The sequence below is a fragment of the Rhipicephalus microplus genome, chromosome 6, assembly GCF_043290135.1.
Source record: "Rhipicephalus microplus isolate Deutch F79 chromosome 6, USDA_Rmic, whole genome shotgun sequence".
Classification (NCBI taxonomy): domain Eukaryota; kingdom Metazoa; phylum Arthropoda; class Arachnida; order Ixodida; family Ixodidae; genus Rhipicephalus; species Rhipicephalus microplus.
Window position 1 is genome coordinate 112939158 of NC_134705.1, and position 144179 is coordinate 113083336.

The 144179-nt window shown below is 47.1% G+C and overlaps 3 protein-coding genes across 3 annotated transcripts; all 3 read right to left on the minus strand.

The window, feature by feature from the left end:
* Window positions 1-1229: 1229 nt before the first annotated feature.
* Window positions 1230-3432, minus strand: LOC142764883 (iris-like). Its single transcript, XM_075865428.1, has 2 exons — window positions 3139-3432; window positions 1230-1472 (listed from the first exon to the last, which is right to left on the minus strand). The coding sequence occupies exons 1-2, from the start codon at window positions 3427-3429 to the stop codon at window positions 1335-1337; spliced, it is 429 nt and encodes a 142-aa protein (XP_075721543.1). The 5' UTR covers window positions 3430-3432; the 3' UTR covers window positions 1230-1334.
* A 19995-nt stretch (window positions 3433-23427) lies between these two features.
* LOC142764884 (iris-like) lies at window positions 23428-34278 on the minus strand. The gene is made up of 3 exons (XM_075865429.1): window positions 33972-34278; window positions 31484-31740; window positions 23428-24172 (listed from the first exon to the last, which is right to left on the minus strand). The coding sequence occupies exons 1-3, from the start codon at window positions 34260-34262 to the stop codon at window positions 23791-23793; spliced, it is 930 nt and encodes a 309-aa protein (XP_075721544.1). The 5' UTR covers window positions 34263-34278; the 3' UTR covers window positions 23428-23790.
* A 9128-nt stretch (window positions 34279-43406) lies between these two features.
* On the minus strand, window positions 43407-68256 carry LOC142765985 (neprilysin-1-like). Its single transcript, XM_075867793.1, has 9 exons — window positions 68221-68256; window positions 66682-67103; window positions 65016-65307; window positions 64085-64390; window positions 61264-61467; window positions 52712-52993; window positions 48178-48417; window positions 46678-46907; window positions 43407-43839 (listed from the first exon to the last, which is right to left on the minus strand). Exons 1-9 carry the CDS (start codon window positions 68254-68256, stop codon window positions 43407-43409), a joined length of 2445 nt encoding a protein of 814 aa, XP_075723908.1.
* Between the last annotated feature and the right edge of the window lie 75923 nt (window positions 68257-144179).

Here is a 144179-nt window from a genome sequence, read left to right on the forward strand (position 1 = left end):
GTATTGTTTTATACAGCTTCGTTAGACACTAACTTCAGCAGGGCGGAATGGTGGTCAATTTGTAACCCGAAAAATGTTTTATGTAGGGACACACCAAAACGTTACTGTTTCGGTCACGAATATGACATTGTGAAATGAACACGAGTGAAGGACAAAAAAAAAAACCGGCCCCGTATCTGCATGTTAATCTGAAAATGTCGTCGAATTGTGTGGAGAGAGTGAGGAAAACATTTATTTGATGTTCTGTGCAAGAAATAGGTAAATGGTATTCTGGAGGCACTGCGTTAGAGTGCCTTGATCGTGCAGCGGAGGTGGACGAGTGCATCAAGTCATGTCACACGTGAGACATGAGCGCTATCTGGCAGTTATTTTGGAAAACGAAGCGCGCGGTGTGCGCGCCCGTATCCGAGGTGATAAGGAGTAGAACGCAAGGCGACGGGTAGGTGCCACCACCATGTCTACGTAGCAAAGCGTCGAAAACACTTGCCTTTTCGTGCAAGCGTTACACTGTCAGCACAGCGTGATATACGCTATGGTCCTTAGAATTACTTATATATGCCTTTTTTAGTAAAAGACGCACACACAGAATATACATGAGTTGTTATGGTGCCTCAGATATGCGCAATAATTGCTGTTTAACTCACAATTGCACAAGTATGAACGCTGAATCTTGAGCAACATTGGTGGGTGCTGCGGAAGGGGTCAGCCATTTGGGGTATCATCTGGTCTCTTTGGTGCCTTTTAGGGTATCCTTAAGGGTGGACAAACGGACAGACCAAACGTTTTGCGTCCAAGGTCCCAAAGAAAGACTATCGTCTTTAAAAAAAGAGAAAAATTTTCGTATCTTGGAATAGAACCCATGCCCCAAACCTCGCTCTGCAGCCCACGGCCCTAAAGAACTTGACAAAGAGCGGACTTTCTTCACACTAACGGTGAGCTCTCGCCGAGTACAATCCAGCAGTTGCCATAGCCAAACTTGGGGAAAGGTTTGAGCAGGTCCGTGTCAATTTGTTGAAAAAGGTTGCGTTCGAGGGGCAACGGGCTTAAGAAAAGCAGCTGGTGCTTTACGACGCTGTTATTCGTGACACGTTTTGGAAGTATTACGTAAATAATGCTTCACGTCCCGATTGAGCTTAGGCCAGTGTTGAGCCCGTACTCTCTGTTCGGTCACCGAAACACAATACCGCCCTCTCACCACAGTGGAGTAATGCGCACCTGAGGTTCGCCTCGTCTGTGAAGAGCACGCCCAGACCCATGTCCTTGAGCACGGGCCCAAGGTCGGTGACGCTCTTGAGCTTGAGCCTGGGCAAGTAGACGGTCATGTTGTGCCACTCCTAGGGTCGTGCCACGCAGTGAAGCAAGCGGGCGGCCGTGACGCGCTTCTCCAGCGCCGCCAGACCATCGAGGCGTTGCGGCAGCAGTATCACCAGCGACACGTCGCGGTTTTCGTATGGTAGCTCCAACACCGTCACCTGAGGCACGGGGAAGTTTTCAGAGGTTCAAAAAAAATTGTAAGTAAGGCTAGTTGGCATAACTAAATGCTAATAAACAGCGCAAAAACAAGACAGACAGAATGGGAGAATAACACAGCGCTAGTACCATGTCGTCTCTTTTTTTTTTGCCTCACGTTTCTTGAGCCCACGTATTACTATGCTTTTATAGGTCTCACACAAAGTCTGTGAAGAAGATAGAAATAGTAACGAAGAGGCTGACCGAAATGCCACAGATCTCAAATAGTTCGTCCATTGATCAGGCTTCACTCAAAGATAAGATGTTCACGCTGTTGGTGTGCAATACAAACATAGGCGAGCGCACAGGGAGGGCGGAATTGCGTTCTTTTCTCAGAACGGCTTGCCTTGCACGGCGACTTAGACGAAGAGGGGAGACACGAATAGATACAGACCGGGGATACGTGCCTGATCTATTGATCTAAGTACTGCCACATTCATCCGAGGGCATATCAACTAGTTTAAGGTATGGTATTATTGGAAGTAATGTACAACTACCTCGGAAGGGAACAGCACTTCGAGATAAGTAGCTGTACACTCGAAGTTGTGAAAGAGTACATCTACTTAGGGCAGGTAGTAACCTTGGGGCCGAACCACGAGATTGAAAGAACTAGAATATTAAAAACGGGGTGGAGCACATTCGGCAAGCACTCTCAAATCATGAATGGCAAGCTGCCACTAACCCTGAAGAGAAAGGTATATAACATCTGCATATTTCCGGTACTTACCTGCGTAGCAGAAAATGGAGGCTTACATAGAGTGTTCAGCTTAAATTAAGGATGACGCAGCGAGCGATTGAAAGAGAAATGATAGGTGTAACCTTAAGAGACAAAAAGAGAGCTGTGTGAATCAGGGAACAAACTGGGTTAAGAATATTATGTGAAATCAAGAAAAATAATTGGACAGGATCGAGCATGTAACGTGTAGGCAGCATATTCGCTGGTCATTAAGGATAACTGACTGAATTCCCAGAGAGGGAAACGCATAAACGAGAGACAAAGTTACATGGGCCGACGAGATTAAAGTAATCGCAGGTATTGCGTGGAAGCGGAGAGCAGAGACCTGGTTTATTGACGGATAGTGGAAGAGGCCTTTGACCTATGTAGTCATGATTATATGATGATGTTCGCAAGCAACTTCAGTCCCTGGTCTTTTTTGGTTTAGGCGTGAAAAGCAACAATTCTAGGTATGTGACATAAGGGGTTCTCAAGTCACAATTATCATAGAAAATCTGCGCAGCCTTGCTCTTGAAACAATGAATGAACAGGCAGGACTGGTTGAAGATATAGGGACGAAAAACACTTCCTGGCAGCACAGCATGATGGGCCAGTGTTTATACGTTAGCAAACGTAGAACGTTAGCGAACGTTGAATCTCCAATCAAGCTAATACAAAACCAGTGTTGGCAAAGCCAACATATCCGGGTGCCAACAAAGGTCCATCGTATCCACCCGACATTCAATATTCGAACCGCCATCATATGAGGACGGCAACGAAGCCCCTCATTTCGAGCAAACATGGAATAGTGGCACAGCCTTCCTGTAAAGACGACAACGATGGCATACCGTTGCCTGTAAACGCATAATATTGGCAGCGACGTGGTATAAGTTTACACGCGGGAAGTCACGGACCTCAAGCTCTGAGGAGCGGCACATGCGGAAGAAGCCCGTATGTCGCATCATGGACACGTTGACGGTGGCCTCGGGCGTCTCGTGGAAGTCTCCGCTGACCTTCTGGAAGGAGTGTTTCCACGATCCTTCCAGCCGGATGCACGAAAGCAGGACGACCAGGCTGTGTTCGTCCACTGAGCCCTGTGGAAAGACGTCGACGCCCGGCTTGAAGGAGTATGAAGATACGGCGCGGGCCAGGGCGTCCATCGAGAGGTGACACTGCTCCGCGTCGTGCGCGAAGTTGCGTCTCATAAGCAGGTACGACAGGTGCTCCTGCAGAAAGCGTTGACAACATGTTGGGTAGTTTCAGATTGTTTATCCACCTCTTTCTCACTCTTCTTTCTTCTCTATTCTTTTCTATTATTACTCCGTTCCTACCCAAGTGTAGAGTAGCCAACCAAGCCAAAGCTTGGTTAACCTCCCTGCCTTCCCTCGCCACCTTTTCTCTCTCTCTTTCAATATACAGAAATTAAGCCATCTATTCTTAGTACATATATGCAATATTAAAGAACGGAAAGTTAAGCACGAACTGTTTCACATGTTACAAACTCTTCAGAACCCATAGCCATCACCGAACATCGGGCCTGCTTCACTTGGAAAAGGACCTATGAAACCCTTGTTTGAAAATGAAAGCAAATCTATTACATTGATGTTAATAAGTAGTAATCATAATCATTAGCAGCGTGCGTTATTCACACGGAAGGACGGGGGCTCTCCTAATTATCTCCAGTGTACCTTATCCTTTGCGAACTCATTCCATTTTATCCCTGCCTCTGCAAACATCCTCGAACTGCGTCTAACTCTCTGCCTTCTATGCCTACGTTTTCCATACCTTCTTAGCCATTGTGCAGCACTTACACTCCACCACTTGTCTATTCCACACATTACGGGACCTGCCTAAATTCATTTTTTCTTGCTTGATGTCAGCTAAGATATCTGCAGTTCCCTTTTGTTTGCGCTTCTCTCAAGTGTTCAAAGGCGCAAAAACCACTTTCGATATCTAACAACTCAAGCAAACGCACATTGAGTTCATAATATTGTCACGATCAACAATGCTAAACGCGGCAGCTCCACCAGCTGCTTGCGGCTCACAAAAGCAAAAAACAGTTCCTTTCCCACTCCATGCCTTTCGGCATTCCTCACCCTCTTCTTTACCACAAACATGTCGCCTGCTCCTCACGTACACCTGTTTATTCACTCGCATGCACGCACCCGTCAGCTCATCCTTTTCGTACGGTGAGCAGGAACACTCGACAAGAAGTACAGACAGGTGGACGAGTGCAGGAAAGAGCGAAACGAGCGAGGGCCCTCGGTATTACCAGATGCGCGCAACTTTGCTATTACGGCATCGTTCCAAAAAATTCTCACAGCTGCCGCTCGTTGTAGACTCATCCACAACTTCAACAGAACAACTTAATGATGACCTTTGGGTCGTTCGGGAGCCCTTTAAGCTTACGTTCGACAAAGGAGAGCCGAGGTATACCTGCATCTGGTAGTAGGAGCGTGCGAGTGGCACGCTGTTGTCGTGGAAGAGAGCCATAAAGATGGTATAGGTGAAGCGCTGCGCGTGAAGCCTGGGCCTCCGGAAGGGCGCCAGGGTGGCGCGAGCCACACGGTCGTAGGAGCGAGCCATGCGGAACGGCGCCCAGTGCACGTGCAGGGCCTTGCCCAGGGCGGCCGCCGAGGCGCACGTGCGAGTCGCGCAGCCATGCAGCAGCATCACCAGCATTCCTGCGAGAAGCAGGGGCGACACCAGCAGGTTGCGCGTGTCACCGCCCTCCCGAAGTTTGCGGCACACGTCCACCGTGAACTGCAGCAAGCAGCCGCTCATCTCGGGAGCCATGTTAAAGGATGGCTCGCACAACCTGGGAGGAGTGAGAGCGAATACACGTTACTGTGTGGTGATCATTGACGATGAGTGTGTAATGGGGACTCGGCAAGAGAGTAGATCAAAAAGAACAAAAACTTGGTGAAAATGACGAGCTGAAAGCAGGAGCACAGACATATGAAACAGAGAACTCTCTTCAACCTGTCGTCCTTGCGCACTTTAAACTTTTTTCTGAATCCATGAACCGAGTAGCTTTACAACATAATAAAATCGCTTTAGTTTGACGGCCAATGTACGCGACCATACGAGAGATGGCGTAGTAGAGGTTAACAGAAAGATAACCAACGACGGGAAACGAGACAGTCACTCTATTGTAGCACAAAGCCCAGAGAAAATTCTTACGGATTCTGAAATAAGAGATTTTTAGTTGGAAAAAAATTGTCCTGATCATGAGTCTCTGGACCAGGACGAATTTTCTGGCAACTAAGATTTTTCTCCAAACAAGAAATTTCCCAGACCAGGACGAACTTTCCAACAACTAAGAAGATTTTTTTTCTTTGAAATCAGTGTGAATTTCCTTGTGGCTTTGTGCTACAGTAGGGTAGTTATTTTCATTTCTTAACCCTTCCGCCAGCATGCGGGTTTCCACACAACTCATTTGTTAATTCTGACCACCTGGTCTTGCACATAAGTATGCACAGGCCTCAAGCATTTTGCCTCCATCGAAATGCAAGAACTGTGGTCCTAATTGGTAGAGTCTCATATGTAAGCTTCTCAACTGATGATAAATTGAAATTGAAACAGTTATGTGAGCAGTCTGTTGGATAAATGACCTTCCTTGGGGCGGGCGGAGGTCAATAGTAAGCTGTTGTTTCAGGGCAGCGTCAGTGATCCTCAACTGGCATTGTCGAAAATTTGCATGACCATAAATGAGACCTGACGTAACCGGTCCGACGGAGCCGATATAGAGTTCGCCTGGCGTCTTCATTATTGGATTGGGTGGAAGCGAGCTTACTCCTCCTGTTTCTCTAGTGGCGATGTGCCTGGCTGTACGGCAAGGCTGTCCTGTCACACCGTGGGCAAATTTGTAGATATGCGTTGGTGTCGAGCACACGAACGGCTAACTTTTCTTGCGCTATCCTACACAACGTGGATTTCCGCAGCATATTTGTTCCGTCAAATTACACTCACAATAGCGATGCGTACGATACCTCTTGGTTTCGACGTCCTCATCGGTGCTGTCCATTTCGGATGAGAGGTCATCGTCCCTTCTGCGCGGCAAGGTGGCGCCGCGTCGCAGCGACGTGCGCGACGGTCGCGAAGCAACCGACGTTGAAGACGTCATCGAGGACGAGATGCTGGAGCGATGCGGTATCAGCGAGTCGGGCTGGTGACTTCCGCGATGCGACCTGCTGGACGAGGGGGACGACGACGACCTGCGGTGCAGCGGCCTGCGGCGGTGGTGCCTGGAGGACCTTGCCGCGGGGACGTGCTCTTCCCCCGAGTCCGACATGTAGTCGTCCTTGTTGACGAAAGACCACGGGGAGGGCCCACGACGACGCATTGCTACGGCTCTTCCTTGTTGTCGTTCTAGGAACAACGACTCTCTGCGCGCGCCAGCCAGCAGCAAAGGACGCTTCTTCTTCACTGTCCTCGCGCGTACGAGGCCTGTTCTCGTGCCTCGCCGAAATTCGTTTGTTTGCTTTTCTTCTACTCTAAGGCACGCATCCACCGTCGTGGATTGTTCAAGAATGTTTGAAGAATGTTGGGTGATGTGATCCTAAAAATAAAAAACAAGAGCTGGTACTGAGTCAACGCAAGTGCTCAACGCTGGTGAGAAATGTATCACGAAAGAGTCCGCCAAGCGCACCTACGGTGATGCACTGAGCCCATCTCAAGTACCATCTGGAAGCCAACAGCAAGAAAACCTCGAGCACGTTATTCGCGCTCTGTTCACAGCACTACGTTCACAAGTCGCTAAGATGCCTGCGAGTTCAACGAAGGATATGTTGGGAGCAGTCCTGGCTCTAGTGTCAGTGTTACTTTGCTCGGCTTCCACAAACACACAGTAGAATAATGGCGCTGTCTCGCCCACCTGGTCTATTTCGTCCTTCAAAAGTGCCCTTAATAATGCAATGGAACTGCGCCGGTCTTCTAAAACGCCTGTGCGAACTCAACCTTTTTCTGCGCGACATTCCAATACCGATTCTAGCCCTCTCCGAAGCCGGTCTACCGAATGCAAGGACGCTCCCAGGGTACATCCGACACGGCAACCCGAGCATAACGTCGTTTGCAAATGGAAGCGCAATGATATACATAAGGCGGGAAATACCTCACGTCAGCCTACCAGTGCAAGACCTCTGTTCCAACTCACTGGAAGTCGCTGCTGTGCAAGTGTGTCTGGGAAACCGAAAACTGAGTGTGGTATCGGTGTACATAAGCCCACGAAAAAAGGTCTCTATGGAGACTTTCCTAAAGGACCTCTGCACTCGATGTCCCGCTCCTCAAATAATCTGTGGTGATTTTAACGCGCACCATCCACTCTGGGGAGATAAGAGTGTAGATTTTCGAGGCAAGGAACTTCTAGCAGCTGCAGATGCTGCCGACTTATGTGTGGCGAACGATGGTAAACCTACATTTTTCAGGCCACCTGATCCATGGAGTGCAATAGACTTTGTACTTCACTCCACGGACCTTCTGGTATCATCGACCACGGCTCCAGACAAGATGGGCAGCGACCATTTCCCCATCTTCACCAATATCCTGGGATTTCGAACTGCTGGTCGGCAATTCTGCAATGTAACACGCTGGGACACCTACAGAGAAGTGTTGGACAAATCCACTGGTGAGCTGTTTGCAGATATGTTGCAAAGCAAGCGATCAGCAACTTTATTGCTGAAACTGCCTGACCATTTTCCTGCTCCAGACTTGAATTTGAAGAACCTCTGCGCAGCACGTAGACGAGCGGAGCGGAAAATAATGAGAACAAAAGGAAATCCGTCTGCGAAAACCGAATATAACAGGATAAACGCTGCGATTCGTCGCCATACAAAAAATTAAGACGAAATCAATGGGCCGCTTTCTGTGAGAGTTTATCAACGTTTACGCCCTTGACAAAGATATGGACAGTAATAAATAGTCTTTCTGGGAAGATCCGAACAAACAGGCCATTCGAAGCACTCGCTTTGAAACAAGGGATAGATTTGCAAACCCTTGCAGAGGATTTCGCAGACGTGTACATACCTGGTAGATGAGCAGGAGCGGCGATTCCTCTGTCACCCCAGTTTTTTCACACGATGGATACGCCATTCACCTTCCGAGAGCTGGATATGGCACTTAGCAAATTAAGAAGACGCTGTGCCGTGGGTCCCGATTTGATCAGCAATCAAATGCTGACAAATCTACCATATGAGCGAAAAAGGCCTCTTTTGGACATATTTAATCATGTCTGGAGCACGGGAGAGATCCCACTTGTTTGGAAGACAGCATGGGTGGTGCCAGTCCTAAAGTCCGGAAATGATCCTGTGAGCCTCGCGTCATATCGACCGGTATCTCTAACATCATGCGTATCTAAGTTGATGGAAAGATTAATATGTACAAGATTAACTTGGTACCTTGAACAAGGAACGCTGCCATGGCCAGGCTTCCCGACATTCTGCACTCAGCTCTGAAAGCAGTTAAAATATCCATCTACGCCGATGACATCTGCATTTGGATCTCAGGGTACCAGCACAAACGTTTGGCCCGGATAGCACAGAGCGCTATTTCGATCATTGAGCGTCACTTGTTGACACTTGGCCTATCTTTATCAGCGGAAAAGTCGGCCTTCATGCTCTTCCCGGGAGTGCGACGGAAGTCAACACGCCTGTCGCTGAATATTCGAGGCCACTCGATTCGTTGTGCAACAAGTATTCGTTTCCTGGGCATTACCATCGACAACAAGCTATTATGGCGACGTGCGGTTGATGGTATAGTAACTGCATCAGTGCAAAAGATCAACGCTCTTCGTCGCATGGCAGGGGTCCGTTGGGGCAACAATCCTATGTCCATGCTTAAATTGAATGATGTGCTTATAACAAGCCGCATTCTTTATCAGCTGCCCCTGATATCACCATCACCAAGCCAGTTCGAACGCCTAGAGGCAGTGCACAGAAAGGGTCTTCGCTTGGCGATGGGAGTCCCTCAGGCGGCTTCAAACACGAAGGTCACCAATGAAGCCGAGTCTCTTCGGCTCCGCCTTTTGGCGTCTCAGGCCTTATTGACGCAGCTGTCAAGACTGGGCGAGTCCTTCGCAGGCACGGCGCTACTCCGGCGGCTAAGAGCAAGAACTGGCTCACATTTCAACGCGGCACTAAACACATTTGAATATTTAGGCTTGAAACTGCCTAAACGGCGCCCTACGGACCCGCCAAGGTCTTTTGTGGATGTTGCGTGCAACTTCAGCGTACCCAATCTACGAGCGAAGCGCACCATTCCAGCCGCGGAAGCAAAATTTCTTGCGCTGGACCACTTGAGCACCATGTACCGTGGCCACCTACAAGTGTACACCGACGGATCAGTGTGCACACAGACTGATAGCTGCGCAGCGGCTTTCTGCATACCCAGCCTGGGCGTGTCATGGTCGGGCCGCCTGGATCGCGTGGTTTCGTTCACAACGGTAGAAAGCGCTGCAATTACGGCGGCTTTGCGAAAACTGCGATCTTTTTCTGCACGAGATGTTGTAGTGCTGACGGACTCCAAATCGGCGCTACAAAGACTGCATCGTGGCCTACCTCAAGAAAAGTTCACCAGGCAATCTCTGGCACTAATCAAACACCTAAATGGCAAGAGTTTTAATATAAAGTTCCAGTGGATCCCATCCCACGTTGGCATTGAGGGCAATGAAAAGGCTGATGCCCTTGCTTGCGAAGCACGTACATCGTTTCCAAAAGTAAGAATTCCCAAGACTTACCAGAACAACAAAGATGTGATACGCAATCATTTCAAGGCGATCTACAAGTTTCCGCGCCAAACATGTGTAATTCATGGACTTTCTCGTGAAGAAGCGACGCTGTTGTACCGCATTAGAACCGGCTCCGCATACACCCCGGCCTGGTCATTCAAGACGAGGAGATACGCTTCCCCGTTCTGTGCCTTCTGTGGTCACATTGGGGATATTGAACATTTCATTTGGCTTTGCCCACAGTTTGATGTGCAAAGAGCAGCGATGATCCGCACCTTGCGAAAAGGCTGTCATAGGCACCGGACAGTTGATGACATCATCTTTCCTGAAGGACCCGTGGCAACTAGGAGGAACGTGCAACGAACTTTGTTGGTCTTCCTGCGAGACACTGGGCTTTCTGACACGTGGTGACATTTTACAAATTCAGGAGATGCTCAGGCGGAACAATTGCCGGCCATGCAGGCCAGGCTAACCCCGCCTGCTGCACCACCACCACCACCACCACCACCACCACCACCACCACCACCACCACCACCACCACCACCGCCGCCGCCGCCGCCGCCGCCGCCGCCGCCGCCGCCGCCGCCGCCGCCGGAAAGATTCTTGGAAAGATTCTTGGCCAATTAACCAAAGATTCACGTTAGAAGGTGGTAGGGTGGGGCTCGAATAATCGAGCTCATGTCCTCTATACCCAAACGATTATGATAAGGCTCCTGGGTGTTTGGCATCTCCTGTTCAGGACTAAAAGCCAAGTGTCGAGCACATCGTACAGTCGGAAACTTTTGATGGGCCAGAGGTTACTGAGTCAACTAGAATAAATAGTTATATTTAAAGAATTCATTTTTTGCCTAAAACATGTCACAACCTGCCGAAGAATCAAAAATTAATATTCTAGTATAGCATAACCTAGAAATTATTAGCGTTTAATGAATAAAATAAATCTACTTGACTTGCATAGCGATTTCTCTAGAGCACGCGTGTGTATATTCCCGTACGATTGTAGCAGCACAGAAGCCCCAATTGATAGTCGTATATTCGAAATAATTGGAACATAAAAAGTTGCCGCAGTATTATTTCAGTAGTTCTTTTTCTGACCGAGAAAAAAAACGTTGGCAGTACAGCGAAGTGTCCGTTCTGCGAAGAATCAGAAACTATTGAACATTATTTTATCTTGTGTCGTAACTACGCAGTAATTAGGAAAAGACTTCTAGCTATTCCGTTTGCGAAGCTATTTTCAAGTTTAAACCACAGAAAGTGTTCACAATTTTGATGCCTCCGTTTTGGGAATTCGCCACAGAGATGTATTCGATGCGGTATGTAATTTATTCAACACTCTAAACGCATTTCAGCATAAGGCTCACTTTAACAAATAATAAGAATAAATGTGGCTCGGGAATCGATTTTTAAAATGTGGATAAATCTGAAAGATCAATCCGCTGGTTAAAATAAAGTTTGTTCACTCACTCACATCCTAAATCAATTCGGTTGGGCAAACTCAACTGTCTGATCAGCTCTCAAAGTCAAGGTATATTTACTATATTAGTGATCATTTTCATGTTTTTTTTCCTCCCTCCCTGTACCTTTGTTTTTTATTAAATATACTGTCTTGCTTCTACATCTTCGTTTTTTCTTTTTTGTAAGCAATAGCACAGTTATCGTTAATATAATTCTATATGTTTTCTTGGCCAATCCCCCAAAGTGGGTATTTGCCATGAATTCCGGGCTACAAACGAACAATCAAAGCAAAGTGTTGTGCTTTACTGCTAAAATACCATTGAGAAGAAGTAATCAGATCAACTCTGAGCATGTTTTGAAGAAGAGTTGGGATTCCACTTCGCACCCTTGTGAATGCTAGTTCTGTCCACCGTGTTTTACACCCTATTCTGCTCTAAGAAAATTGAAGGCGTTGAAATTAAAGGAAGAAAAAGATTTGTGGTAAGCAATAGCAGAGCATATTTTCTAAATCTGGCCGCATCGACGAGAGCCGCACACTGTAAGCAAGTTTGCACCCTTAAGGGTGTTTTCCGTATACCTAACAGACAACAACATGCGTGTTTTTACGAAGCAAAACACCCATGACATAGGTGTTTTGGTGTTAATGGAACAGACAACCCAAGTTACCGTTTTACAGTGGTGCCGTAATATTTGTGCCTACAACACAAACTGCTTTTTTTCTGCGCACCGCTTTCACAAAGAACTGTTCACCTTATTTACGCCATCACATGCTTTCAATTTTGATCCTCGGCGCGTTTTCAGTCTGCAGTTCAAAGGTTTTTGCATCGCGAATCCACACACTTTTCCAACCAGTCTCACACTTGCGTGCCGTAGCCTGACCAATTAGTCGTTTGAATTCCGGGCACAGATATTCATTTCAAAACGCCGCTTACCGAGCGTCGATGTCGAGATAAGAATACTTTGCGATTACTGCACTCGCATTCGTCAAATAGTTATCCCGTCATTGCCTCTGCTCGAACTGCACAACCACATTTTTTTGTTGCCTTAGTTGTGTGCCGTTGGAACTCTGTGCTCGTTTGATATTAGTCGCAGCTAGTGGCGCGCCCATTCTTTCCCCAGTTTTCATGACCTTTTAAACTCGATTTTCGTGGGATTCGTACAGAACGTCTTTAATATCTGCATTTACCCTCCGAAAAACTGTTCAGACCGAAGTATCCTGTTCTCGTATTCATTTACCTGCCATGAGAGACCACAACACTGCAGCTTTAATTTAGCATTTGAAGGCCTCAGGGATTTCATTTTATTTCTGATTTCTCAATGTTGCTTGTTTGCCGTAGTTTTAGTACTCCTTATATCCTCGAGAAAGTCTCACTCGATTGCTTCCCTGAAATCTCTGAACTGATGTATAGCCTCACCCTTCTAATAATCACAGAATTGCCTGATCTCCTTCAACGTCCTTCAAACAAACATGTTAGAAATACAAAGAGATTTAGATGACACCAATGACAGCAGCGTCAAGAGCAGCGAAAGTAAGAAATAGACTGATTCTTAACCTGCGTAAAAGATGCGAAGCATTGGCAAGCACGCACGTAGCCTGCTGCCGTTTTTGTCGCCAAATGAAAGGAGCGGACGGCGCACTCCGTGCTTTCATACTGACCGCAAAGATGACAAACCAGTGGCACTGTGCCAATGGAGCAGGAGGCGCGGTGCCACAGTCAACATTTCGTAGCTTAAAAGGTGATGCTAGCATCGGAAATACGGTTTTCCCATCCACGGCGTAGCAGTTCGAAATGGTAGCAAGCCACCACCGGCAATTCGAATGGAGGTCACGGTATCGGCAACGCCTTGGTTAAATAAGGATGCACAGAGTCTATGAGCACACGTGAAGCCTGTTCCTACCCTTGCAACCAAGTGGGCCGCCGAATTATGCGACCCTAAGTCATTTAGGTTTTTAAGAAATGAATGTCGAAGTTGGTATTTAATTCCGGAATGGTGCACTTAAATGCGGGCGCATCATTTCCGCCGCTGTCTACACCCCGCCTCGTGCAGCAGACGGACGCAGCGCGTGCTTTTTTTCGCTTTGTGTCGGCCCGGTGCCATGGATGCGGGGCACGTCTGCATTTTTAAGCGCCGGCGGGTCGAAATCAAAGGGCGATTTTTTTCGCACTCAGACAGCTGCCCTAATTTCTGGCAAGTTCAGAAGAGATAGCACAGCTTGATTCTGCGTCGTAAAACATCGCTAGCCTGTTTTCGAACGATAGAAGAATCCCGTGTGCTAAAGTGGCATGAAGTGTATTTCTTGAAGTCATCGTCAACCCAGAATAAAGCATATTCCTAGTTCGCAGCTGCCCTCCTCGAGCTCCGGTGTATTGATGAATGCGTTCCATACAGTCATGTCTTGTATCGACACAGCATGCACACAAGAAGAGCCCGTCCATTGGGAGCGCACAAGGAAACCGTTCTATTCTTCTAAACACCGTCGTGAGCTCTGGCCTACGGTCTCGTACTCCATGCCAGCGAGGATGGCATGGCTGTGTGATTGATCGGACCAGAACACAAAGTGTGCCATAGAAAAAGGGACATCGTCGTCAGCAACTTCGTCTCAGCCTACGCCCACGTGAGCATATCCTGGCGCACTTTTCCCGGCATGGTCTGAGCAGTACCCGAGTTGGACTTGGCGTTATCCTGGTGATTGCGCCGTGCGTGCCGGCTAATCCGCAAATGGACGAATGGACGATTAGGAACTCTCTGCAGGCCACCAGTCAAAGGCATGATGTCCCCAGAACCATAAAGACCACCGTCTTATACTTTTGCGCTTCCTGAACGGCTTCACCTTTACTCTAAAAAAAGAGCGAGTAAAAAGGGTGTGTATTTGTCCCACAACAATAATCGTCATCTATATTGCGTTCCATCCTTGCGCTATCGCCCCGCGCCTGGTTCATTCGGGTCACGATCGACATGCCCATTATCAGGGTTACACTGCATTCTCGATGGGAAAGTGGCAACCGCCGAGTTTTCAAGAAAGGAAGCGCACGCAAGCCTGATTACGAATATTGTTGTGGGACCCTTTTTACTCGATATTTTTTTAGAGTGTTGTCGTCCGATGTCACCCTCGACTACGCCTAGCAGTATCAGATTATTGGAGAGTTGTGCTGCGTGAACTGCCTTGTGGAACCAACGGAGATTTTCGTCCTTCTATGACGTAAGCTGACTCGCATCACCAGGCTCAAGTGGGTGCTACACTACACAGAATACCTCAAGTACAAGCTTCACAACTAGACCAGCCTGCTCCGAACTTCGAAGGGGCCAGACATACACATCATGCGACCTGATTGACATGTGAGTGACCGTGCACCAGTCATGGAAAGCTTGCTTGGCGGTGGAGGAGTAATGCGCAACTTGCATTCGGACGTCACTTTTCAGGTTCGTCTTAGTCAGTAGAGCTCGGTAACGGACACGAGACCACCGACTCGTAATGTACAGCACTCACGGATTGAAATAGGACACTCGGGGCGTTTGGCCGATGGAACATGTGCCGCCACTCGTGGGTGCGTGTGGAAACAATGTGTTGCATATTGGTATGAAGCGAGGAAGACAACAGCTATACACGGGGCAGGATTACTTCTTCCGGTCGCAAAATTGTCGGCCTGTAGTTCATCATGTGTACACTGCCTGCATGGCGCTGCAAGGCTCGCACACATTCGCATGTCGACCGCACTAGCTCGCCGCTGCGCACTCTCTCATTGCCACGCCAAAAGACGACCCTCTCGTTGTGCGTGCTTAGGCGAAGTAGTACACAAGCTGTGCAAGTAAAACACAGGACCGAGTTAGAGATTGTGCTTTTCGTGCGTTCGTAGACATGATAAACATGTGCCAAAATCATGGAAGGTTTACTTCTGGTTCGCGCCTCGACAAGAAGGAAAATGAGTGACAAGCTTGCCTTCATTCAACATTGAAATGACATCATGTATTTGTGTCGCTAGTGCAAAATGTAGCCTATTGTTCAATAAAAAAGCAGAAGATCGCTCGTTCTTCCGTGGTCGACAGCTCAACAAATGCTTGCCACGCAGAATAGCCGCACTTTTGGCCTCTCGGGGTAAAACAACAAAATATCAAGTCATTGTTTTGATGCTGCACGGAAACAGGCCCGTGGCTGCTCCTTTTTTATGTGTCGTGACAAAAAGCTTGACAAACTTTATATGCTTTTGTGCAGCAATTATGTCTACGAGCGCATTTCAGGCGCAACATCTTAGCGGTATCCAATTTCCCTTTTGCACAGCCTACGTGTTCTATCATCAAAGGGTACCGACCGAGAACGTCGTGCGCTTGCTCCACAATATGAATGGTTTGCACCATCCACTGAGTTCAGTCTGCATGCATGAAAAAGCGCACAAGTCTTGCAGCGCCACGCTGGCAGTGTGCACATGGTGAACTACTGGCCGACTATTTAGCGAATGGGTGGAGTATGCCTGTTCCGTAGCTGTTCTCGTCCTCACTCTATACCACAATGCAAATCCCTGGTTGCGCGAGCACCCACGAGCAGCGGCACATGCACCAGCAGCCACGCTTTACGAGTGTCCTGTTTCAATCCGCAGTAGTGTACATCCGTAGCCACGTCTTTGTATAGCGTGAGAGCTGCGAGCTTTGCTCTGCGGCGCGACACCTTGTGGCCGTTTCGAGTTGTGACGTCGCGTGCTCAGGAGCATGCGCAGCCTTACAATCATGCAGGCCTGCTCAGCACAGCTCACAACGTTTGAAGTTATGCTTGTTTAACCGAAGATCTGTGATGGCTAAGTGCGCTTTCGTAATTTCAATTTCATGAGAGGAAGCGCGTTTCGAATGTTGGCACACGGTTGCATAAAGGATGAAGGGTGCTTGTCCCAGACCACTATGTTTTCGCATGAATAAAGACAAGGCCGCCACGGTGCATACACTCTAGCTTGGGCCCTTACCGCGCTCGCCTCTAAATGTCCACATCAGCGACCGCTGATAGAAGGCATCGTTCTCCGTGCCACCGCGATGCCCGCGGTCAGCGCACTATATATAGTAAAAATATTCTAGGCACTATAGTACACCTTTCACAATAAAATAGTGGACATACTATGCTCAAGAAAAGCGATTATAAGAAGAGAAGAAATAATACACATGACTAATGAATGGCAGCTTGGGCTTAGAATAACTATGGCAACCATGCAGGAGAAAGTAAACGCTGAAGATATATTCAATAAACAAAGCATATTGAACGCCAAACATGCTGTATAAGTACCCGTGTAGCACACTCACTGGCCGTATACAAGAGACACGTGTTACTCATGAGCCGACGCTCGTGCGAAACACGCGGCAACTATGATGGGACCCAGTGGCACTGCTAGGCGCGCAGGCGAACGTGCTTTTGAACGGTTCGTGCCACTGAAGCGCCAAATCGCACTTCACTTTCTGCAAGTCACGTGCGCAGCGCAGGTAGCAGAAGGAGACGTAGAAGGTCTGGGAAGGTGTCAGCCACTTCATTCCCGGCAGACGGAGGTCGTCCCATTGGTCGTGGGTGGAGTGCGCCTCGTAGATGATGAACGCCGCCTCCACGCTGCTCACGCCGATCAGGTCGAAGAGCTGGGGCTGGCTGCGACCATCCCGTCGAGCGCACAGTTCGATTTCGGCGAAGGTGCGAGGCAGGCCGCCTCCGCCACCCATATGCGTGTAGTGTACGGCCGTGCTGGCGGCAAACGAGGAGGCGAAGGCGCCGTACCTGCACAGCATGCGCAAAGGTATGCGCCCGCAATAACGAACACTCGACTACACAGTGAGCGGAAATCAGAAGTCTGTAATCCTAGATGTACGCACTACAATAGCATTGAGGGTTCGGTCCAAATGGTCTGGACCTAGCCGTTCTTCTAACGATGCCAGCACTAGTGTAGAACTTTAAGGGGCTTTTTTTTCTCAAAGCGGATGATTGGGCTGGTTGGCGATTCATGATCGATGAAGACTGTGCGGTAGAGTAGAAGGATGACAAGCTGACAAGGAGACGCGCCGAGTATCAACTGAACAATTCAAGGTTTATTTGACACACGCACACGTACGTAGGTACAAACGCGCGCGCGCACACACCCACACACGCACACACACACACACACACACACACACACACACACACACACACACACACACACACACACACACACACACACACACACACACACACACACACACACACACACACCCACACACACACACACACACACACACACACACACACACACACACACGCACGCACGCACGCACGCACGCACGCACAAATGGATCGGTGGTTTCGGAAGGCCCCTAAAACGTACCGAAACACACTCACTCCTATACTGAGTTAAAGTTTTGCATAACTGATTTCAGCTCCCTAAGCACAAAAAAATTGCCCGCAGCTTCCCTCGGGGGAACACTGAGGAGGATGCGGACCATATAATTGGTTAACGGGGTGTTAAAGTGCGACTTACTTGGGTCGATGGCTAAATTGGTTAACGTGGTTGTGAAATGGGGTGTTAAATTGCGACTTACTTGGGTCGATGGCTAAATTGGTTAACGTGGTTGTAGGAGGGGGTGTTAAATGAGTGAACACGTACACACGTATGCGAAAGGGCGGCGCTGGTCGAAGGGACGTCGATCATTGTGTTTGTGGATTCGTTGGAATTCATTTCACCGCGACCTTGGACGTCGACGCGCCGTACAAACCAACCGACGAGCGGCAACTGAGCGAGCGAGCGCCGACCTTGAGTATATATACAGCACGATGGCGCATGCACTGTCAGCTGTTGAATGTTCTCGAAGCGCGACGCCACATGCGCGTCCACTGGAGAATCAGGAGAATTGTAGATGTCGGAAGGGCGACATCGGAAGATGTCGGAAGGGAGGAGGAAGGGTGCACAGATGGTGGAGGAGTGAAGCGCGCGCGGTGTGTAGAGGAGGAAGGGATGCACAGATGGTGGAAGAGTGGGCGACGGCGCGACGGCGCATGCGCGCGCGTCAGCTGTCGAATGTTCGAGAAGCGGTGCGGACGGCGCACTACAAGGCGCGAGTATAAGATGCTCCGCATCTAAAAATAAACAATTGCCATACGCGTCTTCGCAATGAACCACCTTTTTTTAAATCATTGATTTGTACTAGTTGTGCGTGCCGAAGACGCCTAGCTGGTTATGACCATTGTACAGGGGACGCCCAGGGCGACACTTCCCACTTCTCCTTCGGAAGCTCAGTACACAGAAGTCAAACGAGTAATAACGCAATTATTGTCGAGTTTGAAATAGACGCGTGACTATAGGGAACAAGCTCTATACTGTATACATCGAAAAAGAAGAAACAATTCAAGAATTGCGTGATAATATTTGGCAATGGGTAGTTGTTGGGTTGTTCCTGCAGTGCGACTGCCGAAATACGATCGTGTTTTATCGTGGACTGTCCCTTATGGCGAACTGGAAGCGATCCTCTACCGACCCTACCGGATTCCATCGACCCATTGTTGAACGACATCCTCGGTGCTCGAGTGGTGACGTTCTTCGAGATGACGATGGTGCTGTTTATCAGGTAGCGCACGTACGTCGTGAGCATCAGAAAGGCGCACACCACCACCAGGAGGAAGAAGATCCACGACAAGTAAGGCGCCTTCTTCGAGGGCGTCGAAGTGTCGACGGTGGAACGAAGCTGGCCGGGCTCCCATATCCAAGTCTCGACGCTCGTCGTGCGCTCCGTAGGCCCTGATCGCTTCGAGAGCTCGCATTCGCCATCCTGGGAGCTAGTCAACTCGGAGCAAAAACTAGTCTCACAGTGAATGCTACCGCTTCCAGGAACGTAGTCGTCGACGCCGGTTTCTTCGACCTTATCGAACTAGAAGAATTTCGCTGCTTGAAATGGTTCACCAAGGGAAGGTGTTGAGTTTTTCGCCCCACTGGCGTCATGTGTGGTCGTCAATGTATGCTGTCCGCAGAAGCAGACATGGTTACCTTGATTTGTGCTGGTGCGTTTGTGGCTAGAAGCTTCGGTGCTTTCGGATCTGAATTCCAGAAACTTGGCAACAGATCAAATAGATCGAGAGATCCAGGGTGTGGCTGAGAAGTATCTATCACCGCGAATCAAGCCTGTCTTTGGTGCACTGTCGTTGGCGCTCTGGATCCTTTCTTCGGGGCAGGTACACGTTGATATTTCTGGAAGTGCTCTCAGCGTGATGATGATGATTGCCAGAGGAATCAGATCATGGCAATCGGCCACGAAACTAGCTTGAGAGCGACATGGACAGCGGGAACTGATGACGTAAATGCATGGCTCACTTCCGCGCTGAGAGATTGGCCAAGACACTAGTCTGTAGATAGAAGGGATCACATATTACTTGTAAGTCTAATGAATTATAAAATGGTTACAAAAAATTAAATTTATTACTTGAGAGATTTGCAATGAAAACCACGTTGATTCGATTAAGAATCTTTTTACAGCACAACATGTTACTTGTGACTATCACCTGACTAGGTGGCTCCCAAGGAGCGGGAACTGCAATTGATCCACTCTGCACGTGACGTCTTCGGTAAGCGAATAGTAGATGATGACGATAATGATGATATTGATCTTACAGAAATATGAATGTCCACTTGTTGAGAACAACTAACGAAGAATAGGGTGTGTGTGAACGTGATTTCATAAATCTCGGTATGTTCTAAAACTTCTCGACCCAAGCAGTGGGAGATCTGACTTGCTAGCAGTGATAGGCAAAGTCAGCCAGCTTTGCTCGACCAGCCCGATGAATCGAAAAGGCCAGTGGAGCCCTGGACAGAGGACCCCACCCACGTGCCCAGAAACCCTTTTAAGGAATAAGAAGAATGTTATCATCATCATCTATATGCTTCGAAATCAATTACCTAGAATAGATTTTGCAGTTAGTTTTCTTTTCGTCTTTTTTCATTTCATTTCACTTTATTTTCAATTCCAACACAATCGCAATTATTCGCCAGAAATTTTATTCCTTTTTTAATAAAGGTGTCGCTCTCTCTACGCATCTCCTGGAAGTGAATGGTGAGTGGGCGAAGCGGGGTCCTAAGGTCAATAATGTCAACATTGAGGTTGCCGATTAGTATACATAAAAGGCTTGTGCTTGGAGGTGTCTGTATTGTTCTGTCACAATTATGATTGATATTAGTGTATTGTTAAACTTTTTTGTGTCTCACTCAAATTATTCGAGGGTGGCTTCATTTAATGTAAATTGAGTGACATAAAATGACAAAGGGCCGACGAGAAAACTTGGTCATAAGGTCTACATTTATTGTCTACGCTGTAGTCACTCATTAGTATAAATGATTTGTGCTTGTAGGTGTTGGCATTGCTCCACCCGTCAAGATCATCATAATTTTCGCCTATTGTAAAACTTTTTTATTCACCTACACACGTATCTTTTCACTATAGGTACAGTTTTATGTATATAACAGTGGTCAGTGAGCATCAAAGACCAAGCTAGGTTCTAAGGTTCATAATGTCAACGTTAAAGTTGCCGACAAGGAGCTTGTGCTTCTAGAGGCGTGCTTCATATTACTATGTCACAATTGTGATTGATATTAGTTGTTCACCCTTTTTCTCTGTCCTAAGTCCGCCAATCTCTCCGCGGAGAACACGGACATGGAGTGACAAGCCCAAGGCATAAAGTGCTTCGCCCTTAAAATTTCCCTAAGACTGAACGGGTGAGCTGACGTCCCAACATACCTGCGGCAGCGTTCTATAGAAGAGGCTCCCAAAAAAAGCTTGTCCAGACATAATATTATAACCTAGTGTTTCGAATGGTATTCATCACTCCGACAAATGAATTAACGTGTAAGAAAAAAAACGGCGATAGACGATATTATCTACGCTTCACAATTTAGGCCGATAAACAATTAGGGCAAGCCGATAAACAATTAGGGCAAGTAAGCATTTAAATAAATGGGAAAATAGTTTCTTCACTTATTTCCGGTCGCGATGAAGTTAAAATTATCGGACAATGGGATAAGAGCTATTGATATTCTTCCAAACTAGCTATAGGCTACATCAAAAAAATGAACTTTGAATGTTTGCACGTGTTCTCAATCTGGTGATAGTTAAGCGCCATACACGATTAATTGCTGAGCTAGTTAGTTACCGAACAAATAACAAAAAATAGTGCGCGCTAAGCAGGCGAGGACAAGACGGACGAGACAATTCTCCTCCATCTATTCACCAATACGTTACTGTGCCCGGCCGCACTTACGAGTTTGGCTGTTCGCTTTTCGGCCTCTGCCAGCAGTACTGTGTGGAGGTGGCTAACACCTACCACGTGGTATGGACATGCCAGCTCGATCCTTTACCGCCAAATTCCAATCCTAAGAGAGAGGACTGGAACGCAACCCTTTTTTGCTGCCAGAACCTTCCGGCCCCACAAGCCATGATCCGGCGGGGCAGGACAGCGGCTAAGACCGATGAGGTCCACGAGTAGGCTCTCCACCTTTTACTGTAGGAAAGCTGACTCGCTAGCGACTGATTTCTCTTGAAACCTCTCCTGTTTTAATAAATATTTACCAGCACTACCAGGCGAGATACAAAACACGCGTTTGCGTAATAATAATGATGATATTCTTCTCACGTGGCTCCTCCCCACACTAGAAGACGTACCAAGAATTGTGCACGTGAAATCTTTCGCGTTGTCTTCGTTTGGGTAGCACCGTACTATTTGTGATCATTTATAAGACCCCACTATGGGCCAACTTGGCGAGACTGTTTATATCGAATTCAAAAATAAAGATTTATGACCAGGCTCCGAAATCTACCTCAAGTGAAGCTACATGTAAGCAAATAATAATCAGAGAATTTTAGCAGACCTCGGATTCATGCGGGGGGACGGGGGTAAAGATGTTATACAGCTACTATTGAAAATCGAGCGAGTTGGTTTGTCGTGATTGAACTGGTATATATTACGAAACAAAATGACCGTGAAGACCAGCCGAGTGCTCTGCCCTGTTGTGTTGGTCTGCTCGGCCTTTTCTTCCATCCCATAATGCACTATACCAGTGCAAGTACGATGTACAGCTACGCGCGGCACTGTGGTTCCGGACAATAGGAATCATGCGGCCGCTCTCTTGCAGGTCGGGGCATATGCATGCTTCCACAGTATCTATCCCTAAATTCAGACGACAGAGTCGCGCGCTTTACTCAAGGGTTGCCAAATTAGAATCCCTGCTCTGGTGGTGCCCCGAATTACGGGCTGACGACGATGCTACAGTCCAATGGACTCGCAACGTTGTGGAAGGGGCCCACCTGTCCTGACGTCGAGCTGTCCGCTGCATACTGACTGACACCCACGAATTACCTAAAAAGTTTCTCAATTCGATTCCATTACGATTCTGGCAAAAAATTGTGAATGCAAGTATGAAAACCTTACTCGCCTGCAGGGAAGAAAAGGAAAACCAAGTCACACTACTCGACCAGGTCCAGTACACTGCTGGGGCCAGTTGATCCTCAGACTAGCCGCTGCACCCACATGCTTTTCACAACTTCTCTCATTAAACGTTATTTCAAATTTTATATAAACATGAGGAGTCGCTGTAGGAATTTTATTTACCAATTTCGTGTGACGTGAAATGATACAAGTTGTTGCGATGCACCATACAGTTCGACACTCAGGGAATAAGATTTTCTGTCGTTTTGACCTCGGAAGTTGTGAAATACATGTACTGGTACGTTTTTGTTCCATTCGCATAACGACACGTGCAAAGCAACAGAAGGAAGTAGGTGTGTCGCAGCCGAACGCCTAAAGGTGAATAAAAAAATTTAACTTTCGTTCCTGCTGACTGAGTATAACTTGCGGTAGGCGCAGATGTGCTATAAGTTAAGTGGGTAGCAGAGAGCTCAGATTTCCCTGTACCCGTATTCTGGTTTAGAAAATACAATAGGCAGAACTGTAATCGCAGAAAAAGTAAGCGATTCAGTAATCGCAGAAAAAAGTATAGGGAGAACCACAGAGTGTTTTAGCTACACGAATTTATTTTATTGACGGGATCAAGAAAATTTTCCAATATGATGAATGTAAGACTAGTAGTGTCATTGTAGAAGTGAACTAAGAGAGTAGACCCACTGAGTAAGCTCAACCAAACAAGCCTAAAAATATAAATCAATAAAAAATAATTTCTATGCAGCGATAGAACATTCCTTGATACTACAATCATATGTAACTGTTTTTGTTCAGTGTTACACTCTGGCTGTGCCTTAATTAGGTTCGATAAAACAAATTGCTTACGAAGCACTCTGACGTCAAGATGATACCGCATTGCGCGCAATGCATTTACGAGCCAGGTGTTGAGGTTGCACGCTGACGCAATGCAGCGATTGCGTATCTGACATATACCGTCAGGTCTCTGTGGAACTAGACGAGCTTCTTGACGGTGCCGAGCAGGAGAACGACGTCGGGTCTTCTCTTGAGCATGAGCAGCATGAAGGGCCGATCGACCACGAAGTGCGATGTGGAGCGGGACGGCTCGTCGAGAGCGGTGCTGGTGTTCATGCCGCTGGAAGAGTCGGCTGTCGGGGAGGAAGGAGACGACGGAGACAGCGCCCCTTCCGGCGTAGTACTGGTGGGACAACTGGCAGACGCCGACGGTGGAGTAACCGTCCCACTGACAACGTCGCGACTGATTGGAGGAGGCGAGACATCGTTGTACGATTCCACAGCACCTTTCCGGTTGGCGTGCAGAACGGCTACGTGACGTGCGCCCGATAGGTGAGCGCCTTCCGCCTTGCTCAGGTACCTGAGTGTGAAACGGAGGACGCACGAGTAACGTTGGGACGCGCGTTCGTTTTTCCTTTATCAAAGGGGGCCGATCAAAGAGGCAATGAAAAGCCACGTGAGGGCGGCAATCGGAACCTATGTGTTCCCGGGTAAGATCATGCTGCAGCTGCCATAGATTCTCGCAAGAATACCCAGAGGAAAATCTGGCTCCACCGTGCTAATCTGGCGCCACTCAATTTTTTTAAGGGCGCTGCTAGAGTGCTGAGAATGACGGTATACGCATAATATTGTCACGTCGCTCCAGGGGGTGTCGGCAAGGTTTATTGACGTCTGAGCAACAGGGCTCTAAACAAGCGCGTCGGTTGGGCTTGTTTGCCAGAGCTGGAGGGGGGGGGGGGGCACGCGCACTTTTCTTCTCTGTCGTGTGAGCCTTCACCTTGGCATACGACCCACTACTAGAAGGAGGTGGCAATATTCCTCCTCAACAAAAAAAGAAAGAGCATCGTCCCGATGCTGTAAAGTTATTGAAAAAAACCAAAACAAGGTAGGTTAAACAATGAAAAAGGGCACCAATAATCAAATGTTAGACGCGATAAGTTCATCAATGATGAGGCAATTGTCGGAGCACAAATAAAAAACACAGGAAACATGGTCTTTTAGGAACGCGCAAAATAAGGCTTCTTGCGCACCACGTGAACCATGTCAGAGGTCGGTTGTTTTCGTCGTGACGACGTAGCGTCCGGAACCACTTCGTAGTTTACTTCGCTCACGCGGCGTAATACTTTATACGGACCAAAGTATCTGCTCAGCAACTTTTCGGAGGGGCCACGGCGTCGAACAGGGGTCCAAACCCAATCTTGGTCTTCCGGACTGTAAGACACGTCATTGTGACGCATATTGTAACGTCGTGCATCGACCTGTTGCTGCTGACCAATGTGTAGCCGGGAGAGCTGGCGAGTTTCCTCGGCACGCTCTGCAAATTCTTCTGCGTCAGTTGTTAATTGATCAGCGCCTTCACAAGGAAGCATCGCATCCAGCATCGTCGTAAATTCGCGGCCGTAAAGAAGGCGAAACGGTGTAAATCGGGGTGTTTCTTGAACGGCGGTGTTACAAGCAAACGTCACATAAGGCAAAATGCGATCCCATGTTTTGTGTTGGACGTCGATGTACATGGAGATCATGTTTGTGACTGTCTTATTTAGTCGCTCGGTTAAGCCGTTGCTCTGCGGATGGTAAGCAGTCGTCGTTCGATGCCTATTGTTACTCAGTCGAAAAACTTCATCAATAAGCTGTGCAGTGAACGCTGTTCCTCTGTCGGTTATCACTGTAGATGGAGCACCGTGGCGCAGAACAATGTGGCACATGAAGAACTGTGCTACCTCAGAAGCCGTGGCTCGTGGTATCGCCTGTGTCTCTGCATAGCGGGTCAAATAGTCAGTTGCAACAATGACCCATTTGTTGCCATCGGACGATAAAGGAAATGGGCCGGGAATGTCCATGCCGACTTGGTCAAATGGCTTGTGGGGTGGATCAATAGGCTGAAGTACTCCAGCCGGCTTGTTGGTGGCGACTTTCGACGCTGGCATTCACGACAGCTTTTGACGTACTGCTTCACGCTTGCCGAAATCCGGGCCAGTAGTACGCCTCACTTACTCTGGCGAGCGTTCGCGAGTAACCTAGATGACCAGATGTGGGCTCGTCATGACACGCGGAGAGGACTTCGTCCCGCATGTCCTTCGGAACGACGAGGAGGTAAGCACGGCTCGTAGAACGGGCGTTTTTTTGTACAGGACATTATCTCGGAGCCAGAAAGACGTCACGACGCGAGATAGATGGCGAGGTATAACGGCGCTATGACCCTCCAGATAGTCGATGAGCGGTCGAATCTCTTCATCTTCTTGCTGGCGTCTGGTCAAGTCAGATGAGCTAAGGGCGCCCAGGAAACCGTCATCGCCCTCTTCGTAGTGATTGACTAAAGGTATGGGTGCACGCTACAGCGTATCAGTGTCTTCATGCTTACGTCCAGACTTATATACGATGGTAACTTCAAATTCCTGTAGACGCAAGCTCCATGGGCCAGTCGTCCAGAGGGATCACGAACGTTTACCAACCAGCAGAGGGCATGGTGGTCCGTCACCACTTTAAATGGACGACCATAGAGGTACGGGCGAAACTTTGTGATCACCCACACTACTGCGAGACACTCTTTCTCTGTGGTCGTGTAATTCACCTCGGTACGGGACAGTGAGCGGCTGGCATAGGCTATGGCTCGTTCTTTGCCGTGTTGATGCTGGACGAGCACTGCGCCGAGGTCGATGTTACTGGCGTCAGTGTGCACCTCTGTGTCTGAATCATCGTCAAAATGCACAAGAACCGGGGCTGACTGCATCCGCTGTCGTAGCTCGGGAAAAACAGCCTGTTGTTCGGTAGCCCATACAATCGGTGTGTCGTCGCGTGTAAGGCGAGTCAAGGGTTCCGCTATCTTCGAAAACCCTCTAATAAATTGTCGATAGTAGGCGCACAAGCCCAGAAAGCGCATAACAGTCTTTTTGTCTGTAGGATGCGGAAACGCGGCTACAGCGGCAAGTTTGTCGGGGTCGGGTCGGACTCCTTTCGCATCGACTACATGGCCAAGGAATTTGAGCTCTTCATAACCAAAGTGACACTTCTGCGGTTTGATTGTAAGATCTGCTCAATGAATAGCCTGTAGCACACTCCTGAAGCGGTCAAGATGTTGCTGGAAGGTTTCAGAAAAAACGACATCATCATCAAGGTATACGAGACAAGTTTGCCACTTCAGACCAGTAAGCACAATGTCCATCATTCGCTGAAAGGTGTCGGGCGCTGAGCACAAACCAAAAGGAAGGACTCGAAATTCATACAGGCCATCAGGGGTAACAAAGGCAGTTTTCTCGCGGTCTCGCTCGTCAACCTCAATTTGCCTGTACCCGCTTTTTAAATTCTAAGAGGAAAAATAGTGGGCGCGGCGTACTCTGTCTAACGAGTCGTCGATGCGTGGCAGTGGGTACACGTCATTTTTAGTCACGCTGTTCAGCTTTCGGTAATCGACGCAAAAACGTAGTGTTTCGTCTTTCTTCTTGACTAGGACGACTGGAGAGGACCACGCACTGTTGGAAGGCTCGATGATGCCGTCGTCAAGCATTTCTCGAACTTGCGTACGAATGGCTTCTCGTTCCCTCGCTGACACACGGTAAGGCTGTTGGTGTACTGGGCGGGCGTCGTCGTGTGTGACGATTCTGTGCCTAGTGATTGAAGTCTCGCGCACCTTAGAGGAAGCAGCGAAGCATGACTTGAATGCAAGCAAGAGTTTTTGCAGTGCTGTCTGGTTTTCTGGTTTGAGGTTAGAATTAATATCGATATTGTTTAGAGACGTATCGGCGGCGTTCACTGCGTCCGACGAGAACGGTTCCTAATTAATCTGCAAATGCTAACGAAGTGCCACAGAAAAGGTGTCGGTGTTCGTTGCTGAAATTTGTAACGAGCAGTTGAGATCGGCCATCACGTAGCTGTATGATACTCCTAGCCACATAAACACCTTTTGTCAGCAGGTGTTCAAAATTACTTTCTGCAATCGCTTCACCATTTCGCAATCCACAGCATGTGACGTCGACAATAACACTGGCTCTTGGAGGAAGCGTTATACTTTCAGCAGAAACGCGAAGAACGTCGGCACGTTGCTGGTCGTCCTGCTTGTCGATTGCTCGGTCGGCTGAGAAGGTGATGCGATTCTCTTGAAGATCAATGACAGCTCTATACTCCTGCAGGAAGTCAACACCAAGAATAACGTCGCGTGAACATTCACGGAACACAAGGAAACTTCTACAAAAGTATAACCGCAGACCCGAACTCTACTCGTGCAGGTTCCAAGCGGAGAGACGGTGTGGCCACCAGCCGTTCGAATCACGGAGCCATGCCGGGGCATGATTACCTTCTTTAGTAGTCTGGTCATTTTCCCGCTTAGTATCGAATAGTCAGCCCCGGTATCAACTAAAGCACCTACTGCATAGCCGTCTATCAGCACCGGTATATCCAGAGAAAGCCGCACATATCGCTCAGTCGAATCTAGACCCTTTACTGTTAGCGCCGATCGGAGGTTTTCAGCACGTCGACTGCCAGCGACCTCGCCTCCAAGGGTCGCTTGCGTTAGTTTTCCCGGCGGGGATTGGGGGAACGTGCGCCAGCATGGCGCTTTGGCGAAGATGAAAAGCGCTTCGGCGACGGTGAGCGCGGCTGCCGTCCAGAAGGCGGTGGCATGCGCTGTTGAGCCAGGTAGTCCTCAATGTCCCGGGGTCGCTGGCCATACCGAGGAGGCGCTGAATATACTGAAAAGCCGCGCAGCCCGAGGTGGCGGTATGGACAGTGGCGGTACAAATGGTCCGCTTCACCGCAGTGGAAGCACAAAGGTCGGCGATCAGGAGTGCGCCAAACATCAGATTTCCGAGGCGAAGCACGTCTGTCGTCGACGTAGGGTGCTGGTTGTTGCGCAAGATTCACAGGGCTGGCGTAAACGAGGAGTGGGGGCGTGCGTGTGTTCTCGTAGGACCGTAGAGGCTGCGCCGGCTGAAGTGAAACCATAGGAGGTGCTTGAACAAACAGCGGCGAAGAGGAAGCTGGGCGCTTCAAGGCTTCCGCATAGGTAGCACGGTGGTAGTCAGCCGGGGCGGGTGTGGCGTTATCCAGACTCACAGGGTCACGAAGGGTATGATGCAGCTCGTGCCTGACGATGCTTGCAATGGAACTCACCGTAGGTAGTGGTGGTGGGGCAGCCTTTTGCAGCTCCTCGCGTACTATAGAGCGGATAAGGTCGCGCAGACACTCGGTGTTGCTCCCAAAAGTCGTCAGAACTTGAGCAGTGGACGTGTTCACTTGCCGCTCATACAGGGTGTATCGATGCTGAAGCATCTTTTCTATCGCGACGGCTTCGGGCAAAAACTCGGCGACCGTGTTCGGAGGGCTCCGTACAAGGCCAGCGAAAAGCTGCTCCTTAACTCCCCGCATCAGGTGACGCAACTTCTTTTCTTCTGTCATACTCGGATCAGCCCGTCGGAACAGGTGCGTCATATCTTCCACATAGGTCATGACAGTTTCATTGGGCATCTGGATGCGGGCCTGGATCGCTCACTCCGCTCGTTCGGGGCGATCAGCACTTCTGTAAGTATCTAACAGCCGGCGTCGGAATTCGGGCTCCGATGTCATCTGTTCCTCGTGATTCAGGTACCAGGTACGTGCTCCATCCTCCAAATAGAAATACACACACCGTAGTTTGGTCGCGTCGTTCCAGTCGTTGAAAGCAGCCACGCGTTCGAAGTCGACCAACCAGTGCTCGACGTATTTGAGCTCGGTGCCATGAAACGGTCTCGGAACCTGTGGACTTTCGAGGGTGTACCGAGTCACCGGGGTGTTTTCCGTACCTGTTAAAGTGGTTTGAAAAGACGTGCTCATCATACTGGGGTGAACTGTATGGTCAGCTTCAGGTGGATATTCCCTGATCCTGCGGCTTGTCCGATGAACGGGAGTGTTGACTTACTCTGGTCTTGTGGTGCGGTAGCTCAATAAGTAGCTCAATACGCAATCGTTTAATAAGAAATTAACCGTCTTGACGCAAGGAACGCTTTGCAACTAGACACGTCTTCGGAGTGCCTGGGCTCGACTGGATGAACAATACAAATCCGAGTCAAGTTCGAAGCTCACATATACCGTCATTCCCTGGCATCAAGCAGCTCTCTAGCACCAGACTCCCCTCTTGGTATTTTGTGACAAACTCTATGGAAGCTGCTTTGCGCTTTTCATGGACGTGTCAAATGACGTCAAATGGCCGTTATTTTTACCGGCACACGTTTCCTGTTTTCATACTTAAAAAGGAGACCCGTCAAAGGACTCACTCAGTTCCTTCTAAGAGTGCCACGGGTAGACCAAGGAAATAAAAACACCAGAAAAACAGCGTGAAAACAATAGTTAATCCAAGGAAACAAATTCGGCTTGCTGAAAAAAAGACGTGGAGCCAATCACGGCTACTACGGTGACCACAAAGCATTTATCACTTGTCATAATAGAAAGTAAAAATGAAACAAGCCTACCCCCACCTCCGCCTCCAATCAGTATCGTTTTATACAGCTTCGATGGACAATAAATTCAGGAGGGGGAATGGTGGTCAATTTGTAACACGAAAAGTGTTTTATGCTGGGTTACACCAAAAATTTACTGTTTCGGTCACGATTATGACATACTGAAATGAACACGAGTGAAGGACAAAGAAAACCGGCCCCGTGTCTGCATGTTAATCTGAAAATGTCGTCGAATTGTGTGGAGAGAGTGAGGAAAACATTTATTTGATATTCTGTGCAAGAAATAGGTAAATGGTATTCTGGAGGCAATGCGTTAGAGTGCCTCGATCGTGCAGCGGAGGTGGACGAGCGCATCAAGTCATGTCACACGTGAGACATGAGCACTATCTGGCAGTTATTTTGGAAAACGAAGCGCGCGGTGTGCGCGCCCGTATCCGAGGTGATAAGGAGTAGAACGCAAGGCGACGGGTAGGTGCCACCACCATGTCTACGTAGCAAAGCGTCGAAAACACTTGCCTTTTCGTGCAAGCGTTACACTGTCAGCACAGCGTGATATACGCTATGGTCCTTAGAATTACTTATATATGCCTTTTTTAGTAAAAGACGCACACACAGAATATACATGAGTTGTTATGGTGCCTCAGATATGCGCAATAATTGCTGTTTAACTCACAATTGCACAAGTATGAACGCTGAATCTTGAGCAACATTGGTGGGTGCTGCGGAAGGGGTCAGCCGTTTAAGGTATCATCTGGTCTCTTTGGTGCCTTTTAGGGTATCCTTAAGGGTGGACAAACAGACAGACCAAATGTTTTGCATCCAAGGTCCCAAAGAAAGACTATCGTCTTTAAAAAAAGAGAAAAATTTTCGTATCTTGGAATAGAACCCATGCCCCAAACCTCGCTCTGCAGCCCACGGCCCTAAAGAACTTGACAAAGAGCGGACTTTCTTCACACTAACGGCGAGTTCTCGCCGAGTACAATCCAGCGGTTGCCATCACCAAACTTGGGGAAAGGTTCGAGCAGGTCCGTGTTTATTTGTTGAAAAAGGTTGCGTTCGAGGGGCAACGGGTTTCAGAAAAGCAGCTGGTGCTTTAGGACGCTGGTATTCGTGACACGTTTTGGAAGTATTACGTAAATAATGCTTAACTTCCCGATTGAGTTTAGGCCAGTGTTGAGCCCGTACTCTCTGTTCGGTCACCGAGACAAAGTACCGCCCCTGCACCACAGTGGGGTAATGCGCACCTGAGGTTCGCCTCGTCTGTGAAGAGCACGCCCAGACCCATGTCCTTGAGCACGGGCCCAAGGTCGGTGACGCTCTTGAGCTTGAGCCTGGGCAAGTGGACGGTCATGTTGTGCCGCTCCTCAAGTCGTGCCACGCAGTGAAGCAAGCGGGCGGCCGTGACGCGCTTCTCGAGCGCCGCCAGACCGTCGAGGCGTTGCGGCAGCAGTATCACCAACGACACGTCGCGGTTTTCGTACGGTAGCTCCAACACCGTCACCTGCGGCACGGGGAAGTTTTCAAAGGTTCAAAAGATTGTAAGTAAGGCTTGTTGGCATAACTAAATGTTAATAAACAGCGCAAAAACAAGACAGACAAAATGGAAGAATAACACAGCGCTAGTGCCATCTTGTCTTTTTTTTTCCTCACGTTTCTCGCGCCCACGTATTACTATGCCTTTATAGGTCTCACATAAAGTCTGTGAAGAAGATAGAAATAGTAACGAAGGGGCTGACTGAAAAGCCATATATCTCAAATAGTTTGCCCATTGATCAGGCTTCACTCAGAGATAGGATATTCGCGCTGTCGGTGTGCAATACAAACTTAGGCGAGCACACAGGAAGGGCGGAATTGCGTTTTTTTCTGAGCACGGCTTGCCTTGCACGGCGACTTAGACAAAGAAGGGAGACACGGATAGATACAGACAGGAGATACGTGCCTCATCTGTTGATCTAAGTCACACTACATTCATCCGAGGGCATATCAACTAGTTTAAGGGAAGGTATTATTGGAAGTATGTACAACTACCTCAGAGGAAACAGCCCTTCGAGATAGGTAGCAGTACACTCGAAGTTGTGAAAAAGTACATCTACTTAGGGCAGGTAGTAACCGCGGAGATAAACCATGAGATTGAAGTAACTAGAATAATAGGAACGGGGTGGAGCACGTTTGGCAAGCACTCTCAAATCATGAATGTTAATCTGCCACTAACCGTGAAGAGAACGGTATATAACATCTGCATATTGCCGGTACTTACCTGCGTAGTAGAAACGTGAAGGCTTACAAAGCGTGTTCAGCTTAAATTAAGGATGACGCAGCGAGCGATGGAAAGAGAAGTGATAGGTGTAACCTTAAGAGACAAAAAGAGGACAGTGTGGATCAGGGAACAAACCGGGTTAAGAATACCTTGTGAAATCAAGAAAAATAATTGGACAGGGCCGAGCATGTAGCGTGTAGGCAGCATATACGCTGGTCATTAGGGATAACATACTGAATTCCCAGAGAGGGCAAACGCATAAACGAGAGACAAAGTTACTAGGGCCGACGAGATTAAAATGTTCGCAGGTATCAACAGTACTGAAAGTTGGGCGAGTTGGTACTCATCCATGACTTCTTTGCGCAAACACATACACGGACACAAGGAAAAGAGGCAAACAACACGGGCGCAATCTCACAACTGGTTTATTTTGAACAACAAACTGTACTTATATCTTCACGTAGCCCAAACGCCCCCCCCATCAGTGAATCCAGGCACAAACGAGATAACCTAAAGAAAGCTTGTTCAGCGCTACGTCATGATAATAACCACAAAACAATTGTGTTAGCCAAGCTTCCGTCACCATGTCCGATAAAGAATTTGACTTTTTGAAAGGCACTTGCAACAATCCGTCTGCAGATGCGTGATCTCTTCAATTTTTGTTGTTTTGTGGTTCTTATCATGACGTAGCGCTGAACAAGCTTTCTTTAGGTTATCTCGTTTGTGCCTGGATTCACCGATGGGGGGGCGTTTGGGCTACGTGAAGATATAAGTATAGTTCGTTGTTAAAAATTAACCAGTTGTGAGATTACGCCCGTGTTGTTTGCCTCTTTTCCTTGTGTCCGTGTATGTGTTTGCGCAAAGAAGTCATGGTTCGCAGGTATGGCGTGGAAGCGGAGAGCAGAGACCTGGTTGATTGACGGATAGTAGAAGAGGCCTTTGACCTGCGTAGTCATGATTATATGGTGATTATCGGAAGCAATTTCAGTCCCTGGTCTTCTTTGGTTTAGGCGTGAAAAGCAACAATTCTAGGTATGTGACATCAGGGATTCTCAAGTCACAATTATCATCAAAAATCAGCGCAGCCATATCCCTGCTCTTGAAACAATGAACGAGCAGACAGGACTGCTTGAATATATAGGGAAGAAAGTACACTTCCTGGCAGCACAGCATAATGGGCCAGTGTTTATAGGTTAGCAAACGGTGGCCCAGTGAATGTCCAATCAAGCTAATACAAAACCAGTGTTGGCAAAGTCAACATATGCGGGTGCCAGCAAAGGTGCATCGTATCCGCGCGACATTCAATATTCGAACCGCCATCATATGAGGACGGCAACGAAGCCCCTCATTTCGAGCAAACATGGAATAGTGGCTAAGCCTTCCTGTAAAGACGACAACGATGGCGTACCGTTGGCTGTAAACGCATATTATTGGCAGCGACGGTGTATAAAGATGACACGCAGGAAGTCACGTACCTCAAGCTCCGAGGAGCGGCACATGCGGAAGGAGCCCATATGTCGCATTATGGACGCGATGACGGTGGCCTCGGGCGTCTCGTGGAAGTCTCCGCTGACTTGCTGGAACGAGTGTTTCCATGATCCTTCCAGCCGGATGCAGGAAAGCAGGACGACCAGGCTGTGCTCGTTCATTGAGCCCCGCGGGAAGACGTCAGCACCCGGCTTGAAGGAGTATGAAGATACGGCGCGGGCCAGGGCGTCCATCGAGAGGCGACACTGCTCCGCGTCGTGCGCGAAGTTGCGTCTCATCACAGGTACGACAGGCGCTCCTGAAGGGAGCGTTAAGAACATGTTGGGTAGTTTCAGATTGTTCATCCACCTCTTTCTCGCTCTTCTTTCTTCTCTATTCTTTTCTATTACTACTTCTTTCCTACACAAGTGCAGAGTAGCCAACCAACCCAACGCTTGGTTAACCTCTCTGCCTTCCCTCGCTGCCCTTTCTCTCTCTCTTTCAATATACAGAAATTAAGCCATCTATTCTTAGTACATATATGCAATATTAAAGAACGGAAAGTTAAGCACGAACTGTTTCACATGTTACAAACTCTTCAGAACCCATAGCCATCACCGAACATCGGGCCTGCTTCACTTGGAAAAGGACCTATGAAACCCTTGTTTGAAAATGAAAGCAAATCTATTACATTGATGTAAAATAAGTAGTAATCATAATCATTAGCAGCGTGCGTTATTCACACGGAAGGACGGGGGCTCTCCTAATTATCTCCAGTGTACCTTATCCTCTGCGAACTCATTCCATTTTATCCCTGCCTCTGCAAACATCCTCGAACTGCGTCTAACTCTCTGCCTTCTATGCCTACGTTTTCCATACCTTCGTAGCCATTGTGCAGCACGTACACTCCACCAGTTGTCTATTCCAGACATTACGGGACACGCCTAGATTCATTTATTGCTTGATGTCAGCTAAGATATCTGCAGTTTTCGTTTATTTGCGCTTCTCTCAAGTGTTCAAAGGCGCATAAACCACCTCTGATATCTAACAACTCAAGCAAGCGCACATTGAGTTCATAATATCGGCGCGATCAACAATGCTAAACGCGGCAGCTCCACCAGCTGCTTGCGGCTGACAAAAGGAAAAAAAAAGTTCCTTTCCCACTCCATGCCTTTCGGCATTCCTCACCCTTTTCCGTAACACCAACATGTGGCCTGCTCCTCACGTAGAACACCTGTTTGTTCACTCGCATGCATGCACCCGTGTAGCTCATCCTTTTCGTACGGTGAGAAGGAACACTCGACAAGAAGTACAGGCAAGCGGACGAGTGAAGGAAAAAGCGAAATGAGCGAGGGCCCTCTGTATTACCAGATGCGCGTAACTCCGCTATTACGGCATCGTTCCGAAAAACTCTGACGGCTGCCGCTCGTTGTAGACTCATTCACAATTCCAACAGCACAACTTAATTATGACCTCTAGGTCATTCGGGAGCCCTTCAAGCTTACGTTCGACAAAGGAGAGCCGAGGTATACCTGCATCTGGTAGTAGGAGCAGGCGAGCGGCACTCTGTCATCGTGGAAGAGAGTCATAAAGATGGTATAGGTGAAGCGCTGCGCGTGAAGCCTGGGCCTCCGGAAGGGCGCCAGCGTGGCGCGAGCCACGCGGTCGTAAGAGCGAGCCATGCAGAACGGCGCCCAGTGCACGTGCAGGGCCTTGCCCAGGGCGGCCGCCGAGGCGCACGTGCGAGTCGCGCAGCCATGCAGCAGCATCACCAGCACAAAAAAAGAAGTTAACTTCTTTGGCGCAAACAATACGGAAAAAAGGAAAACAGAAGGCGAGGAAAGAAACAGATTGACGCCAGATTGAAGAAACAGATTGAAGAAACAGATTGTTTCTTTCCTCGCCTTCTGTTTTCCTTTTTTCCGTATTGTTTGCGCCAAAGAAGTTAACTTCTTTTTTTGTGCTATGTACCAACTAGACCCAACGCAAGTTTTGCTGGAGCATCACCAGCATTCCGGCGAGCAGCAGGGGCGACACCAGCAGGTTGCGCGTGTCACCGCCCTCCCGAAGCTTGCGGCACACGTCCACCGCGAACTGCAGCAAGCAGCCGCTCATCTCGGGAGCCATGTTAAAGGATGGCTCGCGCAACCTGGGAGGAGTGAGAGCGAATACACCTTACTGTGCAGTGATCACTGACGATGTGTGTGTTCTGGGGACTCGGCAAGGGAGTAGATCAAAAAGAACAAATAGTGCGTGAGAATGACTAGCTGAAACAGGAACATACATATGAAGCAGTGAAGTCTCTTCGACCTGTGGTCCTTGCGCACTTTAAGCTTTTTTCGAAATTCGTGAACCGACTAGCCCAACAACCTATAAAAATCGCTCTAGTTTGACGATAATAACTGCAATGATACGTGAGATGGTGTAGCGGAGGTTTCCAGAATTTCTAACCAAGAAAGGGAAAGGAGACACCCACTATATTGTAGCACGAGGCACCAAGAAAGTCCTTATGAATTCTCAAATAAAAGCTTATTTGTTGCAGAAAAATTCATCCTGGTCAGGTGTCTCCGGACCAAGACAAATTTTCCGGCAACTAAGAAGATTTTCCTTCTTTCAAATCATGCGGATACTCAAGTGGCTTCGTGCTACAATCGGGTAGTTGTTTTATTTTTCTTTCTTCAACCTTCCGCCAGCTTGCGGGTTTCCACACAGCTCCGTTGCGCATTCTGATCACTTGGGTTTCCAAAATTTGCACATAACTATGCACAGGCCTTAATCATTTTGCTTCTATCGAAATGCAAGAACAGAGACATAATTGGTAGAGTCTGATATATACGCTTCTCAACTGATGGGAAATTGAAAATGAAGCAGTGTTGCGTTGCTCATTACACAGTCTGTCGGAATAGACCTTCCATGGTGTGGGGGCCGGTAGAAAGTAAGCTGTTGTTGCAAGGCTTCGTCAGTGGTCCTTAACTGCCATTGTGGAAACATGACCATAATTTAGACCTGTCGTAAATGATCCAACGGAGCCTATATGGTGTTCACCTGGCGTCTTCTTTATTGTATTAAGTGGCGGTGAGCATACGACACCTGTTCCTCTAGTGGGCATGTGTGTGGTTGTGCGGCAAAACTGTCCTGTCCCACTGTGGGCAGATTTGTAGATATGCGCTGACGTCGAGCACACGAACGACTATCTTTTCTTGCGCTATTCAGCCGTACGTGAATTGCCACAGCTAATTTGTTCAGTCAAATTACACTCACAATAGCGACGCGTACGATACCTCTTGGTTTCGACGTCCTCATCGGTGCTGTCCATTTCGGATGAGAGGTCGTCGTCTCTTTTGCGCGCCGAGGTGGCACCGCGTCGCAGCGACGTGCGCGATCATCGCGAAGCCACCGACGTTGACGACGTCATTGAGGATGAGATGCTGGAGTGATGCGACATCAGCGAGTCGGGCGGGTGACTTCCGCGACGCGACCTGCTGGACGAGAAGGACGACGACGACCTTCGGCGCCGTGGCCTGCTGCGGTGGTGACTCGAGGACCTAGCCGCGGGGACGTACTCTTCCGCCGAGTCGGACATGTAGTCGTCCTTGTTGACAAAAGACCACGGGGAGGACCCACGGTGACGCATTGCGACGGCTGTTCCTTGTTCTCGTTCCAGGAACAACGACTCTGTGCGCGTGCCGGCCAGCAGCGAAGGACGCTTCTTCTTCACTGTCCTCGCGCGTACGAGGCCTGTTCTCGTGCCTCGCCGAAATTTGTTTGCTTTTCTTCTACTCTAAGGCACGTATTCACTGTCGTGAATTGTTCAATAATGTTTGAAAAATGTTGGGTGATCCCAAAAATAAAAAAATGAAATGGCATTATTGATGATTACATTTTTTAAGCTGTAAGGAATCACGAGGAGGCAATTGAATCTTCCTATCGGAAATATTCTTGGCCAATTAACCAAAGAGACACGGTAGAAGGTGGCAGGCTGGGGCTCGAATAATCGAGCTTATGTCCTCTTACCCAAACGGTTATGATGATGATCCTGGGTGATTGGCATCTGCCGTTCAGGGCGATCGGCCAAGTGTCGAGTGCATCATATAGTCTGAAACATTTGAAGGGCCAGAAATTACCAAGTCAACTAGAATGATTGGTTAATTTAAATGAATTTATTTTTGCCTGAAACATGCCATAACCTTCCAAATAATCAAAAATGAATCTACCAGTGGGGCATAACATATAAACTACTAGCGTTTAACGAATAAAATAAACCTACTTCACTCGCATAGGAATTTCTCTAGAGCATGCGTGCGTATATTCCCGTACAAATTTACTAGCACAGAAGCCCCAATCGATAACAATTTATTCGAAATGATTGGTACGTACAATGTTGCCGCAGTATCATTTCTGTAGTTCTTTTTGTGACCAAGAAAAAAAAAGAAACGGTGGCAGTCCAGCGAAGTGTTCGTTCTGCGAAGAATCAGAAACTATTGAACATTAATTTATCTTGTGTCGTAACTACGCAGTAATTAGAAAAAGACTTCTAGCTATTCGGTTTGCGAAGCTAGGTCTAAATTTAAACCACAGAAAGTGTTCCAAATTTTGGTGCCTCCGTTTTGGGAATTTGCCAAAGCGATGTATTCGATGCGGTAATTTATTTCAAGACACTAAACGCATTTCAACATAAGGCCCACTTTAAAAATAATTAAAATAAAAGTGGCGCGGAATTGATTTTTAAAATGTGGATAAATCTGAGACATGAATCCGCTGGTTAACATAAAGTTTCTTAACTCACACACATCATAAATTATTCCGGTTTGGCAAACTTAACTGTCTGATCAGTCCCAAAATCAGGGTATAATTATTATATTAGTGATCATTTTCTTGTTTCTTCCTTCACTTCCTGAATCTTTGTTTTTTAAACTATACTGTCTTCCTTCCACATATTTGTTTTTTCTTTTTTGAAAGCAATAGCACACTTATCGTCAATATAATTCTATATGTTTTCTTGGCCAATCCCCCAAAGTGGGTATGTGCCATGAATTCCGGGCTACAAACGAACAAACAAAGCGAAGTGTTGCTTTTTACTGCTGAAATAACGTCAAGTGTAAAAATAATCAGATCAACTCTGTGCATGTATTAAGAGTTGGGATTCCACGTCGCACTCTTGTGAATGCTAAATCTGTCCACCTTTTTTTACACCCTATTCTGCTCTAAGAGAATGGAAGGAGTTAAAATTGAAGGAAGAAAGATATTTGTGGTAAGCAATAGCAGAGCATATTTTCTAAATCTGGCCGCATCGACGAGAGCCGCACACTGTAAGCAAGTTTGCACCCTTAAGGGTGTTTTCCGTATATCAAACAGACTACAATATGCGGGTTTTTAGAAATCAAAACACCCATGACATAGGTGTTTTGGTGTTAATGGAACAGGCAATCTAAGTTCCCGTTTTACAGCGGCGCCATTATATTTGGGCGTACAACACAAACTACTTTTTCCTGCGCACCGCTTTCACAAAGAAGTGTTCGATTTGTTTGCATCGTCCCATGCTTACAATTTTGATCCTCGCCGCGTTTGCGTTTTCAGTCTGCAGTTCAAAGGGTTTTCCATCGCGAATCTACACATTTCTCCAACCAGTCTCGCACTTGCGTGCCGTAGCCTGACCAATTAGTCGTTTCAATTCCGTGCACAGATATTCATTTGAGAACGCCGCTGACCGAGCATCGATGTCGAGATAAGAATACTTCGCGATTACGCAACTCGCATTCGTCAAATAGTTATCCCGTCATTGCCTCTGCTCGAACTGCACAACCACATTTTTTTGTTGCCTTAGTTGTGTGCCGTTGGAACTCTGCGCTCGTTTGATATTAGTCGCAACAAATGGCGCGCGCACTGTTTTCCCAGTTTTCATGACCTTTTAAAGTCTATTTTCGGGTGATTCGTTTGCAACGCCTTTAATATCGGCATTTACTCTTCGAAAAACTGTTCAGACAGAAGTATCCTGTTCTCGTGTTCATTTATCTGCCATGCGAGACCACAACACTGCAGCTTTAATTTAGCATTTGAAGGCCTCAGGGATTTCATTTTATTTCTGATTTCTCAATGTTGCTTGTTTGCCGTAGTTTTAGTACTCCTTATATCCTCGAGAAAGTCTCACTCGATTGCTTCCCTGAAATCTCTGAACTGATGTATAGCCTCACCCTTCTAATAATCACAGAATTGCCTGATCTCCTTCAACGTCCTTCAAACAAACATGTTAGAAATACAAAGGGATTTAGATGACACCAATGACAGCAGCGTCAAGAGCAGCGAAAGTAAGAAATAGACTGATTCTTAACCTGCGTAAAAGATGCGAAGCATTGGCAAGCACGCACGTAGCCTGCTGCCGTTTTTGTCGCCAAATGAAAGGAGCGGACGGCGCACTCCGTGCTTTCATACTGACCGCAAAGATGACAAACCAGTGGCACTGTGCCAATGGAGCAGGAGGCGCGGTGCCACAGTCAACATTTCGTAGCTTAAAAGGTGATGCTAGCATCGGAAATACGGTTTTCCCATCCACGGTGTAGCAGTTCGAAATGGTAGCAAGCCACCACCGGTAATTCTAATGGAGGTCACGGTATCGGCAACGCCTTGGTTAAGGATGCATGGAGTCTATGAGCACACGTGAAGCCTGTTCCAACCCTTGCTACCAAGTGGGCCGCCGAATTATACGACCATAGGTCAATTAGGTTTTTAAGAAATGAATGTCTAAGTTGGTCTTCAATTCCGGTATCGCGCATTTAAATACAGGCGCATCATTTCCGCCGCTGTCTACACCCCGCCTCGTGCAGCAGACGGACGCTGCGCGCGCTTTTTTCGCTTTGTCTCGGCCCGGTGCCATGGATGCGGGGCACGTCTGCATTTTTAAGCGCCGGCGGGTCAAAATCAAAAGGCGATGTTTCCGCACTCAGACAGCTGCACTAATTTCTGGCAAGTTCAGGAGAGATGCCCCGCTACGGTGGTCTAGTGGCTAAGGTACTGGGCTGCTGACCCACAGTTCGCGGGATCGAATCCCGGCTGCGGCGGCTGCATTACCGATGGAGGCGGAATTGTTGTAGGCCCGTGTGCTCAGATTTGGGTGTACGTTAAAGAACCCCAGTTGGTCGAAATTTCCGGAGTCCTCTACTATGGCGTCTCTCATAATCATATGGTGGTTTTGGGACGTTATACCCCGCAAATCAAATCAATCAAGTTCAGGAGAGATAGCACAGCTTGGTTTCGCGTCGTAAAACATCGCTAGCTTCTTTTTGAACAATAGAAGAGTCACGTGTGCTACAGTGGCACGAATTGCATTTCTTGAAGTCATCGTCAACCCAGAATAAAGCATATTCCTAGTTCGCAGCTGCTCCCCTCGTGCTCCGGTGTGCGTTCCAAACAGTCTTGCATCGACACAGCACATTCGCATCGACACAGCATGCACACGGCAAGAAGTTTCCGTCCGTCGGGAGCGCTCAAGGAAACCGTTCTATTCTTCTAAACACTGTCGTGAGCTCTGGTATACGGTCTCGCACTCCATGCCAGCGAGGATGGCATGGCTGCGTGAACAATCGGACCAGGACACAAAGCACGCCGGTGAGCGACATCGTCGTCAGTAAATTCGTCTCAGCCTACGCCCACGTGAGCATATCCTGACGCACTTTTCCCGGCCAAACTATGCAGGTGGAAATGTTGACATCTCAAAATCGAGTTGTTCTTTCACATGGTCTGAGCAGTACCCGAGTTGGACTTGGTGTTTATCCAGGTGATTGCGCCGTGCGTGCCGGCTAATCCGCAAACGGACGAATGGACGATTGGAAACTCTCTGCAGGCCACCAGTCAAATGCATGACGTCCCCAGAACCACAAGAAAAATCGTCTTCCTAATGACCGTATACTTCTGCGCTTCCCGAACTGCTTCGCCTTGTCGTCCGATCACACTCGACTGCGCCCAGCAGTATCAGATTATTGGAGAACTGTACTGCGTGAACTGCCACGTGGAACCAACGGAGATTTTCGTCCTTCTATGACGTAAGCTGACTCGCATCACCAGGCTCAATTTGGTGCAACACCACCGGGAATACCACAAGTACAAGCTTCACAACTAGACCAGCCTGTCCCACACTTCGAAGGGGCCAGACATACACATCATGCGACTTGATTGTCATGTGAGCGACCGTGCACTAGCCATGGAAATCTTTGCATGGCGGTGGAGGAGTACCGCACAACTTGCATTTGGACGTCACTTTTCAGGTTCGTCTTAGTCAGTAGAGCTCTGTAACGGACCCGAGACCACCTTCTCGTATTGTACAGCACTCACGGATTGAAACAGGACACTCGGAGAGTGTGGCCGATGGCACATGTGCCACCGCTCGTGAGTGCGTGTGGAAACAATGTGCTGCATTGAAGTATGGAGCGACAGCTATATACGAAGCAGGATTACTTCTTCCGTTCGCAAAATTGTCGGCCTGTAGTTCATCATATGTATACTGCCTGCGTGGCGCTGCAAGGCTTGCACACATTCGCATGTCGACCGCACTAGATCGCCGCGGCGCACTCTTTCATTGCCACGCCAGAAGACGACCCTCTCAATCTGCGTGCTTAGGCGAAGTAGTACACTTGCTGTGCCAGTAAAACAAAAGATTCAGTTAGAGTTGCCTTTCGTGCGTTCGGACACGAAAGACACGAGCGCTCGTGTCTTTCGTGTCCTTCTTGTCTCTGTGTCGTCGTTTTGTTTTCGCGCTATAACTATTGTCATGCCATACCAACTAGCCCAAGCTGCCACACCTCGTGGCCATTGCGAGTTGTGACGTCGCGTGCTCAGGAGCATGCGCGGCCTTACAATCATGCAGGCCTGCTCCGCACGGCTGACAACGTTTGAAGGTATCCTTGTTTAACCGAACATCTGTGCTGGCTAAGTGCGCTTTCGTCTTATCAATTTCATAATAGGAAGCGTGTTTCGACCGATGACACACTGTTGCATAAAGGATGAAGGGTGCTTGTCCCAGACCATTATCTTTTTGCATGTCTAAAAACAAGGCCGCCGCTATGCATGCGCTCTAGCTTGGGCTCTTACCGCGCGCGCCTCTAAACGTCCATATCGGTGGCAAGGCGACCGCCGATAGAGGGCATCGTTCTCCGTACCACCGCGACGCCCACGTTCAGAGCACTATAGTAAAAATATTCTAGGCACTATAGTACACCTTGCACAATAAAAGAGCTGACATACTATGCTCAAGAAAAGCGATTTTATGAAGAGAAGAAACAATACACAAGGCTAATGAATAGCAGCAAAGTCTTAGAATAACTATGGCAACCATGCAGGTGAAAGTAAACGCTGGACATATATTAGATAAACAAAGCATACTGAACGCCAAACATGCTGTATAAGCACCCGTTTAGCACACCCGCCGCCCGTATAAATGAGACACGTGTTACTCATGAGCCGACGCTCGTGCGAAACATGCGGCAACTATGGTGGTACCCAGTGGCATTGCCGGGCGCGCAGGCGAACGCGCTCTTGAACGGTTCGTGCCATTGAAGCGCCACATCGCACGTCACTTTCTGCAAGTCGGGTGCGCAGCGCAGGTAGCAGAAGGAGACGTAGAAGGTCTGCGAAGGTGTCAGCCAGTTCAATCCCGGCAGACGGAGGTCGTCCCATTGATCGTGGGTGGAGTGCGCCTCGTAGATGATGGACGCCGCCTCCACGCTGCTCGCGCCGATCAGGTCGAAGAGCTGAAGCTGGCTGCGACCGTCCCGTCGAGCGCAAAGTTCGAATTCAGCGAAAGTGCGAGGCAGGCTGCCTCCGCCACCCATATGCGTGTAGGGTACGGCCGTGCTGGCGGCAAACGAGGAGGCGAAGGCGCCATATCTGCACAGCATGCGCAAGAGTATGCGCCTGCATTAACGAACCTTCTACTATACAGCAAGCGAAATCCAGAAGTCTATAATCCTATATCTACGAACTGCAATAGCATTGAGGGTTCAATCCGAATGAACTGGACCTAGCCATTCCTTTAACGATACCAGAAGTAGTATAGAATTTTGAGGAACTTTATTACTCAAAGCAGACGATTGCGCTAGTTGGCGATTCATGATCGAATAATATCGTGCGGTAAAGTACACGGGTGACAAGCAGACAAGGAGAAGCGCTGACTATCAACTCAAGGTCTATTTAACACATGCACACGTATTTATGTACGTACACACACACACACACACACACACACACACACACACACACACACACACACACACACACACACACACACACACACACACACACACACACACACACACACACACACACACACACACACACACACACACGCACACACACACGCACGCACACACACACGCACACGCGCGTACCGTCGCAGGGGAAGGGGAAGTCAGGGGTAGCTGACCTACTGTGCCCCTTAATTTATGAATGTACATCCCCGAGAACAGTACTTATCAGGTCCTTCCACAAGCTGAGCTCCCAATTTCCGGTAGCGGAACACCCATAGAAAAATCTCGATCTACTGCCTCGCTTCAGTGTATACTGTCGCCTTCCAGGCTTGGTGTTATGTAAATAGCGTAATATAGGGTACAACGTGAAAGTGGTACAAGCGAACGCGCCTACATCCACCCGTCATTACCATTCAGTTGAATACATTACGAAGATGTGGAATCATTCACGAATGAATAAGGTTGAGACCAAGTATTCTTTTTAGTGGCGAAGCTCCTTATAGCAGCACACGTTCATCCCTCGTAGCCGTTGTAGTAGTGTGTAACAAGTATAACATTTTGACCTCCAACGTGGGGCCGGTGAGAGATTTCTTCTGTACGTGTTTGAACAATAAAAGATAGTGCTCAATGTACATGCCAATGGCTGCTAGGAGGGAATGAGAGACAGGAGAATTCGGCTTTTAGTTGACGCGCACGCTGCGAATTTTTTTCTTTCTTTTCTTGTATAACGATGGTCGACATTGTTGCCAAGGTAGGGAGGAAGCAGTCTGTAGACTACGCAGTAAAGAAATGCATATGTTTAAAATGCCAGAGGGAGATATTAGTGGAGTTCACAGAACGCAGTAATTAGCGGATCTTGAATACCTTCTGATGAAGATTGCCTGACTACAAGTAATCTTGGAGGGGCCCTAATGACAAAGCTATAAGAGTGAAAAAAAGTTCATACTGCGCGCACACCCTGTCATTGTACAGCACTTGGAATAGGCTGGCAATGTATGAAGCCATCACCTAGACGTGAGGGGGGAATGGCGGAAAACAATATTTGACAGGTCAAATAATGAGCCAGCACTACTAAAGGAAGTAAGAAGTTCAGGGTATAGCTCTCGCGTAGATACTCGGTTTTAACCGAGAAAACCAGCATTATTGCTGGCACAATGAATGATAACCTGATGAGTATCATTAAAGATTGCGTAGTGGGAGTCGTAAATAGGGTCGTTAGAAATGCAGCCATTAGACCGAATACAGAAAATTTCTGGCAGAAGGAAAAAGACCTTATTGATAAACGTCAAGGCATGAACGCCCCATGGACAAAAGTCAAAATAGAAGTTGATGAGCTGTCAAAGGTAATTAGCATGCGCAAGGTAGCCAATAAAAGAAGGTACATGAGAAGAATTGAACATGGTATAAAGAACGAACGAAACCTCAAAACACTGCAGAGGAACTTGGGAGCAGACAAAAGCCAGGGGGATGCACTGAAAGACAAGAAAGGCAGCCACTACTGATATGGATTCGCTAGTTAGAGTATAGCCGATAATTTCTGCAGAGATCTGTTCGTACGGCAGCAGATATAACCAAGACGCAAACGAAAGTAGCAGTAGTAGCCCAGAGAAATCGGACATCCCACCAGTAACAATATGTGAAGTAAAGTAAGTCTTGGATGAAATGCAAAGGGGAAAGTTTAGGACCACGTTACGTCAGATGCGTTGAGAGGCGGTCGAGAGATTGTTAGAAAAATTGGCATCATGAATACACAATCGGACAAGCATGACGAGTGGGTAGAGGCGAAAATAATGTTCAGAGCACTAAAGTAGTGTGCGAGAAACTCGGAAGAAAACATCACTTTTGACAGACAGCGAGGCACTGGGAACTGTGCCTCGCTGCCTGTCAAAAGTTAGGAAAACCACAGCTTACGATATGTAGGAACCTCAAAAACGAATCATGAGATTGAGTAACTACAAGAATAACGAAAAGATGGAGCACAATCAGCAAGCGTTCTGAAGTCATGAATGTTAGTTTACTTCTATTCCTCGAGAGGAAGGTACGTAACCGCTGCATCCAGATGACATATAGGGAAGAAGCATTGAAGCTTACAAAGAGGATTCAACTGAAATTGAGGACGGCGTAGCGAAAAATGAAACGGGATATCATATGTGCAACCTTAGCAGCCATGAAGAGAGCAGAGTGGGTAAGGAAACATAGGGAGATCAGCTCCGTCGATATCAAGAAGAAATGGACATGGGCAAGACCTGTAGTGCGCAGGCAAGATGACCACTGGTCTTGAGGGTAACTGTCTATGTTGCAAGAAAAGGCAGACGCGCGAGGACGGGACAGAAAGTAAGGTGGACCGATGCGATTGAGAAGTTAGCAGAAGTAAGCACAGGACAATATCGAATGGCGGGACATGGGAAATGCCTTTGCCCAGCAGTGGGTGTAGATGGGCTGGTGATACTATTGCAAGCGAACCGTGAAGACAGCGTACTTGATGCTCAAGGGAACGTCCTGTTCGTAGTACGGAAACATCAGCGACGACGGCAACATAGATATATCGTGCTGCTCGAGGCGCGGTGGAAACGGCTCCTCATGAGTCTGAGCCAACTGCTTGCCCATGAACACTCGCGTCTGCGACTCGTCCATGTGAAGCAGCGACACGGCCATGGAACGCATGTTCTGCACTATGTTGTCGCCGATGTCACCCAGGCTGTACACGACCTGCATAAAAAATAAACAAACAAATATAAAAATAAGCAGACGAAACCATGAGTTCCGAGTGCGGCACGTACAATTAGACTTTCGTAGTGACGTTCTCAGGTTAAAATGCTTCTAAAAGGTCTAAATTTAGTTGAGATGTTGAAGTTGTGCGTGAGTCTTAACCAAACATTCAATCGCGAGAATTTCTGAAAACGGTGCTTTAATAGCGTAGTTACATGCGTTTGATGGTCGAAAAGAATATAATCTCATTTCGCCCTTCGTTTCATCTCTCCTCCTGGCTCATTGAGGAGGTAGTGTGATTAGCACTTGCACATGCAACCAGATCAGTTCTTTTTGTTGATAACTTCACGCAACTTGATAGGTGACGTCACAGCCAATGCATGGCATACACGAAGCCTCGGAGGAAAAAATATATTGTTTCCTGATATATTGGAGTGTGCGTGACTCGTAGAGCCGGGGCGTTTCACGTTGTTGATTGTTACGTCATTATGAGCTCAATGTGGAGGTGCTTTAATGAGAGTTAGTGTGAGGCCCTTTAAAAATCTCTGTAGGGGAGCTTCCGGTTGTCAGGACATGCGATAATTTCACATGAACTGGCGTCACTACAACACCCGAATTGTGAGCTAAAGGCAAAAGTTGAGCCTGTAATTGGTAAGTATCGCCACTTTTTTGATGTCGGTCATAGGGGCACTACGAATGCGGGGCACATTACTTTCGGCCGCACCCATTCGTGTTTTTCATTACTTTGCCAGGTTAGGTAGTGCCAAAACCACCAGTGACCGCGATATTCCTCCTTACCAATAACGTTATACCTGATATTTATTGTACACATTAAGAAATATTAAGTCAGAAATATGGGAAAAAAAAGAAACTAAGAAATAGAGGAAGAAAGAGATAAATAAAGAGAGAGAAATCAAAGAAAAAAATGCAATGTCACAAATAGAGAGGAAGACAAATAAATAAATAAATACAAAATAAAGAAAAAGATGCAGAGAAAGACATAAAGATCGAGTGATAATGAGAAAAAAAGAGAAACACGGAATGCAAGGAATAGAAAGTGGATGAAGAAACAAGAAAAATGAAACAGAAAAAAAGAACACCATCAAGCTGCGTTGGCGGTTTCAGCCTTGCGGCACTAGTAAAAGTTACTCCATTTTGATCAAATCTCTGCTTGCACAGTGACTATCCCGTATGATGAACATACTAAAGAACTTACGATATTTTGTTACGGTTATGTTCGAATAGCGTGGCAGGGCCTTTTCATTGTCACCTGGTTGTTTGTCGTCACCTTTTCAATATTTCCGGAGAGCACCACGTCGATGAACTCCAGCACCCGGCTGAGGTCCTTCCAGTCGTAGGTCGTCTGCTCGAGTGTGCTGAAGTACATACGACGCACGTCTCGCGCCATAGCTTCCACGTCACTGCGCACTACGTTCGTGAAGCGCTGCTGGCTCACGTGCATAATCGATGCCAGGCCCATGTACTTCTTGGTCAGGTCGAAGCAGTATTTCTGCGTGTTAGGTGCACGTGTACGACAGCATGACCTAACAAATGGATATAAACTGGGGGCCCGGTAACCCATGGAGGAAAGGGAAACAGAAAGGAGGCTCAATTACGTCACGCAGTGAACCTTGGCCAGTCGAGCCGTTTTGAAGGCAGCAGTGTCGGCCCTACAAGTGTCCTCTTGCGTCAGAATCACGAACAAAATGAGGTTTCCCGAGAATTTGGAATTCGCGCCCAGTAGCTTTTAATCCAGGAGCGCTTGTTCGGGGCAGTCTGGCCAGCTTACGGTTGAGGGTCAAAAACAGAACGCCACCGAAACTACCACAAGCGACCGCAGACTCTCACATTGTCATCACGTGTAAGGCCGACACGGTAGGCTTCCATCGCGTGACGTAGCGCTCCCTCCTTCCTTTTTTCTTCCCCAATGCGCACACTCCTCGCTCAGACTCGGCTCGCACGTGACCACCGTCGTGACGTTTGCTGTAATCTTTTAATAAGTGCGTTCGTGAGTTATACTGACGTGACTGGTCTCAAGAATTTTTCGTGAGGCAAGCCATGCCATCATCAAGTATATGTCCGCGAAAAACTATGTCAGAATAAGCAACCAGATTCAAGTAATTACGATGATCACTATAGATACGTTTCTCGAATTCGGACGTCACATTCCTTTCCGCAATGGCAATCATATGAGATCTGTCGAATGCCTTCCTTCGAATAACGACGTTAGCTGACATTGTGTTCGTGCTTCCCGGTTCTCGAAGGAGACAATTACGAGACTGCAGCTTACGATAGTCGAGACAACTTCGCTCGGCAAGGATTTACATTGTGTGTCTACAAATTTGTCTGAAATTCCCGGATATAAGAATAAAAAAATATTTGTCCACTTCCTTCCTGATTACTCTCTCGTTCTCTCTTTTAAATGCGAAGCATATCTTTGAGAACTTCGGCGACTTTGAGCGTATCTATCTATCTATCTATCTATCTATCTATCTATCTATCTATCTATCTATCTATCTATCTATCTATCTATCTATCTATCTATCTATCTATCTATCTATCTATCTATCTATCTATCTATCTATCTATCTATCTATCTATCTATCTATCTATCTATCTATCTATCTATCTATCTATCTATCTATCTATCTATCTATCTATCTATCTATCTATCTATCTATCTATCTATCTATCTATCTATCTATCTATCTATCTATCTATCTATCTATCTATCTATCTATCTATCTATCTATCACCAGCCGAATACGAATTTTAGATTTCCTGGCCGTTTCGACAATAGTATCGGTAACAAACTTGGTATGCATTAACATGACTGTATGAAGAACATATTTGACTAGTCGTAACATGAAAATAATGACATGAATGCCATGAATATTATGATTTACATTTAATGGTCCTGCAGCTCTTGCGGTGGTTTCATTCACATGACATGTTGCAAAACTGGTTTCGTATGACATGATTGCATGGTAAACACAAACGACAGACCCTAGCACGAAAATTATGACGTGCGTGTCATGTCACAACATGACTACATGCCACGCTCATAATGCGCTCGCGGCCGTTTCACTAGCGTCCCTTATACAAAATTAGGTATTACAGTACGTGAATGGTTGAAGAAGGTATGGGACTTGTGCAAACATGATAATCATGAAATGTGTGTCATGTAACAACATGATCAAATGTCACGCTTATGATGCGCTCGCAGCCGTTTCGCTAGCTTCACTTATACCATATATTGTATTACGTGACATCAATAGATGACGAAGGTATGTGACTGGTGAAAACATTATAATCATGAGATGCGAGTCATGTGACGAAATGAATACATGTCACAGTGAAGGCGCCGATACATTTCGACGTGACGTGGTGCGCATGCTTGCCGGCGTTCATTTTGTCGCGTCACGCCGGCGTTGCCACGCCAGGCACCGGTCCTGCCCAATATTCGCAAGCGCGCGCTGCGCTGCCTTGCTTTGGCGCATGCGCGTTTAAGCGCGACCGGCGTTCTTCCTGCACGAAAAGAGGGAGACGCAGTCTTGTCTGGGTAACGCATCAGCACGAAGTTTGCGCCGGTTGCCGTCGGGCCGCGCCGACGGACGCTGGTCACGCCGGTCGCGCCTCGCGTCCGACTATAGAGTGCTCGCGTTTTGCTAACGTAGCGTCGCTGTGCCCAGCGTGCGCGCGCGTCACCGCTACATTGGAGTATCTTGGGCCCTTCATGATGCACTCGTGGCCGTTTTGCTAGCTCAACGTATACCAAATTTGGTGTTACGTGACGTCAATAGATGACGAAATATATGACTTGTGCAAACATGATAATCCTGACAGCGTGTCATGTAAGAACATGACAAATACCACGCTAATATCGTGCTCGCGGCCGTTTCGCTAGCTCCACATATACGAAATTTGGTATAATGTGACATAAATAGATTACGAAGGTAAACGACACATCCAAACATGATAATCATGACACGAAAGTGATGTATGGCATCATTTACCTCCATCTCGTAACGTTGTGCTGATTTTAAAGTGACATATCAACCTTACTTATTCCTGCTTCGCATATCATCCATTCTCACTGTACGTGGGATCTGCCATATTTTGTAGTGGGAGACGTCTACGCACCACATGCGACATCAACTACACCAGTTTTACGAAAATAGTTATCTTTTCAATTAGTCGGGTGGAATGAAAGCCCTTGCTGCGAACCGTTGTCGCTTCGAGATCTTGGAAGCCCCTTCTGATAACCAACTTAGAGCAGTAAAAATCACAAAACTCACCGGTGAAATTAAAACCTAACTGCATATGAGTGCAATTAGCAGGTGACCATAATGACCTCGCTCTCCACGGCGACGATTGCAGTGGTGTTGTGCATCAGCTAACGTACGCGCACCGTGAGTGCTACAATATTAAGCGCAGCCCACACACCCTTAGAGTTTCCTAATATTAACTAGTGGGCCCTCTGGCGCTGCAATCGTACAGCCACAATAAGAATGGCGGTAGTACATTAGTTTGCCTCGCGTTCGTTCTTGCGGGCTTCCCAGCACTAGCGAATTTGATTATTCCCATGTTTCACCTTCTTTTTATATAAAAGAACGGACTGTTGTGAGCTTCCTGACGCGATTTCAATCGGTGAGCCTAAATTGTTAAGATGATGAAGTGCAACTGCTGAACATTCGCTGATTGCCGTCTCCTTACAAAGCAGCTCCAAGCCACGCGAATCCAAACGGAGCCGAAGAGACGAAGATGTGAGAAATTTGTGTGCTACCCATCTTTCCTGTGCTGGCTGAAAGCGCCGTGCGTCGCAGCTCCCATAGACACTACAACCCATGATTTCGCTCTAATGACTATAGTAGGAAACTCTGTAACATCGGCACTGCATAAACGTGGCCTTCTCGAATAGCTCCAGCGACGGCACGTCACGAGTCATCACGGAGGCCATGGTTGAAGGTAGAAGAGACGCTTGTTCTCATGGCGCTGAGTTGTTTGTCGTTATTCAAGATATCGTAATCTAGCTGAAGGAATTTATTTATTTATTATTTTTATTTCGCAATACTGCAGCCCATAACAGGTACAAACAAGTATTGAAAATGAGACAAAATGAAGAAGAAAGCCAAACAATCTGAGAAAGATATCCGGATCACTTATACCGAATGCTATTAGCAACAAAAGAGGAATTCACGAGTGAACATAGACGTACTAGATTACAAGCACCAAAAAGAAAGAAAGAAGGCGATCGCTAAGATAGCAGTGTTTCTGGTGCCGCTTGAAACTTGTTTCTAGGAGACATGATTACTTTTTTGAGAACTCAAAAATGCGTTTAGGAAGAGCATTCCAGTCGTGAATTGTTAGTAAAAAAAGTCTAAATGCATAAGTTGAAATCTTGCTTAAAGCTTTGCAATATATATAAGAGCCTTTGTCATATGAACAGAGCTCTCACAGTTCGGCTCAGTGAGCGGCGAGAACCTTTCGTCGGGGTGTAGCATGGCCACTCTAAAGTAAAGTCTCTAGAAAGGACTGGGAAATATCTAGGCGTTTTATTCAAAATTTTCGAAGAAGACGTAGGTTTCCTCGCCCGCAGTTTCGGGGCACTGGAGTGGATGGAGCAAGACGAAGATTTTTTCGGGTATTCTAACGGTCTTGCTGCAACAACCGCGGCATAAATACCGACATCATTAACAATGATGTCGGAGCTTGCCCAATAAACACGACATTTTTTCGAATATTAAAACCTCTTCAGTTTGTCTTTAAAAAAGCTTATAACCTACAGATTTCGCGCGTGTTACCTTGTGCTTCCAGATGGGCTCTTTGGAACCCCCGATGAGTTCGTGGAAAAGAGTGGCGAGGTCGCTGTTCGTCAAGGCCGCAACGTGCAGGACCACGTGCCAACCGAGCATTAGCTCGTCTTCGCGCTGGGGAAAGATGACCCGGTGGGAGAAGAAGTGGACGAAGTGCTCGTAGTTCGTAGCGAGCCTCAACTCGGCGTACCGCTGAACTTGATCCGGCATCGCTTGCCGCAGCATCCAGACGATGTTCTTTACCCACGAGAGCTCCTGGTTGTAGTACACCTACGAGCACAGCAACGCGTTAAGCTGTGCAAGTGGTTGGCGCAAAGCATTCGGTTCACGTCCACCCGCGGTGCATGAAGCAGTGGCTATGGTGCGCGGCTGCTAACTCGAATGCCATGGGTTCGATGCCAGCCGTGGTGGTCGCATTTCAGTGAAGGCGAAATGATAGAGGCCCGAGTACTGTGCGACGTTAGTGCACGTTAAGGAATACCAGATGGTCGAAATTTCCGGAGCCATCCACTATGGCGTCTCTCATAATCCTTTCTTGGTTCTAAGACGTAAAACTCCTGGTATTAGAAAAATTGACAGGGTTTGCTCTGTAAATGTATTTAGAGAAAATGGTTTTCAATAGGCTTAGATGCCTCATCAAGAATGAAAACTGACTGTCGGTGAGAACACGAGTGATGCAATAAGTCATCATCCTATGAAGACGTCCCGATACGACGTCACTATCTGAGGACATCATGACGTCACAGCTCATAGCGCCACTGTGACGTCCCAAGAGTGACGTCATATGACGTTACCGCGTGAAGACGTCGCTTGTTCAAAGCTGGTCTCATCACGGAGGCAGTGCAAGAGCCTTGCGAGTTCCATTAAGCTTGCGTTGTCTCTGATTTTGGAGGCAGGGCTGAACAAGTTAGAGGTAGAAGCTTTCGGAGGGTGGCGGAGTGTTTTAGTACACCGGCTACGAAAGAGATGGCTTTCACCTTCCAGTGGCGAAATCAAAAGGAACGGATACAAAGTGTCAATGTTGGCTTGCTAGTGCGTACTGAACTTCGGATAAACAGTGCTTCACAAAGAAGTTCGGATAAACATAGTTCATATAAACAGTGCTTCACAAAGAAAGAAGGGGCGGAAGCAAGCGCTGACTGACTAGGCGTTTTTATTTCGCCACAGTGGAAGAGAGGACAACTTCATTCACTATGCCTGCATAATCGATATGGCTCTCTCCAGGTACGAAGGACGAGCTTTAATTGCGACGCGGCCATTACTCGTCATTGAACTCTCGTCCCTGTTGCTCCTCGAGGGCTTCGCTCTTACGATACTTTGCACGTTAGGGACCCCAGGTGGTCGAAATTTCCGGAGCCCTCTACTATGGCATCTCTCATAATCATATGGTGGTTTTGAGACGTCAATTCATCAATCCCACGATATTTTCGCGGGTGAGAAAGGGCCGCCCCCCCCCCCCCCCTTCCTGGGGATGCTGCTCCTCCTCTGCTTGGTTTCACTCGGTCTCTGCCTCTCCAGAGCTGCGGAGATCTGCTGGACGGCTTTGAGCTGTGCCTCTTGATCGTAGACACGCTTTGCAGCCTCTAGCTAAGACAGGATCGTCTTCTCACTGCCGTGTCCCGGACTTACCCTACAGTCCCATGGGATTTGAGCCTCGGTAGCCCTCTCCTTCTCAGACAGTAACCACACGTCACTCGTGTACACTCGCTCGAAAACAGAAAAAAAGAAAGGAAGAAAGAAATGAAACAAAGATATAAGATGACAGCTCTCTTGCACATGCGCATAGATTACACTCCATGGTTTAGACAGTCAAGCTCTTTCTTAGGCAGGTCTATGGCTGCCACGCTAACATATGATTCGTGGCGCCTGCGTGAGTCAGCGATTGGTCCTGTGGCTTCCTCCTTTGTCCCATTGTAGCGCCGTTTATCCGAAGCTCAGCATAAGGGACAAATATACTTGACTTTTAGATATGCTTCCCCGAAACTTCATGGGGTCGGCACCTTCAGCATGCTGAGGAGCCAGAGTTGTCCGGCACTCAACCGCCTGTGATAAGACGGGGTCATCAGCAATGTTGTCACTTGTAGACGCCTTTGTTCTTGGCACTATACTCTCGCGAACTCTTCACAAAGTGAAAGTGTAAGGAAATTTGATTGCCCGGGATTAGCAACCTTGTCTCTTTCCACCTGAAAAACAGCTGAGACGGAACCACTACAATGAATAATGTCATAAGTCTTACTAGTAATAGAAGTATTGAACTACAGTGGTCGTACGTCAATGATCATTGCATAAGGCGCGTTTTCATTGTGGAGCAACCTCGCCTAAGAGCTCACTCGTATGCGCTTGCGATTTGACGATCGTATTTATATGGCACAAGAATCGTTTATCCTAGAACATAACAGCATTTAATAGCAGTGAAAAATGACGACCCATGCTATACGGTGACTGCAAAGTGTCATGTACTACGCCGTTGAAGTAAAGAGTCGTGCACTCTGTCAACGCTACCTGTACGTGGGCACGGGTTGAGAAAACCGGTGGAAGCTAACCGCCGCGTCACTGGACCTGTTTCTTCTTGCTCACGTTAAACACTACTACATCTCGGCGTCTAAACTTGCACTGTGTGTTGAATAATTGATCGAGTGTACCACAGTGATTAAAAAGACCAATACAGTGAACTCACGCTTGTACGAATGTCAGTTTTAATGAATATTTCATAACAACGACCATATAAAAAATTCCCAGTTGTTTTCTTAGATGCATTCTATGAAAAAACAACATCAAAAAGAACATGGTTGATTTGGCCCTGGTGCAGTGGGTCGCGCTCCGGCCTTTGTTGCCACGAACCGAAAGATCGTGGGTTCTACTCCCGGTGAGGCTGTCTTCTGCTAGTGCATATTTTTTTCACGTCCATGACGGAAATATATCACTGAAGTCTTAGGGTACACTGCATGAAGCACTTTTCTGTTAAAAATTATCACCTAAAATTTCGAGTAGTAAATATTTCAGGTGAACGTATTTGATCATTGAAGCAGGCTTAATTTGGCTACGCCAGTGCGCTCTGCAGCAGTGGCGTAGCTGATGTGTGCTGCCCGTGAATCTCCCACTTATTAGTGGCGGTGCCACATCGCTTGTGCCTGCAGCGCTAACCGAGGCAAGCGGCCACGTGGAACTCGAAAATGAGCAACGTGTGCTTCAGTATTTGCGCCGGCCAATCAGATTTAGGAATTGTTTCCAGTGTTCGTCTAAAACCAACGGAAAGAGAGCATGACTTAGAAGCTTTAATATCTGAGGCAAGTTTAAACACAACGTATTTACAAACGCTCCTCGACTCGACTTTCACTCTTCACTTGACAGAGTTGCACACTTCGGCGCTGCTCAAATGAAAATGACGCTGCGCTACTCAAGAATAGCAGCAAATTACCACTGATATGCAGTGGTTTTCCCTGCCTAGAGCTGGTGCTCCTGTCGGCTTTCTTAAGTCAATTTTTTGTTGTTTTTTTCTTTTGCCACCCCGTGGGGGAGGTCCGCGTACATTGAACACGCAAATTTTTGTAGTAGAGCTTAGACTTTTTTTTTCGTAGTGCAGGGCTCGAGTTTAGTAATTCTCGAGGATAGGGACAATTGGTGACCGAAAGGCATGGTTAGAAAGACTGTAAAGTGTTCAGGATGTGGAGTGGGTTTGAAAGTGGAGCCAAGCGTAGAAGCGGATGGAGAAGAGGCTGACGCGAAGTGTAGGCAATGTGAGGTCGAGGAAAAAATGGAGAAAATGATGGTTGCCGAGAGTGAACTGCTGATGAGAATCGCCGAGCTCGAGACTGCGTTGGCGACAGAGCAAGAGAAAACGAGGGCAATGGGAGAAAGACTGAAGTCCGCCAAGGAAGCGCTAGCGAAGCTGAACAAAGAAGCGACCAACCGAGAGAACAGTAGGGAACTGGCAACCAGAACGGTGGAGAAGGAAAAGCAAGCAAGTTTGGAAAAAACAGGTTTAGCCGGTTCAACTGTCACAAGGCCAAGCTTCAGCGAGGTAGTGGTGGGGCAGGGAGGGAACAAAGCAGCTGGCATCACAGGTGCAACTAGCCCCCAGGTGCAGAACGCTCCAGCTGAAAAGTCACAGCATGTGATAATCGCCGGGGACTCGAATTTAAATCGATGCACAGAAGCCATCAAAGAGAGGGTAAGAGGTGACAAGAGGGTTGCAGTAGGGGCGTTCCCAGGACGCAAGCTGGAAGCAGTCATGAGGCAAGCGAGCGGAAAGCTCAAAACGACAGCCGACAGACGAAACCTCGTGATAATTTCAGGCGGTTTAAACGATGTCATCAATGAAGATGCAGCAGGACTAGCAGCCACACTGGCGAAAGGCGTCGATGACATGCGCGCCACTTCTCCTAAGGTACAGGTAGTGATATGCACGATGCCGGAAGTACAGGTTCGTGATAGCAACCTGCAAAGAGCGGTGGTCAATGCAAACCAAGAGATATGGCGGATGAGTCGAGAGAAAGGCTTTGAGGTGGTGGAAATAAACAGAGAGGAGCATAGGTGGGGGGGTTTTCAACGAGACAGAATTCACTTCAATGGGCGGCTAGGTCATGAGGTGGGTTGGCGACTTGCAGGACGCGCAGTAGCTTTTTTGGGGAGCAAACGAGCCCTTCGGGGTGCAGGATAGCTGGTAACGAGGAAAACAACCAGGGAGACTCTTCGACAGGTGGTATGGACAGATACAATTCCAAAGCGGCACCAATAACTACGATAGGTAGAGTCCGGGGCATAAATAGACGTAGCCACGAGCGCCGAGCCAATTCAGACATAGGGTATATTAACATGCAGGGTGGTAGGAACAGGCTGAAGTGGGAAGAGATAGAAGAACAGCTAAGGGAAGAGAGAACGATGGTATACGGTTTTGTAGAAACACATCTCAGGGACATGGAACAACCTCCGAACAATCCGGACTACGCGTGGGAATATTGTAATAGAACAGAAGGCAGCAGAAAGGGGGGTGGTATTGGGGCATTCATTCATAAAAGTACAGACTGGCAAAGGGTCAAGCAGGAGTGCAAGGAACATTTATGGCTAAAAGGGAAAGTGGCAGGTCAAATGACACTTCTTGGTTTCGTGTACTTGTGGACGGGAGCAAAGGCCAAAGAGGAAAACCAGGCAATGGTAGAGTGTATATCAAAGGATATTCAGCAGTTAGGAAGAGAGTGCGAGATAATTATACTAGGAGACACGAAAGCGCACATAGAAGATATAGATGGGTATGCCGACCCGACAGGCAAATTGATCATGGATATGTGTGAAAGGCTTGATTTGATCATTTGCAACAGTACCGAGAAGTGTGAAGGGCAAATAACATGGGAGGTAGGAAGGCTTCGGTCGACGATAGATTATGCACTGATGTCACATAGGATGTATGATAAGCTCAGGGGAATGCACATAGATGAAGGTGGCTCCAGAAGTCTGGGTAGTGATCACAAACGTATCAAGCTAAGTTTTGGAAGAGCAGTGAAAGTGGGAAGGAGACAAGATGAGCAATTACAGGAAAATTTTTATCCAGAAAAGCAAATTGAAATAGCCACTAAACAAATTGAGAAAGTTATCACGGAGGATAATAAGACAGTGTGGACATACACGAATCTAAATATTTAGACTCTTTGAGCTACAGCTTGCTAAGACGCGTGACAAGTTACCCCAGAAAAGAAGGCACAAACCCAAAAGTTGGTGGGATGAGGAAGTTAAGAGAGCCATAGCAAAACGTCAGGAAGCGTTTAGGGAACACAGACATGCTAAGCAGCGGGGTGAACCGACAGATGATGTTGAAAAAAAATGGGCAACCTTTCTAAGCTGTAGAAGGAATGCATCGCTTCTGATCAATGAAAAGATTAGAAGAAAGGGAGCTCAGTGGCTGGCAGAAGTACATAAAAAAGATAGAAAGGCAGCTGCGTAATTTTGGAACCATCCAAACTCCTTAAGAAATGAGACGAGCGTAGAGCAGAGTTTTATAACTACAGCCCCAGGTGCTTGGCTAGAAGGGGACGAAGCTATTGAATATATAAGAACAAGGGTGACAAAAAAATTTCAACAAAGTACTTTATGCACCACAATAGACAAGGACGAATCAAGTGGTGCAATGGTTCCATTTTTACAACAAGAGTGGGAAAGAGCTGAGAAAATGGTTGCTAGTAGTACATCAACAAGCCCAGATGGCATTACAATTAGGCTGATAAAGACATTAGGTCCGAAGTGTAAGCAGGCTTTGAGAAAGGCAGTGAGCACAATAATAATCGATGGTGAAGTTCCCGATGAATGGAAACTTAGAAGGATGAGCATGATCTATAAAGGAAAGGGACACAAAGCTGACATAAACAACTACCGTCCTATAACAGTGACATCAGTGGTCTACAGGCTGGCGATGCTGATTATAAAGGAAAGACTGCAGGCGTGGATAGAGGATGAGGGGGTGCTGGGGGGAACTGCAGAATAGGTTTCGGAAACACAGGAGGTTGGAAGACAGTCTGTTCTCACTGACGCAGTGCATCGAAATAGCAGAAAAGGAACACAGGCCCCTGTGGCTAGCATTTTCAGATATCAAGGGAGCGTACGATAGCGTGGTTCAAGAGGAATTGTGGGGAATACTGGAAACACTAGGCGTGGAACATGTAGTCACTAATCTTTTAAAGCGTATCTATAAAGGTAACAAGGTAGTTATAAAGTGGGAAAAACAGGTATCCAAGCTTGCAGAGGTAAAACAGGGGCTTAGGCAGGGGTGCCCCCTGTCACTCTTATTATTCATGATGTACCCACAAGGATTAGAGGCAAAATTAGAGGGAACTGGACTGGGCTTCAACCTCTCTTTAGTCAAACAAGGAAAACTTATTGATCAGGCACTACCTGCATTAATGTACGCAGATGATATAGTGCTAATGGCCAACAACAAGGAAAATTTGCAGAGATTGATGGACATCTGCGGTATTGAGGGAGATAGGTTAGATTTTAGATCCAGTAAGGAAAAATCAGCTGTCATGATTTTCAATGACAACGAAGGTAGTGAGCTTAGAATACAGGAGGTCAAGCTAGAGATAACAGATAAATACAAATATCTGGGCGTATGGATAAGCAATGGGACCAAGTATGTGAGGGAACACGAAATATACGTGACGCTTAAAGCTAACAGGAATGCAGCAGTCATGAAAAATAGGGCACTGTGGAATTACAATAGGTATGATGTTGTGAGAGGAATATGGAGAAGGGTCATGGTTTCTGGGCTGACGTTCGGCAATGCGGTCTTGTGCATGAGATCAGAAGTTCAAGCAAGATTAGAAATTAAGCAACGTGAAATAGGCAGGCTTGCTTCAGGAGCTCACGGGAATACACCAAATCAGGGAGTACAAGGTGATATGGGATGGACATCATTTGAGGGCAGGGAAGCTAGCAGCAAGATAAAATTTGAGAAGCGATTGAGAAAAATGGGGGAAGAGCGTTGGACTAGGAAGGTTTTCAGGTACTTGTACATGAAGATTGTCGATACAAAATGGAGGAAGCGAACCAGGAAGTTGACTGGTAAATACTTAGAAAACAGCAGGTGGCCAAACCAAAAAGAACTATCGGTTAAGAAGAAAGCGAAGGAAACAAAGACTGACATGTGGAGAATAAACATGATTAAGAAGTCCGCACTAAAGATCTATCGAACTTTTAAGCAGGAAATTGCCAAGGAAAGGATTTATGATAATATTCGGGGTGGTTCTGTACTGTTTGAGGCCAGGACGTGAGTACTGCGAACCAAGACAAATCGGGCCAAATATGAAGGGGTAGACACAGTATGCAGTGCGTGTGGAGAGGAAGAAGAAACTGCCGAACACTTGATAATGCTCTGTAAAGGGCTTCACCCTATAGTTCAGGATGATGGCGCAGAGTTTTTCAAAGCACTGGGGTTTAGGGACCGGGAGGGAAAATAAACTTTAAGCGGGTAGATTTAACTAGAAGGAGGTTATCTGATTGGTGGCTAAAGTCAAGGCACGAGTGAAATATAAACTCTTCACTGCAAAGTGCGAATCCCCAAACTCACTTTTTAAGAAAAAAAAATAAATATAGTTTTTGGTTCATTAGGTATTACGGCTTGGTGGCGCTAGCCACCGCCCGATCTAAAGGATACAGCCATATCCATCCATCCATTAAGTGAAGGTGGAGTGATGAGTGAAGAGGGGTTTTAGAGTATGGGGGTAAATCTAGCCGAGGATGTCAGATATATTATAAAAATGCGAGAGCAACACATTGTGGCAGAGAAAGTGCACTGAAACGTACATTTTCTAGACATCTTTGTTTCTTCTCACGCTTCAAAGCTGCTACTCCAAACGATCATTGCAGAATCCTTTTGAAAATAAAGAGCAATTCACACGTTTGACTTGATTTCTGCGGTGTCCAATACCGTTTTACATTTCAGTAAATATTCAGTTTAGTAAACTTTGAGTTAAGTGAACAATTCCCTTGGCTCCCCAAAGTTCACTGTATACTTAGTGTTCACTGTATACTTAGTCGATAAGACGACTCACCAATGGTCCAGCTTCCTCGCCGACGCGTCTTGCGTATTCCATTTCCAAGTAGTGAATGGCGGTAAAGTTGATAGCGTACGTGTCGCTATCGGGCTGGCGGAAGTGTTCGACGGCTGCGTTGAAGAAGACCTCGTAGGCAGTCGCGTTAATTTCCTGAACACGCCGTAATATTTCCTGTGTGTACTGTGACGGGTTCATCGTCACCTGCGGTGGAATTTTGTCGTGAACAAGCGCATCGCTTCATCGTGTCGCAGTTATGTTTTACCTATAAAGGCCTTGCAACACTTTTTGAAGTAGCCATGAAATTAAATGCCAAAAGAGCTCAATGCCTTACGAATCCGCAGCCGCAAAAAATTTCCGAATCCGCCCAGTGTGAGCGGAGCTACAAACTTTCGTTTCACGCGGTAACTGCATTCTCTCTTCTCTCGTCCCGGCGAAAGCGCTGGAAGCTGAGCAGAAAGGGATTGCCCGAGAAAAGAAAATACGTCAGGCATGCCTGGTGGCCTTGAACACTTTTGTCCTCTTTTGTTTTAGTTTTTTTACTTGGAGTACGCAACTTTTCAGTGCGATCGGATGTGTGCACGTAGACAAGCCATGGCCAACCACGGCTACCTTAGTAACGACCAAGCCGGTCATGCTCAAATGAGCCAATGGCTGATACTAGGTCTGGTACGTAGTAATTTAGAGCCTGTAGCGTAATTGCCAAACATAAAAAACGCCTTTTTAGCTGACTCAGAATTTATTGTCAATTGCAGGCGGCGCGCTTCGGGAGCTTGGACTACCGAGAACACACAGCCGCATGGCAGCTTTTTCTGACGATGATCAGAAAGTTTTGCAGGGCCTATTCAAGGCGAGAGAGATCTACGTTTTTCGTTAGTCACAACATATCATACCGAATAATTTCCAAGCTCAAAGCAATACTAGGTTTATTGGCACATACTATTGTCCAAAACAAATTCTAGAGGTCTCGAAAGTCCGTACTAACTATGGAACACAAAACTCAAATGTTCGTGTAGTTACGGTTGAAAGTTATATTTATAAAAGTTGACTTTGATGCTTTGTTATATTTATTAAAAAGCAACTAAGGAAAGATGTGGTTCGCGCCCCACCAAGGTGGTCTACAGTGGCTAAGGATTTCGGCTGCTGACCCACAGCCGCAGGCCGCAGGAGCGAATCTCGGCTGCAGTGGCTTCATTTTCTCTGGAGGCCAAAATGCTGTAAGCCCATTTGCTCAAACTTGGGCGCACGTCAAAGAACTCCAGGTGGTCGAAATTTCTGGAGCCCTCCACTACGGCATCTCTCATATTTATATGGTGCTTCTGGGACGTTAAATATCACATGTCAATCATCGAAAGCAGTGGTTCACGTTTTATTTGAAAAATAGTGCATGTTTACTATCTGACCTATGCAGCACCTGAAAGTTCATGTGATATCATTTTAATCCTGGTATGTTTACATAAATGTTTCCTGATTTCCTTTTACGTTAATTTGTTCAAAGGAGCCTAGCCCGTAGTCAGGCTTTAAATCGTCTAAACGTTTCAGCGTTTGAGCACCGTAGCCAGTGTTCCACCGAGGTGGACGAGTGCCTTGGCGGAACACTGTAGCCGGCTGCTCACACGATGGTCGTGGGTTCAATCCCGGCAGTGGCAGTCACATTTAGATGGAGGTGAATTCAGGCATGTGTACTGTGCGATGTAAGTGCGCGGTAAAGAGCAACACATGGTCAAATATTCCGGAGCCCCCCGCTACGATGTCTCTCATAATATTCTTGTTTTGGGACCTAAATCTTCATATATTAAACGAAAACTTCAACCTCTTTTTCCGGCTTCCTTTGTTGTATGGAAAGAAATCTTTGCTTCATCATTATGCCGAAATAGATCCTCAACAGGGCATCACCACTGAACTAGCTCACCGCGGGAATCGGGCACCAGTGGTCGTGTCTTTTACGTATTAAAAGCTTCGGTAGCACGGAGACAATCGGGTTTCCTAACGTGAAAGCGCGCGCTGTTCATTTAGGGGCGAAGCTCCTTAGGACGTCGGTCTGTGGCTCTTTTTTCTTATGTATGGAGTAGTACGTAGCCACCGGTGGCACGTACCTGCTCTAGAGCGGGTACGTGCCAAAGGGATGCGAGATGGGAGATGATGGTACTTGGAGTGTTCACTAGATGGACGCACGGACGGATGGACAGACAGACTAGCAGACAGCCGTACGGACGGATGGACGCACGAACAGATGGAGAGACGGATCAATGGACTCACGAACGGATTAACAAACAGACGTATGGATGGACGCATGGATGGTCGCGGGGATGGACGGAAGCATGAACGGGCTGACGGATGCTTCACCGCACTCATCCTCAATCACTCCGTGCATATGCTGTGATTTTTTTAAGAAAGTTGCGCTGCGAGCCAAAAGTTAAACGCTCAAGAATTGCTTGGGACATCATGTACATGCTCTCTGGTTCGACGTTTTCCTATATCAGGTGCTCGAAAGTGACTTTGACAGGGTGGGATGCCCGAATGCACAAAAGCAAAGCGCATACATGGCATCGTTTTGATCAAATCGATTTCAAGATAGCTCCTACATCGGGGCACGTAGTTACCTATGTACAATCGGTGGCTAATGAAACCCGAACAGTGGGTAGTCTTCGCGATGGTAAAGTGCGTTAAGTCTACTGTGCGTTCCGTCCAGGCACGAATATATGTGCAAAGGTGCCGAACAGGATGCGCGCCAACCAATGGTTATGACTGACCAGCGCCCAGTATACAATAACGAAGGTTTGTCGCTGTTCGCGTTTCATTAGACGCTGATAGTACTTACCCGCACGACGTCTTTAGCAACGCTGTCGACCTGCAAGTAGGCTAGGCTGGGCCAGGCCATTTTGGTCGACAGGCACACGATGACTTGCAGGAGGTCCTCCCCTGTCGGAGAGGGGTCGGGCCAGGAGAGCCTACAGTCGAACATGCTTTTCAGTACGTAGGCCGTGTTGTCGGTATGGTCACCGACAACGTCTTCGCAAGACTTGTAGAAGCGCCACGACTTCTGCAGGGCGTTCTGACCGGTGCCAATCAAGCTGTCATTGCGAGTAGGAGCCACAACCTCGTCTCGGTAGCTCTGCGCAGCCGCCTGCGTTAGCCACAGCATCTCATTTGGCTATCATCACGGATGTTAGTTGAGGGCAGCAGGCAAGCTTGATCTACCTGCACCTCTTATCCTCCCCAACTACCCTGACCGGTGACCGGAAAGTCAGCGGTCGAGTACCGTAAGCGAAAGTTCACCGCAGCGGGTCGCAAATGCAATGTTTAATTGGCGGTAACGGTGAGGGGAGCAGTTGGCGTGGCGTAGAAGTCCTCGAACATGCCAATGAACGCTCGAGCAGCGAGTTCACAATGCGCGTGTGCAATCCCGGCCACGATGGCCCCATTCTGATGGAGGATGCCGGAGGTGCGTGTACATAGAAATAATAATAATAATAATAATAATAATAATAATAATAATAATAATAATAATAATAATAATAATAATAAACAGCCAGACTACGCTCAGTGCAGGGCAAAGGCCTCGGCCATGTATGTTCGCTAATGTCCCTGTCCACTGCTTTCTGCTGCCACGTTATGCCAGCAATCTAATTTTCCGTCTTCTTTCTAACGCATCTTTAGGTGCACGCTAAAGAACCGCAAGAGTCTAAAGACTGCGCACCTTATAATTATATTATCGTTCAAGCCAGTTTCTTATTCGTTGCTTTGCCCACCTCAATCACGGAGAGGTTCCTCGGATGCGAGTACCGGCCACACACATATCGACCGAAGTCCTGACATGGGTCCACGATCATGTTCATGCTGGCTTGGAACGCTTTGGCGAACAGATGGCATCCGGTGCTCTCGCACGTCGGGACGGCTGACCTGTACGCGTATATCAAGGCTCCCGCGGACGCAGCAGTGACTGCAAGCACGACGCAGACCATGGCGGCCACGAGAAGTCGCCACAACGTCTTCTTCCGGTCCCTGGCTTTCATAGCAGGATTGGGCGTCACCGGGTAGTGCCTGAACGAGAGCCAGATTGTGCGATTTCTTGAAGTTTGGCAGCGGCAGAGTCATTGACACGTGACAACCATATCGGAGTCAAAGCGGTAGCACGTCAACGTGCAATGCGGGATGACTATGCATTATCGCTGTTGCAGCGCCCTCTGTACGAGGACTTAAGGACAATAAAGAGACGACACTTATTACACTCGCAACTGCATTGAATCGAGTGTCCCTGAAGCAACGGATGTCGTTCGTCTCTTTATCGTCCTCCATTTCGTCCTCGTCAAAAATGCGCTACTTCAAATACACAGTATGATCGCCAAACCCCGTAGAACTCCTTTCATCTTTAGTACAATGCGCAAATGTCAGGGTTCCAACCACAGTACATGACTGAGAGTTCGTCTGTTAACTTCAGAATGGCAGGAGACGACCTGGTGATCAGTGGCTTGTGAGCATTCATCTAGAAAAATAACGCACCATGAAGTTCTTCAAAAGTGCATCGGTACACTTCGGTTTCACGTATAGAGTCACTGAAACGGGTCGAGATACGGTTGTGGTAGAAGAGAGTCACTGCTGCCGAGTACGTTCTGGGCATACCATAAAGCGAATATTCCATTTGCTTGATAGAAAAAAAAGATACATGACTATTATTAAAATATTATAGGCGCTTTTTCTTCACAGTTTTATTAGCAAAAATCAACACATATTGTCTACATATATTTGAAAAGATGGTTGTAAAACAGTGTCATTAGTTAGGTTGTTCCATTCTCTGAATGACCCATGTAACGCACGACGGGCAGGGCGATTTTATTATTACATTTGTTCTTATATGCGACTTCATGGCGACGCTGAAAATGATGGAAATGATTCGCCTTGATTGCACGTGTTTCCTATCCCAATTAAAGGACTAATAAACTAAAACTATCATTTAAAACAGCCAATTTATGTGTGTACACTCCAGTGTCATTCACTTTACCACCATAGGAGTCTCTTAGCATACCTCTTAGCATATGAGAGAACCAACGTAAATCTCACTTTTATATTGCCCGCAGAAATCTACGGTGGGGACGTCCCAGATTTCAAAGTGTTCTTCAGTATTTTGGTAGTGCTGGTTCAATGGAATTTACTAAAATTTGGTATGTCAACCATCTTGTTCCTTTAGATACAATGTACTTCGTTTTGACGGGTTAGGCTTCAGGCTTTATTAGACGCTGTGAAAAATCTGTGATGTTGCCAAGTTCTGAACGGGAACCATAAAATGGCGTGGTAACACGAATTCGCTTCCGAATGTTTTCTTGCTTATTTAAGAAGAACTCTGGCAGAAAACGTGGTATTTTTGGCATTGCGAGAAAGCAATCTACAAAAAGAGACAAAATCGCGTATTTATTTCACCTATTCGCTATCCCCAGGGGTGAGACGTAGTCCGGCGACAGCGTGGGTACCACCACTCCCTCGGGTGACTTGTGTGGATTGGGTGACGTGTGTCCATCCGGTTTCCCGCGTTTCGCGAGCAAAAGATGGCGGCCCGCAGGCGACAGGATTCCCAAGGCCGACGAGGCGCCGCCACCTGCCGGACTCTGGGCCTCGGCTCTGGCCAGAGCCGCATCGCGTGCTGCGAGATGGCCGAAGCTCGCGGGCGTTGCCGCCTCGTGATCCAGGGGCTGCCTGGGGTCTTCGCTTTTCCCGAAACTCCGAGCGACGACTTTCTCGGCCCCGCTGGAGAGAGCAGTCACCATTCTGGGGCGTTTCTTCTCCTTCTTCTCCATGGCCATCAGTTGTTTGCGGATGTCGCAAGCCACTCGCGTGTACGGATCCTGTTTGGAAACAAGGGCAAAAGTGAATTCTCCACGATGAGTCTACGCAAAGTGTCGTGAGTCATTTCTTCGCATCAAACATAACAGTCACGGTAAACTCCCACTCCTGGCTGTTTATGCAAACGAATGGTAAATCCTGTCTAAAAAAACTGTGGGTATAGTTCCTAAAGGCCAGAACACAGCTTTTAGTCCACGCCCTCTTTCGTTTTGTATGGACGGTCGAAGGACAATGGCAGCATTCTGTGCTAACTGGGCTGATTCCCATTTAATTTTCTGGCAAGCGCTGTTTGTCATTTTCTATCATTTCCCCTTTTCCCGTGTAGGGCAGCAAATTGATTACAACTTGGTTAACCTCCCACTTTTTCTTTGCCTCTCACTCTCTGCCTGGCCAGCTTCTGTTAGGATACGTTTGGCATCAGAGTTGGCTGATGTGTTATGGAGTAAAATTTGATTAGAGTAAGCCGATTATTACAGCTCGCGAAGCCCCCACTGTCGTAGTAAGTATCTGCCCACTTTAGGAAAGTGCACCGTCATACAATCGGCAAGCAGTGGCACGTTGTCCACACTGCCAGCGCGAGAGCCACTAGGCAAGAGCGTACATGTCGAGGAAGCGCGCACGCCACCTCGCTGCCAACTCGAGGCTTCTGCCCGACAGGTGGGAAGGTGTGGCATGTGAGGAAAACAACGTCCGACTGCTATGACTATGACAATGTGACGAGGAAAAGCAGGTGCATATTGGTGGTAGAGTGATTCTTTATTTATTCAATAAAAAAGGAAAGAAAGGAAAATAAGACAAGACATTTGGAGAGAAAGGTATACGTTAATACAGAGGAGTGTACGATAACTGTCTCAATGAGCTCACCTTAACGGAAACACTCGCATGGGATGGGGATAAAAGAGACGGTAAGAGAAAAGCAAAAACGGTAGGATAAATAAAAAGAACAGAGAGGAAAGAAGTTCTGACTCGTAAAAGACGCTCCAGAGGAGAAATACAAACGTGACCTCGCAACAGTGGTGAGCGGTGTGCGAGAAAGAGAACCACGCCAACACGGTGTTCGAACCATACATAGCACAAGTGAACACGACATGGCACGAATGACACACACCGATAACTTACCGCAGATTTTTTCTTGACGTTTTTCTTCGAAGGCATATTGGCGACGTTTAGATCTTGAAGCGCAGCCACTCGGTGATTGCCAATAAACGTGCTCCTCTGTGGTATTGCCAGCCTTGGGGTCTCGCACAGGACGACCTTCCTCCACGGCCAGTTCTGTGGTCGCGTAGGCGTGAGGTTGCAGCTTTAAGTCGTCGCGGTGCTCGATAAAAAGAGAACTGGCTCTGCGCGCAAATAAAAAAAACAACCGACAAGGCCTAGAAAGGAGAGCAAACACGCCGCCTTGTTCGCGCATGTTGTTGTTGTTGTTGTTGTTGCCCCTTCGCACTGGCACATACCCACTATGGGGGATTGGCCATGAAATCTAGAAGTATCCTATATGAGATATATTAAAAGGTTTATCCTTAATGAAAAAACTAATGATGTAATAGAAAATAATAATTAACTAAAAAGGAATATTAAACTAAACAAATAATTGAAGATTGAATCAAGAAGAGAAAAGGTGAGGTAATACTACAGTGGAAGACAGAAATTGTTCTAAGTTTCGGTGCCTTTAGCTTGGGACATTGCCACAGGAGCGTATTCGATGCTGTATGCAATTTCATTCGAGAATCAAAGCGCATGTCATAATAATGCCTGCTTAAATATATTTCTGAAGACACTTGTCTAATTTTGAATGAAATTTGCATATTCATTTGATTGTGACCGGGTGAGATAAGCTCGATTGTCTGGTCTACTCAAAATTTCTGTTCGCGCATGCACTCTTCTTCTTCTTCTTTTTCTTTCAGGCGAAATACGTGAGCTGGCACGGAATGAAATGGCACTACCACACAGAAAGGGCGTAGCGGAGACTTGGGCAAGTCCACACGAGATGTAGTTAGAACCCAGCCTAAGAAAAGTTGAATTAACGAAGTCACTGTTCAATGAAGATCATTTTCTTTGTTCGACAGGTACCATAGAGATTAAGGTTTCTACCATCCCGAAAAAAAAACGAAACCAACTTGGCTCCAACTCCAGCTCAGTGAAGTCGTTTCTCAAATACGTGATGAAGAATACGATGATTTTAGGCAAAATTTTAACACCGAAAAGTTTTTATGGTACTGTGTACTCTAGCACTGTCAAGTTGAATTATGCCTACATAGGCGCCCTATTCACAACAACAGTTTTATTTTGACGAGACTAAAGGCGTGTCTGTGCATGAAAAATGTGAGTTGTTTCACAAATCCTACATTCCGCAAAATTCATGGCTGATAGGCCTTCGTTCAGAAGAGTGAAAACCGGGGCCATTCGAATCATACACCTTATGATCTTTTTCTGACGCCCTTGAATTCACCTATAAAATTCCATGATACCTCTTCATCCGATTTCAATAATTAACCTTAGTTGATGATAGCCAGTTATGTTTGTATTTTATTTCTAGAAGTAAGAAACAACTTTCACCGTTTCTGCGTTTTCACTTTTTGTGTTTTGACGTTGGCTGAGAGACTAGACGCGTTGGAGCAAGAAACAAGAGAGAGACGTCCGCGCTCATGAGTGTCACAAAAGCAAGTCTTTTATTAAGAGACACAAATACCAGCCCCGACATGGGCAGTGCCAGCTGACCTAGGACAGGCATGGCCGCTGGATAAAATCCAGTAGTCGTGCCATGGGTGACCTCACAACACGTTCTTACTTCAAGAACTTGCTCAACCTTACAAGTTCAGACGGGCTGGGGGAATAACACGTACAGTGGCCACAACGCATTCTCACAACACCATAGTCTCAAGAATCGCGGCCTACGTCGGGTGCTGAGGTCGCGTCAGTGTCCGTTATGCCCGCCGTCGAAATAGCAAGGGAAGCGTCCTGTGTGCACCTGTAGGGGTTTCAGAATTCGTTTGGTTCTACTGTGAGAACCTCGACAGCTGTCACCGATTACGCTAGAGAACTGCATGAACATTGGTCCGTCTCCACGATTAACAGCGTAGTCGTTGGCCCACACTTGACATTGTAGCTCGGACTCCTTCAGGTCGAACTCAAACTCATTCTCCCGTCTCCGGTAGAGGCAGCAGCCTTGCGCGATGGCGCTGAATAAAACTGCATTCGCTTTTCGTCTTGTAGGACGCATCACTAGCAGCAACTGTGTCTCTAGCAGGCCTAGACGATTGGAGCAATCCTTTCGTCTTTGGTAAGTGAGCCCTGAGTTGCCTCTACATCATGCGGGGCTGAAGCCATTCACGCATGATGTATCCCAGTAGCTAAGTAAGGCTAGATGTGGGTCACTTGATTCGCCAAAAAGTTCCTTGAGTGCAGGCAATCCGTACAGCCTCTTCGTTGGATTGAGGTAAAATGAAAGATTCTGATCATGACGGTTGACCCATAGGAGTCAGCAAACCCCCTGAACTGATGGGACGAAAACGGTGGCCTGTTATCGGATCTCACAACTTCTAGGATACCATGTCGAACAAAATATTGTCTTGTGCACCTCGACGACCGCAGTAGCTGTCGACGATTGAAGGGAATTGACCTCAGGAAATTGGGAGTAATAATCCAAGACAAGCAGAAACGTTTGTTCTTTGCTGAGGAAAAGATCCATACCCAAAGCTTCTCATGGGTGCTTCGGTAATGGTGTTGAAATGGGCGGCTCCGCTGGATTTATCCGAGTACTTGCACACTGCTCTTATTGGACTACCATGGACTCGATGTCGTTTGCAATGCCCGGCCTCCACAACGGCTTTCTGGCTTTCGCTTTGCGCTGGTGTACACATTGATGACCACCGTACAGCTGGTTCAGGCTACTGGTCTCAAGGAAGTAGGAATCACGATGCAGGGATCTAAGAACAGAAGACCGTCACAAACTATGATCTCGTTAGCAACCGCAGTGTACTTCGTCAAAGGTAAGCAGAGTTTCTTCGTGTGAGACCCACCTCCTAGGGGCTTGATAAATAAGAGATGTGCACTTGCCACCTGTACCGTTTGGCCTTTGAGGTTTATGGTGAGGCATTGTGCTGCTTTCTTGCTTGTGTTCTTGTTTTTTTATTTAATACGTGTTGTATACCGGAATCGGGACACTCTTTACAGCATGGATGTTGTTGGCTAGTCTACGAGAATATTTGACGATGAAATTTCAAATTCGCTGAATGGCTACTTGCTGGCTACCTTGAAGTTTTGTTTAGCGCATGTAGTAGTGAATTTTTTTATTTTTCGCAATCAAAACGACAACTAAGCAAAAATACTATTATTTCTCTTTCAAGGTTTTCTGTCATCTCAGCTGATATATGCTCATAAATCCCCTTCTCAACCCTTCTTAGAGGCTGACACACATCGAGGCACGCCAACGCAACGCGTAGCACTACCTGGAACACAAAGTGCCGAGTTTGTGCGCAAGCTTGTTGAAAAACAAGGTGCCAGCAAAATTCCCATGCTGGCAGCCATGTAGGGTTAGGCCACTTTCTAACTTCTTTAGAACAAGGAGTGTTGTGGTGTGAACTTGACCAAAACGAAGACATATAATTAAAGGGAGCTGGACTGTTCGTTTCCTGTAAGAATTACCCACTCCAAGTTCAAGCAATGTTATGATAACTTCAGTAATTCCTTTCAGCCTGTGGCTTCGAGTTTTTATATGGCTTCGTCATTTTACGTTTTATACCGACTTGTTAACTCGGCTTTTTCAGAATTACTCCGTGACTGAGAAGAAGACTGTCAATTCAAGTAAAACTACTAACTGATGCACTGAGCTTATTCTGGTTCAGTTAACATTGTAGCTGCATTCAACTGACGAAAAATAGGTTTTACGAAAGAGAATGTCAGAAAATCTAAGGTTATGTGTGTCGTCTGAACCATTAACATTTCGCCTATATGCTTATACGTAACCACGTTTTAAAGGTTATAGATATTTGTTATTTTTATTTATGCGTTCATATATCACGCAAAATAAACTGGACTCGTGGATCACGTGACGTCATCTGGCAAAAAGGCTGGGCTGCGATGGGCGCTGGCTTACACTCACTGTCATTAAAGTGATTACATATACAAATATACCCCAAGAGGTCGACAAGAAAACAACGTTCATCCTAGCTCATTGGTAGAGGATCCGACGTGTAATGCGGTGGTTGTGGATTCGGATACCACCGACGGAAATGATGATTTCTTGTCCAAATTGATTCATTTTCAGTTCAAGTCACTATTAAAACAAAATACGAAATACCACAACTAACGTCCTCTATAGCTTTGCTTGGCGGGAATTTATAATTGATTCATTTGATTGTGCCACATGCACAAGCCCACACACAAACACACCACGCGCAAGCACACATGCACGCACCCACAAACACACACGTGCGCGCAAGAGCCTCTCTTAAAAGTTCACTTTATTTTCTTCGGAACATAGCGTAGAACATGCGTTCGATGACTTGAGCCGTCATAGGAGAGTACCGTAAGTTGGTTTGCGGCACCGCCGTGATTACGCAAAGCCAATCGAGCACAAAAACCCAATGACTTCGGGTTGTGCCCAATGTCCAGCGTGTGAATACTGCCCGAAACACAGACGCAAAAGTCACAAGCTTCTTATTACAGTTTATTGCTGTAAGCTATTACATACAAAACAATGACAAACCTTGTCTTGATTGCGTTATACGTTGATGTGTGCAGCACACTGTGAAAAAGTCAGCGAAGTTTTTTCGCGATAGCAATTGTGGACACTCTAATAGTGTTTTAGCAGGCGGTGCAACCATGGGTTAAGTGCATGAAAAACTTCTATTCTTCCATTCGACATAACCGCTTACTTCTCTGATTAAGAAGTCAAGTTACTGAACAACTTAAACTACTGCCACAAAACGAAGTTTTTAGCTCTCTGAAGATGTCTGCAGCAACGAAAGAGTTGATCGTGAAGACATAGAACAAACATCACCTTTTTTTGAGGATTTCGGACGCATTACTTGAAATACCCGATATATATTCGGTTGTTCAGCGTCGATAAGAAACACCATCAACAAGCAGGACACTGTTTCACTGTTCACATTTTCACAGCATAATGTACAAGGTTGTCTGGTGTGTAAATTTAAAACGAAACGCTAAATATTGTCAAGGAGTAGTGACTGTACAAGATCAGGCCCAACTGGTTTCATCTGAAATGCTTTATTGATGAACTTGTGTCCAGCAAAGGAAAGGCCCAAGGCACAAAAAAAAAACAGTCGCTGTACACTGATAACTGCCAGCACGGACGATGGTCATCGGTAATCTTTATTGCCAATTGTGGCCATCTCTGAATGGCATCATAACCGATGCCTTATTAAATGAAGGACATACGCCAATTGTCACCGACACCTCAACTGATTAGTGCACACGCATACATTCACGCCAGCTCACAGTGAAGAAAGTCAAAGGTGAAAATTCTTTTGAATCCTGTGGGACAAACGCAGCCACCCGGGCATATATCGAATTCACAAACCTGTGAATGAAGAAAAAACCAAAACAAATAAAGTCTCGCACAATCCGGATTTACGCATAAATCGACCTATTGCAAGTGTTAACATTATTGAGGCTGCAACAGTCGGTCGCACTATAGATGAATGCAAAAGTCGTTTGAAATACAATTGGCACATTCCCACATGCACAGGCTTGTGCACATGGGAGGGGAGACCACCTCCCGCCTTCATTATCTAAGGGGCGCAATGCCTGTTCCACGCCTTCACCCGGTCGGACCAGTTTCGTAATTGTTGAATGTGCCGGGAATTCTCAGAACTGTTTAATTCAGGGCCCTATGGCGATTTTCCACGGATGTTATCGTAATCTACATCTCCTGGTAGTAGTACATCGAGAACTCAGATCGTGTAAAAAGTCCATCTGTTCTGATTTATGTTCAAATAAAAAATATACAGGGCATAAAAACTGATCATTAGTCCGTCAGGACGCCGCGTTTTGTGACACTGTTCAGTGGAGCATGCGAAATAGCGTAATTTATATTTCACAAAACTTAGAAGCATGATGCGTAAATTCTGTGCGAGAAGACGAAAAATTCGAAGCCAATAAGCTTACGAAGCTCCTGCAGTATTCTTTGTTGATCGGCCTCGCTCTGTATCGTGTGAAGTCGTAGTTTACTCTTGGCGTAACTTTATTGGGTTTAGCTCCTACACTGAAACAAAGAGAAAGAAAACGAACAGCCTAAAACTTATTTTCAACTTCGCTTATTACATCTACTGCGGCCGTTGAAATCGAAGTAAGTTTTCTTTGCATAAAAACATTTTCTTCTCTAGTAACAGCTCTATCTTCTTCGGAATAGAAATTACTACAACATTTCTACGTTTTGAAGTTTTCTTTCAGCTGTTGAAAAAGCTTACGTTATTATGAGGGAATGTTAGTGCATGCGAAGGATAGTTCTTCAAAGTGAGCAGCGGTTTCAGTATTCCGTCACGACGGCTTATTGTGTCATGAAAAACTCATGCAAAGTTGAGGTCGTACTTGATTCCCGTAAATAATAATAATAATAATAATAATAATAATAATAATAATAATAATAATAATAATAATAATAATAATAATAATAATAATAATAATAATAATAATAATAATAATAATAATAATAATAATAATAATAATAATAATAATAATAATAAGTGGTGTTTTTAACGTGCACTAGCACCATACTGTAACCGGGCATCTAACATTTTACCTGCGACTGCCGCGGCCGTAAAGCTTCGTAGTTAACGAGGAAAGGCACTATTTTCGACGAAGGCGTAATCATTTTCTCAATAATTTCAACAAGAGGAATACAATACGTGAAAGAAGAGTTCGTATTCACCCACTTGAGCGTACCGAAAATGTGGGCGTGGACATTAATCAATGAGAACAACGGGATCTTAAGATTCGTTGGCGGAGCCTCGTTTCACTTTGAGAGGAGGTTCCCACGACTCACTGATTTAAGTGCCAGAGCGCTGTTTGTGTACCTCAGGCTTAAGTAAGTATAGAGTGTATAGAGAGCTGCATTACAATATCAGCCGTAATGACAAGCAGCGCAGCGCATTGCGAGTAAGAGTCTCGAATACTCAACCACGGACTCCGTGACCAACTCCTCCTGGGTGCCGTTGCCGTAGATGATCGCGGAGGCCACACTCCAACTGCGTCGCTCTTGCAGATTGCGCGGCACACCGAATATGACGCCACAGCGTTCGCTCAGAGCTCAAGAAGCCGTGCGACCATTGCTGTGGTTATTTTGGCCAAATTGATATTTTAGTTCAATTTTGCGAACGCTCGAATTTGTGTTCTAATTCAGCAGGGATGGAACGGCGATTCTAACTCCAATGCCAGTTTTCATGAAGTGCTTCGATTTCACTTTAGGATAAGTTTGCTTTCCTTTAGGGAGAGATGAAGCTCTTATACAGAAAAAGAGAGAGAGAGAACGAAATTTTAGAACGAGTTCGGAGAGTTCGATCCCTGCCGAATTCGAAAAGAGTAGAGTAGAGTAGAACCTTGAGAGTGGGACACACCCACGCTGGGGGATATGCTGAGAACCGGATGGCATTCAAACGAAATTCTTGAGATGTGGCAGTTCTCAAATTTGAACGCAAATAGGACTTTTTGGTGAAAAAACGCCAGTTTTGCTTTTAGTAGTATGGGCTGCAAGCTCGCATTTAAATCAGGTCTTGTCCTTATTTCTAGTTTTGCATGTCGGTTTTGAGTATTGTGCGTTATAAACGACTGTGACTAGCATTTACAAGCACAGTTATAAGAATCGCCGAGGTTATCCTTGGACCTCCTTATATTTATAATGACGGTAACGCGAATTAAAGATGACGAAAGCATAATGCAACCTAGCGATAAGGATGAAATTTGTTTGCGAAGAGGGCTTTATATTCAAGACTTTTTTTTACTATAGCAAGTTTTGGTAAAAAATACTTAGACAGTTATATTGCTGTTGTTTCGGTACATTAGATTTAAATTGAGGTTGGAGCTTAACGTTTGATGAAGTGACTAATTAGCAGAAACTTTTCAATTAACTTAAAACATTTACTTTAGAGTAGTTGATAGGAGAAATTTGTAGGCCATCACATTTTACGGGGTGCCCATTTTTTAGAAATCACAGAACTTATACAAGGAAAGTTGTTTAGAAATCACGAAAAGTATATTGCCTCGATGCTTACACCACGACAAATTCGTTTTAAACTCTTTCGTACATTCCTCTAGTATTCTTATCATTTAAATTGCTTATACTCACCAGACAGTAGCAAGAGTCACAAGTGAAAGAATCCAGGTTGATCGGCCTTCTGTCAATCTATCTGCGGGCGTTTGATTATAACATGTAGTTTCAAGTACACTCGCTGATTTAGTCACTGATAGTCTCCACTAGTTCGAAAACTTGCAAACACATTCTTGTTCACTTCCACTTGTTGAATGAGATGAGCATAAGGAGCTTGTCACGAATTCAGCGCTCACAGTTTTTGCTTTTCCAGTTATTCGGACATTGCGTTCGTGCAACGAGGCACATCTGTTCCAAGTCTGTTTATAAGTCATTAAGTTCGCGCTTGCAGACTGGCAAAAAGATACGGCGTACGATTTAAAAAATGAAATAAATGAGAACAAAAGTGAAACAGCTGTGTTTCGGAAAATCGGCATTTGCAGTTCGTCTGCTGAAACTCAATTAGCGACGATTGTTGTCCGTGCAGTATCGGAATTAGTGAATGAAACATTGATCCCTCACGTTGCCTAATTAGTAGACGCTGTAACATTGATCTAAGAAGTTATAAAAATTGGTGGGCCAAGCCCAATGCCGCGATTTACATTCTCGGTTACGGTGGAAGCGTTCCGGTGGGGCCAAAGTGCAAGGAGCACTCATGTATTTGAATTCAGGTGCACATGTAAAAAAAAAAAACTCATGTTTTAGGAGCAAGCATATTCAGAAGCCAGCAAGTCAGCAAGCGGCACTTGAGTTAGTTCCAGCCCCATAAAAGATAGTCTGACCGCTTTCTCCATTTCATTCATTCAATGTTTTATTTTCGTACTGAATTTGCATATTTTAAAGCTTCATAGCTCTTTTTCTTCATAGCTCATACCACCGGCGGCTTGGTTCTTGGCCAATCTCCCGTTGTAGGTGAGTACCATAGGCAGACAATCATCATTGTCATAATCTTCATCTTCATTAGGCTTTCCCTACCACAGTGGTACGACTGCCTTCCCCGGCGGTGTTCTCACTTGCTGAGAGTGACGCTACCTCAACGCCATGGCGAACACCATGGTCCCCATATCGGAGTTCCGAGGCTGCCCAATGGTGAAGCTCACAACGCGCAGAGCCGGTTTAGAGTTGGGAAGCAGACCCACGGTGGAGGTATTTGAAATTTTTGTTTGGTTTTCAAGGCCCTCATTGGCAGCGCCACATAGTCTGGAAGAATATATCAGAGCGACACTTACCCGATCACACTGTACTGGAAACGAATGTTATTGGAGCAGCGCGTGATGAAGAAGCCAAATGAAGCATTGACAAGCTGTCTTCTCTTATTCAGTTTGCGTAGTGAATAAAAAAAACTTTAACCATCTTCCGCTAAAGGGAGCTATGTGTAGATGCGAAGCAGCAGGTGCTAAGGCTTACACCGGCGGCGTTGACGTTGGCGTTAATCAAGCGAAAGCCAAGTAAAGACGCCCATGACTGAATTCCGAACGCGCGATCCAGTGCCTACATATAAGGGGTGGCCAGTGAACAGTTGTGCATAGCGAGCAGTCGGTTTTTTTTTTACTAGCAGACCCTGCCTGCATCGTCCTTGCTAGGCTAGAGAGGGAAGGGGAGCGACATTTTTGCGGGTGCTTTGCTGGGCGTGCTCGAGACTTGAGACGTGAGCATGCGTAGGGGGTGTACGGAGGGACAGCGTTACACAGGCTAGTCAAAGAGCGGCTTCACATTTAGAACACTCGCTGAAGCGTTGGCTGTAGCGGCTTCCCTTCTTGCAGAGCATTAATCTCTTAGAGCGTCGATCTTTTCCTGCATTTCCTCGTCTGTAGTGGCAGTTGATGATATAGTTCATGGAAAGCACAAGCAACAGCAGCCGCAGTAATCTAGTGGGTATGGCACTCAACTGCTGACCCGTAGATCCCGATATAAAATCCCGACCACAGCGGCCATATTCTCGATAGAGGCGTAATTGCATTGTGTACTTTGATTCAGGTGCACCCTGCAGAACCCTATGTGATCCAAATTTCCGTATCCCTCTACTACAGCATTTCTAATTACCATATCATGGTTTCGATGTGTTAAACTCAAGAAATGATTAAATCACGAGCAACCGTGTGCTCATTTTATAAAATTACCTAGTGCGTAGATAGTTGGCAATCTTCAAGATTTAAACACCGTGCATATACAACCACCATCACAATAAGAATACGAGCTGATATTTTTTTCAATTTTACGTTGAAGCACATATTATATCTCTAGAACATTTATTCCTTAATAGTTGCTACTTGTACTTTATCATTTTTTAGGCTACCAAGTCATTATATCTTACAACATACGGCTGATAAAGCTCACACGTGGCTATTAGCGTTTGTGAACCCAATGTCATCTCCAGATTGCGACATCGTAGGTGGTCTTGTGTAAATATTGTTATCTTAAAATATATGCTCCAGGATGTACAGGAACCTTCACAAATTTTTAAAACTTTTTATAAGAAAGAAGGCGCTACTGAAGCACTTAGGTATGTTCAGGTAACTCGAATACCAACAATAGCACAGCAATGTACGGTCGCACACCTATATGTAGTAGGCGACGCGTTTCACCGATGATCAGACAATTGGTGACCGACGACTGTGCCCGTGGCTAGCTTTGTGGAGTAAGTACTGCTTAGGCTTTGAGTCCTTCTATTGTCGGAGCAATAGTTCACTCACTTAAAAGCTCTGTATTTACCAATATTGCTGACGCCTTTTTCACCATCACTCCCACGCAGAAGCGTTGGCGCAGCCACAGTTTTCAGACAAACTGGCAAGTGGCTCAATGTCCGTTTCAGAGAGCACCAACGGAACATATAAGCGGTCCGCTGCGGTCTTCTTTAGTGATGCACTCCAGACACTGCAGCTTCTCTCCGTATTTCGAAGGTTGCACTGTCTAAGGTAAGCACGTGCCCGAGAAATTTTAGAGGCAGCCCAAATTCAGAGGCTGGATGACAGACCTGTCAGCATCCAGGCTCTGCTTTTTCCTCTTAAATAAGCAAGTATGGCTGCCTGCCGTTTGAACTGCCTTTTTACCACGTGTTTTAGACTTTTCTTATATTTTTCATTTAACTTTTTAACGTTTTACTTCTTTATTGTGTGGCTGCCTTGGCTTCTCGGCCTTTACCTGTTTGCTTGTTGGTTCTAGGATTATGTACACTTCTGACGTTTTTCGTATACTGGGGGCGTACTTTGTGGTTTAAGAGTTTTCCTCTGTGTGGTTACAGTTGGCCGACTGTTTTTTGCGGCAAGCAGTTGTGACGTGGTTTTCAATTGCTTCTTTTCAACGTGTTATATATCTGTTGTTTTGATGCACGTCTTTAAAAAACGGCTTGCGTTCGAAGTAAACAACAATTATTTGCGAGTTCAGCACCGTGCGTGTGTGTTACTTGAGTGTTTTGTATTATTTTGCGCCAGTAAATTTATTGTATTCTAAATAATCTATATTTCCTCGGTGCACCACGGTGGTCCTGGATGAGCTATATGTTTGATGGCTAGCAGCAGCACTTGACTAGAGATAAATGCGGGCCCTGCCGCAGTGGCCTAGTGCCTGAAGTACTTGGCTGCTGACTCGTAGGTCACGGTATCAAATTCCTGCTGCAGCAGGTGCACTTTCAATGGAAACGAAAATGCTGTAGGCTCGTGGGCTAAGATTTTGGTGCCCGTAGAAAAAACCCCCGGTGGTCGAAATTTCTGGAGCCCTCCACTACGGCGTCTGTCATAGTCATATGGTGGTCCTGGGACGTTGACCCCCACATATATCCATCAGTCAGCGATCATTGCGGTAGTAATTTTATCATTTGGCACCAATACAATACAAATTACTCAGCGGAATATCTGCTGTGCATACGATTAGGTATATGAAACAAATAGATTCCATCCAATATTGTAGTACTAAGGTCATTGCGGGAAGTATCATGCATCAAAAGTCAAAGCCGCGCTTTGCAGAGAACAGCAGCACGTACACGAAACTTAAATTACACAGTGGTAATGAAGGAAATAAAGACGCCTACGGACAAACACATATTCTAACTAACACACAGTTGGCGAAATGCGGCCATTTTAATACGTTCACTGCTGCCTTTGGTGCGGCGGCCCATCAATGCTCATCCACACCACTTGCAATTACTGACAATGACCAGCCGAAGTGCAAGTTGCCCCTCCTCACACTCAAACAAATGGGAAAGGCTGTGGGATGTGAGACCCACTACAGAACCTGGGAAGCACTCAGACTACCTTGAACCAGGCCTAGGGAGTCCCCCGAGTGAGTGGAACTATGCAATGAGATTCCCGTGGCTCTATTCACAGAAACCACAGCGTTCTCCTTGCTTAAAAATTAGGAGACACGAAAGCTTCCTCTTTAGGAGATGAATGTCATAGCGACAACCTGTTCCTATTGCGTACTTCAAGCACTTAGAGCATTAAACCTTTTTGAAATTGCTATGCACTCGTTACGTGGCCTTAAGGGAATAGGCGCAGCAACGTGTGTACCTTTTGACGTATATAGTGCCAGTTTTCAACTATGGATTCATCATGATAATCGCATAATCTGACACCCGTTGGCAATGGACGCTTGTACGACGCATCATTACTGCAATATTTCATGTTGCAATGTGAAGCATGTATACAAAACACGTGTGTGTTTGTGAAGCATGAAAACTACTTTCACTGATTCCCAAGCAGAAGAACGGCTTGCCATGCAAACGGCCTGGATTTGGTCCCCACTTGGACCCAAACAACCCTGATTCGGTCCCCACTGTGTTCTAGGATTTTTTATCATTTTATTTGCATCATTCTCAATTTTTCGGTCACACATAATATAATTTCTCGCTCACAACAAACCACGTCGACGACGGAGTTTTGGTGAAACGAGCTCTTTAACGCTGTCGCGTGAATATGTTTACTCCCACCCCTCCTCCTTCTAGTGTGCAAACCATCGGATCTGATCACCAATAGTCCAACACTATGTGGTCCACAAAAGTAATCTGCTAGTAATATTCTTGCTTTGTGTTGTCTGCAAGTATATTTGTTAGAAACTGGGAGCTCGCCCGAGTCACCAAGAGTGCTTCCTTCCATAGGCTATTATGACGTTCAGTATAGCTACTCTACGTCTGACCAAATTTATTTTAAGAATTCCTACAACGCCATGGCCTACACACCGTCTAACTGAAATGGGAGGACCGAGAGCATACTGGTGGTGTCCAGTTTTGTTGTCGTTGGTGCTGTGGTTGACTCCTCATCATCAGAGAGCTGCAGGAACGAGGACTTTGCTTTAGAATGGAAAAGGGGAAAGTTGTGTCACTCTTTCAGTGCTTTTTGCCGGTATGGTGAAGCGTTACTTTGAGTAGTCGAGTGCACAGAGGTTTACAGACCAGCAGCAGCACCAGCAGCAGCATGACAGTTAGGGTATCGAGACGTTCTTTGAAGGCTGGTGAAAGGGTCGACAGTAGGTCAAGCGACGGCTAAATTCCTCTTCGCTATACATTGGACATTACCAAGGCCACGGCGCAAAGAGACAATACGTCGTAATTTAAGTTTTTCAAGGACACTGATCGAAGCCTTTCGATTTTGGGCCATCGGAGCAGCATGATGAGCTTGAAGGTTAAGGACGCTTCAGGGATTCTGGAACGTCATTTTCTGGAGGAAGCCGGGCACGTATGCCTTTAATCATTAAAGGCCGGCCCATGCACTGCCCAAGCTCTGCCTGGTGAAGCGCCGCCGGTGGTACCACAGCTGTTTTGCTGGGCACAGGGCTGAATGACAGCAAAAAAATGAAAACGCCATAAGTCTGTGTCATTATCGTCCCCCACAGAATTCCCCCACACCGAAATAAAACAAGTAACATGATGGTTGCAGAAAAATAGTACTAAATGCTTTAAGTGATAACTCAAAAATATCAGGGAACTAATCGACAAAGCTTCTCGACCGTAATCAATGAAGGGAAGAAAGGGAGTGTTAAGGGGCCGGTTTTTTTTAACACAAGAATAATGACAACCAAGAGGCAACTATGCCAAGGAAAGTATAGACTACATCATTTATAATAATTATAATATAAATATGCAGAAAGTAAAGCGGATGAAAATTTAACACACTGCTGGCAGGGACCAAAACCGCAACTTTTGAATTATGCGTCCCATGGTCTATATACTAGTTGAGATACGGTGGAGGTCATCTCCCAGTCTACTTAATTGGGCATAACTCTGATTTTAAACTATGGTGCGTCAGTCAGCATCGAACGCTACCTGAGCACGAGTGTCAAAAATTCTCTTTTTTTGCCTGCTGTCGTAATCTAAAGGTTGCAGGCTCGGTTCCTGCAGGCTACAAAATATATTTTAGTCCAATTTACTTCCCGTGTATGTCGTACTGACTACATGTAGATTCCTCTACACTATTTTCGACATTATATTTTGCTAGCTTTTACTAATATCGTTTCTAATAAGTCTTTGGAATTCGGAAACCACGTTTAAAACATTCAGAAGCAACGGGGCTTATTGTAGTACCAAGTAAAACTTCACTTTTGCTTTTCGCACCCAATAAAACACCGGCGCCAGTGTTCGGAATCAAACTGACGAAGGCAAATTCGCTTGTCTTCGTCAGTTTCTCTAATAAACAATTCCTCATCCGTACTCTCTTTGCATTTCCTGTTGTGGAATGACCTTTTCGACAGTACGATTCCTTCCGATCACTTGTCAGACATGGTAGAGAAAAAAATGAACTTACGGAAGTGCTGCGAAAAGAAAAAAAAAGAGGCAACGTGCTTATTTGTTCAACGTAGCAATATTGTTTAATACATGTGCACTTACCAGGTAGGGGGCCAAACTGTGGAGGCATTGGCCGTAACCAACTTACCATCAATTTTTCTGTGGCAAATAGACCTTTTTAGTGCGTTAGTGCGCGCCATGCAGCTTTCCTTGGCCTGAAACTTTCCTTAATTCGTGTATCGATTCTAGTTAGCATTGTGGCTTAAAAAAAGAGCTCTTGATATTCTCCTTCTTTCGAACATTTGCAGAAGCGTTAAAATCAAACAATTGTAATTAACATTTGCAGAAGCGGAACATACTAGATATTGTGATTGCTGACTAGTGCATGTGATAAACTGGTCTTATCAGAGAGTTCAGCATGCATACACGTTTACAAGTTAAAAGGTGGCTCGTGTCGATTCAGAGGCGATACAATCACAAAAAAGGAAGACGATGTGTACCCTCGGCGCCAAATGAAACCCGAGCAGCGGCAAGCCTTCGCGATGGTATATAGCGCGCCGTCCACAATTGACAGGCACGCATATATGCGCTCAGCTGCTGAACAGGATGCGTGCGCTTGTCAATTGTGATAGCTTGAAGGCGCGCACTATACCATCGCGAAGGTTAGCCGCTGTTTGGGCGTCATTTGACGCAGATAGTGCACACAGAAGTGCGTTCAGTGAATCAGACTTCCCAAAGTAAGACCCAAATTTTTCATGCACGCTTCAGTGGGCCGTTTACTGAATGTCGGGCCGCATATAAGCAATCAGTCTCAAAGTGTCTTCGTGGTGTGCATAGTTGATTAAGTAGACGCAAAACAACACAGACGTACAAACATCTTTTATTGGTAACATGCGCCCAATACGCTCTTCTCTGTCGTGGTTCGGTTGTTGAAAAAATAAAACTGTTTGGTATTTACTCAAAACACAGTGTACCAGTGAAGACCATTTACTTTACTAATCATCTTAGTGCTACAGGGTTTCAGAATCAGTATATATTTTTTGTCCGTCCGTAGGTAACACAGAAAGAAAACAACTATTTACCATGCGGCTGTTCTGGAACAATCTCTATAGGTTAATATATTGGTATTCGAATTACCTAAAATGCTGTCTCAACATCTGGTGATTTCGGGTCACCTACACCCAAACATTGTTTTATGTTTAGTTTGGTGAGAAGCAACATTCATCATCGCTATATTCGTCATGCAGTGCACATCGAACAAATTTCACTCATCCTTATTTCGAATTACCATATAAAATAGTGTGATAAGTCTCGTGGCTTGTGTCAAATGTTCCACTGTCAGTATTGTCACTGCAGTGGACACTGCTACCTATTCGGGAATTGCACAACATAGCTGATAATCAGGAGTCGCCACACAATAGTGAGTGAGTGAGTTAGTCCAGTTACCATGACTAATCTCACTATTCAGACAAGGAGAATGAGGCAACTAGGATAACGTCGCGTTATGTTACTATGGAACAATGTTTTAATTAATAATTTAATGTATACTATACAGCGCCACTGATTCTACTAACAGGGCAAAATTAAGTTAGCACTTATCCAGTTCAATGAATCTGTAATTACGTGAAAACACTTGTGTATGTGATCACCGCCTCAAAAGAGAATCTAGATTTACCGCTGCGAATTAAGAAAAAAATTAAAAATTTTCCTATATAAATTCAGAAAACAAATGTTTCATAGATGCACCTAGCAACTGCACCGAAGTGTGTGGGGCTGATTATCTAAGAAGGGTACCAAATGTATGGTGCTCGTCTTATAACCCGAGTCGAAAAGAACTTCCTACTAAGACGTTGAACTCCAAGAAATATTATTACGTAACGTTTCCTGCAACTCAATATGGCTAGTTATGCGAGTTGTCGAAGTTTGTTAGGATGTGTTGGTTAATGCATATATATTATAAATAATTAACCAGATAAACTACCGCTGTGCGTTCTCTTTAAAAAAGACAGACGTGATCGAAACGCGTAAGACAAAACACAAACACGGCACCTGTGATTCCGTTATCGGTGCAGGACTTGGTTTTTCAGGGTCAGCTGGGCCAGAGTCGGTTCCCCCTCCAGAACGCAGGTTAGGCAGTTGAGGCACCCGCCCATATGAAACGGAGAGCCGTTTCGGCAGCCGAAGGGGAAGGTCGTGTTTACGCGCGCTCCTCAGCTGTTGGTTTCGCGACTCGCGCTTCGCGCCGGGCGTGCGTAGTCCACCGAGGAGTGCGGTCGCTTCACCGGTGCCTCACGCGAGTACGCTGTCCGTACTCGCGCGCGCCGCAAGCACCGCCGTGCCCGTGGTTCAACGCGTGTGCCCTGTGCCTGTTCCCTAGATAACCAACATAGAATTTCGGCCACTGCCTTCTAGCCTGCATCGACTGGTTGGTGAGTGATTCTTTATTACTGTTGCGCTTTCTTTTGCTCGACTAGTGAGTGTAGCGACTAGCGCAGCTCATCGCACCGCGTGTGACGACAGCGGTCTCGACACGTGCGGTCTTACTCTCTTTTCAGACTTCGTTTTTTTTGCAGAAACGCGAGTGTTTGTTTTTTAGGAACGCTAGCGTTCTTTAGGAACGAGCTTGACTTTTCTTTTCAGGCTCTTTAACAGTCACTAGGCGCTAGTTACATTTAACCCCGCGTGCCCTGTTCTTGTGTTTATAGTGACGTAGCGTGCGCACTGCTAAGGTTTGTTTACTTTCAGCGCGTGTCCTCGAGCTACTGATAGCACCAGTAACGCGGGTTTTTGATCAGGTATCATGAGTGTGCTTTGTGCCTAGCGTTATTTTTTTCTTCAGGTGGGCGTGTGCGCTTTCTTTTCAGGAACCCGTGCGCTGTTTTCTTTCAGCCTAGCCTTCTCCGTTTCTTTTCTTTTTTTCCCCTTTTTTTGAAGCTGCTAACTTGTAGATAAACACGCGAGTTTGTTTGTCGCGCTTACCTGTAGTGTCCTAGAGAGCTCACTACAGGGCGCTTTTTACTTATAGGGAGTGTGTTATTGTGCCTCTCGGCTACTTTTAGTGTGAGTACCGTTGGTGTTTGACTACTCCTAGCAAGTGTGCCTTGTTCCAGTGTTTACTTGACTCGGTTTTTAGCCCTTGTGTCTGTGCTTGTTTGCGTTCTTGCCTTCCGCTGAAGTGCGTGTGTTTTGCCTCTGGGCAGCGTGTATAGTAGTGTGGTCGCTTTTTTTTAGTGCACTACACCATGTGTAGCGAGTTCAGTGACTAACCAGTGCTTTTTCCCCTCACAATAACCACCGGCTCTGGCGAGAAGTGTTTCCTTCCAGAACTCTGCCAACTAGTGGGGTAAGTGAAAGTGTGCGTGTGCACGCGAGTGAGTGTTTGCGGGTGAGTGCGTGCACAACCGACAGACCTCAGTCAGCTCCCTTGCACGATCATGGACGACCAGGATAGGTACAGACCTTCCGAGGAGGCGAAGGCACTAGCGCAAGCTATGATGCCGCCGCCAAGAGCACTGCCGGCCCGACCTGTGCGAAACCCCAAGCACAAACGTGGCGCAAGTTTTGGTGGCATTCCATTCGTCCAGCTGGAAAGCCTGCAATCTTGGACTCTACAGGAGTCCAGAGACAACATGGTCATGGCATGGAAGACTGCTGCCGCAGACGCTGTACGACGTTTGTCGCAGGCCTCGCGCGGAGACGCCACGTGTACCAGTGCCCCTGCTGCTGCTGAAGAGGAGATGGACATGTCTGCGTCACGGAAGCGTCCCCGCCCTCAGGACAGCAGTGACGATGAAGCGGACACACGGCACAAGCTGGCCCGAGGCAGCCCTCAAGGAGAGAGTGACAGCAGTGCCGACAGCTCGGATTATCGGCTGTCCTATGACTCCCAACACACCGAGGACTCTATCGACAGTTCTGGAAGCAGCACTATGACTGGGGTGGCCTCGGTGATCCAAGTGGACCTCTCTACTGTGACCACGGGCCCTCCAGGCGTACCTGCCATTGATGCTCCTGAAGGAATGGACGAAGCACTTCACCACGAGACCGTGTCCCCTCACCCTGCCGCGGCTTTCCTGAAGGATGCGACAAGTGCCGACACAACTGGGAAACCTCGGAGGAAGAGGAACAGGAATCGGCGTGGGAGGAGGACTGTACCAGCCTTGTACCTGCGATACAGTAGTGGTGCAGGCTCTTCTCACAATCTGTACCAGCCTTGCAGAGTGCAGCGGTTTCCCCACTCTCTTCTGGGAGCCAGTGCAAGCAGACCACAACCACGGGGCCATCCCCCACGCCCCATACTGCCCTCAGACATGCAGCTGCCCCTACCACTGAGACAGTTGACCATGAGGGATTCCAGACAGTCCGCTCTAAGGCTGCCCTTCGTCGTACCAGGAACCTGACTTCAGCAGCCCTTCCTGTAGACCCTGCGGTGAAGGGGACAGTGCTCTACCGGCCTGCTTCTGCTGGAGGCTCGTTCCGGAACTGTGCCAGACTGACCATAGCCCAGGCACTCTCGCTGCACCCGGGAGTCGCTGCGATACGGGTGAACCAACACCGCAACGTGGTAGCAGTGGACGTGACTTCCCAGGAATGCCTTGTTAAGCTCTTGGCCCTCACAGAGCTCAAGGGCATACCAGTGACCGCCAGACAGCCTGCAGACCGCCGAACCAGTATGGGATTCATCCACGGTGTGGACGGCGACGCTGCTTACGAGAACTTGCTGTCCGGACTCCAGTCGGCTGTACAGGTCCTTTCGGCATCTAGAGAAGGCCGAACCGTCACGCTGCGCTTCGAGGGCCCAGTTCCCCCAGACCACGTGACACTGTTCCGAGTACGCTTCCCAGTCCGACCAGCCAGACCACGACCACTCCAGTGTAGGCAGTGTGGCCGGTACGGCCACGTGAGGGAGACCTGCAGCTGGCCAGACAGCTGCATCCGTTGCGGCCGGTCTCACCCAGGAGAGTCGGACTGTCAGCATCTCCGTTGTGTGAACTGCGGGGGCCCTCATCGTGCTGACACACCAGACTGTCCTCGCTGGCAGGAGCAGAGACGAGTGGCTACCATCATGGCCTCTTCGACCACAGCCCTCTCCAGACGAGCAAGCGCGGCAGTTGTAAAAGAAGAGACGAGGGAGGTTCGGTCCTATGCCAGTGCAGTGAAGGACCACGCGGCATCAGCCAGACCAACCCCAGCACCACACAACCTCCGCCGGCCAACCCCTGCAGTTCCAACCAACACTCCAGCTGAGCCTGCAACCCCGGCCGCTCCTGTTGTCCGACCTCCTGCTCAAGTCTGCACGCCCGCAACCACCACTCCCAGGGCCCAGACTGCTGAGACCTCTGCCCCGACGCTTCTAGTGGAACAACTTCTGGGCCCCCTTCTGCTCTCCTTGCAGGCAGTCGCTGCCTTGCTTCCACAAGAGCACCCGCTTCGTGCCATCTGCCTGCAGGCAGGGGCTTGGCAACAGAACAACCAGCATGGCTAGTCCTCCCACCAGGCAACGTCAGCCCCGACGCCCGCGCGTCCTCCAGTGGAACGCGCACTGGCTGGGACCACGGAGAGACGACGTCGCACAACACCTGCTCCACAACGACTATGACGTCCTTGCACTCCAGGAGGTCTATGCCCAGGCAGAGCAGCTCCGACTTCCAGGCTACGTCGGCTACCCAGCCGGACCAGCTGCACCCTGACCGACTGCAGTGCTGCCCCTTGCCTGGACGGCAACCACGCACAAGGACCTTCCCGCTGTGCCATCTACGTCAAGCGGGACCTGCTGCAGGCGGAGGTATTCGTGGCCGACCTGACCGGAGGGACCTTCGAGTGCTGCGCCGTCCGGGTCCGCCTCGACGGTGTTGACACCGCGGTGGCCAGCGTCTACATCAGACCCAAGGAACCATGGGACCCCGGGTGTCATCGGCAGCTTGCGCACCAACTGGAGAAGGACTTCCTGCTGTGTGGAGACATCAACGCTTACCATCCAGCTTGGGGCGGCCGCAGGACCGATGTACGAGAGCGAGAGGTACGAGATGTCCTCTTGCAGCTGGGCCTGGTGATCCTGAACACAGGGGCCATCACCTACCTGCGTCGCAGAGCCAACAGCACCACCACAGCCATAAACCTCAGCGTGGCTACGGAGGGTTGCCGGTACGCCTGGACACCGTTCCCGGACACCTGGGGTTCGGACCACCTGCCCATCCTTCTCACCCCTTACCGAGGCAAGGCCCCCAGGGATCGAGAGTACCGTGTGGTAGATTGGCGGGTATACCGGCAGCTGCTCAGGCAGGCCACCGGTGACAAGGACCTCATGCAGCTGGTGGCTGACAGTGCCCGGGCTGCAACCGTCGCTGTTAAGGCGCAGCAAGGGCAGCCTGTTCCAGACATCCGGCACCTAGCCTTGAGAGCAGCACGGAGGCGGGCAGAACGGCAAGCTCTGAAGAAGGGACAACCAGAGCTCTGGACAGTGTTCCGGAAGGTCGACGCCACCTGCAGACGCCACGCCCGAGCGCGCAGGAAGCAGGGCTGGGTGGGCGTCTGTGCCTCCATCGACCGATCACGGGATGGCACCAAGGCCTGGCGCCTGCTGAAAGTGCCTGCTGATGGTGCCACGGCCGTTCAACCAAGTGATGTCCCTGGCTGTCCACCTTTCCATCCAGGCAGCGGACCTGGCCGAACAGCTGGCCGACCAGTTTTCTGCGAGGGACATTGCCCAGCTGCCTGCTGGACTTCCCCTTGCTGCGCTGCAGTATCCTGACACTTGCCACCATCCTGGTTGGACAGCTGCAGAAGTACAAGAGCTGTGCTGCGAACCCATCAGGAAACACGAGTTGGAGGCTGCCCTTGCAGGATCGAAAAGACGAAGTGCCCCGGGAGCTGATGGTGTCACCTTCCAGATGCTCCGTAACCTGGACGGAGCTGGCCGCCAGCAACCGGCTGGAGTACTACAACGACGTCTGGAGCAGTGGAGTCCTACCGGAGTCATGGCGCACTGCGGTCGTCGCCCCGATCCCGAAGCCCCGGAAGAAAGCCATGGCCCTCTCCTCGTACAGGCCAGTCTCTCTCACCTCGGCACCCTGCAAGGTGCTGGAGAAGGTGGCATTGGAGCGACTTGAGTGGATTTCTGGCCAACTCGAGTTCTTCCCGGAACAACTGACTGGCTTCAGGCGCCACCGGTGCACAGCTGATTCCATTTCCGACGTCGTTGCCACCCTTGAGGATACCAAGGGCTGTGGTGACGTGGCTATGCTGCTCCTGCTGGACGTGGAGAGTGCCTTTGACAGTCTCCCAAACGAGGTCGTCGAGACGTCTCTGGACCGACTTGGCGTTCACGGGTGCCTCCGCAGCTTCGTGACTGCCTTCCTGACCGCCAGGACCTTCCGGGTTCGAGTTGGCAAGGAGACAAGCAAACCCAGAGACATCACCGCAGGTGTACCACAGGGCTCCGTGCTGAGCCCCTTCCTGTTCAACCTGGCGATGGCAGGACTCCCCGCTTCTCTTCCGAAAGGCACCAGGTTCGCGGCCCGCTGCCCTGTCTACGCCGACGACGTGGCACTCTGGGCCCGGGGACCGAGGCGGTCCATTCCAGCCATCAGGACGTCACTGAAGGCGGCCCTGGATGCAGTGTCCGCCTACCTGAGTGGCATCGGACTCAAGGTCTCCGCAACCAAGACCGAGGCCCTGCTGATCCACCCGCTGGCCGCAGCACGACGCTACGTGAAGCAGCTGAGAGTGGGCAACCGCAACCTGCCTTGGAAGCTGCAGTGAAGTACCTGGGGCTCACCATCGACCACCGTCTCACCTGGGTCCCAGCTGCCAAGGTCGCCTGCACACAAGTACGGCGAGTCCAGGGAGCCATCAGCAAGCTACAGCAGCGTGGCCACGGCTGCTCAACCAAGCTGGCGCTTCGACTCAACCAGGCTTCAGCGTCCTCAGTCCTGCTATACGCCTTTCCACTGGTGGACCTGACGCCTGCCAGGAGACTGGACCTGGAGGGACATCACAGGAGAGCAGTGAGGGTCATCCTGGGGCTCCCCAGGTACTCCCCCGTGGCAGCGACCCTGGCCGAGGCTGGAGAGTGGCCCCTGTCTCTGCACATGCTCCAGCGTGCTCTGGGGCACGTAGACCGCCTACACCATGCTGCCGACGGCAGAACCCTCCTGGAGCGACTTCGCAGCCAGCCGAGGTCACGGATGGGTGGTCTCTGTGCACTCTACCACCAGATGGTCCCGGACCCGCCAGTCCCGGTGGCCCCTCCACCACCCCACCACCAGCCGCCCGAGGTCCACCTGCACCTGGACGGGGTAACCAAGCGCCGAACACCTGCTGCAGCACTGCAACAGGCCGCCGTCTCCAAGCTCCAGCAGCAACTGGCAGGGTGGCTCCAGGTCTTCACTGACGGATCCGTCATGCCAGACGGTTCAGCGGCGGCCGCATGCGTCATCCCATCCCGGGCCATCAGCAGGCAGTGCCGACTGCCCTTCCCGGTGAGCTCGACGGCTGCGGAGCTGGCAGGGCTACACCTGGTGGCGGACCAGCTGGCCGAGGACGTTCCCCCTCAACCGGTCGCAGTCCTGTGTGACAGCAAGGCAGCCCTGCAGACACTGGCCAACCATCGTCGTGCCGGGCTCACGGGGAGTCTTCTGGCAACCAAGTACCGGGCGCTAGCAGCAGCCGGGACGTCCGTCTCCTTCCACTGGCTGCCCTCTCACGAGGGCATAGCTGGCAACGAGGAGGCGGACACGCTGGCCAAGGCGGCACATCAGCTGGGTACCCCCATCACCCAAGCCGTGGCGGTGAGAGACTACTCGCAGGCCCGTACCAAGAAGCTCCTCGCCTCAGTCCACCCAGACCAGAGGGTGGCCAATGGGCGGGGACCCAGGCGTCTTCCTGAGGCAGGCCTAACCAGGAGAGAACGAGCCAACCTGCTGCGGCTGCGGACCGGATGCGTGTGAACTGCAGCCCGCCGCTACCTCAAGGGATGCAGCGCCTCCCCAGCCTGCAGCCGCTGCGGCGACCCCGAGACCCTCGAGCACCTCCTCTGTGCCTGCCCTGCCTTGGCCCAGGAATGCTCGAGGGTCACCGCAGCCTACCGGAGACATGGCATTCCTGCCACCACCCTAGAGCACCTACTGTTCCCATCTCGTCCCCATCTACCAGCACTCCAGAGCCTAATGGAGTTCCTGGACGAGACGGGAATCGTGGCCTACCGCTGAGGATGGGGCCCTTGCCACCCCTACCCTTGCTTCTGGACTGCTGCTTCTGTTGATGACGATCGTTCCACTGCTCAATTAATCTTTCCTCTTCTTTCCACTTTTCTCCTTTTTCCCTTCCCCGCAGGCACTGCGCCGTGCTCCCGACTGGGTTGCAGAAATTAGGTGCCTTTTCTCATCTTCTAACCACTACCACCACCACCATATGAAACGAGTGGTATCGCAAGGAAAGTCGTGCTTTGCTGGGATGATTTTGCAAAGCAGCAACGAGGGCCTTCATGCTTGACAACCAGTAACAAAGCACTGATTTGATACAAGAGTGAGTAAACAGCTGCGTGCTACTGACCACCTCCGTGCATGTACACATCTAACGCCTAGAGTTTTCTAAAATAAACTAGAAGAAGACTTGGCTGTGCGATCGTTCACCCACCGTGGGAGTGATAGGTAACACACGGATTTGCCTAGTCTTCCTGCCTCCAGCTTCGAGTACACTTGTGGCTTTGTTTATTGTGGTGCTGTGGTTTTGTTTCGAATAAAAGAACATAGCCATGTGAACTTTGTGAACCGATTTGAATTGGTGAGGCCAAAAGGTTAAGAAGATGAAATGCAACTACAGAACATTTGCCAAGCGGCTCGTGACCAAGCGGCTCCAAGCAAGCGAAGCAAAATGGAGCCAAAGTACGACGATCCGGGAAATTTGGGTACTAGCCATCATTCATATGCTGTCTGAAGCGCCATGCGTTTTGTCTACCATATACACTAGCGCCAGAGTTCCCTTTGGTGTTTTTATGGTGAACATTATTGTATACTGCACTAAATTAACCCTTATAAGTAGCCATCACCCACATGTAGGCTATGCAACACTAATATAGCTACGCTCTATCATATAGCATGGGAGTGCAAAAGAAACATATCTAAAACGGATGTCTTAAAGGATTTCAATAGAAAGGGGCGGGAGACGGCCCATCTATCCCGGACCGGGTGGTCCAAGAGGCCCTAGTGGCCCCCGCAAGGACCACAGTGCAAGCCAATGGGGTCACGAACTGGAGACTCCACCTATTGCTCAATAAGCGTGAAAAAGTTTTTTATCATCATAATCAAAGCAGGATCAAAAGCCAGACGACATTTTTGGCTTGTCTTCAGCTTCGGCTTCTAAGCGTGAGCTGACCAAGACAGAAAAAGTCCATTGGTTTGTCTGCTTCTCTGTCTTTTGAGTATCAATGAGTGATGAACCGTAAATGAAAAATAACAAAGGCAAAAAATATGCCCCAGAAGCCTATCATGGCGAGTGAGTACCTTGCCTTCCCACCTGGGCAGCATTTTCAAAGGAACTGGTGTTAAGATTACACGCATAGGCTGATCAAGAACACCGAACACCTTCCCCACTCCGAAAAAAAAGAAGAAAGTGGCAGATTCCTCGTAGAGTGGGATTCGAAGATATGCGAAGCACGAATGAGGAAGGTTACTATGTCATTTTAAAATAAACAGAACTTTACGAGGTGGACGTAAATTATGCCTTACATGAGTTCCATGCCATGATCATTATGTTTGGAGATGCGATTTATCTTCGTCGTCTATTCAAAGTCACGTGATACCCAACTAGTTATATGCGCAGCGAGAAGGTAGCGAGTGCGCTACGAGCGTAGGGTATACCAATGTTCTACATGGCACGAATGTCATGATTATCATGTTTGGATGTCAATCACCTTCGTCGTATATTCACGTCACATGATACCAAGATTGGTATATGTGAAGCTAGCGAAACGACGGCGAGCGCACCTTGACCACGGCGTGCAGTCATGACTCATGAGCTGCATGATATGCATGTCATGATTTCCAGGTTCGGGTCTGTCAACTATGTTCGCCATTCAGTCATGTCATACCATAATGGTTTAGCAATATGTCATGTCAACGAAACCACCGCAAGAACAGAAAGACCATGAAATGTAAATCATGACATTCATGACACACGTATCATGACTTTCATGTTATGACTAGTCACTTGTGCTGGTTATACCGTCATGTTATTCCATACCAATTTTGGTACCAATACAAATATCGAAACAGCCAGGGGAGTTAAAGGTTGTAGGTAGGTAGGTAGGTAGGTAGGTAAATAGGTAGGTAAATAGGTAGGTAGGTAGGTAAATAGATAGATAGATAGATAGATAGATAGATAGATATATAGATAGATAGATAGATAGATAGATAGAATTATAGTTCGCTAAGAAATGCTTCGCATTTAAAAATTACGCAGACCAAAATTTGACATGTACGCTTCAGTGTGCAGTACACTGAATGTTACCCGCTGCGGTGATCTAGTGGCTAAGCTACTCGGCTGCTGACCCACAGGTTGCGGTATCGAATCCCGGCTTTGACTCCTTCATTTTTGATGGGGGTGAAAATGCTGTCGGCCCTTGCACTCAGATTTGGGTGCACGTTAAAGAACCTCAGGTGGTCAAGCTTCCAGGAGCCCTCCACTCAGAGCCGTAACTAGGGGGGGGGGGTCAAGACGATCCTGACCCTCCCCCCCCGAAATTTATTCTTGCTTTACCTTTTCGGCTTATACTAAAATACTTAGACGCCTTCAAAGTGACCACGAGCTGCCAAAGTTTTTCACGCAGTGCAACTTTCTTGACATTCGAAGTGCTGATGCGGGCTAGTTGGTTTGAGTCGCTGGTATTCATATACGTAGCGAGAAAAAAAACCAGACGGAGACACAGAAAAAACACATACACAGTACTTCTGTGTCTTTGCCTGGTTCTTTTTTGGCTTACGAATAGGAATACAAGTTTCCTTACATTGCTTTATTCTGCTGCCTTTCCTCAAACCCTCCCTTTTTACCAAATCACCTGAACGCACCCGCCTCCACCCCGCGTCCACATGTCTTTTGTGTACAGCTTCGCACTTTACTCTTCCACATCTCGTTTTTTCGAGTCTCTTTCTCTCCCTCTTTTTCGTCTTTCAAACCATTACCACGCCTCCCCCGCACTTTTACCGGTGAGTAAACTATATTGTAGCACACTTCAGACAATTCAGTTATACAGGAGCAAATAAGTAAATTTATTCCAAAATGTCACGCTCTGCGTGAACGAAAGCCACGAACAAACATGCGAGGTTATCGGGACTGTTCGTGGCTCACACCAACCATTCATTTCTTCGTAAAGCAGCGTTGCTCGGACAGATCCCATCTAGCTTCTAACGATGCTTGCACTCGTATAGGTCTTGCAGACCCTCGAACGCCTGCCGTGCATAGCTGAAGAGGCACTACTCGGAGCCTTCATCACCTTCTTGCGTCTTCGTCCATGGCTCGAAGACGGGAGACTACCGACAAAGCGACGCTTCTTGCCTCTCTCCGGCGCGGCGCATCTTCTTTCTCCTGTGCCTTCATTCCGACCGCGTGGCCCGACTTTCGCGACCTCGGGCTTTACGAGCGGGTCCGCCATGGCGGCTGCGGGATGAGTGCCCTGATCGGCCACAGCTGCGCTTACCCTTGGAACTTCGACGCTTGGGAGCCTCTATAGCCGCATCGCTGGCGCCGCTTGGAGAGGAGCCCCTCGAACGCTTCCTGCGGCTCGCTCTCGCGGCGTTGGTTGCGACAGCCTTCCTTGTGGAAATGTTTTTAGTCACGGGCTGCGTCGCAAGCACTGCCTTCCGCAACCTCCAAGCCTCCGTGGTGGCGATGGGCTTCGTTGCTAGAGGCTCCACCGACACGCCCTTGGGTGGTCGACCGCGTGGCCGCTTGGCAGCTGAAGCTTCGTTGAAAGAGCCGACAGTATCGTCAGAAGCAGCTACCTGGCGCTTCGATCGCCCGGCCTTTGGCAAGCAATGGTTAGCCTTCACCCGTTTCTTCGCCATGGCGTCGTCTCTCCGGGGGTCGATGCCACGTCAGTCTTGGATTCCGAAGAAATCGTTCTGCTCCTCAGCGTTGCCGCTCGTGGGCCAGGAGGGCTCCAGGCTTTGGGGGACCAGTGTTGAGTGCTCAGATTGAACAATGAGCTGAACTGACGGAGTAGACCAAACGGAACCCTGGAACCGTGGCACAGATGCAAGCATGCGGTATTGGCCAAGAACAAAATAGCAGTGTTCGTTGCTCGTGCACCACGTGCTTATAGTTCTTCTTCCTCGTCTACTGTATGTCTGGAGCATTATTAGCCCACAGCGCAATGTAAAATGAAATAAGCTCAGAAGCAAGTTTTTTATCAAGTTTATTGGTACTAATCTGATAAACGGTTTGTAACACATTTCCGGCGTTTTGAATTTTTTATGTCCTAAACGCCGCAGATAATTGGTTTAGGGCATTTGATGGTGCTTCTAACGCAAGCAATGTTTACGCAGACAATTAGACAATTTCATATTTAACAATTCTAATCAACAAGAAGCGGAGAGGTGCAGGAATGAGCGCTTAGTGTGCTTTTATAGGAGCCCATAGAAAGTTTGGAGCTAGATGTCTTTGTTCGGCTCTGTAATTTTGATTTTTATTTCTTGCTTTCCTTTTACCTCTTTTTTATTTTTCTTCTCTGTTTTGAATCCATCAGTCAATGAACCTTATTCGAAAACTGTCCTCAGGTGCCGAATGCTCTAAAAGCGTGGGTCTCTCACTAGCAGGCCACACCCATGTTAGAAGATTGATTGATTTGTGGGGTTTAACGTCCCAAAACCACTATATGATTATGAGAGACGCAAAGAAGAAGAAGGTTAGAAGAGGAAGGCCGTTTGAATTTTTTATGGATTTATACCTTGTTACATCTGTTTTTATCTTTGTTTCTTGTCTTTTTTCTCTTTCCGCACTTTGTTTCTCGCTTCCTTTTTCTGTATTTTTTCATCCATATCTCTCATCATCTTTGATTTTTTTCTCTCTGTCTTCGCATCTTTCTTCTTTCTGTTCTTCTTTTCGTTTTTCTCTCTGCATTCCTCTTTTTGTTTTCTTTTTTACGCTATCCAATCTTCTCTCCTTTCCTCCTCCTCCTAACTTAACTTTCGCGCCCGATTTCTGGGCTACGATAAAGTGAAGACGTGCGATGGTGAAGTGAAGACGACAACGGCGAAGTCTCTAGAGAGTTTTTGAGATCAGCGACGCAAGAAAAAAAAAGGTGACGGGCGACGTCTGAAAGCTTCGTGGCAGGAGGAGGACATGAAAAAGCGAAGAAGCGGAGGAATAGGGCGAGGAAGGAGTGGCGCGTGAGAAAAATATCCCCGCAAATCCACGAAGTGAATGCCGGTGAATGAGCTTGATCCAGAGGTTAAATCCGGTAAACCATGAGTCCTCTGTACATACGCTCAATCAACATTATATGAAGGCATGGCACGAGTGTTGTTGTGGCGTGATTGTATATACACGTCATATACACAATAATTCTTATTTACATATTAATGTACTACATACAGAGATCTACATACCAATGCAGTATATATATTATACCATTTGGTCAAAAGCTTGCTTGCGGATCACATAAACTCGGAGGGATGTTTTCTTTTTAGTATAATGGCTTTGTGATCCGTAAAGTACAAAGCCAGGGGATCGATCTCCAATTGCGGGTTGTAGTGGAAATTTCTAGAAGGGTCCTGACAGTGAGCCCGCGCTGCAGCCGTATTGCGAGCCCTCCACGCCACCAACTTTGCTTCTGCGGTGTTCATGGTGGGTAGCGGTGTCGACGCGCACTGAGTGATGTCAGACGAAAGAGGAATGAAGCGCGCTGAGAGCGAGTGCTCTTTACAGGCGCGGCCAACTAGCGGTCTCCTACCAAACTAGAGCACGCGCTGAGAGTGGTGCGAGCGGATGGATAGATGGATGTATATGGCTGTACCCTTTAGATCGGGCGGTGGCTAGCGCCACCAAGCCGTAATACTTAATGAACCAAAAACTAGACTTAATTTTTTTTCTTTAAAAAGTGAGTTTGAGGATTCGTACTTTGCAGTGAAGAGTTTAGTTTTCACTCGGGCCTTGACTTTAGCCACCAATCAGATAACCTCCTTCTAGTTAAGTCTACCCGCTTAAAGTCTATTTTGCCCTCCTGGTCCCTAAACCCCAGCGCTTTGAAAAACTCTGCGCCATCATCCTGAACTATAGGGTGAAGCCCTTTTCAGAACATTATCTAGTGTTCGGCAGTTTCTTGTTCCTCTCCACACGCACTGCATACTGTGTCTACCCCTTCGTACTTGGCCCGATATGTCTTGGTTCGCAGTACTACCGTCCTGGCCTCAAACAGTAGAGAAATACCCCGACTATTATCATAGATCTTTTCCTTGGCAATTTCCTGCTTAAAAGTTCGATAGATTTCTAGTGCGGACTTCTTAATCATGCCCATTCTCCGCATGCCAGTCTCCGATTCCTTCACTTTCTTCTTAACCGATAGTTCTTTTTGGTTTGGCCACCTGCTGTTTTCTCAGTATATACCAGTCGATTTCCTGGTTCGCTTCCTTCATTTTGTATCGACAATTTTCATGTACAAGTAGCTGAAAACCTTCCTAGCCCTACGCTCCTCCCCCATTTCTCTCAATCGCTTCTCAAATTTTATCTTGCTGCTAGCTTCCCTTCCCTCAAATGATGTCCATCCTATATCACCTTGTACTTCCTGATTTGGTGTATATCCGTGAGTTCCTAAAGCAAGCCTACCTATTCCACGTTGCTTATTTTCTAATCTTGCTTGAACTTCTGATCTCATGCACAAGACCGCATTGCCGAACGTCAGCCCAGGAACCATGACCCCTTTCCATATTCCTCTCACAACATCATACCTATTGTAATTCCACAGTGCCCTATTTTTCATCACTGCTGCATTCCTGTTACCTTTAGTCGTCACGTATATTTCGTGTTCCCTCAGGTACTCGGTCCCATTGCTTATCCATACGCCCAGATATTTGTAATTATCTGTTATCTCTAGCGTGACCTCCTGTATTCTAAGCTCACTACCTTATGACTGCTGATTTTTCCTTACAGAATCTAAATTTTAACCTATCTCCCTCATTACCACAGATGTCCATCAATCTCTGCAAATCTTCCTTGTTGTTGGCCATTAGCACTATATCATCTGCGTACAATAATGCTGGTAGTGTCTGATCAATAGATTTTTCTTGTTTGACTAAAGAGAGGTTGAAGCGCAGTCCATTTCCCTCTAATTTGGCCTCTAATCCTTGTCGGTACATCATGAATAAAAAGGGTGACAGGGGACACCCCTACCTAAGCCCCCGTTTTACCTCTGCAGGCTTGGATACCTGTTTTTCCCACTTTATAACTACCTTGTTACCTTTATAGATACCCTTTAAAAGATTCGTGACTACATGTTCCACGCCTAGTGTGTCCAGTATTCCCCACAATTTCTCTTGAACCACGCTATCGTACGCTCCCTTGATATCCAAGAATGCTCGCCACAGGGGCCTGTGTTTCTTTTCTGCTATTTCTATGCACTGTGTCAGTGCGAACAGATTGTCTTCCAACCTCCTGTGTCTCCGAAACCCATTCTGCAGTTCCCCCAGCACCCCCTCATCCTCTATTTATGCCTGCAGTCACTGTTATAGGACGGTAGTTGTTTATGTCAGCTTTGTCCCCCTTTCTTTTATCGATCATGCTCATCCTGCTAAGTTTCCATCCATCGGGAACTTCACCATCGATTATTATTTTGCTCACTGCCTCTCTCAAAGCCTGCTTAGACTTCGGACCTAATGTCTTTATAAGCATAATTGGAATGCCATCTGGACCTGTTGATGTACTACTAGGAACCCTTTTCTCAGCCCTTTCCCACTCTCTTTGTGAAAATGAAGTCATTGCACCACTTGACTTGTCCTTGTCTATTGTGGTGTATAAAGTACTTCTTTGTTGAAATTTTTCTGTCCCCTTGTTCTTGTATATTCAATAGCTTCGTCCCCTTCTAGCCTAGCACCTTGGGCTGTAGTTATAAAACTCTGCTCTAGGCTCGTCTCGTTTCTTAGGGAGTTTAGATGGTTCCAAAATTTCGCAGCTGCCTTCTATCTTATTTCTGTACTTCTGCCAGCCACTGAGCTCCCTTCCTTCTAATCTTTTCATTGATCAGAAGGGATGCATCCATTCTACAGCTTAGAGAGGTTTTCCATTTTCTTTCAACATCATCTGTCGGTTCACCCCGCTGCTTAGCATGTCTGTGTTCCCTAGAGGCTTCCTGACGTTTTGCTATGGCTCTCTTAACTTTCTCATCCCACCAACTTTTGGATTTGTGTCTTCTTTTCCGGGGTGACTTGCCACGCGTCTTAGCAAGCTCTAGCTCAAAGAGTCTAATTATATTCGTGTATGTCCACACTGTCTTATTATCCTCCGTGATTACTTAGTGGCTATTTCTATTTGCCTTTCTGGATAACAATTTTCCTGCAGTTGCTCATCTTGTCTCCTTCCCACTTTCACTGCTCTTCCAAAACTTAGCTTGATACGTTTGTGATCACTACCCAGACTTCTGGAGCCACCTTCATCTATGTGCATTCCCCTGAGCTTATCATACATCCTATGTGACATCAGTGCATAATCTATCGTCGACTGCAGCCTTCCTACCTCCCATGTCATTTGCCCTTCACACATCTCGGTACAGTTGCATATGATCAAATCGAGCCTTTCACACATATCCATGATCATTTTGCCTGTCGGGTCAGTATAGCCATCTATGTATTCTATGTGCGCATTCATGTCTCCTAGTATAATTATCTCGCACCCTCTTCCTAACTCCTGAATTTCCTTTGATATACACTCTACCATTGCCTGGTTTTCCTCTCAGCGTCGCCTGAGCGGCGGCGTGCCGTCTAGTGAGCGCTCTTGAAATGAACAGCATAGCTGCAGCTCTTGCGGGAGCAATAAGTACCAGTCTACACACCGGCGCCACGACGAGGGACATCCGGCCAGTAAAAAGAGCAATCTCCTAAAAAATTTTTGGCTGACATCATGCGCCGCTATAAAGAGGGTAGCGATTGCTTCTTGCAGTAGATCCGACCACACCTAGAAGGAGTTCAATGAACCGGCTTCGCTTTACGCGGCTTGTGTTGATTTTCTCCATCCACACCTTTTCTCTATCTCATTTTTTATATATTTCTCGCTCTTTATTTCTTTTAGTCTTTCTTTCATTTCTCTCTATGTATCTTTATTTTAATCTCTTTTCTTGGTTGTGTCTCTTTCTTTCACTTTCTGTTGTGCTCACTGATCACTCTTTCCTTTTATGATATGCCTACTCCACCCTTCTCGCCTCGCATCACTTTTCTACGTGCTCATTCCCTTCCCCAGTACCTTACTATACTTTACTACACAATATAATATACGCTCTGTAAGCGTGTCTGGCCGGCTGACTGGTTACCATACTCGCCTTCTCACTGTGTTCACGCGGCTTTGAATCCCGCCATACCGAGAAATGGTATACCAATAAGGTTCAGTGTGTTTCCTTGTAGCGCACGTAAATAATAGGAGAAAATGGGGGCACATGCAGACAGACAGAGTGCTCTGTCTGTCCGCATGTGCCCTCATTTCTTCCTGTTGTTTACGTGCGCTACAAGAAAACTTACTGAAGATAAACTACCAACAAGCCCACATCGCAACTCTCGTGCCAATAGTGTTTTTTTCCTGCTATACTTTCCCATGTATTTCTTTCTCTTAATCATATGGTGGTTTTGGGACGTTAAACCTCACATATCAATCTTTCTCTTTCCCTCTATCTTTCTCTTTCTCTCTCTGTACTGGTTCTCTCACCCGTCCGACAGGCAATAATCGTGCGCTGGGAAATCTGCCAACGTGTTCTGTGAGTGACACAGAAGACGCAAGAAATCCACGCATGTCCACGAAGTGAATGGTTCTGAGTGGGTGAAGCTAGGTTCTAAGGTTCCTAAGGTCTACCTTGAAGTCATCGTTTAGTACAAACGGTATGTCCTTGTAGAAGTTTGATATTGTTCCGTAACAACTATAATTGATAATAATGTATAGTTCAATCTCTTTCTTTGTATATCCTATGTGTTATTCGAGCATTTCCTTGTATAATGTAAACTGAGTGTCAAAGGAACAATGACAAAGGTTGCTGCTAAGATGTATAATGTCTACGTTGAAGTCATCGACTTGTACAGTGTGTGCTTCTAGCTAATTGATGTCGTTTTCTCAAAACTGTGATGACGTGGTATTGACGTAATACCAACTATAACTGTTGTTCATATATCATGAACTTTTTAAGGGCGAAGCTCCCTAGGCTGTGGGTCATTCTCCCATCTGTAGTAGTAGTAGTAGTAGTAGTAGTAGTATAGTAGTAGTAGTAGTAGTAGTAGTAGTAGTCATAGTAGCAGTGGTAGTAATGGTGATATGTAGCAACTTTTATTTTGTGAATTCCTTAGTAGACGGCCTTGCGTGTATATGTCCTTGGAAACAATAGCACTAGTTGGCGTTAGTGGTTTTTCTATTGTCGACGATTTCGTATGGTTGATGGAAGGACGGATTGATAGACAGACAGGCAGACGCACGCACGGACGGACGGATGCTTCATCCCATTCGTAATCATTCACTCTGTGGATATGCTGTGAAGTTACCGGCTAGTTTGAAGGGCTGGTGCTTGGAAATACGTTATATCCTCCCACAATTATGTTTGACAATAGCCTAATGTTACTTTTTATGGGATTTTACGCGGTGTTGTTCCCTGAGCATGGACACCACACAACGGACAAGCTACTAAACTAGGCCCTAAGGTGCTTCGGAAAAGAGTGCGTGCGAGTTAAGATTCTCGGCTTGAACAACTTGACTTTTTATAAAAAAAAAAACAGATCCCACGTACAGCGGGAATCGATGATATTCGAAGCACGTATAAGATTTTGATATGTCACTTTAATATCAGCACAACGTTACGAGGTCAAGGTAAATGATGCCGTACATGACTTCCGTGTCATGATTATCATGTTTGGATGTGTTGTTTACCTTCGTTATGTATTCACGTCACGTGATATCAAATTTTGTATATGTGGAGCTAGCGAAACGGCCGCGAGCACGCCATGGGCGTGGAATGTTGTCATGTGCTTACATTACACGCGTGTCATGATTGTCATGTTTTCACCAGTCATATATTTCGTCATCCATTGACGTCACGTAACACCAAATTTGGTATATGTGGAGCTAGCAAAACGGCAGCGAGCGCATCATCAGTGTGGCATGTAATCATGTTGTTACATGACACGAATGTCGTGATTATCATGTTTGGATGTGTCATTTACCTATGTAGTGCATTCGGGTCACGTAATACCGAGTTTGGTACATGCGAAGCTAGCGAAACGGCCGCGAATGCATCATGAGCGCAGCATGCAGTAATATTGCTACATGACACTCATCTCGTATTTATCATGTATGCACCAGTATCATGCTTTCGTCATCTATTTACATCCCGTAATACCAAATTTAGTATAAGTGAAGCTAGCGGAAAGACCGACAGCACATCATGAGCGTGGCATATAGTCATGTTGTTACATGAAACGCATCGCATGACTATCATGTTTGCACCAGTCACATACCTTCGTCATCCATTCACCTACTTTTATAGCAAATTTTGTATATGTGACGCTAGCGAAACATCCGCGAACGCTTCATGAACGTGGCATGTAGGCATCTTGTTACATGACACACATATCATGATTTTCATATTAGGGTCTGTCGCTTGTGTTCGCCATGCAATCATGCCATACCATACCAGTTTTGCAACATGCCACGTGAACGAAACCACCGCAAGAGCTGCAGGATCATGAAATGTAAATCATGATATTCTTAACATATATGTCATGATTTTGAAGTATAACTAGTCAAATATGATCTTCATGCAGCATTGTTATATCATACTAATTTTGGAATTGATACGACTATCGAAAAGGCCAGGAGAGCTTAAGTCGTATTGGGCTAGATAGATAGATACGCTCAAAGTCGCCCAAGTTCGCTAAGTCATGCTTGGCATTTAAAAGCAACATTGTGTATAAGTGAGCCACTTTCTTCCGACCCACACACTAAAAGACTATTTACGTCGGCAAACCTTGTGCTACATCAGCAAGATTATGAAAGTTATGTAATACAGCATGCACTGCCTCACGTCACCAGAGAAATGTACTCTATATTAGCTGGACAATCGTACGTACAGGAATATTGGTTTATCAATAAACCAGAATTGGTGCTAATAGACCACTCTCACGTCTTTCTAGAAGTTTCACCATCGAACGATTCACGTTATAGCCTACTTTACACAATCATTCGGCAATATAGAAGCGATGATGGAAGTTTATTACGCAGTATCACCCTCAACCACAGTAAGTGGCACGTTTAAACTTGCCACTTTATCGGGAAAGTTCGAGAGATCCGCAAATTGTCCATATTGCGTAACGCTGTGTTGCTCGGTCAGCCGCGACCGAAGCTTGTAATCATGCTTGCACGTGTCCTCCACATTCTCTCCAAGAGCCTCGGGGTCTTGCGTACCCTCGAGCACCTGCCATGTGTAGTTGAAGAGGCGCTGTTTGGAGCCTTCCTCGCCTTCACGCGCCTTCCTCCGTGCCTCGACGACGTGAGACAATGGGTGTGGCGACGCTTCTTGCCGCACTTCGAGCGCATGCTCCAAGGAAGAGCTCCCATACCGGGCATGGTGACGGACCTTGTTTCGCCTCTTCTTTATCCCGTGGTTTTAATCCGATCGCGGGGCCAAAGTTTCGTGGCCTCGGGCTTTACGCGCGCGTCTGCCATGACGGCGGCGGGAAGAGTACCTTGATCGGCCGTGGCTCACCTTACTGCTGGTGCTGCGACGCTTGGAAGCCTCGCTAGCCGTATCGCTGGCACTGCTTGGAGAGGAGCCCCTCGAACGCTTCTTGCAGCTCACTCTCGAGGCGTCGGTCATGACAGCATTGCTGGTAGGAATGTTCGCACTCATGGGCTGCATCGCAGCTACTACCTTCCACAACCTCCGATCCGCCGTGGTGGCGATGGGATTCGTTGCTAGAGGCTTCACCGACACGCCCTTGGATGGTCGACGGCCTGGCCTCTTGGCAGCTGGAGCCTCGCCGAAAGAGCCGGCTGCATTGTCAGAAGCAGCTACCTCGCGCTTCGATCGCCCGGCCTTTGTTAGACCGTGGTTGGCCTCCACTTGTTTCTTCGCCATGGCGTCGCCGCTCTGGATCTCGATGCCACGTCAGTCTTCGATTCCGAAAGAGATGGTTGTGCTCCTCAGCGTTGCCGCTCGCGGGTCAGAAGGGCCCCAGGCTTACCAGCGGTGAGCGCTCAGATTGAACACCGAGCTGAAGTGAGCGAGTTGACCAAACGGAATCTTGGAACCGTGGTACATGCGATGGCAAGCGGGATTGGCCAAGAAGCTGTTGTTGTTGTTGTTGTTTGTTGTTTCCCTGTGGAAATGGCTCGTACCCAAAGAAGGGGATTGGCCGATTTTAAGGTGAATTTGCCCTAAACTTTCAGCATTGTGTCATTCCTACAATTTTTTTTGTAACTTAATTTTGATTTGAAATACCGATATCAAGTTTGCAGAAAAAAAAATAAGAAAAATTTTGAGACAGCAATTTAGCAAGAAAATCGTTTAGTCGCAGTGATGTATTCTTGAACGGCGAATAAAACATCCCTGTGGCTGAAACCCAGTGTAGAGGCTCCAAATGAAAGAAGATCAGGCTGTGATAGTTGCAAGCCCAGTCTTTGAAGAGGTGGTGCTAGTATGCTTTGCCTGAATAAATCGAAACGGCGACAATGTAATAAAAAATGACTGATCGTTTCCTCTTGATTACAGTAAATGCACATAGGGGAATTCAATATGCCTGATCTATGCAAGTAAAAATTGAGGGAGGTAACGCGGCAACGAAATTTCGTGATGACAACTTCCATCATCCTTGATTTAGTCAGTTCACTGCGCCAGGGAAATAACAAGTGTTTGTACTCTGGAGAAGCCATCAGTGCAGGGTCAGATAAATTTTGCCTGATTTTAAGTGTGCGAAATCGCGCCACCGTAATGTATACTGTATGGGGGAAAATAGGAATAATTGGTGTCGAAAGGGATGCCTTCGCAAGAGAATCAGCTATTTCGTTTAACAACAAACCTTTGTGCCCTGGTGTCCAGATTAAATGAATACTTCGGAGATGACAGGGGATCAACGATTTAAAAAGTTTCACTATAGGTGAGTGACCAGATGCGGACAGAGAAGAGCACACTGATAATGAATCAGTTATGACTGCTACAACTGGAATGGAAATATTTACATTTCGCAAAGCTAACATTATTGCCATGAATTCAGCCAGAAAGACAGGAAGAAAGTCCGGTAAGCGAAGTGAAAATGACCAATCAAGTACGGGGCAATATATTCCAACGCCTGATTTTTCATGTGATTGAGATGCGTCCGTTGCTATAATGACATTTGTTGGCAGAGTACTTAAATGGTCCTGCAATAAACCATTTAAAATGGCTGTAGGTAATAGCTTTGCGTGAGTTGGGAAGATATCATGGTAAACAAGTTCTGGAGAATTTTGTTGCTCAGTTAAAGGAATCAGATCACGAACGTGTACATTTAGGGGCTCAAGTAACGATTGAACAAATACTATTTGTGGTTTGGTAAATCTGGGCCAATGCACGGAGAAGAATAGGTCAGGATTGGAAATAAAAATAATTTGTTCAGGGTTAAACGGTGCTTCATATAGTCGTAAAAAGGTCTGCACAGTAAGAATGTTAAAGCGACATAATAAGGTTGGTATTCGTGCTTCAAGGTATAACACTGCATTTGCAGTATACTTTGGAAGTCCTAAGCAGAGCCGTAAAGCCTCTCTTTCCAACAGAACGAGCGGCCGAAGTTTGTAGGCTGGCGCACCAGAAAAAAGAATGCAGCCAAACTCCAACACAGGTCGGACATACATTTTATATATAATCAAAAGTGCCTTTCTTCTCATACCTGATCTGCAATTGCTCAACCTCCGCAATACCCCCATCGCGCGTACTGCTTTTGTCGCGATGTATTCAATGTGAGGGCGCCAATTTAGATGCTCATTATACATAACTCCAAGATATTTCAATGATTGTACTTGTGGGATATCTTGAAGCTTGTAATTAATAGATATGTGCACGGGATCTTTGATTGGAAAAACGAGAATAGCACATTTACCGGTATTGAGGTTCAACATCAATCCATCCAACCAATGATCTATTTTATTAAGATATGTTTGCAAGATAGTGTAGAGACAGTGGAAGTCATGTGACATAGCAAAGAAAGCAATGTCATCGGCATAAACATAGGTTTTCACTTCTGGATCAACGGGGATGGTACTAAGCAATATGTTGAATAAAACCGGGGAAAGTACTGACCCCTGAGGTACACCTCGGGTTTGCTTGTGCTTACAGGAAGAGAAACCGCCTTGATAACAATAGAATTCTCTTCTACTTAAAAATTCCGTCACCCATGCTACTATATAAGGTGGAAGTCCATGACTCCATAACTGATTAGTCAAGATAGAATACTCTACACTATCATATGCTTTACATATGTCTAACGTTACTAAAGCCGCAAAGTGCTTTTTGTGACGGGCAATATGAATACGACTTTCCAGATCTACATGTGCATGCCATATGGAATATCCAGATCTAAAGCCAATTTGGGAAGAACTCAACAGTTGTTTCTCGTTAATAAACCTAATTATACGACCATGAAGTACCCTTTCAATAAGTTTTACGACATTAGATGTTAAGGCTATCGGTCGTATGTTGTCTAAATTATAGCCTGCCCCCTGTTTTTTACGCAATGGTATAATTTTCGCAATCTTCCATTCAGAAGGGATCCATGCTCTTCTAAGAGAATAATTGACGAGACCTAACAGATCATTCGGATAACAGATCATTCGGATATAACAGATCATTCGGAAGCTGGTACTCGCATTCGGTGCTCGTGCACCGAGTTGATGATGATGATTCCACAGCCATTGCTCGTACTCAATCAGGGGGATCGGCCAAATATCGATGACTTAATTTAGTGAGACTTTTTTATATTCAGTATCGAAACCCCTCACCAGAAAAAAAAGACACACTAGGTACAATGAAAGGAGTGCAATATTTGCTTGTCACTGATTCAGATCAGACAATGTATTAATTGCCTTGAATAGAAATTAGCGTGGTTAAACAGAGATGCTGTTTATGTTGAAATATTTCTGCAGGAATAGTGATCACGCAACTAATAGCTTAATTCTTTTAGTTTTATTGAAGGGCCACTCTTCAGGTTTGACAAATTTGAGCTTGCAAGCGCAATGCGTAGAACAGGCGTTCATGATCACGACTTCCAAACTTTGCAACGCTACGCGCGCGCCGTGGACGTGGGTTAAATTTCAAGATGAAAGCTACTCCCCCTCCCCTCTGCCGGTGCACGAGTAGTGAATGAGGGCATGGCGTAGGCGTAGAAATGGCCCTACGTACACGGCAACGCAGTGACGTTGGTCCTCTGCGTAGACGAGTCTGCTCTGACGTTGTCAACAGTATATCACGTGACATGGCAAAAATTATTTAACACAACATGCGTAGTTTATGTATTTATTGCTTTAAGAGATGAATAAAACTTGAAATAAATAATGAGACGCAATAACACACTGTGCATATTTTTCTCTCATTTTTTCCCCGTGAAATGCTACGAGATGCGGGGCTAATGTGCCATCGTTGCACATGCGTTCGTGTCTCCGCGGTCAGCGCATCGAGCAGACGACAGCTGTGGAACGCTCCTACGCGTTCGCGCACTCATTGTGCTCATCTACTGTACCGCGTCTAAGCCAGCGTTACAAAACCGTCCCGCAGAAACAGGCAGAAGACCACAAAACAACGCTGGTCACCAAAGCAACGCTGCTCGCGTTCTCTGGGGTTGGACTTGTTTGAGCACGTCATGCGCACGTCACCTCTTGGTCGGATGCCAGAGAGGGCGGGGAAGACGTTTGACTTGCGAAGGCTACGCGGAGGAACGGCAAGGGTTTCGAGCTCGCCTTCTCTCACCCTCGTTTTTGCCGCTTCAAAAAAACCTGTTTTCTCCGCTTGTAATGAACCGATCCAAAAAAATTTTTGTGGCAAAACGTTCCTAATCGGACACCCAACAACTTCTACAGTCTAACTAAAATTCGGTATGGGGCCTGGTGAGTGGCCCTTTAAGGTGCTTGCACCGCGTTTGCATCACGTGCTTTCATTTCTTCTTCCTCGTCTGCGGTAGAGCTCGAGCATTCACCCACAGCACAACGTACGAATGAATAAGAGCAGGGCCGATTTCATTTTATCAAGAATATTCTTATTTATCTAATGGACGTTCTTCTAAAGAAATTTGTGGCGTTTTGAATTTTTCATGTCCTAAACGCAGATAATTGCTATCGGGCATTTGGTATTGTACCTAAGATAAGTAGTTTTTACGCAAGCTTTCAATTTTTACGCAAGCGTTTTATGTAACGATTCGAATCAAAAAGAAAGCAGAGAGGTGCAGGAATGAGCGCTTAACATGCTCCTAAAAGAGCTCGAAGAAAGCAAAAAATAAGAAAGGCCCATAAGAAGTTTGCAGCTGATTGCCCTTGTTCGGCTCTGCAGATTTTTATTTCTTACTCTCTTTCGTTTCTTTTCTCTCTTTTCTTTCATTCTTCGCCTCTTTTTCAGATACGTCAGTCAATGAACTTTATTCATAAACTGTCCTGAGGAGTGAATCCCCCCAAGGGGGCGGGTCAGCAGCGGTCGGCACCATGTTGGAAGAGGAAGACCATCTGTATTGTTGTCTTGATCTACATCCTGATACATATGTGTGTTTTTTTAGGGGCGAAGCTCCTTACGGTGTGGGTCTAGCCATCCTCCGTTAATGTGTGTAGCCACCAGTAGCACATATCCGTTTTATACCGGGTATGTGCCACAGGTTATGTGAGACAGTGGTGATTGAAGTGTTCACGAGATGGACGCATGGACAGACGCATGGATGAACGGAGAGACAGACTAGCAGACGGACGGAGGGATGGACGGACGCACAGTGCGGATATGTGCTACAGGGGATGCAAGATGGCGGTACTTCAAGTGTTCACTAGATGGACGCACGGATGGACGGACAGACAGACTAGAAAGTGGACGGACGCGCGAACGAATGGATAGATGGACTCACGGACAGACGCATAGATGGAGGCATGCATGGTCGCGCGGACGGAAGGAAGCAATAATGAACGAACGGAAGCATGGATGGGCTGACGGACGCTTCGCGCCACTTATCATCATTCACTCTGTGGATATGCTGTGATTAGTTTTTTTGCTGTTGTTGTCTTTTTTCTCTTTCCCACACTCTATTTCTCGCTTCCTCTTTGTCAATCTTTAAGTCTATATCGCTCGCCATCTTTAATTATCTCTCTTTTTTTCTTTTTTCTCTGTGCTCTTCTTTTCCTTTCTCTCTGTACATGCTTCCCTTTCTCTCTATGCTATCCTTTTCTCTCTCTTTTCATCCTCCTCCATACCTTTCGCATCCCATTTCTGTACAATACCAATGTTACGCGCCGCGTGCGATGATAAAGTGAAGACGATAACGGCGAAGTCTCCATAGTGCTGTTGATACTGCAAAAAATAAACAACGTGAAAAGGAAAAAAATAACTTGTGACACCAGAATTCTTTCTGGCAGGAGGAGGACTTGGAAAACTAAGAAGCGCAGGAGTAGCACGAGGAAGGAGCGGCGCGGGAGAAAAGAAAAATACCGCATATCCACGAAATGCGGATCCAGCACGTCTGCGAGGCAGCGTTGAGGCAAGCCCTCGGCATCCTCTCATCGATGGCCCAAGCCCGGCCACCTAAAGCTGCTAGTTTCTGATAATAAAGTTTATTTCTTCTCCTGCTCCACATAATGAATGTTTATGAAGGAGCTTCCTCCAGAGTTTAAATCCGTGAAGATAGATTCACAAGCGAGGGCGAAATCCCACTGAATTCCGCGGACCGAATAGTCACGTGATTAGTTTAATCCTGCTCGGTAGAGAACACGTTGCATGCACACAGCCGGAGCTACTCTCGCAGAATCCTCGTGCATACTCTCGACTCCTATGATTATGGAGCGCGCTTGTTCTGCCTTTATTTTCTACGTGAGACAGGACGCATCTGACAACAGTAAAATATTATTTTTTTGAAATTTGTCTGTTGGACTTTGCGTTTTTGAACGCGTGAGAAAGTCGGGCCTTTCTACGTGCTCCTCAAACGCTAAACGGCGTCCTACTCTACATGAAACGCTGATAATGTGCCCCCCGTCACATTCCACAGCGTTACGAGACGCGCGCCATAACTGACTACTTTGCGTAGTGCTACATGTGCAGACGGATGAATAATCATGAAGAGGTTTCACTTCAGTGCGATGAAAAAATGGCAGCATATCCACGGAGTGAATGATGGAGAGTGGGGCCAAGAATTCGTCCGTCCATACGTTCTTGCTTCCGTCCGTCCATGCGTCCGTCAGTGTGACCGTCCATGCGTCCATCAGCCCGTCCGTGCGTGCGTCTGTTCGTGCGTCCGTCCCTGCGTTCGTCCATGCAGTTGCCCCTGCGTCCGTTCATGCGTCCATCAATGCATCTGTCTATGTGTCCGTTCGTCCATCTATTCAACACTCCAAGTACCACGATCTCGCATCTTTTCATCATATATTCCCCATATAGAAGCACCGCCATCCAGCGGACATTCCAAGGACTAAACGAGAGGTGGCACACGCACACTTTCTTACAGCTTGCGCTTCGGGTCCACTTCCCACCTTTAACTACCTCGAGTTCATGGTATATACTAGTTCACTGTATTCATGGCACTGCCGCCGAACGCTCGCTAAACCTTTTGAAAACCAAGGAGGTTACGCCCAGCGAGTATGACGTAGGAAACTTTTTCAGTCAGATAGTGCTCAATGTACATGCCAATGGCTGCTAATGGGAAATGAGAGGCGGAGAATTCGGCTTTTACTTTCTTACGGCTTGCGCTTCGTGTCTACTTCCCATTTTTAACCACCTCGAGTTCATTCATCGTATATACAAGTTCATTGTATTCTTGGCACTGCGGCTCAACGCTCGCTAAACCTTTCTAAAGCTAAGGAGGTTACACCCAGCGAGTATAACGTAGCAACCCTTTCTTGTCAGATAGTGCTCATTGTACATGTCAATGGCTGCTAATGGTGATCGCAGCCTGCGCGTTAACTAAAAGTCGAATGCTCCTGTTTCTCATTCCCCATTAGCAGCCATTGACATGTACATTGAGCACTATTTTTTATTGTTCAACAACGCACAGAACAAGTCTCTCACCGGCACCACCTCGGAGGTCAAAAATTTTATACTTGTTACATACTATGGGGGACATACATACTTTTCTTCAGTGCGAAGAAAAGTTGTCGCCGAGCACGGAGGAAGGAAAGGTAGTAGAGGGCATGCCCAGCCAGCGCTCGGCGTGAAAAGTGTGGAAGAAATGACATCATGGCGGCCATATTCAATGGGGACAATGGCGGCGTTGCTATGGTTACGTGTTGAGCAGTGGAGCTGGTGTAGCAGTGAGCGGCCGCGGCTGGTGGCGGCATCGGTGCCTCCCCAGGTCTCGGGTAGAGCCGGGGTGGACAAATTCCATGCTCTGCGCCGCGTTATTGGTTACGCAGTGTTCTCCTGGCAGTTACTGTACTCTTAGCAACGTTTACAAATCCTTTTGTCCATCATGGGGCTTCAACAGTGCGTAGAACGAGTGAATAACCATGTGTCGTGCGGCGGATGACGCTGATGAAGCAATTAGTGTTCAGTGAAATTGCGTTGGGCACCATTACGAAGCGGAACGGTGACGAGCGCCTTGCAGGCCTGTGACCGTTGGGCAGTGCTCCTGCTTGTGATAACGGACGACGCTATTGAGCCCATCATGACGCAATGAAGACCATGTGCACATAGGTAGTTTCTTGTTGTGTGTGAACAGTAACAACTTGCATGTGCGTATTAAAACGTCTTTTGTGTTCCGCTTCGTATACTCTCCCCCAGCATTGCATGAAACCTCAACGCAACACCAACCGCGTTCAAGTGTCACTTGCACCGTGCTCAAAGTCACCACGGTCGCAGAATGCTGACGCCGGTGAGGTTCACGCGGAACACGGACACAGTGCCGGACGCTGCGCCGCCCGCGTGGTGGAATGCAACCATAGAAGGCACACGACCGATCGTGTTGTCTGTAGTGTTGCTCAAATAATGACGTGAAAACACTCACCGTTGTCAGTGCATCTAGCGCGCGTTCTCATGTACTTGCTTAGTCGTTGGTGAGCTGTTACTCGCTGTTAATACTGGGACGAAATGATTTCGCCGAAAGTGTCACGCTGGCGCAGAGTGTTGACCCTCGTTCCTTTAGTTTCGGATCGTCAAGACACTCGCGCTGCGTAGCTCACGTGCTTTCCGAGCCGGGGAGAGAGTCGTGCCTTATGCTTTACATTCGGATGTAAACAAGAGAGGAGAATTGCCCAGTCAATATGGCCGACTTCCGGCTTCATCGCGGCTTCAGTACGAGTGACGTCAGGGCCTCTCCCACCTTTCCTTCCTCGCCGAGTATAAAACACGTGGCTTTTAAGCCGGCTGCCTGGTTCCTAGCCACACCAATCCGACCAATGTTGACAGATTTGACGTTGAATCCTTTCGATCGAGGGCAGACGACCGTCAAGCAGAGGGATCGAAATCGCGGTGACACATTTCCATCCATGCCGCGAGCGGAGGAGAGCGGATGAAGCGAGGACGCGTTTCGATGACGCGCACGTCACGTGATGTGCCGTACGCTGCAAACATTCCTCCTTCGTTCCCTCGTGCGAATCCACCTTTAACAGAGAACCCTCTGTGCCTATGCTCAATCGTCGTCATATAAAGACGTGACACGAAAGTTGTTGTAGTGTGACGTTATATGCACAGTGTTTATTGTCTGCATATCAATGTACTATATACATGTATTTACTTACTGATGCAGTATATATTTTGTTCAAGAGCTTATTCGCGAATCACATAAGCTCGGAGGAACGTTTTCCTTGTAGTATAACGGCTTTGTGTTCTGTAAAGTACAAAGCCCGAAATTTTAATTATAGGATGCATTGGAAAGTTTGAGAAAGGCCCTAGTGGCGAGCCCACGCTGCAGCTGCATTGCGAGCCCTCTGCGCCACCACCTTAGGTTCTGTGGTGTTCAAAGTGGGTAGCGGTATCCACGTGCACTGGGGGATGTCCGGCCAAAGAGAAAGGTGTAGCGTGGTGGTGAGAACAGGCGCTATATATAGGCGCAGCCGCCTAGCGGTCTGGTACCAAACTAGATCCCACGTCATCTAGTGAGTGCTCTTAAAACGAAAAGCAGAGCGGCGCTTCTAGCGAGAGCAACGAGCACTATCGTACACACTGGCGCAACGACAAGAGACAAACCCCCAGCAAAAAGAGCAAGCTCCTGAAAGATTTTTGGTTGACGTCAGCTGCCACTATAACGAGGCTAGTGAGGCCTTGCAGTAGATGCGTCCACACCTAGAAGGAGTTCGATGAACAAGCTTACGCGGCTAGTGTTGACTTCCTCCACCCGCCCCTTTTTTTTTCTCCTGTTCTTCCAATCTCTTTCTCGCTCTTCATTTATTGTAGTCTTTATTACCTTTGTACGAAGATCGAGTGGGCAAATGGTACGGAAGGTTTGTGGTTTTCCAGAATACGTCCGGAGCTACGCCCACTCATTATCAATAACTTCGTGGATATGCAGGGATACCTCGTGTTCTCTTTGTTCTTTAACAGTTATCTCTGATAGTGTTGCAGTGCCACAACTTACATTGTACTGGTGCTTTTTCCTGTGTGCACGTGCCGTTGAAGTCGTTTGTTACCCAATGCACTTGTACTCGCCTGAATGGCTGTTACGAGTACGCAATAAACTTTCATGTGGGCAGTGACACAATTGACAAGTATTTAGTTCATAAGCCTCTTAATCACTTGCATATTCCTGTGTGCACAGCATACACTCATAATCGCAATCGAGTTGGCCTAAACCAGAGGTCGCCAACGTGCAGCCCGCGGGCAGAATACATTCCGAGGACGCCGAAACGACGTTACCCCCCGTCCATCTTTTTTTTTCTTGTCACTTTCTATCTGAGGGTCCACATGGCAGTTTTGACTTAAAATGGATTTTCACTTATAAGTTATGTTAGAGTGCAACTCTGTGACATGTATGCTGAAAAAAAAATTGGCAGATACCACGTACAGGGGGAATTGATGATATGCGAAGCACGAATGAGAAATGTTGATATGTCAAATTAAAATAAGCGCAACGATACGAGGTGGAGGTGAATGATGCCGTACATGACTTTCTTGTCATTATTATTAAGTATGGATGTGTCGTTTACCTTCATCATCTATTCACGTCAAGTGATACTAAACTTGTTATATGTGGAGCTAGCGAAACCGCCGCGAGCAAGCTATGAGCATGGTATGTTGTCATGTTCTTACATGACACGCTTGTCAGGGTTATCATGTTTGCGCCAGCCATATATTTCGTCATCCATTGACGTGACGTAACACCAAACTTCGTATATGTGGAGCTAGCAAAACGGCCGCGAGTTAATCATGAAGAGCCCAATATACTTCAATGTAGCGTTGACGCGCGCGCACGCTGGGCACAGCGGTGCTACGTTAGCAAAATGCGAGCACACTATATAGTCTGACGCCAGGCTCTAGCAGCGTCTGTCGGCGCAGCCCGGCAGCAACCGGCGCAAAATGTCACATCCTACATTTCGCGCCAATGCGTTACCTAGACAACACTGCTTCTCCCTCTTATCGTGACGGAGGGAGGCCGGACATGCTGAAACGCACATGCGTCAAAGCAACGCAGCGCGGCGCGCGCCTGCGCGTATATGGCAGGATCTGCGCCTGGCGTGGCAACGCCGGCGTGACGCGATGAAATGAACGCCGGCGAGCACGCGCACTGCGTCACGTCGAAATGTATTGGTGCCTTGACTGTGGCATGTAATCATGTTCTTACATGACACGCATCTCATGATTATAATGTTTGTACCAGTCCCATACTTTCGTCATTCATTGCGGTCACGTAATATCAAATTGGATATATGTGAAGCTAGCGAAATGGACGCGAGCGCATCATGACCGTAGAATGTCGTCATGTTGTTACATGACCCGCATCTCGTGTTTAGCATGTTTGCACACCAGTATCATACCTTCGTCATCCATTCACGTCCCGTGATACAAATTTGGGTAAGTGAAGCTAGCGAAACGGCCGCCAGCGCATCATGAGTGTGGCGTCTAGTCATGTTGTTACATGACATGCATCTCATGATTATCATGTTCGCAGCAGTCACACACCTTCGTCATCCGTTCACGTACTGTAATACTAGGTTTGGTATATGTGGCGCTAGCGAAACGGCCGACAGCACATCATGAGCATGGCATGTAGTTATGTTGTTACATGACGCGCATGTCATGTTAATCATGGTTGCACCAGTCACACACGTTGTCATCCATTCAGGTACCGCAATACGAAATTTGGTACATGTGACGCTGGCGAAACGGCCGCGAGCCCATCATGAGCGTGGCATGTAGTCATGTTATTACCTGACACTCATGTCATGATTTTCATGTTAGGGTCTGTCGTTTGTGTTCGCCATGCAATCATGCCATACCATACCAGTTTTGCATCATGCCATGTGAACGAAACAACAGCAAGAGCTGAAGGACCATAAAATGTAAATCATGACATTCATGACATACATGTCATGATTTTCATGTTATCACTAGTCAGATATGTTCTTCATATAGTCACGTTATGCCATAGCAAACTTGGTATCGATACCATTATCGAAACAGCCAGGAGAGCTAAAAGTCGTAGACGGCTAGATAGATAGATAGACATATAGATAGATAGATAGATGGATATATAGATAGATAGATATAGAGATAGGTAGATAGATAGATAGACAGACAGATAGATAGATAGATAGATAGATAGATACGCTCAAGGTCGCCGAAGTTCTCTATGAAATGCTTCGCATTTAATAAGTAACTTTAACTAGTTTTGCAAATTATTGTCGGTTCGCATAATTTCCACGCTTTCTCTGCAAAGACCTCCTTTCGGCCCCTGGCTCACCATGCGACCCTCCCCTGTATCGGCGAACTCGGCTCCCCGCCTGGAAAAGCTGCCGACCCCTGGCCTAAACCAAGCGGTTTTGAAAAAGAAGGGCTGGCGTGAAAATCATGCCTCCAAAGTGATGTTATTCCCATACTAAAATGACCGCCATTTGGATGGAAGGGGCATAGCTTCTATGGGTGTCGACGAGCACAGAGCTTCCTAAAATTAGCTATAGGGGCCTCTCGCACTGCGATGTTAAGCCACCACGAGAATTGAATGGGTGGTACACTAAAATTGGCCTGGTGCTCGTGCTTGCAGGCTTTCTACGCACTTGTGGCTTCGTTTAACGCTGCGTTTTGGTTTTGTTTCGCACAAAAGACCGTTGTGAGCTTCATAGCCAGATTTGATTTAATTGATCGATATGTGAGGTGTAACGTGCAAAAAGCACCATATCATTGTGCACGAGAGACACTGTAGTGGAGGGCTGCTGAAAAAGGTCTCCGGAAACGTGAAGCCACAAGGAGCCGAAACAAAGAAAAATAGACAAATATATCATAGAGAAAGAAATAGACAAGAGAGGATAATCCGCGAAACCTGGCCTCAGGAAGTGCGTCACGACTACGTAACGCACTAGTGCTCTCACCAAACGTCAGAGGGCGCAAGCGCGAACAAAAAACAGTTATAATCTATGCAACAGAATTGTTTTTACAAAATAATATTTATACGCCCAAATCTGGTATGTTCTTTATACATAAAAACAATTTATTCAACACACCTAACGCGATTATTTTTCTTCAGCCGTACTGTCATAAACACCATCCACCCAGCGACAAGCCCATGCGTGACTGACAGCGGGAAGCTTTCGTCGCTTTCGTCAACGTCGGCTGCGTCGGCGTTTTCGTGCGTGAGATAACAGGTGAGGCACGTTTTCAAGCGAAGCTTGTTGAATGACATGTTCTTGGGCTTGTAGGGTCGTTTTTTCAGAAAACGGTTACACCGGCGCGAATAAGACACCGTGCAACAATCATAGAAAGATGCACACACATACACGTTGCGCTTCGTGTGTGCGAGTTTGTTTCTTACGTGGCGTCTCATTCACGCAGTTGTAACCTTTTTCTGAAGCTTGCAAGGACGGGGAGGTTCGCTAAAAAGAAAGTTTGCGGCTGTATGCGGCGGCTAGACTGGAACATTGCGCAACGTATGCAGTACAGCAAAGGCGGCACGGCGTCAAGCCGAGGCGACGCATGCTGCGTCTGCCACGGACGCGAGCGTCTGTGCGCCGAGCATAGCTGGGCAGCTAGGTCATAGACTCGGTGGCTCGGTGCAAAATATTGAGAAGCGTTCTCTGGGCCTCGCATGCTTCACGACGCGTTTCCCGAAGGCTCGGAACACGAATAATTCTTGGTGTGCCGGAGGCAAATCTGGACTAGCCAAGTGGCCATCATCTTAGTTTCTTCGCTAGCCTTGTGCCACTAGTGCAAGCTGCCCACAAATTTTTTTGACGTTTCCAATATAATTTTACCGCACAAATTTCAACTACGATTTTTCTTCCCAATGTACTGCTGATACTGCGTACTCACGAAGGGGTTCTAAAGTTCCCAGGCCACGATACCATTGCAATACAAGGGATAGCAGCCTGAAAACTTCTGAAGATCTTTGTACGTGGTCTTGACGTCTATCTTTGTAAGTCAGAGTTTTATGGGTCAGAGATGTATCACTGGTTTTGCATTTTGCATCGATTAGCTAATCATTCAAAGGGGTTTGCTGGTACACTTATGACGTGCACTTATCTTTTTCGTAATTTGATAGCGAAGCATCCACCTACTAACATTTTCAGACCGCGCTGATGCCATGCCGTCCGGCGGTCCAAGCTACGGCAGCTACTGCTGTGTGTCGTGGTGCTTCAACAATAGCAGAACCCACAAGAACCCTTGGACGAGTTTCTTCCTCATACCACGGGACGGCAGGTGTGTTAAAGATTTTGTATGGTTTGCATGTCTTTAGGCAGACTGTTCTTACTTGCTCAGTGAGGGTACAATAAAAATCACTATTCAAGCACTTCCGCTTTCAGCTGATAGTTCATTGCCAATTCAAGATGAAAGCATGGATGCAGTATGCAGGACGCGATGATCTCCTGAGTAAGCCGGCCAGCCTATTGTAAGCAACGTACAGGGTTTGTAGCGACCATTTTACTGCTCAAAGTTTTATGGACCCTGGGAAGACAAGGCTTACAAGAATAGCTGTTCCCAGTGTGCAACCAGCTGCACCATGTAAGTGATTGACTGAAACTCAAATATGTGCCATAGTGGCCACTTGTATTGAATCAGTGGCGACAGTTCACCACGAAGATCTTTGTAGCCGATGGAGAAACCTCACTATAGAAGTAACACTTGGAAAGTCTTAACTTTTGTGAATTGTGGGCTATTACCTTCCTAACAGGAGCTTTACATTTCTGTCGTTTTTGGTGCTCTTGACCTGCGCAACTTGTTTTGAAAAACTTTAGAGGGCTATTTCACGTTATCTTCAAACCTGACTGCACATGTACACATACCTTTCATCAGTGAAAGCTGGCACTGTTGATAATTCCAAAAATCACAAATTACTTGTTTCCTAGTTGGTGCCTTCTCTTTTCTTCCACGTTCGACCAATTTATGCGTTTGAGGGAGCTGTTTAAGCTTCCCCATGCTACAAGCTTTGTAACTTGTACCAACGGCACATATATGCAGGTTCTCTGAGGGTCGCTTCAAATAGTGACTGTGACATGACTGCAGAAGCTGCACTGCAAGGGGCGGATGAGCTCCAGTTTGTGTTATTTTAAGCCTCTTACTGACACATTGTCGTAATTTTATTTCTTCAGGACCTGCGGTAGAGGCTTCAAAAAGCAGCTCCCACACATTGAGGTGCCCCGATGAGCAGGGTGCGTGCAGTGTCGCCATTTCTTTTTTTTACCCAAATTGACTGTTGACCTAACCTCTGCAGGTGGCAGCTCCCTTGTAGCTGGTGAAAGAATTTCTGCTCACTTCGTCTTGCTGGAGAAAACCTTAACCAGTCGTTCAGCTGTCACAAAAGGAACTTGTGTGACTGGTAAGTTGTATGTTCACTTCAAAACCAGAGTGGATTGATATAGAGACTTCCACAGGCCGCTCGCAAGATTGTTGCGACAGCACTGTCGGAGGCACTGAACAAGCTTCACAAGACCCTCCAGAAGACGTCTCCGCCAACAACTCCACGCCTGAGTGCCCTAGAGAAAATGGTGACTATGCTTTTATTGCAACTGTTTTTAATGTGGTATTTTATGTTTAGGACATTCTGAGGAAACTATCCTCAAAATGACACTACGTGTGCACTTACAAAATGTAAGGGTGGGCTCTCAGTGATTTTCATTTTTTTGTGCATTGTCAACATTGTGAATGGTTTGTTTTTAGGTAGTGGAATCGAAAACTTTGCACCACAGAAAGTTGTGCACCTTGGGTCTGAAAGAGCGAGGAAAGTGCTCGTATAGGATTATGTGTTCTTCGCTTTTACATCAATTTTTTTGTTTATATCAGTGCGTTCCTGTGTGCCAGCGACAATGTCTCCATCAATGAAGTACAAGCAAATCATTAAACATCTGCAAGCCAAAGTAGCAGCACAGCGGAAAACTATCAAAAGACTGCGGAGACAGCCTCACCAAGCACCGTCATCGACTTTAAAGGCCCTTGGAGTTATCCGACCGCACGTCACCGAGGAGGTTTTTAAACTTCTTTCTGCACATGTTCGCTTGTGGTCCAAACGCAAGGGGAAGAGGTTTCCCGTGTGGTTCAAGAAATTTTCTCGTCACTTAAACTTCCGAGGTCCGCGAGCATACCGATTTCCGGCTGCATATTTTTCTTTGCCCTCCCGGCGTTCATTAAGGAGGTGGCTAGCTAATGTAAAGATAACTCCAGGCATAATTTCAGGAATCCTTTTTTCCATTGCAACAAATACTCAAGCTTGGAATGAATCGGACCGAGTGTGCGCTTTAGTTTTCAACGAAATAGCACTCAAAAAGAATTTGTACTATGATGCTGCAAGAGACGTTGTCCAGGGTTTTACAGATGATGGCACTCATCGCACTTCAACCATTGCTGATCGAGCACTGGTTCTCCTTCTTGTTGGTGTTTCGAGAAAGTGGGTTCAATCGGTTGCTTTTACTATAGGGCACACGCAGTTCAAATGTAAGTCTCGCTAACCAACTAAGAGTGACTGTAGCAAAGCCTTTTTTTGAAGTTAATGGTGAGCGGGTGTATTACATTTTTGATGTTCCGCATTTAATTGAAACAACGCGCAATAATGTCCAAGCACACAAGTTATACATTAGGGATGACATCGTCAACTGGTCGCACATTGTAAGCCTTTACCAATCCTCACATGAGTTGCGGTTGAGATTGGCTCCAAAGTTGACTGAACGGCACGTTCATCAGAAACCTTTTTCTAATATGAAGGTCAGCAGAGCAATTCAGGTCTTCAGTGCATCAGTTTTCTATGCTATCACGGCAACGGTGTATGCGAAGGTGCTGCCTGCCTCGGCCATCACTACAGCTCAATTTTGTGATCGTATGGACAGGATTTTCGATGCCTTGAACAGCTCGAGTAAAAAAAGAACTTCGCAAAAGCTGCGGCATGCAATCATGAAAAAAAAATGATTCAGAGCTGATTGACTTCCTCTGAAGCCAGCTTCCCTGGATTGCATCATGGCAGTTTGTTGGCAGACGTCAACCACAAACCATCGTAGGTTGGCAAATTACAATTCACGCTATTTGTCAACAATGGGACGACCTCTCCAAAAATTACAATTTTGAATACCTGTTAACACACAGGCTTCAACAGGATCCTCTGGAGAACATATTTGGGCACATTAGGCAAAAACAGGGTTGCAACACCAAGCCCAATGTAGCACAATTTATTTGTGGCCTGAAGCACATCTGCATAAGGAAACTCTTCAAGCTGTCAGAATACGGAAATGTCGAGGATGACGCCCCGCCGCGGTGGTCTAGTGGCTAAGGTACTCGGCTGCTGACCCGCAGGTCGCGGGTTCCATTCCCGGCTGCGGCGGCTGCATTTCCGATGGAGGCGGAAATGTTGTAGGCCCGTGTACTCAGATTTGGGTGCACGTTAAAGAACCCCAGGTGGTCAAAATTTCCGGAGCCCTCCACTACGGCGTCTCTCATAATCAAATGGTGGTTTTGGGACGTTAAATCCCACAAATCAATCAATCAAGGATGATGAATGTGACCTCCTCCAGGAGCAGCTCTCGCCATTCTCCCTCACCAGTACGTCTCTTGTGCATAATGAGGAGTGTGCACAGCCACAGCCTGACGACTTTCCCGCTCTAGACGGTCTCTCTGAACTTGCGACCAACATTCACTCCCATATTACCGATGACTCTGCTGCATATTATGTAGCTGGTTTTCTCATCAAACACTTCCTTCGAAATGCATGTGACGGTTGTAGCTGCCCACAGTTACTGAAAGACGACAGTGAGACGCTTAAGGGTACCCACCGGCATTTCACAATGCTCAAAGCATACCACGTCCCCAGCAAATTTTTTGGTAATCTCACTGTGCCATCAGAAGCAGCTTTTGCATACGTACAACAACTTGAATCTCACTTTCTTGCCGTGATTGAGGCCACTGCACATCACCTGAAAGTGTGCGATGTTTTGTATCGCCATCTGTCAAAAGTTGGCGATTTTCATTTCTGCTCTGCTGGGTGTCGCGTGAAGTTTCTGAAAATGTTTTACCGGGTTCGTTTATGATGGCATGTGCGTTTTGTGAACCGAAACTTAGATAGGGTTAAGTTCCAGTCTTCAATCTCAGACATACAGCTTGACAAGTTCAAAGGTTAGCAATTAGCGGCGGGTTTACACTAAAGTATTAGAGTTGAGCCGAATCCAGCAATAGCTTTGTTATATTATTACTTCGTTACAGCAGACTTCATTATGGTCTTATATGCTTATATTTAGTTCAACTAGACTAACCACTCCTTCGTTGCATACATTGTTTTGGTTACCCGCTATGAGGAGTAGGGACAATGTGTATTCGCTCGAAGTGATTTGCATAACTTTAAAAAGAATGTTCGGTATCCTGTCTGTATTTTTGTAGCAAATGCGTGTGAACTGTACACTTTACTGTGGGTCGCTTGGTCACTGTGTATGCTTTATCTCTCCGGCTCAAGTAATATATCGATAACAAAACCGCTTGTTGAAATGTCTTCGAGCGGGTAAGGAACACAGTATGAAGTGGGCATGGTTCACGTTATCACGCTTTTCGTATTTTAGCTTCTCATCAAGCTCCTCATCTCGCTCATCAAAGTTTTCAAAAGAATACTCAAACTTGTAGCGTTTGATGGGGCTGCGGACGCTGCCATCTTATTTTTATATAGCTTGTGAGTGATAACGTACGATGTAGAGCCTTTGTGAAAATTAATGAGCCAAAGTGGTTTCCTTCTGCTATTTATTAGCCCTGTAATACCGCTCTCGTAGCACCAATTAAGGTCCACAATTCTGGATAAGTGATGACTACAATCTATTTTAGCTCGCAAGCGTCACAGCAACATCCAGACGCAAATCGCTTGGGATCTTAAGTTTTTGATGAAGGCGACGCATAAGAAGAGCCACAAGACCTGCCAGTGTTGTAGCCTAAAGTTTGTCTTTCACGTAGTGAGCAAGCTGCAAAGCCCTAACTTTCTGAGGACAAGCAGGCATCAAGTCTGCTCTTTTTTCATTTTGGGCTAGCTGTTCTTAAGCACAGCCAGCACACTGCACCTTTTCCTTTCTGCTGTATTGTGTCTTGTGGTTTCTGTGCACTCTTTTTTCCTATGCATTATTTCGGTTAACCCCAGGCGTGATTCGCGACCTCATTGCTGTGTATATGTCACTTCTTCCTTCTTAATCAGCATTGTGCGCTGTGTTTTTGCCATAGATCCTTACTTACCCACTGGCCCGGTGTGTCATACTTCACCAGCTTCTCGGCTTCTGCCAACTCCAGCGATGTGTGCGTTGTCTGTGTTCTCTCTGTATTTGTTACAATATTTGTTACAATTTATTTGTAAGGCGAGATGAATTTGTTGTCTACCTTTGTCATATTGTGCTTTTTATATTCTCAGACTCTACCTTGCCTTTAAATAAAACATTGCGGATACTCTGTCTCTTTGACTGATATATATACATTGATCACTTGTTCCAAAAGAAAAACACAAGCGCGATGAATAAAACCGTAGTGAATTATCATTACCTGCATCTCTTTTTATTATAACTTAATCGAAATAAAAATTACGTCACGACCGATTCGCACGAACCACTGAACAAAACGAAACAGGGAATCCCTAAATTAAAACGACCTACAAAAAATATCCATTTGGGCGACGAAAAGTGGTCTGAAATCATGACAATTTGTCATAGCCAAATGTCGGTTACGCAAAGTAATTCAAAATTTGCGCCAGTGAAACCGAAACAGGAAGCGCACGCCACTTGCTCTTACCAACCGCCATGTGTGCTAGGGTCGATTGGGCCACTGGGGTCTACGGGAGTGTCCACTCTTAACCTTTTTTTTTATTTCTCTAAGAATATATGTACTATCCATCACTCCCTTGCTGGCTGAAGCACCGTGCGTTGCAGCACTATAGCGCCCATAGTTCCCTCTTTTGTACTTATAGGAAATTCTATGCTAATGACTCCATAGAGACGTCCAAGGTGATCCGGTGATGAACGCGTCTCCGTATTCGTCATTTTCGAACCATTCATATATTCTCCACCTCGGCCTTGTCGGCGATCAGATGTTTCTGACACGGCAATGTGATATTTTATCTAGGTGCCTTCTCACTTTACGTCGACACAATTCTATACTTCTTGCGAACGCATCAATGTCGTTGTTGCCTGTAACAGCGGAAGTTTCGCGCCGCTAAGCACATGGATGAATGATTGATTCCTGCGAATGAGGACCGAAGAAGTCAGGAGGGAGTATTGTGTAGCAGATAGAGTGTTGTACGCGTTAACGAAAAGAAAGGAATAAATACGTCACTCGTTACTCTCACAAAAAAAGAACGTGTTACTGCCCTACGGTACCTAAAAAAAGGTAAGGCGTTAAACCCTTTCAGTTACCGAAAAAGAGTTACGGACGTTACTTCTGTCGTTACTCCGCATAGATAAGTTTCAATAGATGTGTTTTTGTTGAAGCAACCCACATAAAAACTTTTTTTATGTTACAAATTCATGTTTCACATAAAACGTCTAACCCAAACAAGGAATATGCCGAAAATTCTCAAATAACGAGAATTATTTGAACAAATTTTCATGTACTACATCTTGACAAAGTCATCGCAGCTTAGAGATTCCTGTACAGTTACATGTTATGGCTGTAGTCTTCCGCGCTGTCCGCAAAGAAAGCGTCACTGAACACTTAAATTCAACCTTGATTTTTTCCGATAGCAATGAACTTATGACAGAGAAACCTGTGGTGTTGAAGTTCTCAGAGTGCAGTTTATCAATCCAAACCGAGTCATCGTTCGTCTTTAGTGTCCCTTTAATGGCATCACATTTTTGACTCTTTGCGATGAAACGCCAGTTGGCGGCACTTTTGAGAATCGTTTATGCCCATTGTGTTCTTTGGTTATTGGCTTTTTAGGAAGGAGCCGACAACGACAGTGAGGTGGGCGCTGATAACGATGCCTTCGCGCAAAACAACACGATAGCTTTGTCGCGCTGACAACAAGATGAAAAAAAAAAAAACGATGCCTTCAGCGTGCCAAGTGTGTTGTTCAACATAGTTCTCGAAACATCTGCTCTCTTGAACTAGAGATGATACTATATTGTACCATTAGTACAAATGTGCGTGAGTGTTTTAAAATGTGCCTTTTTATATCCTTGTGTTTTTTTAACCTGCGATAAGGACTGTTGTGCAAGAGCATAGGAGCGGCCAGCGTCACGCATCGGCACCAACCTGTTGTTGCGTACGTTTCAATAAAAGAAATGGCATGATTAACTCCAGCTTGCTATTCTACAAAGCCTAATGTGACAGTTAAGGAAAACCTTGGATCGCTTTTGATTTACAACGTCTACTATGAAAACAAGAGTGCCGTGAATTTCACCACCACAGGCATGTTACTAGGGGAGAAAATCAATATAAAAACTTCAATTTTAAATTTTGTGCTTGATGTCACGAAATTCACATTCAATGTTTCCTATTTTGGCGACATTGGCTTTAAAAATATTCATTGAAGCTTAGTATACTAAGCCTGTGGCCCCCTCAGATGGCAATGCACTAAATTTTCACCTAATAGAAACTGCAAAGGCACTTGTAGACACCGTCGTAGTCTGCGACCTCACACTGATTGGTGGCGGAAATTACAAGGTGGCATTGTGACCAACGTTTTGTTTGTGCGCGTGTTGTTGCTTGCCAAGCGTCTGCTCTTGGCTAGCGTGATTGTGGTGCTTTGAAAGATACTTTAGTAATTCGAGAAAGAAAAAGTGGCAGCATATCCACAGGGTGAAGGATGGAGAGTGGGGCGAAGCATCCATCCGTCCATTCGTTCTTGCACCCGTCCGTCCATGTGTCCGTGTGTGTGACCGTCCGTGCGTCCATCCACCCATCCGTGGATGCGTCAGTTCGTGCGTCCGCACGTTCATTCGTGCGTCCGTTCCTACGTTCGTCCATGTTCCGCCCCTGCGTCCTTCCATGCGTCCATCCGTCCGTGCAGCCATCCGTGCGTTCGTTCATGCATCTGTCTGTGTGTCCGTTCGTCCATCTATTCAACACTCCAAGTACCACAATCTCGCATCTTTTCATCATATATTCCGCATATAGAAGCACCGCCATTCAGCGGACTTTCCAAAGAGTAAACGAGAGGTAACACACACACACTTTCTTACGGCTTGCGCTTCGTGTCTACTTGCCACCTTTAACCACCTCGAGTTCATGGTATATACTAGTTCACTGTATTCAGGGCACTGCGGCCCAACGCTCGCTAAACCTTTCTAAAACCAAGGAGTTTACGCTCAGCGAGTATAACCTAGCAACCCTTTCTTGTCAGTTAGTGCTCAATGTACATGCCAATAGCTGCTAATTGGGAATGAGAGGCAGGAGAATTAACGCGCACGCTGCGAATTTTTTATTGTTGAACAACGCACAGAAGAAATCTCCCACCGGCACCCCCTTGCAGCGTCAGACTGGTTAGACACTAAAACTACGACGAGGGATGAAGGGGTGCTGCTTTAAAGAGCTTCGCCCCTAACAATATCTGGAGTTCTACTACGTAGAACCACGATAGGATTGTGAGACACGCTGTTCTGGAAGGTTCTGGACATTTCAAGCACCGGGTGCTTTTTCACATTCACTGACATGGCACAGTAAGCGCGCCTGTAGCATTTCGATCCTATTGATACACCACCACCGTGACCAGAATCGAATCTACGAGTCAGCAGCTGAGCTAAATATCCACCTCCACGGCTGAAGTTTTCGGGACGCTAAACCACAACAACTATAGTTATATATTTCGAAAATCCACAAACGAAGTTAAATCAGTTTAGCGAAGCACGGTGGTCATGCGGGACGAGCCACGCAAAAAAGACGTGCGGCCACATCGAAGCACGGTACGAGACAATTGATACTTGTACTTCTTCTGATCAATGCGGAGCTTGTTTCTTCGTGAAAAGATGGCTGGCGTCATGAATTATGCCGAGAAACACCTGGACAGAATAACGCAATCGCTCAATTTGTTCCCAGAGGTTGCGCAAGAGCCCTTCAAGTGCAGACGTGTTTGCAAACTAAATGGGCAAGCACGCGGTACTGTTCAAAAAGGTAATACACTGCAAATAGAAGAGGTCAAGAACAAAAAGAAGGATACACGCACTTTTCCCATGTAGGTGGCAACACCTCTACAAAAGCTTGTTTTATTTTCGCGTTTCTTGTAAAGTTCGAGACAATGCACAAGTTCCATGGAACGTTGAGGCTAATATTAGTCCGACCTCTTAGTACGGAGAACCTTTCACATCAGTTGGTACTTCCCTCTTTCTTTTTGGGAGGGTTTTGGTAGCACCTGGGTGTGGCCTTCAAGATTAGGCGGGGACGCACAACCGGCTAATCTCTTAGGCCACGCTCAGGCGTTAATCTCGGAGGCCGTGGTCTGGGAGGCCTGATTTCTCCATCATAGGAAGGGCGCATGCGCTGTAACACGGTGAAAAATTGACAGATCCCACATGCAGTGGGAACCGATGATATCCGAAGCACGAATGAGAAATGTTGGTATGTCAGTTTAAAATCAGCACAATGTTCCGAGGTGGAGGTAAATGATGCCGTACACTACTTCCGTGTCATGATTATCATGTTTGGATGCGTCGTTTACGTTCATCATCTATTCACGTCACGTGATACCAAATTTAGTTTACGTGGAGCTAGCGAAACGGCCGCTACTACACTAAGAGCGTGGTATGTTGTCATGTTCTTACATGACACGCGTGTCAGAATTATCATGTTTGCATCAGTCATATACTTTTTTCATCCATTGACGCGACGTAACACCAATTTTGGTATACGTGGAGCTAGCAAAACGGCCACGAGCGCACCATGAAGGGGGCCAATGCACTCCAATGTAGCGATGACGCACGCGCACGCTATGCGTAGCGACGCTACGTTAACAAAACGCGAGCACTCTATAGACGAGAGCACGCCTTTGTCGCAACCAGGCGCCTTTGGCGGTATAACCTCGCTCCCAGAGACCCCATAATTTGTTTGGAACTGCCAAGGTGCGCCCTACTAACATACCATGCACTTGCTCTGGGAATTCGAAATGCGGAAAAGCGCTTGTTCATGCTGCGCCCGCTTATAAAATGTCATCTGGGTACCACTGCGCTGTCAACTAATGTGATAACAACCAGCGCAAGAGGGAGAGATTGCTGAGCACTGACTGTGGAGTTCACAGCGCCTCGCGGGAATCGTGCCGGTGCGGTGTTTCACGATTGCAGAGATTTCCGTCCACAACGAAAAATGCTGAGCTGGGCCGCCCTATAGGATACAATCGCAATCAGCAGGAAAAACTACGAGCCCAGTGAAGTCTACGAGTAAGCATACTTATTGCGTTCATTTCGAAAAGTTAATTAGAGCGCGAAAACTTGACACGATCACTCACACACGCACACACCCATGCATCAAACACACAGCGCTCACTTCCAACTGATTTATTCATAGCTCGAAGGCTTGAATATATACAGGACACATTGTGCGCACACACACCAAAGAAGGCCAACAGCAACATTATCAAAACGTGCAGTTAATCAATGTGATCGCCTTAGAGCGATAAGACTGTGCCAAAGTGTGTGCGATAGAAAGAACCGCGGCTGTCAGAAGAAACATGAGAGGGCCTTTGTTAAGTGTTCCATGGGGGCTGTGTACTCCATACCCTTATCCTGCGGAAAAGTGAACATTGGCCAAAGCGAAAGGTGTATTGATGACCGATTAAGGTAACACGCCCAAAAATTAACGAAAAGAGATGACAAGTATGCGCACTTTGTTGCGCATGTCATCTCGTGTGGTTGTGACGCACGATTTTCTGAAACAAAGATTCTGGGCAGAAGCGCAAGTAAAACTGCACGTGAAGTGTTAGAAGCCTTCTTCATTGAAAAAAATAAAGATAACTGTGTAAGCGCCCCTTCAATTTCGTTGTTACCAAGCGAACTTCAGTTTATCGCTCTAAGGCGATGCCATTGATTAACTGTACGTTTTGATAATGTTGCTGTTGGCCTTCTTTGGTGTGTGTGCGCACAATGTGTCCTGTATATATTCAAGCCTTCGAGCTATGAATAAATCAGTCGGAAGTGAGCGCTGTGTGTTTGATGCATGGGTGTGTGCGTGTGTGAGTGATCGTGTCAAGTTTTCGCGCTCTAATTAACTTTTCGAAATGATCTACCAACTAGCCCAACAACAAGTTCTCTTATTGCGTTCATTCAAGCGCGACTCCAGCTGTTCGACTTTACAGCAGCGATTTGCGTGCAGTATGTCTGTAGTATGCAGCACAAAGCTATTGACATACTCTTTAGCGGGCCGCATGTCAATAATAGGATATACGTATTACAACTCTCGCGTGGATGCACGTGCCGCGCATGTTTAGTTCAACTAAAACGGCCTACTATCGCGATGAAAAGAGATGTGAACGGCTCGGGAAGCATAGCTTTCGAATCGGTTGAACTGCTTCATGTCTTGACTGTCACTATAACGAATCTACAGGTGCTTTCGGCCGGCGTCACCGTGGCATTTTAAAATCTTGATCTGGCTGGCACTTTTGCACCGCTTGTGTGTTCCGAGTGCCTGGCAGGACTGGAAATTGAGACACATGCGGTTCATGAGCATAAGTTGAGGCCAGATTCCAGCGCTACCTTGACGCCGGCTTACAACACAATTCTGCCTTTGCTGTAACAAGGCACGCCGCGGTTAACGCTGTTCGCGTTTCTTTCAGTCGGATAATACGTACCTGATGAAGTTGCTTCCGATGTCTGCGATGCACGTGCTGCAGACATTCCGGACTGTCGAAAAAGGTCCCCTTGACCTTTCACACGAAATCAGCATGAAATTCTAGCACAGGAACAGCAGAAAACATGATTACAGCCGCACTCGAGTCGTGAATTTCGCGTTTGATTTGCAGAGCATCTGCTTGCGTGGCAGTTGAGGGTGTTGCTTCGCCGCACTTGCAACAGATGGCGCCACACGCTTTTAATTATGACAGAAACCATTGATCTCGCTGTGTTCTGGAGAGAAGACGTCCTTGACTGATTTACGAACGTGCGCTTCGCCGCCTATAGACCCTTTCGCTGTTTACAGAGTTGCTGCTTGGCTTCTGGTTTTGCGCAATAGCGTAGCCTAGAAGCATTCATTTGCTGGAAACGAATGCTTTACAGAGTTGTTCGCTCATTTTTAACACTTTTCTCACCTTTGTCTGACCAAATAATCCAAATACAATTTCTTCTAAGCTACAACATTATAGGAGTTAGTCGTTAACTTTAAAAGCCTTTCTCTTAAAAAAAAGTGAAAAGAAAATTCTTGTTCTGGCACAACTAAAGAAAAAAAACAAAAGTTCTGCGTCAGCGTTAGAGCATGATAAATAAAGTAACTGGCAGTTTCTTGGGAAGCAACACGTGCTGCTGGTATCGCTATGTTGACACCCACTGTAAAGGTGATTATAGGCCTTATGCAAAGTTGCTGCCATCTGTCAGTCGTCGTGGGCATAGCCGCCACTTAGAGGCTCAGCGCATGGCTGCCTGCACAGTCCACGTGTGTTTACGTGTACGTATACGGCGTATTGACGTGAGGCGTGTATTGGCTGATAATCGCAATGCCGACGTATTTCTGCGCCTCATGTTGCACACAGAGTAACTCGAAATGCTGAAGGGTGAAATGTAAGCCGTAAACATTGCCCCTTACTATTTTTTCAAGCTGATGACGTTTCCAGCACGCGCTCTCGCTACTGCTCCTGAAAATCGTGTTTGCTTCCTCTTTCCTAAACGAGTAGGATGTGCAATGACCTTATTTTGGTTCCTTCAAATTGTTGCACGTCGAAGCGAGGCAGTTCTTCCAACGTTATCGTGATGAGCCGTTTACCAAGTGAAAGCGACTCGTACGCTTCACGCAGAAGCCACGTTCACTCAACAAGCTTTATCGCAGCTAATTGAGCCCGCCTACATTTCGTTAAATGTGTTGTTTTGTTCATTACGTTTCGGTAACGGCACACGCTGAATTAGAAGCAAGTGTGCGTCATCGGTTAATTCTGAGAAAGGAGCGATGGTCCTAAAGCATTTTTGTTTCATGTTTTGTTTTCTATTCTGGAGTGTTACAAGCTGCTGTTTAGTTTAATCATTTGCGCATGACTGCACACGTTTTTCAAGCATTCGATATGCTCGGCACATTCAACGAAAAGCTGGCACGTGCATTAGCCGCAATAAAGCTCGTTGCGCGAAGTGGGAGTCTGCGTAAATCATCACTTGGTAAACGGCTGATATTGAGAACGTTGCAAGAATTGCCTTGCTTCGGCGTGCAGTAATCAATGGGAAGACAAGTATGAATGCTATTGCACGTTTTATTTTATTATAAAGACAAACGTAAAAACGTGTTTCGGGAGCAGCAGCCGGAGCATATTCTGGTAGCTTCGTCAGCTTGAAAAAAAAATAACAAGGGGCAAAGTTTATAGCTTACCTTTTTTCCCTTCAGCATTTTGAATTCCTGTCTGTGTGCAGCAATACATCGGCATTGTGATTATCAGCCAATACATGGCTCCCGTCGATGCTTCTTACTTACGCACATAGGTTAACACACACGGACATGTGCTGCGCCGGTCCTTTAACATGGCGGATATTCACACGATGACCGACAAACGGCAGCAATATCGAATAAGGTCTATACACACAGCCCACGTTTGAAAGGGATGAGAGACAAGACACAAGACTAGCCGAGCATGCGCAGTGGGGATGTGGACGGCGCCGACGCCGAAGCGCGACATTGTTCGACAAAGAAATGATCCGCATTTAAAAGAAATTTGGCAATGCCTTTACAAGAAGCCAACGTTTTGACGGAGAGGCGTACTGAACCCTCCGGGTAAAACATGTATCCTTGCACTTTAGTGACTTGCTGTGTGTCTAAGTGCACACTAAATTTTATGCCTTAAAAGGACGCTGCAACACTTTTTAAGCATGGTCAGAAAACGCTGCCGATCCGTAGTAGAGGCTCCCGACAACAAGAGAGCCAAATATTATAGCACAGCATGCGGCCTGGAATTTACAAAAAATTATTAAAGTCAGCTAAAAATAGCTCTCTCTCCTCTCGAAGAATCACGGAATAAGCCCAAAAATCACCCGTAGTAAGCCCATCTATCAGCCACTGGCTGATTTGAACATGGCGCGCTCGGTTGTTACAGAGATCGCTGCGAGAGGCCGTCACTTGTCCATGCGTGCGCGCGCGATTGCACTAAAAAACCTCGTATACGAAGAAAAAAAAAAGAAAAAGTTCTCAAGGTCACGAGGCACGCGTGACGTTTTTTTTTTTTGTTTGCCCCTTCCGTCTCTCCCTGCTTAGCTTCAAGCGCTTTCGCCGGGACGAGAGAAGAGAGAATGCGACGGCAGCTTGTGACAAATCTTTGTAACTTCACTCGTACCGGATGGATTCTTAAAAATTTTCCGGCGTTGAGTTTGTGAGGTAATACGCTTTTTCAGAGAATTAATTCTATGGTTACACAAAAAGTGTTTCAGGGCCCTTTAAGGGCAAGTTTATATTAGCCGTAATAAAAAAAACGCGCTCACAAATGGCAATCATGGCTAATGCGAGCTTTGAGCTTATTACACGAGACCTTTCGACGAAAATTGAGAAAGCATAACACCAAGTGACCTTTTTCTCATAATTGGGATAGCTTTCCTTCGGTTGAGATTAACTTCTCGAAAGCACGATACAATTACAAGGGACGCCATAACGAAAGGCTCCACGAATTTTGAACACCTGAGTTTTCTCAACGTTCACAATTTATATACGCGGACCTCAAGCCTCCATCGGAAATGCAGCAGCCGCAGCCTGGATACGATGGTCGGGTAAGCGGTCAAGGAGCGTATTTACCAGGCCACCGGGGAAGATTTTTTCTGTGATGCAGTGACCCCAACTAATGACAGCTATTAACTTCGGCAAAGCGTCTTCAAGCACAGTTTGCTTGCGCCGTGATGCGGTAAATGGCCACTGAGCTGTCTTACGATAAACACGTACGATGTAGACAAACCGCAGCAGGTGCAATTTAGACTTAGTCTCCGGCACAATTGACGTCATTAGTTGGGTCAGTATGCTGCGCAGAGAAGCGTGAACTTGTGGATTATGAAAGGGTCTATACTATGGTGTCCAGGCGACGTCAGCAAGAAGACATCAGCTGGAAGCACAACGCGGAGCTCTCCGCAGCGAATAAAAACAAGCTCACTCACCCGTAATGACCGATTCTTTATCGACAGGCTCGTATGCTGAAGAACGAGGCATCAGATGGTTGTGTTTCTACAAATGGGTCTTCCATGTAGCCGAAGTATTGACTCCGGATCTCGCCGGGCCAGTCGACGAGCCGCACCGTCACCGCCCCCGGGCAGCACACGACGAGCCACAGCTGAATGTACGTGGGAACGCCGCGCACAGTCAGCTTGGCGACACCAGTGCGAACTACTAACGTCGCACCACTTGGTGGCAATCGGACGGCCTTGTGGGGGAGAACAAACTCGCAGGCGTGGCACTATTAACTCTCCACCTCACCTGTCGATCCGGACGTCAAGCTGTCGGAGGTCGGAACAAGCAGTCAGCAGATGTGCTGCGGACTGGCATGCAAGCACGCAAAGCGACATTGATAAGGCATGCTGTCACTTCAGAGTCTCTTTCGGAAGAAGTTTCGTTGGGTCGAGGTCGCGGTGAAAATGCAAAGAAGTCAGGTTTAGCTCGATGACGTGCTCCAGGGTGAAGGAGAAGAAACGGCAGAGATTATCGCTGTACGCGGCTCCTCCCATCCGGTGAAACTTTGTGGTGGGCGCTCGTGGGAGTAGCACGAGACAGATTTCGCGGACGTGCATCCAGCAGCGTCGATGGCTCGCGAGACACGACGACCGGCGACGGAAGCTCCGAGTCTGGGCCGTACGTGAGCTGATTTTGTGCGACGCAGCTCCATGAGTCGTCCGACCTCTTGTGACGAACGTTGGCGCGAATGCTCGTGCAGTTCGTGAAATCCGATGATAAATCCGGTGATGGTGATATGTGGGGTTTAATGTCCCGAAACCTTCATATCAATATGAGAGACGCGATGATCAATCCGGCTCGTACGGAAATGAAACCGGCATTTCAGAGGAGAGTGTGAATGTTTCAGGTTTGGCGTGGTATTCATGAAGGCGGCGACACTCAGACAGAACATTCGAAAAGTTACCCCACAAGACATGGATGTGTAATTCAGTCAAGTTGAGGCAGAATGCCAGACGCTCTTGGAGGAGCTCCAAGTTGCGGTCGTCCCCGCTGAACTCTACGTATAATTGGCCCAGCCTGTAGGTCACGGTGACTTCCTGCTGTTGCGACGCTCGTCGTCTGTCTCGCCGCGGATGGCCGACTCGGAGTTTTCAACGAGTGATAGCTCAAAGCGTTCCAGACGCTGGAGCCGTTCCAGCATCAACTGGAGCAGTAAGCTAGGCGCGAGGGGGCAGGTGACGGAGAGCAGGCATCGGAGTCCCACGCAGCGCCCGATTCGGGTGCACAGCTGCACCGCTTCGCCAGCGACACATTTTCTGTGAACCAATTCACTGGCAGTCTCTGGGTTTAGTGCATCTAAACACTGGATCAAGTCGTCACCACCTTCGTTCATACTCAGGCGCACAGTCACCTCGTTCGCGATCCCGGCCATTATATTGCTTTTCCAAAACGGCTGGCTGCTTCGACTGGTTAGCAGGGAGTGCACGACTAGACAAGGCCAAACGAGGAACCAATCGGGGCTACTATGGTGGATCGCTTTGAACCGAACCGTTTATGTGCACACTAGTATTGTAGACGTGACGTCGCAAACTTGCGGTGTTGTCACACACAAATGACGTGATTCACTCTGAAGAAACGCGGCCTACTTATCTATGGGCAGATACTCAAAGAAAACGCTGAACACTTGAATTGATAGCAACGACTCAGCCTTGTCAATGTGCCTGTTCTAACAGTTCACTTAACGTGAAACCTCATTTCCAGGATTGTGCCGGCAGTTCATATTGTCGCGGGTTATAAATGACAGGGGGGTTTATTTAAAAACACGGACAGTAGGACTTGTAGAGACGCTCTCAGAGAAGGCCGCTAAGATTTTCCTCTTCTTCACTCTGCTGCGCTGCGCCTCTCGAGCGAATCCGCGTTCTTCGTTGTCGTCGCTATCTCGCCGCTAAATGCAGCTATGCACGCAGCATTACCCTCCCGCCAGAGTGAGCGTCGTCCCGACGCTCAACAGGTAGAGATGCGGCCATCGAGTGTTTATATCACTGAGAGTGGTAAAGTTTCATGCGGACCACGTGCACTGTCTCAGGCAGACGCTGGCGACGTTTTGAACAGGAGGAGGCGTCGGGCACGACTTCGTACGTCACGTCGCTAAGACGACGCAGAACCTTGTAAGGTCCGAAGTATCGGCGTAGAAGTTTCTCTGAGAGGCCTCGTCGTCGTACAGGAAACCAAACCCAGACTCTATCTCCTGGTTGATAAATGACGAATCGATGGCGAAGGTTGTACCGTTGGGCGTCAAGTTGCTGCTGATTCATTATTCTGACGCGGGCAAGCTGCCTTGCTTCTTCGGCGCGCTCAGTGAAGTCTGCGGCGTCTGTCTCTGAATCATTGTAATTGTAAGGCAGCATGGCGTCAAGCATTGTCGTAACTTCTCTGCCATGAATTAGTGCGAACGGCGTCATTTTTGTTGTTTCCTGGCGCGCCGTATTATACGCGAATGTGATGTACGGCAATATTCGGTCCCAATTCTTGTGTTCTACGTCGACGTACATGCAAAGCATGTCAGCGATTGTCTTGTTAAGTCTTTCTGTAAGCCCATTAGTTTGTGGGTGGTAAGCTGTCGTCTTCCTATGCGCTGTGCCACTCAGCGTAAGCACAGTGCGCAAAAGCTCGGCTGTAAACGCGGTACCTTTGTCTGTTATGACGACAGCTGGAGCACCATGTCTCAGAACAATGTTCTCAATGAAGAACTGAGCCGCTTCAGCTGCAGTGCCACTCGCGATTGCCTTGGTCTCCGCGTATCGGGTGAGGTAGTCCGTCGCCACTATAACCCATTTGTTGCCGCTGTCCGATGTTGGGAATGGGCCGAGCAGATCCATTCCGATTTGAGAAAACGGGGTTTCTGGCACGGGCACAGGATGTAATAGCCCAGCGGGGTTGACAGGTGGTACCTTGCGCCGCTGACAGTCAATGCATGTTCGGACGTACTGTTTAACCTCTGCTGCGATTCTTGGCCAGTAATATTTTTCTTTGATGCGTGTCAGTGTTCTTGTGAAACCGAGGTGGCCCGCAGTGGCTTCGTCATGGCAGGCTTGTAAAATTTCGCTGCGGAGAGCTCCGGGAACTACCAGCAGATAGCTTCTGCCTGTTGATGAAAAGTTCTTTTTGTACAGAATTCCGTCCCGTAAACAGAATGACGATAAGTTCTTCGAAAACACTCTTGGTGCATTGGCGGCTCGTCCATTCAAGAATTCTATAAGCGAGTTGAGCTCCCGATCATCTTGTTGTTGCCGAGAAATAATAGCTGCATCAACAACTCCTAAAAAACCTGCGAAATCATCATCCTCTATAGCCGGTGATTCAATCGGTGACCTTGACAAACAGTCGGCGTCTAAGTGTTGCCTTCCGGACTTGTACACTACGGCCATGTCGTACTCTTGGAGCCGTAAGCTCCACCGTGCTAAACGTCCAGATGGGTCTTTCATGTTGGTCAACCAACAAAGAGAGTGATGGTCGCTTACGACTTGGAAAGCGCGGCCATATAAGTACGGGCGGAACTTCGCAACTGCCCAAACGACGGCCAAACACTCCTTCTCCGTTGTTGAGTAGTTGGACTCGGCACGTGTCAACGTTCTGCTAGCGTAGGCAACCACTCTCTCCACACCATCTTGGCACTGGACAAGAACAGCACCTAGGCCCACATTGCTGGCGTCTGTATGGATGGCTGTTGGTGCATTCTCGTCGAAGTGAGCGAGGACAGGTGGAGTTTGTAGACGCTGTCGCAGCTCGTTGAATGAAGCTTCTTGCTCTTCACCCCATACAAATGCGATGTCTTCCCTTGTAAGGCGGGTGAGTGGAGAGGCGATGTGTGGAAAGCCTGCTATAAATCGCCGGTAGTAGGCGCAGAGACCCAGAAAACGCCTGACCGCTTTCTTATCAACAGGCCTTGCGAACTTTGCGACGGCTGCTGTTTTATCTGGGTCAGGCTTCACACCTTCGCGACTGATCACGTGTCCCAGGAACTGGAGTTCTTCGAAGCCGAAGTGGCATTTTTCCGGTTTGAGTGTGAGTCCAGCGGACCGTATGGCTTGCAGGACTGACAGTAGCCGCTTTAGATGCTCTTCAAACGTGGCCGAAAAAACGACCACGTCGTCGAGGTACACAAGGCATGTTTTCCATTTCAGGCCGGACAGAATGGTATCCATTAGTCTCTGAAACGTGGCTGGGGCTGAGCATAGACCGAAAGGGAGGACTTTGAATTCATAAAGCCCGTCTGGCGTCACGAAGGCGGTCTTTTCTCGGTCGCGCTCATCTACTTCTATTTGCCAGTATCCACTTTTAAGGTCCATTGACGAGAAGTAGCGTGCATGCCGTAGCCTGTCCAAAGAGTCATCGATCCGTGGTAATGGATAAACGTCTTTTTTTGTAACATGGTTCAGCTTACGATAATCGATGCAGAAACGCAAGCTGCCGTCTTTCTTTTTCACGAGTACCACTGGAGATGCCCAAGGACTTTTTGATGGTCGGATAACGTCATCCTCTAGCATCTTCTTGACTTGCTGCTGGATTACCTCACGTTCTTTCTGAGCGACGCGATAAGGGTTCTGTCGGATCGGTCTTGCTGTGTCTTCTGTAATTATACGATGCTTAGTCAGAGGCGTTCGACCCACTCGTGATGTCGATGAGAAACAGTCCTTGAACTGGTCGAGCAGCTCCATAAGACGGCATCTTTCAGTCGGTGTTGGACTCGGACCGATATCAACTGGTGGTGTATGTGGAGGTGATTGAACTGTGGCTTCCCCTTGCATTAGAAGACAGCCGTGAGAGTAGTCCAGCTCTTCGAGGTACGCCACAGCCGTGCCTTTACCGATGTGCCGGCGCTCATTCGTGAAGTTGGTCAGAAGCACGTCTGCGCGCCCATCCACTAAGCTGACAATACCGTGAGCGATGGCGATGCCTTGGTGAAAAAGAAGGTCAGTGATGCGTTCGACTATGGCGTCTTCATTACAGTGCACGGCACAACACACGGAAACAAGACTACATGACAGTGGTGGCACGCAGACGTCGTCGTCGACCACACGTAACACCCTGGGTTCTTGGTCTGGATCAGTGGTCACAGACTTGTCAGCGGCAAATGTGATCACACCGTCGCGTATGTTGACCACAGCACCGTACTCTCTTAAGAAGTCCATTCCCAGAATCATAGGTTTGCAGCACTCCGGTAGGATCAGAAATGTGGCTACAAAAGCCACATTCTCAATAGTGAGTCTTGCTGTACATTTTCCCGTGGGAGTCATTATCTGGCCTCCAGCACTTCGGATATAAGGGCCCGTCCATTCCATCCTGACTTTCTTGAGTTCGTCTGCCAATCGTTCACTCATTATGGAGAAGTCTGCACCCGTATCGACTAAGGCCGTCACTTCAACGCCGTCAATCGTCACAGCAAGGTCGGCAGTCACAGTTTTTTCGGCGAAGTCTTCATCGTCGTCTCTCACGTGTTTCGGCAGCAGTGGGGGTTTTTCGGCAATTCGACGGCTTGCAACCTTCCCCCCAGAGGTCGCTGCTTTCAGTTTCCCCGCCGTGGGCTGGGAGACCGACCTCTGACGGCGTCAGCAAAACTACGGCGGCTTGGTGAACCAAAGCGAGCCGGTGATGGTGACCGCGTCCGGAAGGTAGAAGAGCCTTCCCGCCTGCCAGCCTGGCCGTCGTCGATGGGGGCACGGCTTTCGTCGAACTGTCGGCGCGTAGCTGTAGGTGCACTACCGCGGTATTCAGCTCGGCGATGTGGGCAAAAACGGCAAATGTGCCCTGGCTCTCCACAATTGTAGCAGAGTGGTCGACGATCCGCAGTGCGCCATATGTCGGTCTTCCGCATATAGGGTCGCCTGACAGAATCCTGCTGAGCCCAGGCTGCCACAGGATACGGTTCGAGGTACTGCGGCGCTGGCATGGGCGTGGGTCGACGAATAGCGTCTGCATAGCTGTATCCGTTCGGCTGGTACGATACTTCTGGAGCCAATGGACGACGCACAGCATCTGCATAGGTATACGAGTTTGGACGGTGCGGTGGAGCAGAATATTGCTGAGGAGAGGCAAACGCTTGTCGAAGTTCATGGCGAACTATTTCAGCGACGGAGGCTACCGTGGACTCCTGCTGCGGGGGCGCCTGTGACTGCAATGTGTATTTCGCGTTCTCCTTCGCGATCTCCTCACGCACGATCTGTCTAATCAGGTGGCGTAGAGCAAACTCGTCGTTTGCGGTAAGTGCGGCGGCGCCTGCAGCTGCGCCGGTGGCCGGGCGATCAGACTGTCGGTACCGTTGCTGTAGCGCACGCTCTATTGCGGTGGCCTCCCTGGTGAACTCGTCCACTGTTGTCGGTGGATTGCGCACAAGACCAACAAATAGCTGCTCTTTGACGCCCCTCATGAGATGGGTTAGCTTTCGAGCCTCGGGCATGTTGGGGTCCGCGCGGTGGCACAGGCGCACCATATCCTCAGCAAACATGGCGACGCTTTCATGCAGCTGTTGGGTGCGTCCTTCAAGAAGGCGTTGTGCGTTTTCGCGTCGGTCCGCGTTACCGAAGGTGTCAAGAAAACGACGACAAAACTCCTCCCATGTCGTCAATGTTGCCTCCCGGTTTATAAACCATGTCTTCGCGCCGTCTTCAAGGGCGAAGTATACGTGGAAGAGCTTTCCATCGAGACTCCAGTAGTTCGATTTAGCTACCCGTTCGAACTGCTCAAGCCAGTCTTGTGCATCTTCGTTCGGCCGGCCATGAAATGGTTCAGGAATGCGCATATTCTGGACCGTCACCTGTGCAGGACTCCTTGCCATTTCTTGAGTAGGGGTGGTTGTCGGAAGTGTTGCTCCCTTTAAAAGGCCAAATTCTGGTTCAAGACCTTGAAGGCGACGGCTTGAGCGGTGCACAGGCGTCTCCACGCGTGGCTGTCTCGTAGGGCTGGACTCGGGGCTTCTCACAGGGGTGCTGATCATGGGGTGGTAGTACCCAGCTCCTCCACCAGTGTCGCGGGTTATAAATGACAGGGGGGTTTATTTAAAAACACGGACAGTAGGACTTGTAGAGACGCTCTCAGAGAAGGCCGCTAAGATTGTCCTCTTCTTCACTCTGCTGCGCTGCGCCTCTCGAGCGAATCCGCGTTCTTCGTTGTCGTCGCTATCTCGCCGCTAAATGCAGCCATGCACGCAGCAATATGAATATTCACCTCGATGGTACATCACTCGGCTTCTGCTTAGAAAGGCGTAGGTTCGATTCGAGTTTCATTCCGACGAAGGTGAAATGCTAGAGAAACGTGCGCTGTGTGGTGTAAGTGGTAAAGAACTCCTGGCGGTCCAAATTTCCAGAGCACTCTACTAAAGCGTGACTCGTAAAAATATTTTGGTTTTCGCGAGTAAAGCTTCAATATTATTAGTGATTGAGAGATATGGGTATCTATTAATTGAATACCTTAGAATTTAGGTTGTTAGGAATTCCTGTCGGTGTTTTCATTTAGCGCCTCTGTGTAACCTGAGTTCAGATCTGGTATACTGCGTCAGCTGTCTTTTTATCGGGGGAACCCGAAGTGTGCGACATCACCCGTAAGCTGTCCGAACAAGGCTTTTGCCGTAATGAATGCCCCGATGAGTTAGGTGCTGTTATTATACAGTTGCGCTGCGAGTCAGATTTTGTCACCAAAGCATTCCGTTCATATAGAAGCTAAAGCAAAAAAAATGCAGTCTTCTGTGCTTCAGAGACGGAGCCCCGCGGAACACGCAGGAAGTGACCCCCCACACGTGCTGCACGGCGTGAATAAGCAGCCCGTGTGATACTAGATCACCCGTTGTATCCGCAGACTGTGTAGTAAAAGAGCAAGCTGCTGAAACTGTTTCGACGAAGCTTCTGAAGGTCAACTTAGAAAAGCAGAGCGGACACTGAACATGCACGCGAATGACAGAGACGTACAAGAGGTGAGGAAGTGTAACACGTGCCACAGAGTGCAAAAATTAGTGAAACGCTGTGTATCTCTGCATTCGATCCAGAAATAAATTTAGTTAACTACCATTCCGATCACTGCATTAAATACTGAATATAGATATTCTGATTCAATCTGCTCTCGAGTATGTATATTTACGAACAATGTAAGAAATATAATGATTACCACTGTGTTAACAAACATTATCCGACGGACATGCATGCTTGCCTGGGTTGGATTGCTCTCCAGATAAAGATTTTATATAGCGGGTATTTCCTGGTCAGACTACATATTATCACGCACTTTTTATCTACGTCCATGCATCACCCATTACACGCTTTCAATTGTAACCAGCTAAGTAAACAATTATTCCTCGCTTGGTTATTTCACAGAGAAGACCCGAAGCGTGGGACTTTGCAGGTATCGCCTATATAAAATATATATATATATATACCTACATCCCACTAGCAATGACAGAAAAAGTAAAAAAAAAGCCTTGGAGAAAATGCAAAGAGCAAAGCGGCTGCCGAGGATCAGGTAACTTCAGATCTGATAAAAAACGGGAGACAGATTGTGTTAAAAAACTAGGCACCCTGTTTGCGAAGTGCCTTCATACAGGATAGGGTAGCAGTAGCTTGGAAGAATGCTAACATCGTCTTGATACGTGAGAAAGGAGATGACAAAGACTTGAAGAATTACAGGCCAATCAGCCTGCTATCGGTTATATAGAAGCTATTTACTAAGGTAATTGTACTAGAATTAAGATAACTGCTAGCATTATAATTCAACCAACCAAAGAGACAAGCGGAATTTCGAACAGGCTACTCAACAATCAAGCACATTCATTATATCAATTAGGTAATAGAGAAGTGCTCAGAATACAGCCAACCACTATACAAAGCCTTCATAGATTACGAAAAGACATTTCATTTAGTAGAAATATCAGCAGTCATGCAGACACTGTGGAATCAGGGCGTTGACAAAGCGTATATAAACGACTTGCGAAAAAAATACACAGGATCAAAGCCACCATAGTGCTCCATGACGAAAGTGACAGAATACCAGTAAAAATGGCTGTAGGACAAGATACAATCTCTCCAATATTATTTGCCGCATGCTTACAGAAGGTTTTCAGAGGCCTACATTGGGAAGAGTTAGAGATAAGAGTTGATGGAGAGTATCTGAGTAACCTGCGATTCAATGATGATATTGTGTTGACTCAGGAGACGAATATAAAGCTCATGATTACGGAACTAGACATTCAAAGCAGTAAAGTAGGTCTGAAAGATAATTATGAACCAATGTGCAACAATTTCTGCAGAAAACAATATTTTGAGACAGCTTGAGTGACGCTGAAAGTTGTAAAAAAATATGTCTACTAAGGTCATGCAGTAACCACGGAGTCAAACCACGAGAATGGGATAACTAAAAGAACAAAAATGGGGTGGATCACATTCGACAAGCATTCTCAAATCATGAACGGTAATCTGCCACTAACCCCCAAAAGAAAGTACAGAACAGCTGCATCTTGCCGGTACTACCTATGAAACAGAAACGTGGAGGCTTACAAAGAGAGTTCAGCTTCAATTTGAGGACTACGCAGTGAGCGATTGAAAAAAAAATAATAGGTGTAACCTTAAGAGATAAGACGAGAGAAGGGCGGATCCTGGAACAAACCAGGGCTATAGTTGAAATCAGGAAGAAGAAATCGACATGGGCCGGGCCTGTAGTGCGTAGGCAGGATAACCGTTGGTCGTTAAAGGTAACTGACTGGATTCCCAGAGAAGGCAAGTGGGCCAGGGAGAGAGAGAAAGTTAAGTGAGTGGATGAGGTTAGGAAGTTTGCGGGTATAAATTGGCTGCCGCAAGCAATGCAGGACCAAGTTGACCGGTGGAACAAAGAAGAGGCCTTTG

What these genes read in the sequence shown, in the direction of transcription:
- LOC142765985 (XM_075867793.1), bottom strand. Translation starts at nt 68,256, where the DNA reads ATGCCTTCGAAGAAAAACGTCAAGAAAAAATCTGCG. An exon ending in ACGTCAAGAAAAAATCTGCG is followed by an intron (nt 67,104 to 68,220) that starts GTAAGTTATCGG and finishes GTTTCCAAACAG; the next exon opens with GATCCGTACACGCGAGTGGC. An exon ending in GACGTTCCCTTGAGCATCAA is followed by an intron (nt 43,840 to 46,677) that starts GTACGCTGTCTT and finishes CATGCTGTGCAG; the next exon opens with ATATGGCGCCTTCGCCTCCT.
- LOC142764883 (XM_075865428.1), bottom strand. Translation starts at nt 3,429, where the DNA reads ATGAGACGCAACTTCGCGCACGACGCGGAGCAGTGTCACCTCTCGATG. An exon ending in GCCGCTCCTCAGAGCTTGAG is followed by an intron (nt 1,473 to 3,138) that starts GTCCGTGACTTC and finishes CCCGTGCCTCAG; the next exon opens with GTGACGGTGTTGGAGCTACC.
- LOC142764884 (XM_075865429.1), bottom strand. Translation starts at nt 34,262, where the DNA reads ATGAGACGCAACTTCGCGCACGACGCGGAGCAGTGTCGCCTCTCGATG. An exon ending in GCCGCTCCTCGGAGCTTGAG is followed by an intron (nt 31,741 to 33,971) that starts GTACGTGACTTC and finishes CCCGTGCCGCAG; the next exon opens with GTGACGGTGTTGGAGCTACC. An exon ending in ACAGACGAGGCGAACCTCAG is followed by an intron (nt 24,173 to 31,483) that starts GTGCGCATTACC and finishes TTTCACACTCAG; the next exon opens with GTACCTGAGCAAGGCGGAAG.